The sequence below is a fragment of the Anolis sagrei genome, chromosome 1 (assembly GCF_037176765.1).
Source record: "Anolis sagrei isolate rAnoSag1 chromosome 1, rAnoSag1.mat, whole genome shotgun sequence".
NCBI classification, from domain to species: Eukaryota; Metazoa; Chordata; class Lepidosauria; order Squamata; family Dactyloidae; genus Anolis; species Anolis sagrei.
The window spans coordinates 64,133,976-64,255,871 of NC_090021.1; the positions used below are offsets into that span (position 1 = coordinate 64,133,976).

General features: G+C 39.3%; 5 protein-coding genes across 8 annotated transcripts; 1 reads left to right on the forward strand and 4 right to left on the reverse strand.

Moving 5' to 3' along the window:
- Positions 1-1,837: 1,837 nt before the first annotated feature.
- LOC132761127 (uncharacterized) lies at positions 1,838-18,597 on the reverse strand. Its single transcript, XM_060753724.2, has 9 exons — positions 18,226-18,597; positions 16,617-16,863; positions 14,387-14,602; positions 13,251-13,460; positions 10,129-10,283; positions 9,107-9,269; positions 8,065-8,268; positions 7,133-7,335; positions 1,838-4,037 (listed from the first exon to the last, which is right to left on the reverse strand). The coding sequence occupies exons 1-9, from the start codon at positions 18,448-18,450 to the stop codon at positions 2,748-2,750; spliced, it is 2,913 nt and encodes a 970-aa protein (XP_060609707.2). The 5' UTR covers positions 18,451-18,597; the 3' UTR covers positions 1,838-2,747.
- Positions 18,598-19,702: 1,105 nt separating this feature from the next.
- On the reverse strand, positions 19,703-39,656 carry LOC132762081 (protein unc-93 homolog A-like). The gene is made up of 9 exons (XM_060755080.2): positions 39,476-39,656; positions 32,517-32,723; positions 30,863-31,044; positions 29,131-29,360; positions 28,407-28,532; positions 27,337-27,548; positions 24,726-24,861; positions 23,887-24,018; positions 19,703-21,491 (listed from the first exon to the last, which is right to left on the reverse strand). The coding sequence occupies exons 2-9, from the start codon at positions 32,601-32,603 to the stop codon at positions 21,220-21,222; spliced, it is 1,377 nt and encodes a 458-aa protein (XP_060611063.2). The 5' UTR covers positions 32,604-32,723; positions 39,476-39,656; the 3' UTR covers positions 19,703-21,219.
- A 1,902-nt stretch (positions 39,657-41,558) lies between these two features.
- On the reverse strand, positions 41,559-51,266 carry CCR6 (C-C motif chemokine receptor 6). Of its 2 annotated transcripts, XM_067463196.1 has the most exons (3): positions 50,690-51,266; positions 48,257-48,331; positions 41,559-43,696 (listed from the first exon to the last, which is right to left on the reverse strand). In XM_067463196.1, the coding sequence occupies exons 2-3, from the start codon at positions 48,263-48,265 to the stop codon at positions 42,647-42,649; spliced, it is 1,059 nt and encodes a 352-aa protein (XP_067319297.1). In that variant the 5' UTR covers positions 48,266-48,331; positions 50,690-51,266; the 3' UTR covers positions 41,559-42,646. The 2 variants fall into 2 exon arrangements, with proteins under 2 accessions (XP_067319297.1, XP_067319298.1); XM_067463197.1 differs by lacking the exon at positions 50,690-51,266 and having other exon boundaries at positions 48,257-48,445.
- A 6,022-nt stretch (positions 51,267-57,288) lies between these two features.
- On the reverse strand, positions 57,289-83,754 carry CEP43 (centrosomal protein 43). Of its 2 annotated transcripts, XM_060753722.2 has the most exons (13): positions 83,617-83,754; positions 81,247-81,300; positions 80,528-80,582; positions 78,490-78,578; positions 77,164-77,301; positions 76,873-76,953; positions 71,517-71,573; positions 64,398-64,615; positions 63,239-63,348; positions 61,824-61,886; positions 61,534-61,567; positions 60,095-60,188; positions 57,289-58,246 (listed from the first exon to the last, which is right to left on the reverse strand). In XM_060753722.2, exons 1-13 carry the CDS (start codon positions 83,701-83,703, stop codon positions 58,172-58,174), a joined length of 1,155 nt encoding a protein of 384 aa, XP_060609705.2. In that variant the 5' UTR covers positions 83,704-83,754; the 3' UTR covers positions 57,289-58,171. The 2 variants fall into 2 exon arrangements, with proteins under 2 accessions (XP_060609705.2, XP_060609706.2); XM_060753723.2 differs by lacking the exon at positions 71,517-71,573 and having other exon boundaries at positions 83,617-83,749.
- A 5,024-nt stretch (positions 83,755-88,778) lies between these two features.
- RNASET2 (ribonuclease T2) lies at positions 88,779-120,905 on the forward strand. 2 transcript variants are annotated; one of them, XM_060753721.2, is made up of 10 exons: positions 88,779-89,006; positions 94,213-94,309; positions 97,403-97,469; positions 103,785-103,840; positions 106,070-106,127; positions 109,142-109,206; positions 113,069-113,182; positions 114,945-114,990; positions 115,932-116,006; positions 118,583-120,905. In XM_060753721.2, exons 2-10 carry the CDS (start codon positions 94,215-94,217, stop codon positions 118,787-118,789), a joined length of 783 nt encoding a protein of 260 aa, XP_060609704.2. In that variant the 5' UTR covers positions 88,779-89,006; positions 94,213-94,214; the 3' UTR covers positions 118,790-120,905. The 2 variants fall into 2 exon arrangements, with proteins under 2 accessions (XP_060609704.2, XP_060609703.2); XM_060753720.2 differs by having other exon boundaries at positions 88,781-89,010.
- The last annotated feature ends 991 nt before the right edge of the window (positions 120,906-121,896 follow it).

Here is a 121,896-nt window from a genome sequence, read left to right on the forward strand (position 1 = left end):
TTTCTCCCTCTTTGCTGCAGTATCACACTGCTGGCTCATGTTTAATTTATGATCAAAACTAATCCAAAGGTGTGGGGTTTTTTTAACAGATAGTACAGGTGAGCCATGTACACAAACACACACCCCATCCTATAGATGTGAATTTTGTGTTTATGGCCTAGATAGAGAATTTTTAATTTGTCTATATTGATTTTCATTTTATCAATTTCTGCCCAATTTTCTAGCTTATTTTCTGAACTTTGCCTGTCTCCCAATGTGTTAGCCCCACCTTCCAGTTTTGTTTCATTTGCAAACTGGATAAAGATTCCCTCTACTATGTAATCTAAGACATTGATAAAAAGGTTAAACAGCAGTGGTCTTATGACAGAACCCTGAGGCACTCCTTCCAATCCATAAGGTAACTATTGATCACAGTATAGTTTTCTCTCCATTATAGATCCAACTGGCAGTGTCTCTGTCTATTCCACAATTCCCATCTAGCTCAATGATCAGTGAAACCTCAATCATCACTTTAGCTGGAGGTATGGCACAATGAAGAAAACGATTAAAAATCCTCCTTTTACTATGATCCTAACTGCTTGTGGTTAAAGAATGTTATGAAGGAATTGGTTTATGTTAAATGGTTTTTAATGCACCCCTTGATGTGCTAAAGTGTACAGTTTCAACTACTTGCATGTTTACACTTTAGTGGATGAGTCACACACTTTCAGACCAAGGAAACATCATGGTAGGTTTGTCTTAAGACTAATAATAACAATAATAATAATGTGCAACCCCGATCCACATTAGGGACATTGCTGATACATGCTATAGGCTTTCATTTATCTCCCCCTCCTTCATGTTTTTGATTTCACAACCCTTCCTTCCTGAGCGGATGTTTTCAAAGGGGATGGAAAACTCGAACGGCTAGTAGATCTTCCCATTGTCCTTTATCTTCCAGTCACCGTGTGACAGTACAAGTGATAATATTGCATTCATATTTCAATAAACTTCAACTTTTATTCAATAAATTTGCAGTGAAAGAACACATGGGCTGGTTCCAGTTTGCAGTTATCATCCTGTAATTTAAAACCTAAATGCCCTTAAAACTGGAAGATTGTAAGCATCTCTGTTGAAAAGTGTTGTTTCTCTTCTGCCTGCAAGAAATAAGTTGTTGGAAAAATGCTTTGCACTGTTTACTTTGGTCATCATGTGTGCAGGTACAACTGTACCAGGAGCTCCAATTTTGTTTGCTTTGCACTGAATGTTTGTTGTAGTCCCAAGTTTCAGGGACTCTGCAGATAGGTGGCTTCTTTTGGCTGCAATCATAGGGCAAGCCACCTGTCAATTATAGTTAGGTTCCATGGTCCTGCCCCCTTTTTGGGTTTTAGAGGGAATAGGAGCCATTTTGGGTTCAGTCCACACAGAGAAGCTTTCCATGCAGGACATAATACCAAGAGCTCCTGAAGAAAGCTTCGTCTTCTATGGCTTGGCCGGGGAGATATACAGCCCACAGCTTGGCTGGGGTTATACAGCCCTACACCTCCTTTGTTGAAGGACTTCATGGAAACCTGAGTTCTTTTCCCCTGGAAGTCTACAAAGCTCTGCTTGGTAAGGGTCACTCACGGAAGCCAGAAGTAGTTGGTACCGGGTGTAGAGGCTCCACGCCAACAGAGGCAAAGACAGACTGCCCAGATTAGAAGTTAAGGATTTCCCCATTTGTTAAAATACAGTTATGAAGATAGTGCCTGTTCCCTGTGGACAAGATTGAAAGAGCCAATAGACTGTTAAGGAAGCCTAAAGTACCTGTTTGTTTACATGAATAAAGAACTTTGTTGAACCTTTAAGCAATCTAGAGACTCTGTTTTAAGGAAATCCAAGGGCCTTTAATCTGAGGCAGCCCTGGCATCCCGTTGGGCACACAGAATTTATGTCCTGTCTACAGTCTTATGCACAGGCCCAGCATGCAACAGCACATCATGACTAATAGGGATCTTCAACATCTTTTATTCAGGATAACATGCAAATTGCCATTACTTTGTCAAACCCCCAGAAGCCATGATGGGTCAAGGCTCCATATAATTTCCAAATGCCAGTATCTGTTTCAGAGTTGATGCCTAGGAAACCATCAATTTAAAACAATATTTATTATCAGATTGCCAACTGTTTTTATCAAGCACATTTTAAAAATTCTAGATAATAATTGCCATCAATTTCTATTCAGTTCCTTTACACAGATATATTTCAGTTGTTTTGTCATCATTATGGTTGCCAGTGTATTAACATTTGTAACCATATTGATGATAAAATGAATGAAATACTGCTGTTGTATGTCTACTAAACCATCTAGGGAATTCTCCAGCACAAAAAAGAACAATTGGATTTGTGGACAAAATCAAATCATATATTTTCTCATTTTGTTTCTTGCAACAATGGATTAGCAAACATGGCATATAAAAACACAGGCTGTTTATCACAAATCTAGCTTTTGAAAAAACAAAGAAGTTTGAGGCTTCTTTATTTTTAAAAACTATCAAAGGAATTTAAGTCTCACTGGAAATCCAGAAATTTCCAATCTGATTTTGCATCTGAATTACAAAATATTTTAAAACTAAAGTATTTTTCAAAGAAGAATGATTTGTAAGTGCTCACCCAACTATCAAACAAATGCATAGAATAATAGCACATGGACATTGTTACTTGCAAAACATACAGATGCATATATAAATATATGAGTCAGGTTGCATTGATAATTCTGATGATTCTGATCATTTCTGCTGCTGGGACTGTTCATTGTCATCTTCATCGCTTCCAAATTCTGTGCTAGTGTCCTTTTTGGTGGGGAACCTTCTTGCCTGATTTTCAGATGTTGACATTTCATTTTCTTTGAGTATTTTGCCTGTTTCCTCTGCTGACTTCAGTGTAGATGTGCACTCAAGCTGCCTCTGTTGAGAAGTGTCACAACCATCAACATCCTTTAAGAAAGCCATCCCATCCGCTTTCTTCTGGGAGATAAAAGGCATTTCTTTTGAATGTTTTCCATGTTCTGAAGCTTTACTCCCAAATGGTGCTTGCTGTGGTATGAACAAATCAGTCGCACTCTCAAAGATGTCGTTGTCATCATCATCTTCATCCAAGAAGGCCACCTCATCTGCTTTCTTGTGTGAAATAGAAGACATTTTTCCTGACTTCTCTTTATGTCTGGAAGTTTCACTTTGGAATGGCACTTCACTTTGGAAATCATCAACATTCTCAAAATGGTCATCATCGTCGTCATCATCATCCCCAATATAGTCATCTAAGAAAGCTACCCCATCTTCTTTCCGGTGGGGAATCAAAAACCTCCTCTCAAGTGTTGATGCTTCACCTTTCTGACCATCAAATTGTTCTTCTTCATCATCACTGTCATATTCATCTAAGAAAGAAACTCTGCGTTCTGATGGCTTTGGAGGTTCCAACATTTCTGTTTTAGGGAATACTCCATCTGATAGGACTAGCTCTTGCATTGGCCTCAAATCTACTGTGGTCTCAAGAGATTCTTCTTCTTCACCAACATACTCATCTAAGAATGCCACTCCATCTTCTTTCCGGTGGAGAAGACGTTCTGCTTGTAGTAGTGCGTCTAAAATTTCCTCTTTTGGTGATACAGCCTCTCCTATAGCTGGCTCCTGCAATTGCCTCACTTCAGTTGTACCTTCAGGTTGCTTTTCTTCACTGCCAGCACGGCTATCCAAGAGAGTCAAGCGATCTTCTTTTTCACGGGGAGGATACTCTAAAATTTGACTCTGAAGAGAGGCTGCCTTTTCAGCTAGCACTGGTACTGGTTCTAATCTCACATCAGTTGGGCTTTCTTTTTGTTGACGTGCCTCAGGATGAAACACTTGAGGAACTGAGACACTTGCTTCTTCTGCTTTTTTGGGGGTTATCCCACGATCTGAAGTTGTTGTCTCTGACTTCAATATGCCTTTAAATGATTTCATACTAAACCTTTTTGAAGTTTGGGATGTAGCATCCTCAGGAGGGTACATAATAGATCTTGTGTATGAAGAGGTTATACTCTGTGAGAAAACAAATCAAATTGTAAGAAGGGCTGAAGAACATTGTGTATTTCATTAAAATAAAATTAAATGTATATTATGTCTTTAACAAGTTCTCTCTCACACATCAATCATCACATCAATCATATGAAAACAGAATTCACTAATGTATTGTCAAAGGTTTTCACAGCCAGAATCACTGTGGTTTTCTAGCTATATGGCTATATAGTGTTCTAGCAATATTGTCTCCTGCCAGAAATGCTGCTAGAGCACAGCCATGCAGAGCAAAAACCACACAACACTCCAGAATTCACAAAGTCATTTAAGAATGCGTAACCTAGAATTACACAGTTGTGATGTTTTCTATTACAAAACTTTAATATTCCCTAATTTAGGAGATGCACAGGGACCGTGGAATTTATCCAATCCTCATTTACCAGGAATTAAGCACTGCAACTGACAGGGGTTTGTTCCCTTGTTGACCAGGAAACATCTAGTCGAAGGTGTGTTCCCCTTCCCCTTCTTCACTCCCCAGCAATTTCAGTGCATTATATGGCAGTGTTTGAAGAGGGATTATGAGAAGGACCCTGCTGCTACCTATTGTATCAGAGATTACTCAATGGAGAGTGGAAACATCATTCAGAAGTTTACAAATCAATTAGGGAACAGATGCTTGTCAACCTCTGTGGTTGCTGAGGATAGGGTGGGTGGGGGGATTAGGCTGAGAGTTGCTGTGGACCTGCATTAACTACCATGGTTACACATTCATAATAACTGCCCAAATTCCAGTCACTTTTCTCAAAACTTTGCATGCCAATAAAGTTCTGACCATGGATCCAGGCCATTTGCTTTCATAAGTCCTCCAAGAGCCAAAAGACCACTTCGTTGTTGTTGTTCATTCGTTCAGTCGTCTCCGACTCTTCGTGACCTCATGGACCAGCCCACGCCAGAGCTCCCTGTCGGCCGTCACCACCCCCAGCTCCCTCAAGGTCAGTCCAGTCACTTCAAGGATGCCATCCATCCATCTTGCCCTTGGTCGGCCCCTCTTCCTTTTGCCTTCCACTTTCCCCAGCATAATTGTCTTCTCTAGGCTTTCCTGTCTCCTCATGATGTGACCAAAGTACTTCAACTTTGTCTCTACTATCTTTCCCTCCAGTGAGCAGTCGGGCTTTATTTCCTGGAGGATGGACTGGTTGGATCTTCTCGCAGTCCAAGGCACTCTCAGCACTTTCCTCCAACACCACAGCTCAAAAGCATCGATCTTCCTTCGCTCAGCCTTCCCTAAGGTCCAGCTCTCACATCCGTAGGTGACTACAGGGAATACCATGGCTTTGACTAGGCGGATCTTGGTTGCCAGTCTGATGTCTCTACTCTTTACTATTTTATCGAGACTGGACATTGCTCTCCTCCCAAGAAGTAAGCGTCTTCTGATTTCCTGGCCACAGTCTGCGTCTGCAGTAATCTTTGCACCTAGAAATACAAAGTCTGTCACGGCCTCCACGGTTTCTCCCTCTATTTTCCAGTTGTCAATCATTCTTGTTGCCATAATCTTGGTTTTTTTGACGTTTAGTTGCAACCCGGCTTTTGCGCTTTCTTCTTTCACCTTGATTAGAAGGCTCCTCAGCTCCTCCTCGCTTTCGGCCATCAGAGTGGTGTCATCTGCATATCTGAGGTTGTTAATGTTTCTTCCAGCAATTTTCACCCCAGCTTTGCATTCATCCAGCCCCGCACATCGCATGATGTGTTCTGCATACAAGTTAAAAAGGTTGGGTGAGAGGATGCAGCCTTGCCGTACGCCTTTCCCAATCTTGAACCAGTCTGTTGTTCCGTGGTCAGTTCTGACTGTTGCTACTTGGTCCTTGTACAGATTCCTCAGGAGAGAGACAAGGTGGCTTGGGATGCCCATCTCACTAAGAACTTGCCACAATTTATTATGATCCACACAGTCAAAGGCTTTAGAATAGTCAATGAAGCAGAAGTAGATGTTTTTCTGAAACTCCCTGCCTTTCTCCATTATCCAGCGGATATTGGCAATTTGGTCTCTTGTTCCTCTGCCTTTTCTAAACCCAGCTTGAACATCTGGCAACTCTCGCTCCATGTATTGCTGGAGTCTTCCTTGCAGGATCTTGAGCATTACCTTACTGGCATGAGAAATAAGGGCCACTGTACGGAAGTTTGAGCAGTCTTTCGCATTTCCCTTTTTTGGTATGGGGATATAAGGCGGTGATCCTTTGCTGGAGAAAGACCACTTCAGTACCACAGAAAGAAATGGTTTCCAGAAGGAACCACAAAACCTGTCAAGAAACAAGTGTTCCGAAGCAGCCACATGATTCTTTTCTTCCAGACACTCATAGTAACAAGTTCAGCTTTCAAGTGTTAATCACCCATAATCTAGGGCAGTGGTACCCAATCTTTTTTTTGACCAGGGACTCCTTGACCAGGAATCACTCTCCAACATTAGTTCCAAAAGGGTTACAAATCAGTTTTTGGTCAACTTTAGATTTGGTTTGGTTATTTGGGGTGGTGATTCAGAAATTTGCATTGGATAGACCACATCAGCTCTAGTTTCTGATACAGAACATATGCCATCCAGTAGTCGCCAACTGCTGGCCCACAGAAAACCATATTTAATAATCTAGAGCTGTTGTGGTCTATCCAATGCAATTTTCTGAATCACCACCCCGAATAACACCAGGAACAGGCCTAAAAACAAAGACACCAAGATAAAAAAATGTTTTGTTGTGCTGTGTTATTATCCATGGATTTTGTTAACACTTGACACTATAAGAGGGTTTTCTGAGGCCAGTCACTCTTGCTGTAACAGTGTGGTAACAGTGAGGCCACTGACCATATTTTTGTTCTAGTGCACCACTGGGGGTCCATAGACCATAGATTGGGAACCACTGATCAAGGGCAACCAATAATCATCTGTTATACTCCAATTATAGTTATTTTTGAATGTGCTATGACCATGTCAGCGACAAAATTTGGGAGTTGATGTCCAAAAGAAAGGCATCTTTTACAAAATCAAGCACAGATGCACTCATATGCTACATAATTAATAATATGACAAAGGTGCAGGTTTCTTGTTTAGAAGAAAACAGAATAAGTATTACCCCTAAAGAAGGCGAGTGTGATTGCCAAGGAACTATAGTCCTCGTCATTTCGCATACAGATGCATTAAGATAATTTTTCGTTGACTGTATTGCTTCATTTTTTAGCCATGGAATAAAAGCAAGTATACTGGCTGCCGCAACATTGCAAACACCATTTACTACGAAACCAATGTTATAATTGCCGAAAATATCATACATTGCACCTGAAACAAAAAATACATTTGGGTTACTATTTAAGCACATAACAGTTCTAATTTTTTTGTAATGTTGTGTTATAGCATAGAGAAACAACTCCCAATGATAGTAAAGTCACACTGCAAACACATACACATACTCTGAAGTCATCAGGTGCTGCAACCTCTGCTAGTGCAATGGTCAGGGACACCTCCTCCATCCCAATGTAGAAAACACAAGCTCCTATATGGCCATGTTCAAGAAGCATTCTCCCCTGACGTTTCGCCCACATCTATGGCAGGCATCCTCAGAGGTCCTCTCTGGGTGAAACATCAGGATAGAACACTTCTGCAGCATGGCCATACAGTCCAGAAAACTCACAGCAACCCAGTTTAGAGTTTTTATTGACATGTTTGGAGTAAATACTTTTCAGCCTCCCAGATGTTGCAGTTAAGGAACTAGATAAGTGCCCACATGGGCCAAGCAACAGATTCAGGTCACTCAGATTTCTTGGGGTATATGCCTCTAATTTTAAAATAAAATTATGCTTCCAGAAGGTTAATACTATAATAATAAAAATAACAGCACACTCTTTCCTGGTTCTCCATGCTGTATGCATATAACACAGAGAAGAGATTTGTTAAGCACTACAAAGATGGTCACCTCGTGAACATAATGAAAAAAACACATTCAGCTATGCTAATACATTACTAACTCATAGCTGCATAGAAAAATAGCTAACATTGGTTTGGTTTTACCTGCAAAGGGTGGGCCAAAGCAACTAATTGCATTGACAGTCATCATAAATCCCCATGCAACAGGCATTTTCTCTTCTCCCATCAAGTCAAAAGTAAGGACAGGCAACAAAACATAGTTTCCCGCATCAACAAATCCCAGAAGAGAGCAAATGGTTACTAGAGAGGCAAAGTTTGTACAATGAGGAATAAGAAAGTATACCACACCTGCAAAGCAAAACAAAACCTTGTAAGATACATGGTTATTTTAGATGAACATAACAGGTTTGCTAATGTGTTAAAGGTCCAGCAGGGCATCTAGACACCCCACAAAAAAGCACGGGCTTTGGGGGGAGCTATATGAACTCTAGTCCACACCCAATCGGGTTTCTTAAACCCGATTGGGTGTGAATTAAAGGCCTGTGTGGAATCAGCCAGAGACAGATGCAATGTTAATGAAAGTGACATTTAAAATGTCATTTGCATTAAGTACTTATAATGTATATAAGAACTCAGAGCAGAATACAGAATTTTCATTTCTCAAGCATATGCATGCAGACAACTGCTTAAACAGAGGCTGGATAGTCATCTGTCAGAAGTACAGTATATTCTGGCATATAAGACTACTTTTTAACCCAAGAAAATCTTCTCAAAAGTCAGGGGTCGTCTTATACGCGGGTGTAGTCTTATGCATGGGAGTCGTCTTAACTCTATATTTTAACTGGAAAACTTGGGGGTCGTCTTATACGCCCAGTCGTCTTATATGCCGGAATATACGGTACTTTGATTGTGCTTTTCATGCATGGCCCACGTGGTCCCTTCCAACTCTATGATTCTATGTCTAGATGGATCAATGTGGATCTTTTACCATTTCCAGGTTTAAACTACAATCTACACTGCCATATATTGCAGTTTGAAACTACTTTATATGGTCAGTTCATTACCTGGCAGTGCAGATGGGTTCTTGATCTAAAAAGGCAGTTTGTCCTAACTTGCCAAGTATTATTATATTACATTAAATGTTTCCTGTTAATAAAGAGACATTTGTTTTCTGGGACATACTTACCAGCAGACAAAATGGATGCCTGATTCAGATAAAGTCGGTCAATTTTTTCCATGTCACATATCTTTCCAAAAAGAAGACAACTAAACATGCTGCTTACTCCAATTCCTACCATAATATAAGATGCTTGATGCAATGGAATACCCAAGTCACCTGCAAGTTTAATCTGTAAAATAAGTGTCTTTAGATTTATATTCACATATTGATTTTTGATGCCGCTATGCATTTCTCAAAAAGAGTTTATCATAATAGTGCTGATCACAGTTGAGCTAACAATGTCATTAAACACTTCAACATTTTTTGTTTTAAGAGTCACATGGTGTTTCAATGTACACTGCCAAGCACTAACATGTTATAACTGTATATAATTAATTGAGGCTCTACCAGAATCGTAAGTGCTGACACAAATGCCCTCTTCTTCCTTTGCTGCCTATTGAATGTTGTCTGTTAGTTTTCAATAAAAACTTTTCTCTTTCTGTCTGTTTGTATAAGAACCAATTCCTGCCCTTTTTGTGTTGATTCTGCCTTTGATACCTAATTTTCTGTTAATAAGAAAGGGCTAGGAACACATCTTCTTCATTAACTGAGACCTGTAGGCAAGTCTTCATCATAGCATGTATCCTTGTAGCCGCATCTAATTATTTTCCCAGAAAAGGGCACACATGGTTCAGAATTGAAATAAAGAAAAGAAAGAAAATATTGACCACATATCAATTTGATATAAATACCAGGTCTAGCAACAATCCAAAAAGATAAGACTATACATCTTTTGGAAGTACACCGACCTGATTGCCTACTATCAAGAACCATATCTTATATTAAACAAGTTGCAGACTTTTCCCTCCTTTCTATCTGTCAGACTTGTTCAGAGACCTCAAAGGGCTGAGGGAACAAGAACAGTGATCATTGAATATTATCACAATATTTAGAGAAAACACTTTCAGTTGTATATATATTGCTATTCAAAATATGAAACATGTATAAGAGATACTATAGAAAACCAAAATGCACAGATGGGATCTTACCATATGTACAAAAGGTATGAAGAATCCAAATTTTGCTAATCCAAGAGCAAGGACCCAAACCTCAAAGATACGGTCTTTCCACAAACTTAAATCCACAATAAAACCTCTTAGTGGGGATGTTTTAAACTTCTCAACAACACTTGGATGAGCTCTATCTTTAAAAAAATAAAACAAAAAATAATTATTGCTATTATTTACATAAAGCCACAGCCGTAACTGACAAAAGTTTCATTATCAGACAACAACAAATATGACAAAAGTCAAGTGAATTTACATGTCTACATGTCAACCTGTGTGATGTTTAGTTTTTGTGCTTTGGCCTGCAAAGAGGAACGAAGATCTCAAAGAGTGATTCTACATGTTAGTGGGAGAACTTGTTCAGAGGAGTGTCTGGACAACCCCAAGAAAGATTACATCTGAGCAACAATAATCAGACTTTATTATGTCTACACTCTATTCCTGAAGAGTTGACTGAATACTGAATGGGAATTCTTAGGAGTAAAAAGTGGACATGATTTATTCTTTAAGACTTGAGTACTGATCTCAGTTTTAATTGAACCACAAGCTTACCGAATGTGGCTCCAGGTTCAAACCCTGAAGCTGGGAAAATTTTGCCAATTTTTCACCATAGCTCATTTGGTGAAGGAAAACACTGTGCCTTGTCACCTGAGATTGTTTCTCAATGTCCCAATGCAGGACCCTTTGCATTGGGAGGAACAGAAAAAAGCAGGTGTGAGTTTGTTGGAGTTTGTGCATATGCTCTGAAATGTCTAGAGTAAAGACAATGTATGTTTGCATGTGCCTATAATGTATACATGTGCCTTCTGTTCCAAAACAAGGTATGACTCTTCGTGCTGAAAAAATGTTGATAATTCCTACTTCAAATTCAGGACTGGGTCCTTTCTGGGCATTTTCACAAGCTAGTTTTATTATTTATTTATTTATTTATTTATTTATTTATTTATTTGACTTGTATACCGCCACTCCCAATTTGGCTCGGAGCGGTTTACAGCAGTAGATTAAAACAATACAACCAACTTTAAAATACAATAAAAACGAGAACAGAAATAGTCCTGAGTTATTCACCCATCGAAAGCTTGTCGGAAAAGAAACGTTTTTCAGGCTTTCCGAAAAGCAAGTAGCTTTCGGATGGTTCGGGTTTCAACTGGGCAAGGCATTCCATAAATAAGGGGCCACAATCGAGAAGGCCCTCTGCCTAGTAGAGGACAGATGATAAGTCCGGATGTTGGGGACTTCAAGCAAATTTTGGTCTTTGGACCGAAGTAATCTCTGGGGTTGGTAGGGGGATAAGTGGGCCCTCAGGTACGCCGGCCCCAGACCATATAAGGTTAAAGGTTAGTACCAGCACCTTGAAAGTAATCCGGTACTCAATTGGAAGCCAGTGCAGCTGTTGTAGAATTGGGGTGATACGACACCTCACTGGCACCCCGGCGAGAAGACGAGCCGCCGCATTTTGCACCAGCTTCAGTTTCCGGATCACTGACAAAGGAAGGCCAATGTAGAGGGTGTTACAGTAGTCAAGCCTCGAGATGACCGTCGCCTGGATCACCGTAGCCAGGTCGTTCCTAGATAGGAAGGGAGCCAGTCGCCTAGCCTGACGTAGGTGGAAAAACGCAGATCTGCTCACAGCAGAGACCTGGGCCTCCATTGAGATTGAAATAGATTGTTTCAGGCTGGATCTACACTTCCCTATAATCCAGTTTCAGAATGTGGATTAACTGCATTGATCTGGATTATAGGACAGTGTAGTACCTGGATGAGAGACCAGGTGATACAGGCTATATTTCAGAGGAAGAAATGGGCAAAAACCTTCTTTGCCCAAGAAAGCCCTATGAAACGCATGGTCAGTGCATGAGTTGTTGCTGAAGAGCAGGACTACTAAAGCATAACTTGGAACGCATTAAATATCAATGGCAATCTGGGAGACAAAAAATAGTCCAGTCAAACTAATATGCTCTGGCCAGTGTTTGCAAGACCCAAGGAGGGGGGACTGATGAAGCCAGTTTGCTCTGGCTTTTGAGACTACGAGTTCATCCATACTGTAGAATGAATGCAGTTTGACACCAGTTTCATTGCCATTGCTCCATGCTATGGAAGCATGAGAGTTGTAGTTTTATAAGGCCTTTGGTATTTCCTGCCAGAATGTTCTGGTACCTCACCAAATTACAAATCTCAGATTCCATAGCATTGAGCCATGACAGTTAAAACTGTGTCAATCTGCATTCATTCTATAGTATAGGTGCACCCTAACGCCAATGTTATATATGGCCTAATGTCATTGTTATATATGCTTTCCCTGCCCTATTTCAATTGATTAGCCGCACAAATCCCAATAGAACATCCTCCAGTTATCCCAAGTCTCGAATAATCTTGTGCTTTCAACTCCTTTTAAAATGTCTCCATGTTTTCTTCTCCCACTTTCTCCCTTTGTATCCAGGTTACTTCAATTGCTACAAAATAAGTTCACGTTGCAAAAGCAGTCTGTACTTAGTTGTCCAGGAGCCACAGTGGTGTAATGGGTTAAACCCTTGTGCTGGCTGAACTGCTGACCTGAAGGTCGGCTATTTGAATCTGTGAAACGGAGTGAGCTCCCGTCTGTCAGCTCCAGCTTCCCATGAGAGAAGCTTCCCACAGGATGGTAAAACATCTGGGCATTCCCTGGGCAACATCCTTGTAGATGGCCAATTCTCTCACACCAGAAGCAACTTGCAGGTTCTCAAGTCACTGCTGACATGATTTTAAAAAACTCAGTTATCTCAACATTGTAGAAAGGAAAGGAGGAGGATGGAATTACAGTATAATCCCACTGTACACTGATTTAATATCCATGGTCCTGTTTATCCATGCTTCAAAATTAGGTTTGCTATGATTTCTGGTCTCCATGGGGTAACATTGATACAGGGATCGTATTATTAAAACACCAAAGTCCTTATAAAACTATTTATTTTTCTCTATGAAATGTAAAATGAAGGGACTGTGCCAAGGTCTCAAGTTTTGTCTAGGAATCCTCAAGGCCTGGGCTGATTTTGAACTTGCAAATCTATGTGCTACAAGAAAGAAAAGAAGAAACAAATTTAAAAAGGCATCAGTAGTTTACATACGTTTTTGAAGTGGTTTGTAGGCAAAACCAGCCACAATACATATTGTCAGAATTCCACTGTATACACGTAAGCTAACTCTCCATCCAAGGGTATCAATTAAATACTCATGAAGCTTATTCTGCACAAATGTTCCTGCAGCCCCACCAGCCATCACAATCCCAGTTGCAAAGGAGCGCTTGGTGGTAAAATAAAGGCTTACCATTATCAGACCTATGGAAACATACAGTGTTACAATCATTATTAGTACATTATTATTTATTAATACACTCATATTATGTATTAATATAGTCATTTATTAACATTATGGCAATATTGGGATCTAAAACTGCTTACAACATATTAAAACCAATACAGATTAAGATAAAACAAGAAAAAAGCAGAGGTGGAAGATATATTCCTGGTGAAACCACAGTCAGCTGAAACTGTGAATGCAACCAAAGGCTACTAAATTATCTGATTTCCTGTCACAGCATACCATCGAGATGGAGTCCCTTGTTGAAGGCTGTGGATGATGGGCTTTGCAGAAAGAGGAGAACCTAGCATTTTTCTCTGGGTGTGTGTAAGTGAAACCTCAGTTCCATGGTTACTGTACATATATGGTACATGTCTTGCAGTACATACAAAAACAAAGATGGCTCAACTAAAAAATCTATAAAATTAAATCAATTTACAAGATGAATATAAACACATCACATTGCCTCATCACATTGCCAAATTTTCCAGTCCTAGAACAGTTTGCCGATGCAGCTAGCACGGAGCTCACTGGATCCCATCACATGATACACAGCTACTTTCAACCGGACTCCATGGTGGCTATATCGGCAAACTGTTCTAGGACAGGAACTCTGAACGTGGGAGACTACCAAGCTGTAAAGGTAGTCTTTCCAGCGTGTGATGGGCAAGCAGGTGGTGCAGTGGATGTAGGTTGCTGGGCGACGGATTTGTCCTGCTACCCCACAATTTTTCCCTCTGCCCTATGGATTCCCCGCATCAAGGACCTCCATGTGATGAGATTCATTGTGATCCGCCTTCTAAAACAGATTGGAAGTCAGCGCAGCTGCCAAAGCACTGGTGTCACATAACTATGTTGACTAATTCTAGTTAATTTAATTGATAACTAAATAGATTTGAGTTACCTGGGGTGCTAGCTAGACTTGATCCTACACCAACAATGATTCCTTGTGTTAAAAATAGCATTCGTAAATCATGAGTATAGGATGAACACACTAGACCAAACATGACAACGATTGCTCCAATTATGCACACTTTAATGGCTCCATGTTTCACCAGAAGTTTTCCAGCAACCGGACCAAAAATCATAATAAAAGCATAGCTGATCGATCCAATCCAGGCTACATAGAAACAAATAGTTGTAGTTAAATGCAGGAAAACATTTACATCTTACTATATGATCAGATTAATTACTATGTGTTCTACCAGTAAAGGGGGAAAAACACTTCTTGAAACCAATAGAAAAGTACAGATATCTGCAAACTACATTAGAAGTATTTGGGCATTCAGGAATTTAAGAGGGGGAAACCAAAGAGCAGGTGCTGTGTTGTATAGGCCCAGTCCTCATGACACAGGGGCATTTCCTTCAGCCCACTCCAGGACACAGCATGAACATGAGCATATAACAGTATGTATGTAAGTTTCCATACTAGCTTGAGACCCCATATTCTAACTTACATGGAGATCAACACTTGTTCATCCATCTGAACAAGAGCTTGATTGTGCATTTCCTGCATGGTAGGGGGTTAGGCTGGACGGCCCTTGTGGTCTCTTTTAACTCTATAATTCTATGATTGATCTATCCATCTAGATAGACTTCCCTTCTACAGAAATGTACACGTCAGGAGGAGTCTGATGTCAGAAAGCTACAAAGTACAGACTTTTCATTCACTAGATTAATTGTTTGTCTATATTTAAACATATATAGTTCACATGTGCATTTAATGTATGTGGTAAAGCCTCTGTATCTGTGGAGGATACATTCCTGAATTAACTATTTATTTATTTACTTATTTACTATATTTATATATCACCTCTCTCAACCTGAAGGCGACTCAAGGTGGTTTACATTCAGCAGTCAATGCCCCCAACAACATAAAATATAGTTAAAACATTACATATAATATAAACCATATAAAAGCAATAAAACAATTAAAATCATAAAACACAAGTTCTCCACATCTCATCACTAAAATCATTTTTCTATTGCATTGTCCAATCATTCCATGGATCTAAATTAGTCTGTTACACTGCATCTGCAAATGCCTGCTCAAACAGCCAGGTTTTGACTCTCTTTTGAAATGTTAGGAGGGAGGGGGCCAATCTAATATCCCCAGGGAAAGCGTTCCATAGCCAAGGGACCACTGCTGAGCAGGCCCTGTCTCTCGTTCCCCCTTCTGGTTCTGTGAATTTATTTATTTATTTATTTATTTCGGGGTTCTTTTACCCCGCCCTTCTCACCCCGGAGGGGACTCAGGGCGGCTTACAGAAGCAAAGGCACAATTTGATGCCTGCATCACAGAACAATCATACACAAAATGACATCAATTCAAGTTAACAACAATTCATGCATTATAACCATAAAATCAATAAAATCAATAAAACCAGTACAAACCTAATTCCTCCTCCTACATGGTCAGCGTTCGCTGGGGGGGGGGGGGGCAGAACTGAGAACAGGGCTTCCCCAGGTGTTCTTAAGCACCTAGGTGGTTCATAGGGAGACATGCGTTCGGACAAGTAAACTGGTCCAGAACCATTTAGGGCTTTAAAGGCTAAAGCCAGCACTTTGAATTGTGCCCAGTAGCAAACTGGCAGCCAGTGGAGCTGGCACAACAGAGGAGTTGTGTGCTCCCTGAGCGCCTCTCCTGTTAACAACCTGGCTGCTGCCTGTTGGGCCATTTGAAGCTTCCGAACAGTCTTCAAAGGCAGACCGACGTAGAGCACATTGCAGTAGTCTATACGGGATGTAACCAGAGCATGGACTACTGTGGCCAAGTCAGACTTCCCAAGGTACAGGCACAGCTGGCGCACAAGTACAGAAATAGGAAACAACGGATGAAAGGGAATGCTACTGAAATGAGTAACTTCTCCTGGAAAATTCTTACAGAGGCATCTCCTTTAAGAATTTGCCCAGTCCTCTAGGGCAACTCTAGAGTTACTTCTGGTAGAAGCATACCACTGAATCATCAGGAGGCTCTAAAAATGTGTTGGATTTACATAAGTAGGTGAAGTTCCATGGCCACAGGGTTCCTGCTATAGCTAAACAGCAGAAAATAAAAACTCTTTATCCTTCTTTGAAAGTTTCACTAGAATCATACTTAATACACCTTTAATTAACATGTGATAGTAACCTACCTATTATTGAGCTGGTTGACTTAAAAGTCTCAAGAAGGGGTAGCATGTAAACGCCAAAAGCATTGTGGAAGCCACTGACGAATAAGGAATGAATAAAAGCAGCTAAAACAACAACCCAACCCCAGCCTCCATCTGGAGGGGGGTGTAAAAACGAAGCATCTTTATTAATCGCATCCAAAGTGTTACATCTCCTCAATTTGCGCAACAGTACTGCAGACTGAAGTTTCTTCATGATTGGAGAAAAAATCTGGGGGGTGGGATTAATTCGATTAGTACACACTTTTACAGAATCCTTCACAAATTATAACATATTTCAGAAATATACTTTTCACAATGGTAGCAGGAAAAAGGGGTGAAACAGTTGCAAAGGGAGAAAGAAAGAGGGGTGAAGAAAAGCGTGAGAGAGCAAGTTGAATGGATGAATACAATCCATTCACAACTGCTGTATGTATGACAAGTGAGTCAATAACTCGTGGCTATATGGATGGATGGTGATGAACAACGATTTTATTGTGACGACTTGGCCATTGTAATTATGATTGTATTTTTGGTATTTTAATGTGTTAGTGTATTATGGAATGTGATGTTTTTAAACGATTGCTTGTGATATTATTGTTGGAAATCGGCCTGAGTCCCTCCACGGAGGTGAGAAGACCGGTATACAAAAGTTCTAAATAAATGAATAATGACCTTGAAGGAGTTGGGGGTGGTGACGGCCGACAGGGAGCGCTGGCGTGGGCTGGTCCATGAGGTCACGAAGAGTCGGAGACGACTGAACGAATGAACAACAACAACAACAAATAAATGAATGAATAAATAAATAAATAAATGTCTAAAGCCGCAGCAGTGCACAACCATTCATACACCTACTGTGTTTTTGAATTGATGGATGGTAGTGTATGGCTTCAATTTTCGAACAAACTATAGTTAGAAGTAGAATGGTTTTGAATAAATATGGTAAATTTTCATGGTACAAACCAAAGATCCATCTACACCAGGCATGGGCAAACTTCAGCCCTCCAGGTGTTTTGGACTTCAACTCCCACAATTACTAACTGCCTACCAGCTGTCAGAAATTGTGGGAATTGAAGTCCAAAACACCTGGAGGGCCAAAGTTTTCCCATGCCTGATCTACACTGTAAAATGAGTGCGGTTTAACTGCCATGGCTCAATGTTGTGGTGCATCTCCAAACTACAGCATCCAGGATTACATAACATTGTGGTTAGAGGTTCTTCACACAACTCAGAATATATTTCCATCATTTTTAAACATGGTTTGGAGCCAGAGTCCAATTTGTACTAATCACAATGCTACTTAGTTTGAATTATGCAAACCACGATTATAACAAACGACTCATAGAAGATTTCGCCTTCTCAGTCAAACATCAGGGATTATGGGAGGTGAAGTCCAAAACACTTGGAAGACCAACATTTGGGAAACTCTACTCTCTGACCTCTTTCTCCCCTCCTTCTCTTGCTCTACTAAAGCATATCCAAATACTACCCATTCAATTTCTTCCTGTTCCCATGGAGACTTCACTCAGTCTCTATTTCTAATCTTCCCCTATATACCCTCCATGTAACATCATTCTACATGACAAGCACTCACCCAGAGAAGAAGCCACCAGTCCCACTCCTTCTGAGGAAAGGTACATTGTGATTCCTTACTTTTGCTTGGAGCCAAGGGAAGAATCTTGGGGAAGAACTTATGCACTGTCCCAATTCCGGAATGGAAGGCTGAGATAGTGACGACTCCAGTAGAAGCCCCCATTGTAGAAGGCTTTGAGTGTTCACCTGCTCTGCCTCCTGGAAGAGCTATATGGATTAGATGCATTCCTGGGCATTTGTTCTTCAGTTCAGTACAGAGGACCCTTGGGTATCTGCTAAGATTTAATTATCTGTGACGAAATCCCATTAAGAGAAAGAACTTAAATTAATTGTATGGCTTTCCTCCTAATATTTAGTTTGAACACACGTTTTGGTATTTACACATGAATTATCATTAAATTTTAAATTCATTTTTGTTTGATACTTATTTATTTATTTATTTCAAACATTTTTACCCCGCCTTCCTCAACCCCTGGGGGGACTCAGGACGGCTTACAATTGGCAATAATTCAATGCCGCATCATAAAATACAGAATAACAAATATAACAATTAAACATGAACATTAATAAATAAAGATTAAAACAGTATACTTACACTCTGATTAGCTATTGCCCGTCTGGTGGCTGTTTAACTAGCCACCTACTAATGATTACTCTGTTTAACTTATCCAAATCCTCTTCGATGCCATAGTCAAACATTATCAATTATCCTTTAACCTGATTCCCCGAAGGCCTGGTCCCACAGCCACATTTTAACCTTTTTTCTAAAGATGAGGAAGGATGACGATGACCTAATTTCCACGGGGAGCAAATTCCACAGGCTTATATAACCTAAACAATTCATTTTGCCAATGCTTCTGTTTCATGTCTTCTGAGAGCTTATCAAAAGTCATGGCTAGAGCTGAACATGAATATGAGCATGTTTTATAAAAAAGAGAAATGGTTTTTCTATGTGATATACCAACAGTGTTGTAGAATTCGAAGAGGCACAAACTGAGGGCAAAAGGCACATCAAACTAACCCTTGTTGGGAATACCTTCCATCTGGAAATCAATGTCCTCCTTGCAAAAGAACATGCAAATCAAGAATAGATCTCTACATTCACCTACGGACGCACCACCTACACTTAGAAGGCAATCATACTCGGACACGAGTGAGAGCCTATGATGATGATTTCAGGTTTTCATATGCAATGACAGATATTTTCAACCAACTTAACACAGTTTTGGCCATTCTTGCAGGATATTTTTGCCTCACAAGTAACCAATTGTCATTTACGGTAAAATGCTTTTCAGGCAATTTACAGATAGTAAGACATTTGCACAAATTTGGACCTTGGTATCAGTCAGAATTCGGTTTCAGGATTCCCATTAGATACCCAAAACTGTGCATGCTCAAGTCCCATTATACAGAATTCCCAGTGGATGCCTAATAATGTGGATGCTCAAGTCCCATTATATAAAATGGTGTCAAATTTTCATTTTAGATTATTTAAAATACATTTCTAGACCCAGGAATCTGTGGATATGGAGGGTCAACTGTACTTTTCACCAAAGTGTCATAAAATAAGTGAGGTAACCCTTGCATCAGTAACCAAAAACATTGTGAGCTTTTTAGGAATTACAGTTGGCTTTTTGTATCCACAAGTTCTGTATCATCCAGAACTTGGAAATGCTTTAAAAATATTGTTAAAAAACAAATTTTGATTTTTCCATTTTTACGAAGGTATGTATGTATCTTTATAACAGGATTTGAGCATCCAAAGATTTTGGTATATATGAGAACATTGGTACAAAACACCAGTTAAGAAGCGCCCACTGTATTTGATAACTTCTTCCAAAATGCATCTAGTGATTTTTTCCTTTCTTTCATCAACTTCTATTTTTCTGAAGATTCCTGTTTTGGTGGCCAGATTCATAAAGCTGTACTTAAAAAAAAAATGTTGGGGGTTGTATGTGTGAGACACTTATCTGTTCTCGCCTTTTCTATATTTTTTGTTGCTCATACAAATTTAATAAAGGATTCAAAAGGTATATAGTTGTGTTTATTTTACTTGCAGTAAGCAGCTTACAACTGACCAAGCTTGAGATGCCTGTCGATCAAAACTTACATGAGTCAATGAAATACAGCTTAGTTATACAACTGCTGAGAAACCTTAATGAGGAGCAATTTAGGACTAATATTTAGAAATTAGTACAGGAGATGTTTAGCAAAATAAAATGTTTTTGTGTTTACAGTGTGTATTCTCATATTTTATTTGATTTCAAAATCAAATAAAATATAAATTAAAATCAGTATTGTTAAAAAGAACAAATAAGGATGCATCTACATTGTAGATTCAATGCAGTTTGATACCACTTTAATTGTCATGGGCCAATGCTATGGAATCCTGGGGTTGTAGCTTGGCAAATCACCAGCATTTCTGGCAGAGAAGTTTCAAGGCCTTGCAAACCTACAGCTCTCATGGTTCCACAGCATTGAGCCATGAACGTTAAAGCAGTGTCAACTGTGTTAATTCTACAGTATGTATGTACCCTGATAGAGTTTGGAAAACATTTTTGTCACAATGGCTGGAGAATTGTGGGGGTTGCAATAAAAAAAAATTGCTCTAAAAAAGTCTGTAAAATGTTGCTGAAAATATAACTCCCAAGTAAATGTTGCACAGATCATTGTAATATCAGTCCTTTGGCATTCTTCTTTACTGTCAAGCAGAGTGTTAATCCTTTCCAAATAGTGAAAAAGTTCTCAAGGGTGCCAACCCATGTCCCTGAAGTAGATTCAGCAACTTGGGAAGCTCTTCTAAATTTCAGAATAAAACCCACATCAGATTTACAGCTGCACCAACATGGGAATCACCGGTTACCATCATCAGCCATTGATTTTCCCAGGCACTGTTGCTTTCCAGATTGCTGATTGGCACTAGATTTCCTGGCAGCTCATTAAAATGCATATGTAAAATTAGGGCTGCAATCCAGTCTTCAATGACCTTGCTGGTTTACAACTGAGTTTGTTGGGCATTTTGCTGACTTTCAGCTGTTTTTTCCTTTTCAAGGCTCTCTGTTCTAGGAGAATTCTTGGATTCTAGGTATTCAACTACTTCATATAGGACCATGGACACCACCAGTACAGTCAAAACAATATACAGTTTCACATCGACACGTAAAAAGGTGCTGTAGCCAAAGGCAATGACAAATCCCAGTGATTCCCACAGACGATAATTAGCAAATGCTGCTTCTTTGTGCTTCTCAAATAAAACTCCATAGAGAGCTAGGGAAAAAGATAAAACATTGGTTAAAGTGTTAGGTTAGAAAAGCTAAACCCTGACACTCATTTATGTTTATAACAGCCATGGTTAATGCCCTCTCCTAGAACAAGGTCTTCCTACAATAAAGATATTTTATTACACCTACTCTTTGTACCAGGGAGTTGCTTGGAATCTTATCATGTTCTTGCTTCAATCAGTCTATACTTTCTGTCTATCACTGAAAATGAATCTCTCATTAGACAAGTAAGATGTGGTCAGAGACTCTGACTGAGGAATATATTTGTCTTGAGGAAGAACCTCATATTTCCTGCTCTCCCTGGCAGTTTAGGCTAAGATCCAAAGGCACAAAAATTACGTGATGTTTAAAGCAGCATTAGTAAATGTTGGAGACTAACAATAAGTCCCAGATACTATAGGCTATATATAAGACAAATGGAACTGGCAAAACCACTACTTCTGAATATACCTTGCCCAACAAAATCTGATGAAATTCATGGTGTTGCCATAAGTCAACAGATGACTTAAATAGATATGCGCACATGCACATATCTATTTAACACAGCTAGAAAATAAAAATGGGCGTTGGCACATCTCTCCTGACATTCCTTGGGTTGATTTGGATCTAGGGTTGGAGCTGTACATCTGGCCCAGGGGAAAGATTTGTCCAAGGAGGTACTGGACACCCTTCTTGTTCATAACCCAAGATTGCATTGCCATATGTCAATAAAAGCTTTCCCATCATCAAATCTTTCCTTAGGCTGAATATAAAAAACTATCATGGCTGTGGTGGAATGCATAGACTGGGGCATCTTGACAAATGGAAGTTTCATAATAACAGTTTATTTATACCCCACCACCATCTCCTCAATGGGGACTCGGGGTGGCTAACATGAGGCCAAGACCAACAATTACAACAAATCAAAATAAAATAAATACAGCAAATAATAAAATTAAATGAAATATAAACAAAGCAAATTAAGACAAAATCAAATACAGGAAAGGAAATAAAATAATAAAAATGTTTACAGCGAGCTGGGCCAAGTTAAAAGAGTAGAATTAAAATATAAAAACCCTGGGTGAGATGGATGAGTAGGGTAGTATGCCTGGTGGAGGATTTCAAGTGGGAACATCAATGGGGTGAATATCATTGAAGGATGAGATAAAGTGCATCCATGGGCATATTGTGCTGACCTGGTCATGATGTGGGGATTGTATTCATTCCTCAAAGGCACACCGAAATAGCCAGGTTTTTAGGCTCTTCCTAAAGGCTGCCAGGGTGGGTGCTTGCCTAATCTCTCCAGATAGGGAATTCCAAAGTTGAGGGGCCACCACGGAGAAGGCTCTCTCCCTCATTCCCACAAGTCACGCTCTCGGTGGAGGGGGAAGCAAGAGAAGGGCCTCCCCAGAGGATTGGAGGAGTCATGCAGGATCATATAAGGAAATACGGTCACTAAGGTAGGCAGGTCCCAAACCATTCAGGGCTTTGTAGGTGATAACCTGCATCTTGAATTGGGCCCGGAAAATGAGCAGCAGCCAGTGGAGCTCCATAAACAGGGGAGTAGACTGTTCCCAGTAATTAGCTCCAGTTAACAGTTTGGCTGCTGAGAGCTGGACCAGTTGAAGTTTCCGGGATGTCTTCAAGGGCAGCCCCACGTAGAGTGCATTGCAATAATCCAGTCTAGAGGTAACTAAGGCATGGACCACCATGGTCAAATCGGACTTTACGAGGTATGGTCGCAGCTGGCACACGAGTTTTAATTGTGCAAAGGCCCTCCCAGCCACCGCAACACCTGAGCATCAAGCATTAGCACTGAGTCTAGGAGGACCCCCAGACTGCAAACCTGTGCTTTCAAGGGGAGTGCAACCCCATTGAGCACAGGTCACCACCCTATACCCTGATCAGGCCTATGATTGACCTGGAGGACCTCTGTCTTGTCAGGATTAATCTTCAACTTGTTCACCCTCATCCAGGCCATCACAGCAGTCAGGCACTGATACAGTATCAGAGGGGCTTCCTTGGATTTAGGTGGAAAGGAATAATAGAGTTGGGTGTCATCCATATAGAGATGGCACCGAACTCCAAAACTCTGGATGACCTAATCCAGCAGTTTCATGTAGATGTTGAAAAGCATGGGGAAAGAATGGAATCTTGCAGGACCCCACAGGTCAAAGGTCAAGGGTCCGAGCAGGTATTCCCCAGCTTCACCAACTGGGAACAACCCTCCAGGACTGTATAGACCTGATCAGCATGCCCTTTCCTTAGTGCACATTCAAAACTCTTTTATACCTGTCATATGCATGCACACTTGGACACAGAGGTAGATTGGGAAAAACTGTAAATCATGTTATTGAAGAGCAACTTTTCCAAGCTCTATTATTGATGTAGTAAAGGCTTACCATTGGTTTGTGTCTGCCAGATAGCATCAGCCATTCCCCAGATAGCTGGCAATATGAAGAATACAGCAAGGTGCTTTGGGTGAGGTTTCCAAAGCAGGAATGTTATTATACAAGCAAGGTTGAGCACTGCACCTGTTTGGTAGGAAAGAACATCTATTAAAAAGTTAATAATATTGTAAAAATAAGAATGGCTCAGCTGCATTAGATCATGGCCCTGTTTGTTCATCATTTCACTACCTATTGGGGCTGCCCAGGTGATTCTAGAAGCCAAGAACAGTTGGCCAATCCAACCAAGCCGCTTTGAGCCCCCTTTGGGGAGATAAAGCAGAGTGGTGGTGGTAGTAGTAGTAGTAACTCTTTTGATAGGCAGTGTGATAGGGAAAGCTGTGTTAAAACACAATAGTTCTGTGAAAGACTAAAGGCAGCTCGTGTTTCTCTCAATGGCCAAACAGAAGCCTAGGAAAAACTCAGAAGCAGGTCATAAGGACACATGTCCTTTCTAAACTTTGGTCATGCTAGATGAGGTTCCTGTTCTTTGAATTGGCTGCCTTTACACACCTGTGCTCACTAACAAATATTTTGTAAGTTTCCACAGATTTCCTGTTTGTTTACAACATCCATCCTCTCCTTGCCTTACTCTGATTGACAGCCATTTTGTTATTTTTTCACTCTTTTCTAGACCATTATGTGATAGCCCTGAGTATGTATTTGGTGGGGTGCGGGATGGAACTAGTTGTTATTCAGCCCCTGCCTTTCCAGTGTGAGTACTCTGCTCAAGAGATCCAGTATTACCACTCATACATTCCCCAAAACTTATTTCCCATTTAGCTTTTACATACCCAGAACAAACAGAACATTCCGACCAGTGAACTGAGAAATCTTTCCAAAGAACATGGAAGAGAGAGAATTTGCACCAGCAAAGCAGATCATCACATAGCCCACATAATTTATCCCAAGGGCACAGGTCACAAAGGACTAGGGAGAAGGGAGAGAAACAAAGAGGCACAGTATAACATCCTATTGATAGTACTGCTGGCAGTAGTTTGATTATCCTCTTTGAAACTGAAAATGCTTTGTAAGTCTTCTTACAAGTTCTGGATGAGCATTCATTTAATGTAGACATAATCAAAAACACTATTCCACATTGTGCTCTAAAGTCTTTGTCTTTAATATGTGCCTATTATGGTATCTTGTTGATGGGAAGCTTCCCACTAGAGTGGAAATCATCGATCGGCCAGATTGCAAGCTATTCAACTGCAGTAGACTGAAAGCCAAGACCAAGGTCACAACATCTGTTAGAGAACTCCAATATGCCAATGATAACGTAATCTATGCACATTCACAAGAAGACCTATAAGCCACTCTAAGTACCTTTGCAGAAGCATGCAAGAAACTTGGCTTCTCATTGAACATCGAGAAAACCAAAGTTCTCTTCCAGCAGTCGCCACCCAATCCCTCTCTAATGCCAGGAATACAGCTTAATGGTGTAATATTAGAAAATGTTGACCATTTCCGCAACCTTGACAGCCATCTCTCCACAAAAGTCAATATTGACACTGAAATACAACACTGCCTGGGCTTTTCAAGTGCAGCATTTTTCTGAATGAAGCAGAGTATCAGGACATCTATAGGGATACCAAGTTGCTTGTTTATAAAGCTATTGTCCTCCCAACCCTGCTACATGCTTGTTGGAATTCAGCCTGTGTTTGTGTTTCAAGATCACGGTGCTTCTGATGTGGGAAATGATGAGGGAAATGATTGCACTGAGGGTCAAAATGGATTTTTTTTGGTCAATAATATTCATGCAGAGAATGCCCAGTTCAAAGGGCAGTTTCTCATGAGAATGTTCCTGCAGGGCATAGGGATGATGGTTTACTCCCTGACTCTATGAGTTCCCAAGATTTGGGGTTTGAAAACAACTTGCCACCCGGAGAAATTAATAAGGAGCAAGATATGGAGCTCATAGATAGATGGCTAGAGTTCATCCAGAATAGACAGCTAAGTTAAGTGCTACGTCGCACCTCCAGGCTCCAAGAGATAAGAGCCCGGAGCGATAGCCGAGGAAAGTGAAACCAGTTTCTGAGTGTTGGGATATAAGGTTTGCCTCAAAGGGAAATTGTTAGATGAAGCATCGTTTCAGAAACCTAGTTCTTATTCCATGGAAGCCTTGCTCAGAAGATTCATGATAAGGGTACTTGTTCATGGTCGGACTTCTTGGTCTTTTTGAATTTGATTACAAAAGTCTGGACATTGTCTTTATACTTGTTAAACCCTGCCTTGGATTGTCTTTGTATTTTGTTGAATTCTGCTTTGGATTACTTTGTTCCTGCTGATCTTTTTACCTTATTGGAACTTCTCTGCTTTCTTAAAAGCATATATCTTCAACTGGCTTTTTTAAAACTAAGCTTCAACAAAAAGGATTGCTTTTCCTATCCATCATGTGGTGTTTTAAAGTCAGAGGGTTATTCCTGTCCTGGAGTGCAACAATGCTTGGGAAACATGGACTGTCTACAGACATCACACTCAGCTCCTAGAATGATTCCATCAGTGTTGCCTCTGAAAAATCCTACAAATTACTCGGGAAGACAGGCAAACAAATGTCAGCTTGCTGAAAGAAGCAAAGACCACCAGTATTGAAGTGATGCTCCTACGCCATCAACTCTGCTGGACTGGCCACTTTGTCCAAATGCCTGATCACCATCTCCCAAAGCAGTTACTGTACTCTCAAGTCAAGAATGGAAAACAGAATGTTGGTGGACAGGGAAAGAGATTTAAAGATGGGCTTAAAAACCGTGGCATAGACACCAAGAACTGGGAAGCCCTGGCCCTTGAGCGCTCTAACTGGAGGTCAGCTGTTACCAACAGTGCTGTGGTATTTGAAGAGGCACGAATGGAGGGTGAAAGGGAGAAACATGCCAAGAGGAAGGTGTATCAAGCCAACCCTGATTGGAGCTGTCTTTCACCTGGAAACCGATGTCCTCACTGTGGAAGGATAGGGCTCCACAGTCACTTACATATCTACCACCAAGAAACTATATTTGGAAGGCCATCATACATACATAGATTCAGAACAACTATTTCATGAAGAGAATTGCTTCTTTCACAGATGTCAGCTCTATCTCATTAAAACAAACAATCTCTATATCACATTGTACCGATGCAGTGTGAAGCGGTAATATCAAGGTAGAGGGATCAACCATTCATGAATATTTGTGGTTATTGCTTTTCCTTATCCTTTCATGACAATTCTGCATTTCATAGGCAGGTTAATGCTGCTACAGGACACTGTCACTAAATGTATGATGGGGGGGAGATGTATGTGTTTTGAAAAGGGCATTGCAAATGGTTTGGGATATGAATTTCTTTCTATTTTATGGTTTCAGTCTCTTGATTCCGATTCCTAGTGTCAGTGAGTTTATTCAGGAACATAGATCTCTGAGTCATTCTTACCTTGGTGTAGTCACCAGCAAGAAATCCTTGTTCAAAACCACTGTACATGGTCAGTGGAATCAAGAGGCACTGGCGAATGTCTTTAAGTTGCCGGAATGTTGCCAAGAAAGTAGACCAAAAGGATGGTATCTTCTTTACTTCATTCTCCTTTAGTTGAGCTGAAATTGGATCTAGAAATACAGCAACTAAAATCACAGCAAACACTCCGCTGCCTGCAAGATGAATGGATATGTTTGAATGAAAACAATTTTAAAATGAGTTGAGTTATTTCTATTGCGAGCTTAGTCAAAAAGTTTAATCTCTACCTCTGAAGCAAATATGTTTTATGTATTGTCAAAGGCTTTTGTGGCCGGAATCACTGGGTAGTTGTGTGCTTTCCGGGCTGTATGGCCATGTTCCAGAAGCATTCTCTCTTGATGTTTTGCTTGCATCTATGGCAGGCATCCTCAGAGGTTGTGAGGTCTGGTTGTAATCTGCAGTGTGTTTCATGTTCCTTGATTTGTGTTTGGGCACTGCAGATAGATACCTACATAAATGCCAACCATCACCCAAGTCAAAAAAGAAGCACAATTAAAGCCTTGGCAGACTGCAAAAAAGAATCTGCAAACCTCACCTCCTCCAAGGTGAACTCAACCACCTAAACTCAGCTCTAGACCAATTGATACTTCACCACAGACATTAAAAGAGCTGCAAGACCAAGAACAAGCCATGAGAGTAAAGACAAAAATCCCCCAGAGGAAAAGTGTTCTTACCAAACCACTGACCACATATAGAAGCTGATGAAGAAACACAACCTACAAACTGTCTACAGACCCACTAAGAATTCTCTCATTTTCCCAGCATGAATCCAGCTAGACATTGGCTCAGAGAGGCTTCAACATTGGAGTTTTCCCATATTGAAATTTCAGTTGCTTATCTGGTTTGTTGCTATTCCACAAAATTCAAGGACCAAGTCTAACAAATAAAGAATGCACACACACACACATTTCTTAAAGCAGTGCTCTTACCCTGAGATTTTTGCTCTGAAACTTGGCAAGCATAGTGATATAAATACTATGGGAAGCATTTACCTGTGTAGATTCCTAGCAGTATGTAGATAAGGCTTTGCGTTGGTCGTGATGAATTTGAATCATCTGATGTGATGTTCATGCAGTCTGCTGCACCACAGCATGCCAGAGCAGCTTCTGAGATGTTTGCTAGTCCATTTAAAAAGTGAAAGGAAGAGTTTCTGAGTATTCCAAATACAGGAAAAATCAAGACCATAAGTGCAAATATTCCAAAATAGCATAATGCCAATTCCCAAATTGTGACAGAAGAACATTGAGGTTTCTCAGAATTTTCTCAGGATTCTCCTCTCAAAAAAAAATTATAATGTTGCATCTCCTGGGGGCCACAAAGTCACTCCTCTCCCTTGGTTTTAAAACATAGTAGATTCCTATGTAATTCCATTAATTTTAAATTATAGCCACCCATTTTATTCTAGACAGCAAGACCACCTTAACCATGGGGTAGTTGAAACTGCTGATATGATCAAAAACCATCAGGCTAGCTGACTTTCAGTCCCAGTATACCATATTGTGTTGGAGATCTTGAGATTCCTAGAGAGGTATGAGCACAGGGATTTGTTGGGTTCTCCAATACAATTCTATGGTCACTTCCTGGGAAAACATAACCTAGAAATGCCTAGACAACAGTAAATTCCTAAAAAGAGATTATTTTTAAGCAGAGGTAAGTGAAACCATGAATATGGGTACTGTCATTCAGGGGTTCTTACTGTATTTATCTATATTTTACTTTTGTTTGGTGTCTGGCCAAATACCAAGGATGATATAAGATTTCCCCAGATTCCAGAAGATTGAAATATCAGGAAGAAGAGTCCAAAATACTGGTTAACCACATCTCTTCCAAGTTTCCCTGCTTTCTCAGCATATGAGTTGCCAGCAATGGTGAGGTATGTGCACTTAGCTGACCAAAGGGGTGCTCCTCCCAGCCCCAAGATCATAGATGTAGGGATCAGTGTATACCTGCCAAAACAATAAATAAATAAATAAATAAATAAATAAACATGCCTCTTTCTTTGAAGCAACTACCTCTTTTAAAAGAGATGCCACAGGTAACATCATGCTATCAAAGTGAAAAGAATTACATATTTTCTGTTGTTAGATAGGATTGGGATATATATGGTCCTTCAGAGCTTATTGACAAAAGCTCCATCTACATTGACCATTTAATACCAGTTTCAAACTGGTATTGCCCCATTCCCAGTTGTGCTGTCCAGCCACAGAGGTGATTGAAAGCACCACTATGTGTGACCACTATGCAGCTCTGAACTGGTCTGTTTCATACCAGACTGGAGCTGCATTATGCAGGATGATCTTTCCTTTGAGATTGAGCTAGTTTCCCACTGTGATTATTTCTACCTCAGACACTGGGATTTCCAGAGGACCCCAACAGCCCTCAGTGGATGTTGCAATTGCTTAGAATTTGACTAAAGTGCGATCCCTCACTTTCATTCAGGCATGAATGGCTGGGCTTGGGAACTTCAATAATGTTATGGTAGGTCCAGTAGTAAATGCTTCTGCATAGCACAACAGAGCACATGGAAGCACTACACCATGCCACACGTATGTGGCAGCTGTGAAATGACAGCCATAATGAGAATGGTGGCTCACTGTGTATAGCATATTTCCACACTATTATATCTTTTTACAGTGACATAACAAAGCATCTTGTGAATCATATGATAGAACACCCAACAGTCTTAAGTAAACCCTTGAATATATAATTCAGCTTAACTGGATATAGTTTATGTATTTTGCTTCATTTTAAGATAAACTTGTGTGTGTGCATACACACACATGCACGTGGCAACAGAACCTGATATTCATTGGTGGTCCCCCAATAAAATATTCAGCAGAGTTCACCTTGCTTAGTGTTCAAAAATAGATGCCATTGGGGTATTTAGGCCATCCCGGATGACCCCTGCTGATTCCAGAGAGCCAGAAACATTTCCAGCCTTAAAGTATCTCACTTGTCATCACCATGATATTAAGATAAAATGTTAACATCTTCTAATCATATAAAATTACCAAAAAATACTTTGAGCTCATATTTTCTTCTTCCAGCTTCTTCATATGGTTAGACATCTGGTTGGAAGCTGGTTGGTGAGTGCCAATTAAAGCAGATCTACTGAATCAGTTGTTAAACATTGAGTCTATACATAGCTAAATCCAACTGAAGGGCTTTGCCTGCTCTCATCAGGGCCAACAAAGAGATTTGGGCTCTGTTTGTTTACTAAGTATCCAAGCCTTTTCATGCTGGAGTTTACGCTGGCCGTGACATAACAAAGCATCTTCTGAATCATGTAATAGAACACCCAAGTCTTAGTCTTAACTAAAACCTTGAATGTATGACTCAGCTTGAATGGATCCATTCTATTCTGCTTCCTTCCTTCCACTAATTGAGCTGGAAATATTTTCCCTAAATTGCACTTCAGGCCTCTTAGGAAGTCAATGACAAAAATTACCAGCTGGCATGGAAGTTGCCCAAGGAATATGCAATGTAGCAGCACATGGAGCCTACAATTGTCCACTTGCATCCAAGCTTCTGAATGAGGATGGGTGGGAGAAACATGGAGGACAGGATCAGCGCTGCATAAATGACACTCAGAGAAGCAACACCCAGGCCTTCTAGAGAATGGAGACTGCTCTGTAAATACAAAACACAATGGATGCAGCAAGAGTGAGCAACACATAGCCCGTGTGGCACGTACAATCTCTGCCTCCTGCTTTGTACCCCCCTTGCCCCCATGACATTGTAAAATTGGCAGTAAAGATGACTGCCACCATGATTATTCCCAACATCAAAACAGGAGTAGGTTCTTCCCTTCCCTTCCCACTTCTTTTGCTGGTGGTGGACAACTGCACATCCTGGACCAATCTTATGGGGATTTTCCAAACATGCCAAAAAGCAAAACTGGAAGTGGCAAAAAGTCCACTTCCATGTTTGAAAAATTGGTTACTTTGGGAAGTTAAAAATGCACGGGAAAGCCCTGCATCTTAATTAAGCAGCAAGTCATGAAGGAGTACAGGAGAACAGTCTCAGGAGGTCCAAGTGACCACCCCTTTTTTACACCCCAGCATGATGTCCATCCATACCTTATATCCTCCTGTGCTACAAAGATTTATCACCGTAATTATAATGATTATGTCTCCCAAAAATCCAGTATTACATGCACAAAAGGGTGTGTGCCTTTGTGATTAGGTCTAATGCACTCCCCTGTCCTTAAAAACACACCCATCCTATTTTACAACAATAGTTGTTTGACTGTTGGGGAGACAGACAAAAAATTAGGACATCCAGCCTTTAAGGTTCTTTCTAGGGCCAGAAGTGGCATTAAGGAGAGTCAGTCCATTTCATGGAGCACTTGGAGGTGTCAACATTACAAAACGCAGTGGAATTGTTGTTGCTATAGAATCTACCAGTTTTGGAAGACACTGAGAAATGAGGAAGAAAAGAGGATTTCTTCCAGTAGCTGAGTATCACAGGACCTGATTTATGTGAGGAATTTCCAGTTTCAAGCCTTTTCATTTGCAAGAAGTGTTGGGACAAGCCATTGCTTGCAACACTCGAATCAGTTTCCTTGTTAGTATGTCCTCCATTGTCCCAGTTTCCAAGAACAGTTCAGATTAATCCTCTGCTGTCTTACTGTTCCTCCCAGTTTCTGTCTACTCTCTCACTTTATTTTTTTTCTTTGCTTACTTTGATGGCTGAAAAAGTAGTTTGCACTTATTTAACTGAGCAGGGAGGACATAATCTTGTCTTTCTGAGCAAGTTGAGGCAAAAGCAAGGTGCTTCAGCCTCTCCTAACTAGTGTGATCCCTCTCATTAATAACTTTAGCCATCATGACCACACTATGATGTTGTTCAGACACACATTTCCCTGTTTTCTTCTGCTCTCAAACTTCCAGAACCACTGTGGAAAGGACAGTGATGGAATATTGACTTGTCCCAGAAGGACTCTTGCATTCTGGTGGTCCTTGGGCATTTCTGGGACTGCCTTTCCTTATGATATCCACCCACAATATGATGTCACTATATCTCCTTCAAATATATCACTCCCAATGTATATTCCAGAGTTAAATGGGCCATCTTCAATGAAGCACCTAAAATATACCTACCTGCAGGCTCTGAAGTCCTCCATAAGCAGTAAATAGAAATAAGAATCCAAATGAAACAACCAGGATATTCTTTAAATTCTTTTCCATGTTGTGATTCACAGATTATTTTAAAATAAAATAATCTCTTCGTTGAAGTGAATAATTCCAGATGGATTAAATCCAGGCAAAGGGGTCAGCAACAGGAGCCAAGATCTAGCTTTGCTTCATCTTAAATGTAAAGGAGTCATGTTAGTCATTTGGATATCATCCAGTGAACTGAAAACATCACAGGGAATTTGTTACTGATTCACTTGCTCAAAGCATGGATAAGCTTTCACAGATTCTGATTGCAACTTTATCTGCCTAATTGCTGCCCTTGCAACTCAATTACAAAAGTCTCTTCCAAGAGTGAGGAAATTATTTTCATTGCTCTTTCGTCACATAACATGCCCCCTTCACAGGAAACTGGCACAGAAAAAGGCATGCACGTGTAATTTAATTTGAGGTGGGAAACAGTTAAGGTTAAAGGGTAAAGGATTGCTTGCAAAGCTCCACAGTAATAGCATGTTGTAAACTAGGGGGGTGTGGTGGCTATTAATAAACCAGTGCAAATTTGTGACAGGATAAGAGGAGATAGTCATTGTTGCTAACTAACAAACACTGTGAATGCACAGCATGCAAAAATAAGGAGACTTTATGTCATGGCAGATCTGTTTGTAACTGATGAGGAATTATCATTGCTATTATTATGGAAATATGTTTACATGCCATCCTAGCCTCCCTAAGCAGGGACTTCCAAAGCCACCATAAAGCAGCCCTTTCCCTTTTTCCATCCAAGCTGGCCTGAGAAAGTGGCAAGACAGAGAGCAGGGTCTCTCCAAACAACCTCAGAACGCTAACAGGCTCGTAAATATCCCGCACCAAAGCCATATAGGTCTTCATAGCACGTTAAATAGTGCCAGGATACAAACCAGTAGATCTGTTATAACAAAGGAGTTGTACACTCCCTATAGCCAGTTCCCAGTTAGCAATCTGAATGTAGCTCTTTGGGACAGGTGAAGTTTCTAAACATACTTAAAAGGCAGACCCCATAAAGCGCATCACAGTATGTTGGAAATAGCAGCCTTCTACAAGCCTCCTATACTAATTATTTGTTATGTGTATAATTGAGATTGCTTACTATGTTGTATGTATGTGTTGATGTGTATTTTCCCTTAACTCAGCGTTTCTCAACTTAAGGGTCGGGACCTCTGGGGGGGGGGGTCACAAGAGGGATTCAGAGGGGTTGCCAAAGTCCATCACAAAACACGTACAGTGTTCCCTTGCTGCTTCATGGTTCGCTTTTAGCAGATTCGCTGATTTGCGGGTTTTTGAAAATATTAATAAAAATATTAAATATTTATGTCCAGTAGAAGCCAAAGAGGCCAGGGACCCTGGAAGTGCGGTGGTCTGAGGTGTGGCAGGGAAGGCCTGCCTCCTTGGCTTCCACAGATCCTGGAAGTGCGGTGGCCTGAGGCACAGCGGGGAAGGCCTACCTCCCTGGCCTGCTGCTGCCTGCATGGCTCTGGAGGCTCTGCGGAGGCCAGGGAGGCAGGCAGGTGCCCTTGGGATGGACCAGGAGGCAGGTAAGGAAGCACAGGTAAGAAAATAATATATAAAATATAAAATAATGTATAAATATCAAAATTAATATGGAGTCCCTACTTCGCGGATTTTCACTTATTGTGGGTGGTCCTGGAACGGAACCCCCGCAATAAGTGAGGGAACCTTGTATTTCTTATGGTCTTAGGAACCTCTTTGGCAGAGAAGGCTGAAGATCTCTCCACCTGTTCTTCTCTTCCTTTTTGGAAACCCACCAAAAGCCCTCCTCTGCTGTGATTGGCCAGCTCTCAGCTGGCCTCTCAGCCAAGGGGAGGGCTGCTGCTCAGACTCTAAGTGGGGAGGGGAGAGCAGGCATGCTCACTGCATGGCACCATGGAGCACATGTGCAAGTGAGGGAGAGTGTGTGAGGCTGGAAGGAGACTCATGCCAGCAAGTCCCTTCAAGGCATGAGGGTTCTGTGTGGGAAGTTTGGCCCAATTCTATCACTGGTGGGGTTTGGAATGTTTGTTGATTGTAGGTGAACTATAAATACAACTCCCAAATGTCAAGGACTGTTTCCCCCCAAACTCCACTGGTGTTCACATTTGAGCATGTTGAATATTCATGCCCAGTTTGGTCCAGATCTATCATTGTTTGAGTCCACAGTGCTCTCTGGATGTAGGTGAACTACAACTCCCAAACTCAAGGCCAATGCCCACAAAACTCTTACAGTATTTTTTGTTGTTCATGGGAGTTCTGTGTGCCAAGTTTGGTTCAATCCCATCATTGGTGGAGTTCAGAATGCTCTTTGATTGTAGGTGAGCTATAAATCCCTGCAACTACAACTCCCAAATGACAAATACAGGCATATTTGTGCCAAATTTGGTACAGTGAATGAAAATATGTCCTTCATGTCAGATATTTATATTATAATTCATAACTGTAGCAAAATTACAGTTAAGAAATAGCAGTGAAAATAATGTTATGGTTGGGAGTCACCACAACATGAGGAATTGTATTAAGTGGTCGTGGCATTAGGAAGGTTGAGAAAGACAACCTTAACTGTATGTTGTTAGAGGTTGGTGGGAGGGACTACAGACCATGTGAATCAAAAGTCAGTTGGAGTCAGTTAATTCAGTTAGAAGTCATTTGAAGCTTGAGTCAATTGGAGGTTAGAAGTCAGTGAAGTCTGTAGATGTCAGTTAGAGCAGGAGTATAGTCAGTATACTGCTGTGAGATGTTAGTTAATAGATGTTTGCTGTAAATGTATAGTACAGTATAGTACAGTCAGCAGATGTATAGTACAGAATACTATAGTATAATTCACTTACCATAAGTATAATTAGTATAATAAGTATAATAAGTATAATTCAGTTACCATGAAACTAATAAGCAATGTATCTGTACATTAAATACATAAAGTTTGTAAATAAATCAACTATGTTAACTTTTAATGAAGACTACTTATTTTTTAGTCTCTTGAGAGCAAGATTTGAAAGCAATATATTTTATGGGAGAGTAGATGATATATATATATTTGGGCAACTGAAATAACACTTCTGAAGATCTGCTATATATTTTATGCATTGACATATCTTTGTTCCTAACAGTTCAGAGAGATATCCAGGTATATCAGTCTAACAGTTGAGAAACCTAAATTGCCTTGCATGAATACTAGTGGATATTTAAAATCACCACAAAAATGAATGTATTGTGCAAAAATAAGACAGGTTCTCGACAGATATAGTGTGGAAAGCACACTTTAAGACCTACAATTTTCTGTCAAAAATGGAAAGTTGAATCAAGCCGTTCTTTCCACTCTACTATACTTTCTACACTCAAAGCCTAGAAAAATTACTTTTCTCTGACTCTGTGTGTGTATGTATTTGTGTATGCCTTCAAGCCACGTGTTGATTTTGGGCAATTCTGTGAATTTCATGGGGCTAAGGCAAAGAATTCTCACGTGCTTGATTTGCCAATTTCTTCCTCTGAAATATAGCCTATAACATCTGGTTTTTATTGCAGGCTCTTACCCAAATACGAACCATGGCAAACCTTTAAACAAGCCTTCCAGGAAACTTATGGCAACCCAAACTAAACCTGTCACATAGTTTTATTGGCAATGTTTATTCAGAAGGGGGTTGCATTCATCTCCCCTTGAAGCTGAGAGAGAGTGACTTTGCGAAATCCCCAGTGGGTTTCAGAAATCGAAGCATCATATCAGAGAGAACTCACATCACCTATTCTTCATGGGGAGCAGGCAAAGAGGAAGGAGACCTGTGAGAGCAGGTGAGACCCCAGAGAAACATGGCAAGGCTATGTGATGGAGGAAGAGAATGGTTGTGAAGAAACACATGAAGAAACAGGAAGTTATCACAAACATGCTGCACTTAAATGCCTCAAGAGTGCAGTGCAATACACTTTTAATGCAACCCCCCTCAAAGCTGTAACTATAACTCTAGGAATGTTGCAATGTTTACTTTAGGATGTTTTATTTTTTTAAAGAAACCTAGAAGGGATCCCATGCTAGCAGACTGAATGAAAACCTCTTGAGGTAAGATAAACCGGTTGAAGAAAAATTTGATACAGAAAGCCAGCCAACTGGACATTCTGTATCAAATTTGTCTTCAACCGGTTTATCTTACCTCAAGAGGTTTTCATTCAGTCTGCTAGCATGGGATCCCTTCTAGGTTTCTTTAAAAAAATAAAACATCCTAAAGTAAACATTGCAACATTCCTAGAGTTATAGTTACAGCTTTGAGGGGGGTTGCATTAAAAGTGTATTGCCACAGGACATTCCTGTCAAACTAGATCTTGCCAAAGAAGATTAGCATGGTAATCTTGTTGTTCACATAATATTGTGGGTGTTTGTAACTTTTCCATGCCTACATCTTCTTAATATTAACTTGGAATTATCTTGCTAAAGCAAATCCTTGCTCCACATATCCATTATTTTCCCCATTTAACTTTTTTATTCCTTTTCCTGAGGCTGTTCAGTCCACTACTCTCTACACTGGCTGATAAATGTTTCCCAGAGTAGTCCCTTGGAAGAGTATAAAAAGGAGGAGGAGGAGGAGGAGAAGGAGAAGGAGAAGGAGAAGGAGAAAAAGAAGAAGAAGAAGAAGAAGAAGAAGAAGAACAACAACAACAACAACAACAACAACAACTTTATTTTTCTACCCTGCCTCCATCTCCCCAAAGGGACTTGAGGTAGCTTACATGGGGCCAAGCCCAAGGCAACATACAATTAAAAGCAGAACAATAACATATTAAAATAGCATAAAACTGCATAAACAATAATAAACAAGCATCATAAGCAACATCAGAGATAACCTCTAGACTCATTTTTTTCTCTTTTTTTGGAGGGGGAAAGGGCCAATATGCAAAACGAATCAAAGGATAGACTGATCAACAAGGTGGACAGAACATATAGTAGAATTGGAATTGAGCAATTAAACAGGATCATTTCAGCTTAACTTTAAAATGTAGTAATCAAATATAGGAATTTGAATTCAGGTCACTGTTAGTTTAAGTATAAAAAATTAAGTATAGAAAACTTAAATTTTGGAATTAGGGCCTCGTGTACACAGACTACTTAGGCTAGTTCTGAACCATCTTGGAAGAAACTGGTGTCACTGTGTGGGTTATTATTTTTATATTTGTGGGACAGGTTTGAGGTCAGGATGGTGATACATTAGCCATGGAATGTGCCCTCAAAATAGTTCCAGTATCTGCAGAGAATCTGGTGAGATGTCCAGATACTCCTTGGAGGCACACAAAGTACAACAAAGAAGCAGAAAGTGAGTTATAAGTGGAGGCATTCAATAACCCATCTTATTTACTTATTATTTATTTATTTATTTACTTTATTTGTATACCGCACTATCTCAGCCCGCAGGCGACTCAGTGCGGTTTACAACAGGTCAATATACAAGGTGCACAGCATTAGCATTAACATTTAAACAATAACTGAAGCAACTAAAACAATACAACAATACATCAGTAAATCAACATGACATCAATACATCCATATAACTAATCCAACACGTCTCATCAGTAAAGTCATGATCCGATCTCCTCGTCCATTATTCCAAGTTCCAAATTCCAAGTTCCAAACTCAGTCAATTGATTGCACTGCTTAATTGAACGCCTGTTCAAAGAGCCAGGTCTTCACTCTTCTCCTGAACGCCAGCAGGGAGGGGGCCGATCTAACGTCTGCGGGAAGGGCATTCCACAGCCGAGGGGCCACCACTGAGAAGGCCCTGTCTCTCGTCCCCGCCTGCCGTGCTTGTGAGGCTGGCAGGATCGAGAGCAGGGCCTCCCCGGACGATCTTAATGTCCTAACTGGTTCATAGGGGGTGATGCGTTCGGACAGATAGGTCGGGCCAGAACCGTTTAGGGCTTTAAAGGCTAAAACCAGCACTTTGAATTGTGCCCGGTAGCAAATTGGCAGCCAGTGGAGCTGGCGCAACAGAGGAGTGGTGTGCTCCCTGAGTGCCGCTCCTGTTAACAACCTGGCTGCCGATCGTTGGACCATTTGTAGCTTCCGAGCCGTCTGCAAAGGCAACCCCACGTAGAGAGCGTTGCAGTAATCTATACAGGATGTAACCAGTGCGTGGACTGGTTACATCCCGTATAGGCATTCTATTGGTCACATGCTGCACAGCTAAGTCAGGGGAAAGTCCGAAACAACCCCCCTGAAGTAATTATATATCAGGCACCTGACCTTGAAGTAAACACATCCAAATTTGGAAGTTAAAACATGCGTTAGAGCATTGGCTGACCAACAATTTGCATTTTGTGAAGTCAATTTTGCTTGATGTGGTTTACATTGCAACCACTCTGCACACATTCAAGGACAATTTTTGGACTTTCCCAACCTAGCTTAAATTGGTTTAAGCACTTTAAAGAGAGCTGCAGCACACTTTAATATGTGTAAGACAGCTGCTGCAGTTTGAAGTTAGCTTGAAACTGCCTGATATGACCAGTATAGACGAGCCCTAGAAGTCCCAGAATCCCCAAGCCAGCATAGTCAATATTTTCCAGCCATGCTGTCTATAGGACCTGTACAAAGGACTGAATTTGGGGTCTCCATGTGAGTCACCCCTGGGAAAACAGAGTTCTGTAATAGATCACAAACAGAAAGATGTCACAAAGTGTAAAATCTAAAGCAGATTTCCTGGACTTAGTGTCCTCCAGATGAGTTATACTACAATCCCCATCCTTTCTGGATAGCCTGTTGAAGAAAATGAAAGTTGTAGTCTCACAATTCTGAAAGCAGCAAATTTGATAAAGCTGACCTACAGTCTTTTGCAAGTGTTGAACAACATGTTCTCATTTTCTGTACTTCCCATCCACATGGCAGACATCGGACATCTCAATACAACCTGGCACATTACCTTTGGAAAGACTTCTCGCTCGCTGCAACCATACAAGAGTGGTGATATTAGATCTCCTGATAGCAATTCTGAGGAATTCTGCTTTTCAGGATTTTGCAGCCTCCGTTCAATAGAGGCTCAACATCACCAATTCTTATGCATTTCGAAACGAGTTAGAACATGTTGATGTTCTGTTCCACAACTAAAGCAACAATGAGCATCAAAAGCAGATTGACAAAATTATATTTTGCATTACCCTCTTACTGGAACAGTGTGTCATGCTTCCAGCTTCCGGGCTACACCCTCAAATAGCTAGGGCAAACAGGATTGTGTCACTGTAATGTCATTACCTCATATGTATAGACAGAAAGTTTGTCCATCTGTGAAGGAACAAAGTATGATGGAGATAATTATAAATTCACTTTGCTTAGGAAGAAAGACATGGTCTCACACATTATTGTCTTCCTATATTTCTCCTGCACATTACCCCATATGGCTTACTGAGTTTTTAGCAATGCAAGATTGAATATGTCATAGTAAGGACAGTGCCTCACACATTTTCATATAATTGCAGAATTGGAAGAGACCTCTAGTTGATTCAGAAAAATCATGAGAGATCCTGTTCAAAAACTAGAACATTTCTTACAGACAAGATGTTCCATCTAATGTTTAGGTTGAGCCTGTTTTCTTGTAATTTAGTCTATACTTCAGTCTTACCTTTAATCTATATTTCAGTCTTTGAAGCAACAGAATACAAAATCGCATAATCTTCTATTGCAAAGCCCTTCAAGTATTTACACACTGCCAACTTATCAGCTCTAGGGCTTTTCTCCTCCAAGCTGAACTTTGTGGCTTCTACAATGGACACACCTTTGTTAATAAAGTTGGATTATATGGCGCTTAATGCTGGTGGCAAGGCTGAAAACTTTGAACACTTTTCCCAAAACTGCAAATCCCAAGAATCCATGGGGTAGAATCATGACAATTAACATGAAAGTTATATTTGTCTACTATGAAAGGGCTCAAGGACATCAGAATCTCCTTGAAACAGTAGAACTGTGCTTCTTGATCTGATTGTCCTGCTCTAGTTCTCACAAATTTCAAAAGCAGGAGTAAACATTTACAGTTTTCTCTATAAGGCACAAGCAAAGACGAGCTACATGTCTTTATCAGGTCTAAAGATGCTGACCTGTCTGTTTTGTGCAAATATCAAATAAATTTACCAATAATAGAAGGGGATGCATCTACATTTCCTATTGCTTTGGAAGAGAACTACGGCAGAGCCACACATTCTCAATTTCCCTCTTTAGACACACATTTTCTCAATGCTAACCCTTCCCTCCCAAAACTGAGATACTAGCTCATAACTTGTGCAGAAATTATATATAATCATCCAGGCAAAGAGACTGAGACTATAATTAAAGTGAACTAATACAAACAATCTTTATTATAACAATAAAATCTAATTCAAAAGAAATATACAAACAATTAATGGGATATATGTCAATGCAACAAAATGCATGTATAGTGCATGCTAGATAAGACTCAGTATTAGCTAGATAACTATCTATTTCCCACCAACTGTGATGATGACTGCTTTGAGCCCTATATGTTAGAATAGAAAAAGTCACTCTACAATTTCTCCTTTTTTGCAAGCAATGTGTTACAGAAGCGTTAGCAAAAATCTTGGTCATCTGGACTAGTTACACTCTTGTTTCTTCATCATATTGAAGGAGCTGAACTCAGGAAAGGAAATTTTTTACTTGAATAATGAATAGCTTCTGCTGACCTCTGTAACTTAGGCAAACCACTGATCTTTGCACGAAAACTACTGATCTTTGTACTTTGAACAATTTTCTGACCCAGACACTTGAAATTTGTGTGACTTTTAATCATGGGACATCTGTTAAGTAATGGCTACCCCAAATAAGGTAATGCCAGCCTTGTTAAGAAGTATGTATGAAGTCAAGACTGTGCATGTCTGTAACAATGTTTTACACTGACTCTGCACTCAATGTAGGTGTGGCAGTTTTGATCCAGCTTTTCAGCTGGCCTGTCACCATTTACTTTTTGCAAACAGTAAATTACCTTGGACTCAAAAAATCTGCTGTCCATCTGCTTCCTCTGCCTCTGTGCCAAAATGAAAGTTTTACAATAAATTTGCATATATTTTAAGGCCAGTGTGAAGTGGCAGCTGAGTGAGACAATGTGAAGAGGGATGGATGGAAGGCTATATCCCACAATGGTTCTCAATTTATGGGTCCCTAGGTATTTTGTCCTACAACTCCCAGACATTACAGCCAGTTTACCAGCTGTTAGGATTTCTAAGAGTTGTAGGCCAAAACATTTGGGGATTCACAGGTTGAGAATCACTGCTATATGGGGATATGAAAGGCTACCTGTACTTTTCTTCTCAGTCAGCCTTTCAAATCCACGGGTTCCGTGTTCTTGTATTCAACCAAGTACAACTCAAACATACAGCCCGAAAAACCTACAACAATCCAGTGATTCCAGCCATGAAAGCCTTCAACAATACAACTCAAAAGTATTTTTAAAAATTCCAAAAGTAGTCCTTGATTTTGCTATGCTCTAAATAGTATACTGATGTAAAGGAATATCCTGTTGTCATTTCCTGCTGTTTCACAGATCCTTGGGCTCTCTTCAGTAGCATTTTGTAAAGATTACAGCCTGGCATATCTGAAGATTTTGCATCTGTGGATTATCCATGCATGGCTGAAAATATGCCCCAAAAATCTCAAAGGCGAACCTTGATTTTGCTATTTGACATAATGAATGACATTTGATGTAATGAATTCCATTGTATAGACTGGGACTTAAGTGTCCACAAATTTTAGTATCCATAGCAAGAGCTGGAACAGGACTATTGTCCTTATTGTATTGGTTCCTTTTCCTGAACAGTAGCGGCTTAGTCCAAAGAGAGAGAATACATATAGCACTTATTTAGAAGAAATGCTCCCTCAAGTGGTGAGAATGATGTTTAATCTTAAACAGTTTATTTCTTTCCTCCTTCCATGCAGATATCTGGAAATATAGGCCTATTGTGAAGCAATAGAATTTGTTGTAGCTGAAATTTCTATAAGCAGCATATAATGTGAATGAAAAACAGAAGATCAACTTCTCTATTTAGAATATGGACAGCAATGATAGTGTACATGCAGCAGCTTGTCTCAGTTAGTCATAAGCTTCACTAGTCTGCCTTGAATGGGCGGTATCTGAACTTACTCTTGAACCATGAGAGTTTCTACAATTCTTGTATCTCACACAGCACAGGCCAGCTATTATTTTCACAAAGTAATTTCTAAACTTAACCCCAATAAATGCATAAAGCACAGGGTTCATACAACAATGGAGGAAGGCAAATGTTTCTGTTATGTATTTTGCATAGGTCATTTGCTTGTCACCCTGGCAGTCCTTATCCAATGTTTTCATCGATGCAGCTTTCATGAGGAGAACCATGTTATAGGGAACTTGGCATATTAGGAAAACAGTCACAATCGAGACTACCACACGAATGGCTTTGCTTCTTTTCGAGTTGTGAGCCTGCACTAGTGTTTTGACAATGAAGGTATAACAAAAAACCATAAACAGCATGGGGATGAAAAACCCAAATAAAAGCTGGATGGTGATTATCAACAATTTCAATGTGACATCAAATTCTGTGCTGGATTTGTGTTCACAAATGTTCTCTGACACATTGGTTGATGGTGCATAGCTTCCACTAAATATGAAAGTAGGGCAGGAAATTAAAATGGATGCTACCCACACAGTCAAACAGATCACTTTCCTGTAGGCTAGAGTCCTTGATCGAAACTTAAATGATCTGGTTGCTTGCACAATGGAAATGTATCGGTCCATGCTTATACAAGCCAGGAGCAACATGCCGCAAACAAAGTTATGTGCATAGATACCTTTGATGAGCTTGCACATGAAATCACCAAAGATCCAGTTGTTCATAGCATAATTTACTGCCCAGAAAGGGAGAGTAAGAACAAACAATATGTCTACAATTGCCATATTGCATAGATATAAGTCAGTCATAGATTCAGTCTTCTTGTATAAAGAAAATGTAATCACTACAAATATATTACCCACAAGGCCAAACACACATATCAGTGAGTAGGCAACAGGAAGAAACATTTTTGTGAAGTTTCGGACTTCATTCTTGTCACACGGCGTCGAAATATCCAGGCTATAGGAATAATCAAAAATGGTAGTTTCTTCCTGAAAATGACAATGAAACAAGTTAAGGTTTGTCAGCGTAGTTCAATAAATTCTGCTCAAAGCAATGAAAATTCATAGAAGTACATACACTGAGTGAACAAAAAGTTCACTCACAGGGCCATTCCCTTCCAACCTCAAGACAAAATCCCCCTTGTTTTCAAGAAAGGCTTTGGGCGTAACACATGGGGGTGTGTGACTGCAATGGAATGGGGGGGGGGGTCTTAATTTTGGATTCAACACTAGCTTCATCATCAGATATTGAACTGGTCAGGAGACTTTGGTTGTCTTAGCACCAGTTATTTATGTTGTTTCATCATTTTGTTGCCAGAGATGGGGAGAGATGTTTATGGGATCCTCTGTGTATATCCTATAATTTCTGGTACTATTCACGTTGATTCGAGTGATGGGATGGATATCATCTGTTGGTGTGCATCAGGAAGCAAATTATCTTAGATCAGCACTGTTTTTCCCCCATTCAATATTTGTACTGAAAACGGTTTGGCTAGATAGCTCATTCATTTTTTTTTGACAGGTTGATCATTCCTTATCCAAAGCTGAAATAGAGCAAACTCCAAAATTGTCCACATGGGTGTCTGAGACAGCAACACCTTTGCTTCAATGTAGACAATGGTTCAATGTAGAGAATTGTCATTTCATGTGTAGAAGTATTACAAACATTGTGTACAAAATGACCTTCGGCGTTATGAATAATAGGCTCTGTAAATTTGTTCTTAAGTTGCATTTCTGTATAAGTTGGAACAGGTACTATTTTAAGTGTAACTCCAGCCATTTTTTTTTTTTGAAAAAGTTTTGAATAGCACAGGAGAACACTCCTATAACATCTGTTTTGCTGTTTATAGCCTTGTTCAGAGGATTTCACCTCATTTTCTGTTCCTGTGACAATTGGATTTGGAAAAGGTTGGCTTGTAGTGGAAACAAGAATTGGTGATAAAGCTTCAGTGGAGGTTTTTCTTGTGATAGCTCTAACAGGAGTGACTTTCCCTTCTGAGGGGTAGATTTCCTCTCACTCCCTTTGTCTCACCCCCATTTGTAACTAGGAATCGTATGTCAATCAGATGTTTGTAACTCGGTGACTGCTTATATAAGGTGTATATTCATCATAAATGAATTTCATATTTAGATTTGTGCCCCTTCTCCAAGATATCTCATTATGTTTGCATATGCAAAATACTAGGGCTGGTCAATTCGTTTCGTTAATTCGTAATTCGTTAAAAAATTCGTTAATTTTTGAATTACGAAACGATTACAAAACTTTTTTTTAACCTGGAAGTGTTTTTAAATATCGAAACGGCAGGCGCCAAAAAATTTTGTATTTCCGTCCATTTCGGAAATACGTAAGATGGCCGCCTGCCGATGCTTGCTGGGAGCTCTCCTCTCTCGGCGCCGGCTGAGCAAGTGAGCGAGAGGGCGAGCGAGAGGGGCGAGTGAGCGGCGAGCCAGAGGGGCGAGCGAGCGGCGAGCTAGAGGGCCCGCCAGAGTGAGTGCCTGCCTTCCCTCCTTAATAATAATTTTAATTTCTCCTCCCTATTCTACTAAATTAATAATTAAATTTAAAAAATATTTTAAAAATATTGAAAAAAAAGGGCGCCATCTTTACAAAATGTTTTGTAAATATTTACGAAATTTCGTAAATACCGAACTTTTTTTTTGAAAATTTTGTAATTATTTTAAATATCGAAACAAAAAAAACCCCCAATTACAAATCGATTTTAGAAACAAATTTTTGCGTTGTTACCCAGGCCTAGCAAATACAGGTATTCCAGTGTTCCCCCTTTCTCAAAATCTAAGGACCTCACCAGATGGGCAGGGGTAAAGTTGAGGGGGGGGGGGGCAGCAAAAGGGACTATCAGGCTCTGTGTCCTCCCATCAGTATCTATTTTCTGTCTTCCCACGTTGTTTCCCCCTTCAGATCCATCTTTCCTTGCTACCCCTTTGCTTCTTCAGTGAGGGTTTGGGTAACACCAGACTCCTCTAGAGGCACTCCGGGCTCCTGAAATTGAGCCCCATGCAGTCCCACCAGAAGTGGCCCAATGTAATGTCATGGGCTCCATGAGACTCTGTTGTGGCAGTGGAAAGAGGTGGGGAGAAGACGCTCCTCTCTCTGTATCTGATGAGGTCCTAAAATACTTCTGGTCACAAGCATTTCAGGTAAGGGATATTCAGCCTGAATGTATCTGACAGACTTGTCTGACACTCGGAAAACCACTGTACTACAGATTTGACAGTGACAAGGTGAGGTTCCTTCCTCTCAGTGCCCTATTTCTTCCTGTTGCTAGAGGAGAGCAGGGTTCCTCTGTCTTTCTTGCTTGAAACACAAACACATATATACAAGAGAAGGAGAAGAGTAGGTAGGAAACAACAGAGTGTGAAAATATACTGATTTTTTAAAATAAGGAATAAAGGAGTGCTGTCAGGAGGTAGTTTTATTTACTAATACAGTATAATTTGTCTGGGAGCACTATCGGGAGACATCTTAGTATGGGCAGCTGCTCTCGCTGCTTTACTTACCTACTTCACCCCACCAGAAAATTTTACACATGTTAAGTGTGTTTGCCCCCTCCCAAAAAGCTAATCAATTTTTTCTTAATTCTCTAAATTTCTAGCATAGCAGAAAAAGAAACACTGAAAATATTTGAATCCTTTTAATGATTGAATCCTTTGGGTTTAAATGTACATATTGTATGATTTTTTTAAGCATGTCCTGCTTTAAATATCCTTTAGGAGAGATGAAGTGGAGTATAAATACTACTGCTTCTACTATTACTACTACTACTAATTGCTTAGTCCTTCAAATTTTATATCATCTGAGCTTGAAGAAAAGATCTGGAATACTTAAATCTTTACATATTTGTAAACACTTAAGGATTAAAAATGTTACTCAACTTCAAATTTTGTTTCTCTTGTACCTACTTCTTAAACAGTGCATTTTAATGTTGAGACAAATATTTTTAATGTTTATGTATGCATATAATGAACTTGCGTTTTGGCATTGAATGTTTGCTGTTTGTATGTTGTGTTCTGCCCTGATTCCCCTTTGGGGTGAGAAAAGCAGAATATAAATGTTTTTTTTTTAAAAAAAATAATTATAAAATATCATAGTTTGTGGGGGTTTTTTTAAAAAAAATCAATATATAAGTATACTATTGTGTATGATTTTTTTCATCAACTTCCTAATAATTCTATCTTTTGTTGTTCCATGCTGGCAAATAAGAATCGAGCGAGCATATTTAACACAATAAAGTGTTTTTGGAATCAGTAGTGCTTTGAGCAAATCTACAATCAAAAAGGAACTATTTTGTAAAAGAAGCCAGCAGTGTTTGATACAAAGGGGAAGGCTGAAGCACAATAGTGGGTCAGGCAAGGAAAACCACAGGATGCTGAAATTGAATCCAAATTCCCAGTTCCTTATTTGTTTGAAATTCTCACATACAGTTTTGGACCAGATCAGAGTTTATTCCATTTTGTAGAGCAAAAGTGGGCAAAGTGTAGTCTGCAGATACACATGTTTCCAAAGGCTTTTTATGAAGCTCATGTTTGCACTAATTTTCTAAAAGTCATGAACCCCAAAATATTTTTTTTAAATGCAGACACCCTTTCCTGAAAAGAGCCCTTGTTGCCGCTCCTTGATAGGCATTTACCAAAACGGCTAAAAATCAGCTTCAAAACCCATATCCTGCCCGATATCCAAGGCTTTCTGGGAAGTGTGCCTATTTATTTCTTTAAAAGAACATATTTAATCTATATCTCACTTTTTAACTCAGATTTAGATGACCTTAAACAAGTCATAAACTTGCCGTCTTGAAAAAAAGTGGGCTTTCAAGGCAAAATGGGGATTTGAACACTGGTCTTCTGGTGGAGTTGCCAAGTTTTCAAAATAGAATCAGGGACAATCAAAATCCATGACATTCAGAGTTGGGAGACAAGAAGGAGCTATTAATAAGACTGTGGTGTAATTAAAGTCCAAATGAAAACACAAATTTCAGTTAAATTAGCCATGTATAAAATTAACATATTGTCTAAATTCATAAATGACAACATACACACATTTCTATCATTATGGAGACTCTGCACCTCAAAATGCTAGATTATTTTCCCACCTCTTTCAGTTTTTCAACCCTTAAATATGGGAGCATCCTTTACAATAAAGAACTTCTGGAAACTCTTCCAGATTTCCAGCACAACACTTAATCCCTAACACCATGCTGGGTGAATAAATTCCATTCATAACACTATAGCTTCAAAGGAAAAGAAAAATCTGTTTGGAAGTTCACACAGTTCTCCTTTCTCTCTACAGTTGGTTTTCAATTGGCATTGCCTCCTTCTTGGTCATTTCTCTTAAAGGATCAGTGGTGGCATCAAGGTTAGTCTCTGGGTTTTAGTCTAAAACATTAAAAGAGCTATACAAGGTGTGTGATCTATTTTAAGGTCGGGAGCTCTGCACTTTGAATAAATTCTCCAAACTACATAAGAGATTAAACACTTCACTAAAATGCAAGCTGTCAGCTGCCACTGAGATATGTTCAGCAATCAAGAACTTACTCCACTCATTATAATCTTCTCACTTCCTTCTTTGACCAGGAAATAATTTGGCAAATTCAGCAGACTAAACAGGCTCTGTAAAGGAAAGTAGATTAACAAAAGAGTATATAGGATTACATGTGTTGGATAAGGTTTGTGGAGAAACTGGTCAAAATCTAACAAACACTAACCAAGTCTTGTGCTGCATTACAGAATGCCAGGCCTGTAGCCGGGTGTGTGTGTGTGTTAGGGGTTCAACCCCTCCCCCCCAATTTTCAGGTTAAAAAAACTGGTATACTCATGAATTTTAATTGGTTAACCAAATCCCCATGTTAAGTCTATGAGACGCAAAAAATTAAGAGTCCCTCCAGAACTGCAAGCACTATCTCAGGCAAATATTGACAATTTATTCACACTGTCATTACTTGCAGCAATAGCCAATGTAGCGAAGCAACCAAGTTGGGGGGGGGGGGCTTGAATGTTCTCATTAAAGAGGCCAGACTTGGTGGAGGTGGTTGACAGGGGCGGAGCTGCAGGCTATTGAAGGCTGCTCTGTCCCCTGCTGTGCTCTTTGCTTCAGCGTGAGCTAGGAGACAGGTTTCAATCCCCCCCCCGTGAAATTTTCAAACCCCTCCCCCCCCCGAAATTTTCAACCCCTCCCCAAAAACATTTCTGGCTACAGACCTGACTGCACATTCCTATTTGTCATAATTCTTGTAAACTGTAAGCCACTTCATCAGATCCATTACTCCTTAGAAAATAATGTATCAGAGCTAATGAATAGCATTAGAGTCTGAATGAAGATATCCAAATCTTAACTGACTTTTGTGTTTAAACCTGTGTACAGTTTTTATAGAAACAGAAAAAAATATCATAGCCAGATACCCATTCACACCACAGGAAAAAAACTCTCCATTTTATGGAGGCAGTCTATAGTGAGAATGGGTCCTGGGGTGTAACAGTTGGGAAGCAAAATGAAAATCTAGGGCACTCCCAGACAGCAGAAAATTCCACTTCAAAACGGCTTTAAAAACCCTGGGTCAGGACAGACTGTAGTCTGCACACTGCCAAAGAGGCTTGTGCTTTACATAGGAGTTGTCTACATGTTCTCCTGGTACCTACCAGGAGAACAGGGAGACAACCACCACCCCCTCCCCAAATCCCTTTAAAAAGTGATAAAAAGTGAATTATTTATGGGGCCAACATTTCCCTTCTGCTGACCCTCTCCTGGTGCTTAGGAATGATGTGCCAGGAGAAGGGGGAGGAGAGGGTCGGCAGAATGGAAATGTCAGCCCCGTAAGTCATTTTCTTTTTTAAACACTTTTTTTAATGGATTTGGGGAGGGGATTAGAGACCTCTCACGTTTCCCAGGTCTGATTCAGTCCAGAAAATGTGATACTGCTGTCTGAACTGCCCTCTCAAAATTCCAGGACTTCAGAAGGGGCAGTCCAGACAGCAGTCATAGTGGGTTTGCCCCACGCATTCCAAGAAAGTGTAGAACAAACCAACTAACAAATAATCTTGCCATGAAGCAGTTTTCCTGCTTTGTGGCAAATGCAATCTCTTTTCTGTGGGACATCCTGCTCTTGCTCTTAAAGGGCTGTCTGGATGTACCCCTTGTCCTCAAGCAAGGATTTTGCCCCTCCAAATGAAATTTTCCTTCAGTCATTGAAGAAATGTAAAACTGTAGTCTAGAACTTAGATTATTAGTTTAGTCATTTAAAGAAAGAAAGTGAGCAACCTTCCAAAGGGAAATTAAAATACAAGATATGTATGACTTTGGGTTTCTCTGCAATGCTAAGAATTTGAGGAGTGAAGGAAAATATAATTTTGGAGGACAAAATTATTATTTGGGGGCACTGTCCTCATTCCCTCCATCCTCTGCCTCTTTCATCATCTCATGTCTTATTTACTCAAATCATTGGTGATATTGGTAGATTTATGAGTGATTTGCAGTGAATCAGCAAGTGTTTCTGAGGATTAATCTAACATCTGCAACAAAGAACTCATCTATCACCATCATCCACCCCCCTCCCCCCTGACAAAATAGTAGGTGGCTGGAAATTAAACTTTGGGGAAAACCAGCAATTGATTTTTGGATTACACTAAACTAGTGAATTCAGTACTGATAATGATCACGATTCGTGGGCTGAGCAAACACCCAAAAAATCATTTTCATCATGGTTCTAGCCAAAAGCAAAGTAGATCCCATAAGTCTTCTATGGGGAAGGATAATTAGCCATTTAACACTCTATAATTATATTGCTTTGGGTGGTAACTATTAAAGATGGTATAGTAATATAATAATGTCAGCTGAATTATGTCAACTGAATGTCAGCTGAATTATGATTTTACATCAATTAATTAGACTAGTATCAGACATAAAGTATCAAAACAGTGTGATATTTTCAGCAACAAGATATTTGAAGAATTTTAACCTCAAATGTTACTTACTCATTCAGTCTGTCCTAGTTATTAAAGGTGAAGTGCGGCTATGTGCTCCAAGCTCTGATAGCATGCATGAGGTATCTTCTAAAGCAGTGTCTAGAACTGTGTAATTCATGAAGATAAAACTATCACACTAAACGTTATGTTTGTTCCTCTATCTCAGCCTGGGATTACTTATTTTTTGCTTTAGCGGTTATTGTGGCTTTTGAAAATTCACCACGTGTCAGCTCATCAATACCACAAATCAAGGCACAAAAAAATCAGCAATGCAAGAAGAGAATGTGTAGCTGAAACTCACATGCACAAAACAACTTTCAGTTACAGTCCATTTTTCTGTCCCCTTTTGTGAAATTCATTTCTAGATTCTGTGTTATTACTGGTGAAAGGACATGTGGCAGAGTGATTTGAATGACAACTCTAGAGACAAAGGGTTTGTTCCTTGCTTGGCTATTGAAACACACTTGAGCAAATCATACATTATCAGGCCCAGAATACCCTGTGATAAGTTCATCTTAAGAGAGACGTAATTCAGAAACAGCTTGAAGGGACATCATCAACATAACTTAATTGCTGATGCATGACATTAAATTTCTCTGGGCAAAAGACAGATTTTGATACATTAAAGTAGTTCATATAAATTATGTATCACTTAAGGTGCAGAAAATATTCAAAGAAATAAGTCGCCCTAGGGCTGAGAGCGGCGGTTAACAAATGCAGCAAATGCAGCAAATAAATAAGATCTCAGGGTGGCTTTTAAAAAAAGACCACTACAGAATGACTTCTCTCTAACCTTGCTCTTTTATTTTCCCTTGCTCCATGCTCAAATGAACTGTCCATCTTTGAAATCAAGTCTAACTGCTTTGAGTGTTTCTGTGACCAAAGATTTATTTAAGGCAGCTACACTTTTAAAACTTAACATGAAAAATGACTAAAAAAAAATGAGGCAAGTAGCTGTTTGGAAGAACGTATGGTCTGTTGAAAGCTTGGAGCAGGGAAGGAACTGATACAGCCGGATCATCATGTTGGATTGCAAATCCCAGTAGCTCTAGCCAGCATAGGAATAATGCTGAAAGTTGCAGTATAGCAGCTGTAGAGCCATATTATACAATTTGTGTTACAAAGGAAGTGGGGGGGGGGGGCTGTCTTCTTGCAAGACTTATTTTACTCAAAATTGGTGAAGACAATTTCTAGGTATAGAATGCTGCAATATCTAGAAATCCTAAACTTGAATGGATTTCTTTGTTGTTCTATGTAAAAATACACTGCTGATTTATAAGGATGGGTGTTCTGCTGTCAACAATTTGGAATCAGAAATATTTCCTCTTCTACTATAAATTGTCCTGAGATCTATCAGCAAAAGGTAGATATGCCTAGCATTTAATGCTCACAATAATACCTTATTTCTTTATTCACTCCAAAATAGGTTCTACTCAGCACAGTGGGTCTTATACACTGCTAAATGTGCTGAGGATTACAACCTTAGGTTGTAATCTTGTACCTGCTCATTGGGGAGCAAGACAGATTGGCCGTAAGTTGAACACATCGAGTCAAGATGCAGAAATGTGGGCTGTGATTGCTGCTCTACAATGAGGTCAAGAACAAGCAGCTTGCACATATGTGGCTCCTCAAAATTGCTGTTCCTGCATTCAGCTCACTTGCGTCATGCCAACATTTTGGAGCACAATTGTGGTAAACTCAAACATTTTCCCTGCCAAAACAGGTTTTACATTAAAAATCAATATTTTTTCCACAGCATCGAATAATTTCTTTCATCCGCTCTTCTGTTCCAAATTGCAAACTTAAAAAATTTCTTGCAAAAACTGCTCAACAGAGCATCCTACTTGGAACTTTATCAGAACTGTGTGAGCTCTGATGACGCATCTTTCTTAAAACAGCAAAAGTCAAACCCATGACTAGCAGGTAATTTTTAAATTCAACCATGTACCCTTCTTTCCAGAAATCTGTGGCATTTCCTTTGGCAAAATAATAATAATAATAATAATAATAATAATAATAATAATAATTCAACATTCTAAAAGAAGGAAGGCTGTATGCAAGAATAAAAAAAATAACAGACTTACTGAAACTTTCCCTTGGATTCTGTGAATTCTCCTCTTGCTGGTCTCCCTTACAGCCAAAGACCAACCTATATCAACTTATTTTGAGCATACTAGCCACGTTATGTACCCTTGAGTATTGATCCTTTCTATTTTCAAGTTAGTATTATATATCATCTGAAGCACTCCCATTTTCTTTGGAAGACATAAGTGCTCAAACTGAAAATATATGATAGTACAGAGAATTCTTGGCGTCCCCAGTGGTGCAGTGGGTTAAACCACTGAGCTGCTGAGCTTGTTGACCAAAAGGTCACAGGTTCAAACCCGGGGAGCGGCGTGAGCTTCCGCCTTCAGCCCCTGCTTCTACCAACCTAGCAGTTTGAAAACTTGAGGTCAATAGGTACTGCTCTGATGGTAACAAGCTCCATGCAGGCATGCTGGCCACATGATCTTGGAAAGATGTCTACGGACAACCCCAGCTCTTTGGCTTAGAAATGGAGATGAGCACCAACCCTCAGAGTCAGACACGACTGGACTTAATGTCAGTGGAAAACCTTTACCTACAGAGAATTCTTATAAACAGCTGTGAAGTACAGGTCCCATTTAACTGTGACAAAAGACATGGTAACCAAGTGTTGTTAGATATTACGGGAATTATGACTAACCAAGCACCAAGAATGGATAAAGAAAAGATCATTATAAATAGATGGAAGGTCTACTTCAACTGGGTGAAAAATGGAGGAGCCAACGATCACATCAAAGAAAAAAAAATACAAACTCTACAAGTGGCTGGATCTGCAAGATTAGTAGAAATATACTGTGGTTGAGGAGGGAGAGAGAGGGAAGGAGGGAGGGAGAGGGAGGGAAGGTGGGGATACTATAATCTACACCACTGTAAATTAGCATAATGTCTTTAATATCTGTTGAATTACTCAGGATTTATATGTGTAACACTTGAAATTTAGCTTATTGATTTGTGTTTATAACACAATAAAATATGTTTTAAAAAAAGAAATGGTAAGCAATGTCTTCCGAGCCACGGAACATCTGCATTTACAAATTAAATGTCCTGTATAGTTTGATTTGGCAGATCTGTTTGTGAAAATGAATTTTAATAGCATGAAGCACTCCAATGACGGTAGGAATTAATTTACTCTTGTGGAGAAGCTGCACCTGTCAAAATTTTATCATGAAGCTGCAACAGTGAAAGAACCAATCATGGCTGAGGGACCAATTATGTTTCGGATTCAGGAAGCATCTTTATCATCTACCCATTGGTTTTAAGAAATGTATTTTCTTGTCTTCTTATCAGAATTCCATCTTGGTTGTCAGTAAGATTTTCCAAGATGAGATAAGACCTCTGTCACATTTTAAAGAAAGTTAAGTCTTTTACAGAATTGCCTTCTTTCCCAAGAGCTGGAAACACTTAAAACAATATTTTTCATTGATATCAAAATATTAATTAAAGCTCTATTTTTTTCATGTCAGGAGCAACTTGAGAAACATCAAGTCACTTCTGGTGTGAGAGAATTGGCTGTCTGTAAGGACGTTGCCTGCGGGACGCCCGGATGTTTTATCATCCTGTAGGAAGCTTCTCTCATGTGCCTGCATGAGAAGCTGGAGCTGATAGATGGGAGTTCACCCTACTCCCCGGATTTGAACTGCCTACCCTTGGTCAGCAGTCCTGTCAAGGGTTTAACCCATTGCGCCACTGCGGGCTCCAGCACTAATTTTAAGCACCAAAGACTTTGGTTATCCTACTTGACCTAGCCTGGGGACCTTGTTAAAACATTAAATAAATTCCTGGCTCCTTCCCTGGCCCTTTTATAAGAGAAAAAACCCTAAACTTTAGAGGAGATTGACATTGTTGGTAAAATTTCTGAATCATTTCCTTAATCCCAAACTGAAGTTTACAGGAGTAGGTTTCCCAAACTTCATGTTTGAATATGTTTGAACATCCAAGGGACTAGATAGATATGAGAAATGAGGACAGGTGTAAACCAAATGTTATTTGAGTTCAGACTGTCCTCATTAATGGTGCTACAACAGATTTTTTTTTGTTTATTGTTACTCTGTTAGTTAATGTGGTTACAAAATCTTATCAGTCATCAGATTTCAGTACGTTTCCTCTCACCGTATACCTAGCAAGAAAATGATGTTGCTGAGAAATAGGTCATGGAACATGTAGCAGCTGTATTGCAAGATTTAAAAAATAGTGGGGAGGAGGGGAAAAATCTCTTTTGAGACAAAAATATTATCAACATAAAATAGTAAACTATGCTTCCTCAGAATCTTGTTCTACTTCGGTTGCAAAGATATGCATCCACGGTGGTTTTGTCCATACACAACTGTATGTTCCTGTGTTTTATTTAACTTGTACATTACAACATTGCAAATCTGACAGTTCTCTCTCAAACTCTAGCCATATTTTTACAACTCCTTATCTCTGACAATGGGCAAACCATCAGTATTTGTTGAAATTACTATTTTATTGTGTAGGCTATTCAATGTTTCATACTTAATTTGTATAACAATCTTTCTGGTATTCTCATGATTCAACAATCCATTTGACTTTGGCTTTTTCTAATTTTGCTTAGTGCTACCACAGAACACACCCTAAATAAAATGTACATGGCAGCATTTGAGTTGCACTATTATCCCCCAGAACTCATATTTTGTACTATACCTGTAAATAAATTGCCTTTCAAAGTTCAAAATGGCATTTGTACTGTTTCATAAAATGGCCACCGGAAGAGGAAAGTTTCTCCAGCTGTTTCTCGCAGTAGCTCATTAGTCAGGTTTTTTGCAGTATCAATAGGCAACCCTGGCAGCTTATCAGTGTATAACTTACACAAAATCCTATACTTTTTCTGAGAGGTTGGTCTCCACTAAAAAGTTAGAAAAAATGGCACAAAGTCTGCAAGCTGTGTTTTGGTTCTAAGGGCTCATGAGAAGGGCAACTCTCAGATCTTTCTCAGACAAAATGTCATGAGAAATTTTGGATGAGTCTTAGCTATCATTATCCAAAGGTCAGTATCTTCCTTAAACTTTAAATTACTAACAGCTCCTTGAAACTACACCTTCTAACATGGACCACATCTAACAAATCTCCTTCTCTGCAAAGCCCAAAAATGTGTAAGACATAGGGTGATTCTGTATCCAGCTGTACAACAAAGAGCCAATTTAGTATCAGATTCCCATTTCTCATAGGCTTTCCACCCACTAAACAGAGTTCCATTTTTGTGCCTCATTCTCTAGGGTTTTAAGAATTTATGGTGGTGATTTTTTTAATTACCTAATATTGGCAAGATGGTCAAGAGTGTTGATTGCAGCTCCCCTCTCAAACTTTTACATATCTTTTCATTCCTATGCAGCCTGACTTCTCATACTTTGGAATAATTTTACATATGTTTAGTTCATGTCTTCTGATGGCTATAATTAAAATGTGAAAAGTTGGGGAGTACTAGCTGGCAGAGAGATAATTCCACAATTAAAGACCAAGGCTATTATAAAAAATGTTCACTTGCCTTTTAAACAATATGCGGGCACATGCAACAATTCTTCAGAATTTTTCTTCCCTTGGAAATGATTACCAGGAATTAAAATGCTACAACAGGTGTCAGCTTTTAAAAAAGTAAATGTGTCTGAAAAGTTTTACAATATTTAAGGAAGTGCTTTTGGAACTTCAGTTTCACAAAGTAACCAGGACATAATGTAACTATATTATATGTAAGTTATTGCTGAATGTTACTCTTGACCATATTTCATAAAATATGTACAACCACCTGTCACTTCAAGTAAAGTAAAGATAAATCTGACTCTGTGGGGTGAAATCTGACTCTGGGGGGTGGTGCTCATCTCCATTTCTAAGCCGAAGAGCTGGTCTTGAACATAGACACCTCCAAGGTAATGTGGCCAGTATGACTGCATGGAGTGCCATTACCTTCCCACCAAGGTGATACCTATTGATCTACTCAAATTTGTATGTTTTCAAGCTGCAAGGTTGGCAGAAGTTGGGCCTAAGAGCGGGAGTTCACCCCGCTACCTGGATTCGAACCGCCAAGCTTTCGGTCAGCAAGTTCTGCAGCTCAGCGGTTTAACCCACTGCACCACCATAAATTTACCCACAAATTGTCCATGTTAGAGAAGGGATGGAATTTGAGATTAAATATGCAATCCCTGAACTTCTACAGTAGTTTCATACCAGATTTTGAACAAAAGCTTTTGCACTACAGTCTTTGGTAGACTTCTGTCAACATGCAACAGCAATCTACAGCCTGATCCTTTTGAAATAAACGAGACTCATGGTTCACTCAGAAAAGGGGATTACATTTCCCAACACCTCTAGCCACTGACAATGCTGATTATATCTGTTGGTTTTCCAGCCTGAGTGTAAATTAATTCAAAGAGAGCTAGAGATGCTTGCTGTTTTTATACACTTACATTCAAAGATGCAGACAATGTGGTTCACACCTTAAGATTTATAAGTAGATTGAATGTTATTTAGAAAACATACTTTGAAAGAAAAACAAATGCTACAGGCACATGTGCATACACAAAAATGTTTTTTAATCACAGAACATTCTCAACTTGAAACAGTCTCTCTTGCAACAATGGTTTATTCTGTATTAAGCTGTGTTTCAAAGAAAAAACCTCATGCTAATAACCATTCACTGCTCTCATTAAATTAACAAACAAAAAGCTAGCTTAGAGTAACAAATGTTTAAATATATAAAAATAAGTTTAGAGTTAAGGCTCATATTTCAGTTGCAGTTTTCAGAAGTACCTAGCAATCTTGGCCACGCAGAACTAAGCACCTAAGTTGCAACAAGGGACCTACTAGAAATCTTGGGGATTCATACATATTTCAGACTCTAATATTTTTGTTTTCGTATTCTTTGTGTGAGGCATCCCAATAGTCCATTTTGAAGATCATGGGTCATATCTTCTGGGTGCTAAAGACATTTCAATAGTTATGAATGAAACTGTACTGAAATTGATGAATTATAATTGAGTCAATAAAAGATCAAGGTCAGACACTGCATCTGCTTGGTTTCTTCAGCAAGAGGCTGAATGGTTACTGTAACATCAAACTGTTTGCCATTTTTCATCTGTTTTGCTGATTTCTTCCAAATTCTTGCAGATCAATCATCTTAGTACGTCTGTTGCCTGCAACAGACATAGTCTAGGAAGCTATCCAATATCTTGCATAAAAGATTTATTTGAACGAGACAGCTACTATACTCTCAATTTTTTTCAGTTCTTCCAAGTTTTAAAAAACTTCCCCCTCCAAATAATGTGTGGGTGGTTGAATTCTCCCCCTTTGAAACACAAGGCACAATTGGGGAGGGGATACGTCGGCAGAGTGATTGTCTTAAAACAGATCCTACAAAGGTCCTCAATGGAACAAATTAAGTTTTCAGCTTTCTACTCATGCAACATCTTCTATGTAATCTGCATCACCACTTAACTGAGAAATGGTGAAATCTTGTGTGAGGTCTTCAAGCTAGAAAGGAAGGAAATACAAAAACATTAACTGAAATTTATCATTTATAACTAAGCCTTATTACTAATACTTTTTTAAAAACAAATCTTCCCTCCTTTTAAATTTTATCAACAATATTTGAAATGTAAGTACTCTATGACCAGCTAACAGGACAATCCTGCTATGTCCATGTCCTATTGAATTCAATCACTCACTTCTAAATAAATAACTTTGATTCTTAAAGTAAGACTGAAAGGAATATTTTGTTTCCCTGAAAATAAGACTAACCAGAAAATAAGACTTAGCATGATTTGTCAGAATGATCATAGATTATCAACCAGATGAATGCATTTACGGCAGTAAATCCATTGCAACACAGGGCAGACGTATTGAACTATAAAATTATATTAACATACAATGAAAAATAAATAAATATTATTGACATAATGTTACAATGATCTTCCAGAAGATGACATGACTGTATTTGAATAAATATAGATTTTTGTACATGAATAAATATGGATTGTTGTACATGAAAAAACAAAGCATCTTCTGAAAATAAGCTCCAATGCATCTTTTGGAGCAAAAATTAATAAAAGATCTAGCCTTATTTTTGTGGAAATACAGTAAGAAGTGCAGACAATTTACTGCTACTTAAAAGAGAATTGAAATCCCATATAGCCTAAAGCTGGTTACAGATGAAATCTTAAAGAAAGTAAAAAACACAATATTTACAAATGATACTTAATACTCCAACCGAAGTCAAGAATTAAATTATGTGTATGTGAGGTTACAAGATATTCTTGATCAGTGGATTTTTTTCATCTGAACTGTATGCATAGATGAATGCAGGCATGAGGCTTTATTAACTCCCATCTAAGCAGACAGAATGTTTTTAAACACTAGGCTAAAGTTCTGTTATAGAATTTTAAAAGTAGTAGGCATTTTATGATACTGCCACCCAAAATATTGTAAAGACTACTTCCTGACTTTCAGCCATCTTCCATATTTTTCTTTTTCAATTTCTGAGAAATGCTAAGACATTCTAATGGTTACAACTTTTTTCTTCTAAAAAGAAGAGGGTTGATAGTTACACAAACCAACTATTTCAACATCATGTGAGAATTTTTATAATCTGCAATAGATTTTCCATTAAGTTACTCATCTATTTAGATGGAATCATAGAATCATAGAATCAAAGAGTTGGAAGAGACCTCATGGGCCATCCAGTCCAACCCCCCACCAAGAAGCAGGAACATTGCATTCAAATCACCCCTGACAGATGGCCATCCAGCCTCTGCTTAAAAGCTTCCAAAGAAGGAGCCTCCACCACACTCTGGGGCAGAGAGTTCCACTGCCGAATGGCTCTCACAGTCAGGAAGTTCTTCCTAATGTTCAGATGGAACATAATATAAATGAGATGTTAGGAATTCTAAAATAGTTTTTGCCTCTCTCTGGTTTTATTGTTACGAATAGTAATTTGTTCTGCTTTTGTAAATATTGCAAAGGCAACATTTATAGGGTTTTTTTCAGCAGTAATTTTGTAAAATGTTAAACCCCTGTGCTGGCAGGACTGAAAACCGACAGGTCGCAGATTCGAATCTGGGGAGAGCGCGGATGAGCTCCCTCTATCAGGTCCAGCTCTATGCAAGGACATGAGAGAAGCCTCCCACAAGAATGGTAAAATATCAAAAAACATCCAGGCATCCCCTGGGCAACATCCTTGCAGATGGCAAATTCTCTCACACCAGAAGCGACCTGCAGTTTCTCAAGTCGCTCCTGACACGACAAAAACAAAGAAAAAACAAAGAAAAAACCCCAAGAAAACAGATACATCCCCAATTCCTTGCAGAAATATAAATGTCATACTTTATCACTGGCATTGAAGTCTTCTAGCTCCACAGAAATATCATCTATTTCTTCACCAATGCTGGCTTCACTTTTCTCTGACCGATGACTGGTACTAATAAAAGGAAAAGTTGAAAGATGGAAACAATGAATCTCTTTGGCCAAACATTAGAGAACTCCTTATGAACTGAATTAGAAATGAAAATAATCTCTAAGTACCTGACATAAAACTTGATTTTTGGATTATCAAAAACATATTAGATAAGTTTTTAGCTTTATTTCTTTTTAGAATAATTATGTAGAACTGTGATGTACAATAAACTATGCATGATGACTAATATGTATGTAAAATGACATGTGGATTGGATTGTTTAAGATCTATATGGAAGAAAGTTCATGAATTAACACTTCAAGTTCCATTTTTTTTTTTACAAAAATCATTATTTACTTGGAATTGACTTCTGACTTTATTGACTTCTAGTTTTGTTACACCTGATCTGACCATAGGAAATAGTTTTAAATTGATAATAAACATGAAGATGATTTGTACATTTAAAGAATATGTATACAATCTAGAATGTAAAAAATTAAAGGGTATAAAATCAGAATTTCTTTAAAGAAGATATCCAGTGTTCCCTCGCTGCTTCGCGGTTCGTTTTTTGCAGACTCGCTGTTTCACAGGTTTTTGCCTCCCGTTTTATGAATGGTTGCTGTTGCCCAGAGCAACGTTCTAATCCTGCCTCCTGGCAATGGAGTGCGGAAGGGGGCTTAACCCTCCCCCACAGGAGAGAGGCAGCCAATCAAGAGAGATTGCAAAACGAAGCAGAGATAGCTAACAAAAAAGAAAGTGTGAGGTGCCTTTACATCTCTCCCCGCTTCTGCCTCACCCTTGGAACGCAATATACATATATAGCATCCTTACTTCGCACATTTTCACTTTTCGCGGGTGAGCCTGGAACGTTAACACCTGCGATAAGTGAGCGAACACTCTAGTTTTTTATTCACAGAATCGGAACGGACCTCAAAGGCCATTCACTCCGATCTCATTCTGCCATGCAGGAACACATACTCTAAGCACCCCTAACAGATGGCCACCCAGCTTCTGTTTAAAAACCTCCAGAGAAGGAGACTCCGCCAGCCTATTCCACTCCTGAGCAGTTCATGCCTTAGTATTATTCATAAATCATCTTTCTAAACATCTTCAAGAAGATGTATGCATATCAGTAGGATGTATCAAATTGAGACAAGCCTTTGCCTCTCTGAAATGTAGCACTCTAAGACTGTGAGGGCACTATGCTAGGTTTTCCAGGGAGATGCTGCAGTGGCAAAGAAAAACCTGCTATCTTTCAGCAGCATGGTTCTCTAGTGTCTTACTTCCTTTTCCTCCTACCATCACTGTCTATGTTGGCACAGTGGATCCACAGGATCCCAGAACAGGAATTTAACTGTGATTTTCTTACCTGTTGAAGTCATCTGCATATTCATCTTCATCGCCTGTTTTTAAGCCATCAAACAAGAGCATTAGTACATTCTGTTCTTAAACTAGCAGGCCCATTTCATAACAACATCGTGTTAATAAAAAGGAACCAATGAGAGGCTTTTCTGAGATGAAAAATCATGATTTTAAAAACACATTGTTTTAATATTCTGCAAAAAGTTGGGCCAAATGATAACATTTATCTACACAACGTTTAAACTACATATGGCAAGGGAAACTGCACATACTACATTCAGCAGAAGGAATACTTGCCTAGTTCAAGTGTTCCAAGTTTAGAATTCACTGTCTTTACATCTTTCATAATGGAGTTTACATCTGTAAACCAAAATTATCCAAGTTTAAAATATGTGACTCCTTTTTACCAAAAAAAAAAAATGTTTCAGAATTTGATGGCAGAATAAAAAATTAAGCATCTTAAGTTTGGTCTTGCAGTTTACACCCAACAGTTCAGTTGACAGTGAACAACTTATGAAACCAATCTTTCTTTTCCTCCCTCTCCCCCTTCATCCTGGGAAAAAAACACTCGAGAAGTTTGGGCTCCCCCTGAACAGAAGTGACCATAATAATAATAATAATAATAATCATCATCATCATCATAATTTGGATTGCCATTGTAATTAGGTTGCAATCTTCCCGAAGAGTTGAGGGAATCTTCCAGAACACCAAAATTCAAAATACTCTATATGTATAAGGTATAAAGGAAGTCCTCGAGTTACAAACATCAGACTAATGAACAACTCATAGTTAGGAACAAGGCTTTTTTTCGTGTCAGGAGTGACTTGAGAAACTGAAGTCACTTCTGGTGTGAGAGAATTGGCAGTCTGCAAGGATGTTGCCCAGGGGATGTCCAAATGTTTTGATGCTTTACCATCCTTGTGGGAGGCTTCTCTCATGTTCCCGCATGGGGAGCTGGAGCTGAGAGAGGGAGCTCACCCGCACTCTCCCCGGGTTCATACCTCCGACCTGTTAGTCTTCAGTTCTGCTGGCACAAGGGTTTAACCCACTGCACCACTGGAGGCTCCATAACAAGGCTTAGACAACAGGAAGTGAGAGAAATCTAACCCTCGGAAGTGAAATTCACTCTTGAAAGAGTTATCATGCGGAAAAGGTGTCTCCACTAGAGCTTTATCACCAATCCTTGTTTCCACAACAAGCAGAAGTTTCCAAAATCCAATTATCACAGGGACAGAAAGTGAGGTGAAATCTTCTAAACCGGGGCACAGACAGCAAAAAAACAAAACAAAACACCACAGTGGTGTTAACCCTTCCCCATGCTTTCCAAAGCTTATAATACTTATGGCTGGAGTTACACTTAAAAATATACCTATTCCAAGTTACAAACAAAATCATCTTAAGACCAAATCTACAGTACCTACCTTGTTCATAACTTGGGGACTGCCTGTATGATTTCATGTTTAGACTTGATTCCCCCATGCAAGTATTCCAAAAATAAAATTTAAAAAACCCAAAGTATCAAACAAATATTTCAAAAAAGGATACTCATTATGTAATAATTTTCTTACACAACTGGAATTCCCAATGAAAACCTTTTGTCTGTTAAAATTAAAGAAAGGCTCTTGCAACACATGCTCATCATAGTAATTCCAGCATATCAGTGCAAATTATCATTCCTGTTCTGCTCAACACATCAAAGGGTTTGCACTTACTATCAGGCCCTTTTAGTGGAGGTGCTCCAGACAAAGAACTCTGGCCACTCTTCAAAGGAGGTGCATCGGAAAAGGATGCAACATTCCCCTCTTTGCTAGAATCATTTTTCCTGCAATAAAGAAAAGAAATAAGCAGTCATTGTTTTTAGCTAATTTAATACACTTTAATAGGACACTTATTAAAAACAGTATAATTGGATTATACGATCTGCACACCAATACCAGGATATACATTGTAGTAACAGCAACTGAAAAATCCTACTGTCATAAGTAGAAGGTAAACTCAGCATAGAACAGATATTATTTCCCATAACAAAACTCTGATTGGTTCACTTTAAAGCTCATAACATCGTGCATAAAATCACTATGGATTTTGAAGAATATTTTATCAACAGTGTAATGTAAGTAGAAAATGTTTCAAGTTACTTATAATTCTGAGCGGAGGTACACTTTCCTCAGCAAAAGAAGGTGGTCTGAATGGAAAGACTATCGGAAGACTTTTTCTTCAAACATGTTGAAAATGTTCTTCAGTAGCAGCTATTTATTAGTTTAATTCTTTCACTTTCTTGTAGTTGAAAAAGCTTTAACAACAATGGCATTTGCATATCTAATTACAACTCAAGAGACCCTTTCAAGGTATGTCAGTGCTTTCATTTCGTTCAACATACACATTTCTAACATTGCACTGGGAGTCTACTTCTGGACATCACCAAGTTTCTGTGATGGCTTCCGGGTGTTGTTTCACTGAAACCTAGCTAGTATAATTAATGGTGAACAATGCCAGGAGTTTCTGTACAGTATCTGAATATTTTGTCAATTTCTTGCTTAACTGGGCAGTACATAAAGCCACTTTTAGGGTATTCTGATTCTCTGTTATATTTACAATCACTAATACATAGTATTATAATCGGAAGCACTGAAGTCCCGGGTTCATCAGCATTCACTGATCTATTGAAGCACTGGTGCATCATCATCAAATGCATCTTCTTGTATAAAGACACAAAAGCAACTATTTTAATTTAAAAGGCATAGGAAAAAAACTGTTTACAGTAGACTCTATAGATTTTTGAAGTCTTTTCTTTATTTACTATCTTCTAACTTGTTTGACAGACCAATTAAATGTAAAGGAGCATTTATATCAGAAATAAATCTGACTCACCAGCTATAAGACCGTTCTGGTTTTGGTATAGGATCATCAAAGAATGAATCTCCCTCTGTATCATCTTCCTCTCGAGCTATGCTGTTCTTTTCTTTGGTATCTATTTCTTTGTTTGGTTGAGAAATTAGCTTTATTTCATTGGGTAAGAAGTGAATGGTATCTCTGCTCTTTCTGTCTTCAGACAAGTTGCTTTTATCACTATGACTGGTTTCAGTAACCTTAAAGAAATCACAAATTCTAATAAGTAACATTGAACTGCGGTAATTCATTTTTTAAATACGTAGGTACAAAGAATAAACAAGGTATCAGCATTTTACACAGCCGTAAGTCAAAACTGTTTCAATAGCTGGAAATATAGGCAGAAATCCAAACTGTACCAGCATGTAAAGGAAACAGATTAAATAATATATGAAGGAAGAAGGGTCATTAAAATTGGATACTTTTACAAATACCCAGTGTTAAATAAAAGAACCATGAAAGCTACTGAATTAGCAAAAGCCAATGAAATAAAATACAGCATCCTATAGAACAGTTTTAATTACTAAGTGGTTTTTATAGAGTATATTTTAAAGTGTCTGAAATTGAGAAAATATGATCAAAGTCTGTATTTTTTCCATAAGTTTCTAAAATATTCAAAAACTGGACAAAATACAAATAAAACTATTGGTGATAACAAAATTTTATTCTTTTGAATCTCACAATTTAGGAAAACAGAAATATTTACTTGAAACAACAAGATGTTGATTTTATTATTGGGCCAAAATTTTTGTCATTTTAGCTGTGCTCAATTCCAATAAATAGTTCAGTCAATTATATAGATAACTGGCAAGGGGAACTCAAGTTGGATTTTCAACTAGAATTTTAAGAGGGCTTATTATAGCCCTGTATTCAAACATTAATACACAACATATGCCTCATAAATGCTAAACTACTCTATACACTCATGTCGACATCATATATAATTTGAGGGCAGTTGGGGGGGGGGGGGGAGTGGCAAAATTATCAATTTTGATATGACAAGTAAATCAAGGATCCTTCCAGGGAGGAGAAAGCAGCAATGCCAGCTTAGGGAGCCAGTCACCCTTGCCTGCTGTCATTTCTTTGTCAAGACATTCTAAAAGTCCAGAAGCCTGAAACAGAATGGCAGTTAGTGTGGCTGCTGCAAAAGAGCTGTGGGGGGTGGAGGGGCTGTCCACTTCCTTTAGCCAGCCCCACTTAACAATCTGGCTGAAGCTCTTTGTAAAGTCAGAGTCCAAACTCTTCAAAGGCAATCATGTAGAGCACATTTTCATATTTCAAACAGGATGTACATAAGGCATATATCACCATGGCCAAATCTGGCTTCTCAAGGAAAATGTGCATATGGCACAAAGGTTTTAAATGTGAAAAGGCACTCTGAATGACCGCAGAAACCTGGACCTCCAAGTCCAATACTGAGTCCAGGAGTACTGCCAACTGAGGACTTGTGTCTTCAGGAGAAGTGTAACCCTATCTAGCACGTCTAGAACCTCATTGCTTGATCTGCCTTTTCACAGACCAGAAGCACTTTTGTCCTGTTTGGATTACATTTTAATTTGTTCGCCGGCATCTAGTTCATAACTGATGGCAAACATTGGCTTAGGACCAGGACAGCTTCTTTGGCTTTGGGTTAAAAGTAGAAAAATGTCACATGCATATAGATGGAACTGCACTCCAAAACTCTGGATGACATCTCCTAGGAGTTTCATATATGTGATAAACAGTACAGGGGACAAAATAAGAGCCTGGAGGACAGGGGTTCGAACAAGAGTCCCCTGTGCCACCTTCTGTGTCTACCACTGCAGGAAGAAACTGTAAAACAGTGCCTCCATGTCCCACCCCAGCAAGGTGGATCAGAAGAATCCTATGGCTGATGAGATCAAAAGCTGCTGAATGGTTAAGGAGAACCAGCAAGCGACACTCTCCCTGTCCAGTGCTCCGCATAAGTCATCTATCAAGCTGTCCAAAGCTGTTTCAGTCCCATAACTGGCCTGAAATCAGATTGAAATGGATCTAGAGACTCAATTTCATCCAAAAACATCCAGAGTTAGGTCATCACATGCTTCAATACCTTGCTCAACGGTGAAAACTGAAAATATCTATCAACACTGGAAAAGCAGTGGTTACATCCATTAAAACTATATCAAAACCAGAATTCAACTTAGAGGAAATCTATCTGCAAAGTACAAATTCTGTGCTGTTGAATGGTCAACATTTCCTCTTGAGGACAAGTGTGTGATTGTCCTCTGTCCACTTGAAACAGCCCTGCTAGACAGCTATTTACAGATGAAGTGGTGGAAGAAAAATATTATTTGTGTGCTGTCTTCATTGCTGTGGAGTTCGAATCCGGGGAGAGTGGGTTGAGCTCTTTCTGTCAGCTCCAGCTCCCCATGTGGGCACATGAAAGAAACTTACAAGGATGGTAAAATATCAAAAACATCCAGGCGTCCCCTGGGCAACGTCCTTGCAGGCAGCCAATTCTCTCACACCAGAAGTAACCTGCAGTTTCTCAAGTCGCTCCTGACACACGCACACACAAAATATTGTTGTAGAGTAAGCTTTCAAATACTCCAGCACATGATTAGTCAGATTCATCTTCTGTCAGCATCACTCACTTCATCAGTGCCAACTCTCTGGAAAACCAGAGGGCTTGTTTGGCTCCAGGCGATGCTCAGGAGCAATCATGTGTACCGTCACTTTTTATCTTTACTCAAGCCAAGCAATAATACACATTCATATAGTTGAACACTTATGTTAAACATGTGAACGATCAAATATTTCTCTCCGTGTTCAGGGCAGATTGTATGGGAGAAGGCAATTCTGTAGGTAACCTGGACCAATATCATTTAGAGTATTAAAGGTCAAAGCCAACACTTTGAGTCCCTTCGGGGCGATAGGGTGGGGTACAAATAAATCATTAATATTAATGTTATTGTTATTATTATTTTGCCAGAAACTGACTGGCAGCCAATGGAGTGAGTTTAGCAAGAGTGTAATATACTCACTCCTGAATGTTCCTGTAACCAATCTGGCTGCTGTATTTTGAACCGAACTTGGGACAAAGGTAGCCCAATGTAAAGCACACTGCAGAAGTCCAACCTTGAGGTTGCCAGTGTGTGCACTAACATCTTTAGGTCCCCCAAATCTAGGAAAGGACACAGCTGGTGTATCAGCCAAAGCTGACAGTAATCATTTTTGATGATCACATCTACCTGGACTGACATTTGGAGAGATGGATCCAGGAACACTCCCAAGTTGTGAACATTGTCATTCAGGGAGAATGTAACTCCATCCAGAACTGTTTGATTAGGACCCTTGATGGCTAGCACTTTTATTTTGTCTGGATTCAGTTTCAATTTGTTTTGCCTCATTCAGCCCATTACCTACTTCAGGCATTTATTCAGAGGAGACAAGCTATCCTTAGCTGAGGATGTGTTTGAAGGAATGGAGAAATATATCTGCATATCATCAGCATACTGATATCGCCCTGCCCCACGCCTCTGGATGATATCTCTCTCAGCTGTTTCATTGTAAATATTAAAAAGCATTGGGGATAGAATGTCACTTTGTAGGATGCAAATAGCAGCTCCTTTTTTGAAGAACAACTATTCCCAAGCGTTACAATCTGGAACCTGTCTGAGAGGTATTACAGCAGTACAGTGTCTCCGATTCCCAGCCCTTCCAGATGTTCCAGAAGGATATCGTATGGTTGATAGTATTAAAAGCTGCTGAGAGGTCTAGAAGCACCAACACAAACTGTTTGGCCATATTAACATGGAGATCATCCACCAAGGCTACCATAAGTAGTCTGTATCCTGCTCTGAAGCCGGTTTGGAATGGGCCAGGGAAGTGTATGCCATCCAAGACTGCCTGGAATAGGAGGGCAACTGCCTTCTCAATCACCTTGTCCAAAAAGGAAGGTTAGAGACTGGCCTATTAAGGCCCAGGGGATCCAAGGAGGGCTTTTTCAGCAGTGGTTACTACCAGTTCTTAAAAACAGGATGGAAGGTTCCCCTCCTTGAGAGATGCATTAATAATTTGTTGTATTTGAGATCAGATTGCATCTCCTCACTAGGCAACCAGCCAAGACTAACACGGATCAAGAAAACGGCTTGTCTTCTTTACTTGCCTCAGTAGCTTGTCCACATCAACAGCGCTCACCAATTGAAACTGATCCACTGTAATCCCAGAGTTGCTAGACACCTCGTTGTTACTTGTGCTACAATGACAGCATCTAAGTTGGCTCTTATGCAAGAGATTTTATCTGTGAAATGGTTGTGAAAAGCATCAGTGAGCTACTAATGATTCTAATGGGTTCAGAGAGGAGGGTACCCGAGTTAAGCCTCTCACCACTCTAAACAGCTCGAGTAGACATGAATTTGCGGATGAAATGCATGCAGGGAACAAAGCTTTATTTGCTGTGAGTATTGCCAAATTATGGAAGCAGAAGTGCCTTCTATACCATACCATGTCTTGTCACCTAAAAGTCGAATTTTCTGCCATTTGAAGACCAGAAAATGTACAGAAAACTAAAAAAAAAAAATCATAAATGAATATCTTTTTTTTGTGTGTTAAATATGATTACCAGTATTAAAAGTTAAAATTTGTGAGGGAGGCCTAAAAATATTTATGGTTTTTCCAATTTATTTATTTATTTTACAGGAGCACTGCATCCTTAATGCACACAAAGTAGGCTGATTGTACTACCTTTTTTCTCTTACAAGTGTAAAAGTAGCTGGTTTTTTTGAATTAATCAAAAAAATTAATCAATCAAAAATTTAAAAAATGGAACTACCTATCACAATCAGTTTCAATCCAGCAGCATCAGAATATGCATTCTAATGAATGGGTCTTTACAGAAAGTATAAGTTCATCTTCATCTAGTTACGCCTATCCCAGAAAACTCTTTTACACTGATGGGCAATGTTGATTTGAACTGATTCCAAATAAACATAAGCTAGACTTGAAATACTATATACAAAAAAAATTAAACTAAAATTGAGTCAAATATAACTATTGTTTAAGCAAACGAATCATGGGAGGCTGAGCATGTCTCAGTCTCCATGAGTTATATCATTTGTGTTCACAATTATCAAACTTTCAAAATTAGAATTGTTAATTTTCTGTCTTAAGGCTACTTTAATTCCTGAGGATGTAATCATGTCCAGACAGATACAGGTATGGTCACCCTTGATCTATTGGTGTGAAGAAAAGAGTAATTTAATGGGCGACAGGCATAATCACTGTGGACTCAACAACATGTAAATCATAACAAATGTTTTTTTTCCAAACTCAGGTGAGGAACTCAAAGAAAAACAGCAGTGGTCCGCTGCAATGCAAGTCTACATATGGGCTAATAAATGGTAGCTCAAACAATACTGGAGTTACCGTTTCTAAATAGGGTCTGTCTGTCTGTAAGTTTGGCGTTCACCCTTAAACACTTACCCTACAAAAGGTATTTATATTTGATGATGCACTTTTGTTTTCAGAGCTACAGTAGCCTCTGTGGCTTCCAGTCCTAGAAACCTGATTTCAGCAATCCTGCTATATTTCAGCAATCCTGGCACTATCCATTTGGGCATGGAAATAGGTCTGACTTCGAAAATGGTCTGGAAACTATAATCAACTACGTTGCCAGAAATACCAACTGGAAATGAATTGCATGAATTTATCATGCTGATACTCTCACCTTCACTTGCTCCTAATCATGTTTTGTCAACTCAAAGTACTGTGACTGCCCTAGAAAGGCCTGGTTTGGGGTTTCATCATCTGAAGAATTGCATCTTCCTGTATGTCATCATCTGACTGCCCCAACTACTCCTGCCAAATAAGAATCTGAGAACAATGTCTCTTATTGTGGAATGCTCCCAGATATAGGTTTACCACACAGCTCCGTTCAAGTGCTGACAATAGACAGAAATCATTTCATTTTCTCAGTCTGTTAAGCAATATTTCTTCCCTGCAGCAAATCTTTGCTATAACTGCACTGATTTTAATTTCCTTTGTTTTACATAATACTGTGGCCTTCTATTATTTGATGCCTTGTGGATTTTAAGAACAAATAAAGGAAACAAATAGAACACTGCCATAGCCTCACTTCAATTTCTGCTTCTCTTCCCCATCTTCCAAGGAGAACTGTATTTGTCATGAAGCAAACTAAGGAGGATGCCCACTTCGTGAAAATACAAAAGAAAAAACGAGAAGTGGAACCAGGGGAGGAGTCACAGCGCCCATTCAAGAGAAACAGAAAATATATGGTAATTCCCTGAAATCTTATTTGCAACTCTGACATAATTACAGGACAGACCAGGCATCTTAAACAGATAAAATGTAATTTTATGCAAATATCTGGGATTATCTAAAATATATGGTATTTTAGCTCAGCACCAGTACTCATGTGATTTTAAAACTGAAAACAAGGAAACCAACCTAATGCCCCCTGACTGAAATCTAAGCTTTCCTTTATAATAACTGTGCCTTTAAGTAGGCAAGGCTGGGTGGCTTCAAGTCCTTGCAGCATTACACTTCAATGAGGAGAGAAACCCAGTCAACATACACCACTGAAAATGAGATTCAAATGGCTGAATAGCTGCCACAACAAACGTGATATAAGCAAGACCTACACATGTTTTGAGATGACAAACAGATAGTTCAGAGCTAACTTTTGTAACTTTGCTCACTAGAAATTCCATGTGTGAACCAGTCCTCCAATAATCAAAAGCTGACACTATAAAATAGCATTACTGAGCCTAGCTCAATCTGCACATTCATTTATTAAATCTAAGAAAATCAAGTATGTGGCATTTAGAAGAATGCATCTTCTTGGAAAAACACTTTACTCATACTATGTTGTAAAACTCAGGAAGGGTAGGCAAGCAGTCAGTTACTTCATAAATGTCTGCAAAGCTTATTTAATAAACCATGTATTAACTTTAAATAAAGTTATGAAAACGGTGCCTTAGCCCATACTACTTCTTTCTATTTGTGGCATTAGTTTATCAAAACACAACTGTGCCAGTTGATTTGATGTTTAGTGCAAGCTGCTCTTTTTACAAGTATAACTAGAAGCACCTGTCAGGATCTTCTGCCCATGCATTTTACCTGCTCAGCCGTGTCCAAGCACCTTTTCTGTTTACGATGTCCTTTATACCTTGGTATCTGAGCACAAGAATAAAATAATGGCACAAAAATGAAAACCAATTATATGTGGATTATCTTAACTGAATTTAGATTCTTGAGCAAAGTTGTTTACCCGCATTTTGAAATACAGCTTAAACGTTTTGCCTTTTAATAGTCTTTTCTCTATAACAGTGGAATAGTAATGAACTGTAATCTAATACTTCCAACTAAACTTCCTGATCTTTAAAATTCTCACGAGTTTCAAAGAAAGATTATTCTGATAAGTCAAAGCATTCAGCATTCCACAATGTTCAGCTGACTCAGAGCACATCTATAGTTTATTATTCATCTAAGAATTCAAGACAATTGTTTGGGCATATATATTTTTTCAAGTAAGAATGGAAACAAATCTGGTATTTCTGAAAACACAGTGGGGTTTACTTCTGAATAAACATGCACTGCACTGTTAAACCTCCATTTAAAGTTCTTCGTCTATTACCAAGACTGCAGCAAGATTCTGAATATCTAAGCCACTGTTATTTCCAGATTTTTATTCCCACAATAATCCTTTTTGCCTATCAACATTTTAAAGAGGTGTTCACTCAAACTTTATTTTTTTAAAAAAAAAAATTAATTGCTTCTGGCAACTAAGAAACCAAATAAACAAAAACTAATTCATCCACCCTTTCCTTCAATATACTTGATAGAATACATGAGGCTAAGGATCCAGGTATGTGTTCCCCCATTGTGACCTATGTGGAATTTAAAATCAATTAGGGAAACTATATACTGGTATCTCAGATCAATGTGGTTTGTAGAAGCTACCAGACATGGAGCCCATTTGACAACACTATAGCTATGAGTCCTTTGCATCAGGGATATATTCCCCAAGCAAGACATATACATTCCTGATATTCAAATGTCATGTTGTACAAGCTTCTAAGATACCAATGTTTGTTCTGTTTTTTGTTCTTTGTATTGTTTTTACTGTATTTTACCATCAATTAACAACTTGTAATCGTAACTATTTATAATCTTTTATGCAGACTGACAGATATTCTGGGATCCTAGACTAAGGAAAGTGATATAAATAAAATCATGTAAATATATAAACAACCAATAAAGTGATAGTGCTGTGGGGGCAAATCAGACAACAGAATAGCACATCATTAATAATGATTTTAAAAATACGTTCAAAAGTCAATCCAAACAAGATGCTTTGAATTACATCCATGTTTTCAACATACACACATTACAATCTGAACATAAATAAAGAAACAAATTTAACTGTGCTAAGTAGTCACAATTATTCTGTTTCCTACTACTACTACTACTTATACTATGGATAGATATGATAAAAGAAGGCTTATTTAAAGGAAACCAGATGTTCTTATTCCATACAGCAATGTGGTTGATTCTGCATGCTATTCCTTCATATAGTGACATCTCTATTCTTTATTCCACAATCAACACATTCAGGCTAAAACAAAGGTACCCTTCGCTCTCCTCCATCATTTCAATAGAATTTTTGTTTCTGCTTTAACAGCTGCATACAAGTTTTTTTTTTTACTGTAATAGTCTCTATGTTATGCTACAGCAGCCCTGACAGACATCATATTAATTCAAACTGCAATTTGGTAGCCATTCACAAGAGAGGATTTCTAAATCTTATAGCCACTTTTTTTCCCCTAGCAACTGCAATGCTCCATGAAATATATGCAAGCAGCTCCACACTTGCATATATTCATCAAAATGATTTTCCCAAACTTTGGGTGATAGCACCCCCTCTTCTAGAAACAGCACCAGATGAAAAGGATCTCTGAGATCATTCAACAGGAATAATTCTTATTATCACGACAAATTCATGAGCATTGGTTAGTAATGTAAGGACTCAGAAGGGGGATAACACATTGGGAATGAAAACATTCTCCCTGAACAATTTTGAAACATGAAATATTTAATGTTAGAAATTAACATAAAATTAAAATCTTTTAAGAGAAGGGATTTATTTACATTTACCTGACATTTAATCCTGTGAAATGAGAACTATCAGCTTATAAAGAACAATAGTGAACGATTTTAATTTGTGATGTCTTAAATAATAAAAGGTTAGTTTTCAGGGACCAGGTTCCTGCAGAATTCAGGGGAATATAATCCTTCCTAACTGTTAAAAGACAGTCAGTGTTAGCACAAAAATTATTGCAGTATACATTAAACATGGAATATAGTATGTTCTACAGAAATGATGAGGACAGATGGGGGTTGTAATAGGAACGTATTTCTTTTTACTGACAATTGTTTAGTTGTCCTTCCTTCTTGCTGGCTTCTAGATTATTCCAAATGCCTTCCTCCCAAGATACTGATTTCAGAAAATTTTACATCTCAAGCCTCAGAAATTTAATTTTATTATTCACTTATGGAATCAAGATTCTCCTTTTTGAACAACCACAGTCCATCATTTTTTTGAAGCATAACCCTCTCAGTTGAGTTTATACTAACACAAGCATGATGCAAATTCCTGAAGAGGGAAGAAAAGGGGAATTTGCAAAGAAATACAATACCAGAACACAAACTTTTACAATAACATTAGGTAACACATTTTTGTTCCTGAATTAAAAATGTCATTTCCTAATTGGTTCTATCATAAAAACATGGGAAAAGTTTATTAAATGACAAAAACTTTGTTTTTGCGAGACATCCTGCAGCATATTTTGCTATAGTTTTGCAATAAATGTCTCACAGAGTTTCAACTAATTCAACATATTGGACTGCATTGAATTGGCTACTTAATGCTAATCAAGGTGGCCAATTGCAACATTCACACTTTCCTCCAACAGACAAGAGTTCTTTCTCCCACCCTGGATGTGCTACAGATATATAAAGCCGACTTGCCTAGTTTCCAACAGACCTCACAACTTATGAGGATGCCTGCCATAGATGTGGGTGAAACGTCAGGAGAGAATGCTTCTGGAACATGGCCATACAGCCCAGAAAATGCACAGCCACCCAGTGATTCTGGCCATTAAAGCCTTTGAGAACACAATTCAACATAGTTTGTGAAAGCTACACAAATGAAGTTTTTGGAGTATAACAACTACTTTCAAAGTAAGTACCACACAATTAAACAGGAAATAATACTTTCAAACCAGGAACAGATTTTTTTTTTCAAATTTTGTTATGAAGTGTAATTAATCTAAATCAATGCTACTCTAAAGCTTAGTCTACAAGTCATTTGTTGCCAGTCCCTGGAGAACTTCCAGGAAAGAAAGAGAATTGTCACCAATGGGCACATATGACACTGCTAACTTGGGGAAAATGTTTTGGTTCTCCCCATATAATAGCGTAGTTTAAGAAGTACCGAAGTAAAGCATAAACAACAATAAACCTGTTCTAGGTAAGCAGGTATTTTGTACTAAACCCTTTTTTACCCATGTGAAGTAACACATTTTTGGGAACAATCTTTTCTAAGTTTACTAGTCATTTTTTTTTCCTTTGAGGACTTTCCTACTCTTGTTTTTTGCCACAACTGTAGCTTCTTGCCACTGACATTAACAATATTACCATCAAATACCTCTGTCATATCTATTCTCCTCCACACAAGTTATAAATAAGATTGACACTGTGAAGTAATACACACCTGTTTCCTGCAGAAAAACATAACAAAAAACTTCCAAAACTGAAAATGTCTCTTATACATGTTATAAACAGAAACAAATATGTGAAAGTGAAAACTCCAAATCCCAAACTAATTTAGCATACTAAATTGTATTTCTAATCTCTTATCAAACAAGCCTGCATAATTCATTATGTACCAACATGACTGCAGCCACATGGTAGGCGTGGTAACAAATAGGAATGAGAAGCTGGACATACTGTGAATGAGCATTCTAGGATGGCAGGAAGCATGAGATTAACCCAATCATGGTGGATTGTGTCATCTTGATAATATAGTAATATTCTCCAAACATCCTAATCAAATGAGAATGCTTTCATTAAGGAGTTTCAAAAAATAAGTGGAGGTCAGGTTCTTGTAAATGCAGCTAATGATTAGAAAATGTTGCAACTTGTCCCCAGAAAGAAAGAAACAAACCAACCAACAAAAGAGACCACAAAACAAAGTATGTATAGCATATGTGTGGACACCCTTCCAAATGACCACTATTTCTTTAAAAAGATGGGATTTCTTTTTACAAAGATAGGAGCCATTTTCTGAAACCAACATCTTTAGTATAATCAAAAAACTATGAGTTCAATTATCTCATAAACCAAACCTAGAATTTGCAAAAAAAAAAAAAAATACACAACACAACATGAAACACACAATCATCCCAGCTTTCAATTTCCTTCTCCAGCTCTACAGTCTCATTGGTGCATGCATCGAATTTGATTATAGAATTATTTCATTACCAGTTGGGTTTATTTTTTTGTACTAAAATTTATATCTAGACTGATAAATGCGTATATACAGTAACTCATTTTTTCAGGAAATAAACAGGACGTAGAGCAAGGGTGACACAGGTAACTGTGCCTCTCCAGGTATTCCTGAGATGCAACTCCTTACATCCCTTATTGCATTATATTAGCCATTTTCAAAAGAAAAAAGTGAGTACAATAAATTATTATTATTATTATTGCCTTTGTACAATATACTCTGTTTTGTATAGTTTTAAGGAGAACAAACATTGTTCCAGATTTGCTGGAATCTTCAGAATTTCCAGTTTTATGCTGCAAAATCTCAAAGGGAGACAACGGTTAACATCCCCACCACCACACCACATGCCAAGAACTGGGATAGGTTATGATTGGGTGGTGATATTCTTTTTGATGGAGAGGAACCCTGTTGATGCAAGGAATTAACCAACAATTTTCATAAACTCTCTGGAAAGCTCTATAGGCCTTTTGTAATTACATCAGAAATGAATGTTAAAAAGTCAAGAAAGTTCAGACCTAGGGTGCAACTGAAAAAGCCATTCATCTAAACAAAATCAGCAGATAGTTCCCCACATCCTGAGTTGACCAGTACCAGTTAGCAAGACTTTCCAGGATCCAGTAGTTCCCTTCCCGTCCCCTCCCCTCTGCCAAGCTTAGAGGAGTGTTCTATAATTTGTATTAAAAACAAACAAACCAATCACATACAATCCCATTCAGAATGTGTGGAACTGTAATACTGTCCCTTACATAACTTTCTAGCTGCTACTGTTACTTTAATACATGTTTGCTGTATAGTACCAATTGCCTTTGAAAGCTGAGTAATGAAGGATTTTGAGTTTCAATTTTGAATGTTTAAAGCATGCTTCTCCCAAATTATATTATCATACTTTCTGTTCTTTTGACTTACTTTACTTGGCAACGAGTGTGCATTGGACTTCCCATCTGATTTTAGAGGAAAATGTACACTGTCAGCTATTACTGGAGCTGCCTAAATGGAAGTTTCAAAAAAGAAGGAGAAAATAACCATTGTTAGAAAGATGTCATTAAAATGCTACCAAGAAGTGTAGATATTCTCTTACAGTGGATATCATTACTTAAAATGTAATTTATGCTCACAGTGCCTATACTAATATCAATACAAACATTTTAAAATCACAAACCAAATAATGAGATTACTACACATTTTAACAATCCTTACATCTCCGCTGTCACAAACTCCTCTGTTCTGCTGACATCTTCTGACCACTTCCAGCAATAAGGGCCCATCTACTGCAGCTTTAGCTTCTACAATTCCCAAGTCTCGAGCTAAGTTCTGTCGAGCCTCAAGTCCATTTAACTACAAAACAAAGAAATAATAAAAATAATAAATAAAAAACCCAACTTTTATCTTTTAAAACAAATTGAAGGAAAAACTATCTTATCTCTAAGTATCAAGTGATGATAAACAAGCCTTCTGCAAGAGACAAGATTAAAAGTATTAATATTCTTCATCTGCTTAAAATACTTATGTCTTATTTTTCTCCATTTTGCAGTTATTTTAATCCTCTACCCAAACGCTCCTGAAGATTTCCAGCTATATAAACTATTAATAGGAAAAAATGAAAATATGGTGTGAACAAGAACAAAATTTTCTAAGTGCCTGAAGCCTGCTACTCCATGTTACTATGTCCTTTTCATGACCATATAGCCAAGAGTAAAGGGAATTTCGTTCCATTTGGTTGGGAAGCAATCTCTGCCTTAGCCCTTGTATTCTTCAGCAAAAAAAAAAACAAAACAAAACAAAACAAAAAGGAAGCAACTGCCAGTAGAGAAAATAAAGTGAAGAAATAATAATAATAATAATAATAATAATAATAATAATAATAATAATATCACACCCTCCCTTCCCACTTTCTTTACTTCCCAGACCCTATTTCCCTGCCACTGCTCAGGGTGTGCTTTGATTGTGCTTTTCCTGCATGGCACAAGGGAGTTGAACTGGATGGCCCCTATTACAATTATTACTCTTACAAAGGCTGGTTGGCCATCTGTTTGGGGTGCTCTGATTGTGCTTTTCCTGCATGGCAGAAGAGGATTGGACTAGATGGCCTCTGGGGTCGTCCACTGAAATACTGTTACGTTTATGCTGGTTAAAACTGTTCTTCAAAAAAGTTTAAGAACGCCTGCTTCAAAAGGAAAAAAAAGCATGGGAGAAAATGGCATATTAATAAAGATTATTATTATTAAAGTATTGCTATTCCACTTTAAATCATGTGGCTGCCTCTTGTCGAATTATAGGGTTTGTAGTGAAGACCAGAATTTCTTTGACTGAGAATTTTAAAGGTCCCTCCCTAAACTGCAATTCCCAGGATACTACAGAAAGCAGCCATGGGATTTAAAGAATAGCTGCATTTTAACAGTGTAGTGTGATAATCTCTTATATCGGCACCTGTCATTTTGGCCCATTCAGATACTATCAAATTAATATGACATGATTATAATTATAGATATTATTATGTTTTAAATTAAAATGGAAAAGACCTACTGTGCTAGATTCAGGTTGAAAGACAGCCAAAGTAAAATCGAGATTGAAGAACTGAAGAAATTCAGCAACAAGACTAGCCACCAATCGACCTAAAAAAAGATAAATATCGCATGTCAATTCCTCATATTGCATTCACATGGGCTACTTAGAAAGTATCATGTAGCTAACTGAATATATTTGGGATTTCCTAAAAAGCCAATACAGGCAGTCCCCAAGTTACAAACAGGATATGTTCTGTAGGTTTGTTCTTAAGTTGAATTTATATAGAAGTCAGAACAGGTACATTTTTTAAGTGTAACTCCAGCCAAATATATACACATATCAGCTTTGGATAGTATAGGGAAGGGTTAACACCCCTGTGGTGTTTGTTTTGCTATCTGTCCCTGATCAGAAGATTTCACTTCACTTTTTGTCTCTGTGATCATTGAATTTTGAAAAATGTGGTTTGCTGTGAAAACAAGGATTGGGGATAAAGCTTCAGTCAAGACATCCTTTTCCCATGACTGGATGGGATTTTCTTTCCTAGGGGTAGATTTCTCTCTCTTCCTGTTGTCTCACTTCTGTTCTTAACTATGAGCCATTTGTAAGTCTGATGTTTGTAATTCAGGGATTGCCTGTATGTCAAAATGAAAGGCTATTAGTATTCAAGACTGATTTAGTGGAAAGACTATTTGAAAAAATAATAAATATGTTTTTGATGGCTCATAGTTAAGAACTGAATTTAATTGACATCTTATAGCTGGGTCCCTCTCTCATACCCACATATAATATTGATATATAGTTGATATAGATCTAAAAGGCCATGGCTCTCTAGATTCTCATAAGGCTCCTACAAATTGAGAGTCTCCTTCAATTTGTAAGTTGGAATGATGATCATCCTAGGAATGGCATAGTTTTTGGTGATGCATTTATCCTCCTTCAGCTCCCTCCCCCTGCTTGAGAGTTCAAGGATCTCTCGCTTTTCTGTAGTAGACAGGGATATCACAAGGTGCTGAACGAAAAATCAAATCAAGTTCTCCCCTACTTCTAGTAGCATGTGTGGGGGGGGGGGGGGGGGAGAGATCTAAGGCAAAACATTTAAATCAATCAGCTTTGATAAAAGGGTTTTTACTGAGCATGCGGGGGGGGGGGGGGGGTCCATGAGCGTATCTCTAAATATTGGGAATAATAACACTACACTCTACTTTTAAATAAAAAAATCATTGCTACTAAAGTTGATAACCAGTTCTTCACCATTATTCTGATAGCTTGGTCTAATTTTTTTTATAATGATTTAGAAATCAACTGTTTCAAATATTTTACAATCTTAGCATGCTTCTTTACAGCAATGGAATGAGGAACAGCAATATTATTCCTATTTTACATATAAAACAATTTATCACAATACCCACAATGAATCCGGCAAAGGTCCAAAGGTATAGGTGTTCATCAACTCATTCAACATTACTTCCGCCATTATTCGATCAAAACGTCTCACAACACAAGGAGTGACTATCACTCAAAAATATGATTTTGTCATTTGGGAGTTGTAGTTGCTGGGATTTATAGTTCACCTACAATCAAAGAGCATTCTAAACTCCATCAACGATGGAACTGAACCAAACTTGGCAAACAGAACTCCCATGACCAACAGAAAATACTGGAAAGGTTTGGTGGGCATTGACCTTGAGTTTGGGAGTTGTAGTTCACCTACACCCAGAGAGCACTGTGGACTCAAACAGCGATGGATCTGGACCAAACTTGGCACAAGCACTCAATACACCCAAATATGAACCCAGATGGAGTTTGGGGGAAACAGACCTTGACATTTGGGAGTTGTAGTCACTGGGATTCACAGTTTACCTACAATCAAAGAGCATTCTGAACCCCACGAACGACAGAATCGGGGCAAACTTCCCACACAGAACCCCCATGACCAACAGAAAATACTTAAGGCCATCCAAGGCCATTTTCCAGATCAACAGACTGGGCCACAGCAACGCATGGCAGGGGACAGCTAGTATATATTATATATTTAAATAACAGAGACACAATTTACCATCCTTTGTATTTAAAAACTTTCTCAAACTTTCATTCACCAGAGGTGTCTTGTTCTGCAAAACAATGAGGAAAATTTAAAATATTTAGTATAAAGCAACACAAATTTTTCAAAGTTTAAATTTAAGAGGTGTATAATAGCTACTAATAATTTCTACTTAATCCATATGTTTATGTCAAATCATTCTTCCATCACACACTGTCAAAGCATGAGGGCAACGGATAAGAAATACCAATATCAATCTAATTTGGGTGATCTTAACAGCACTGCAACAGGATAACATATTAAAACACTAAATGTTTTAATTGGTACTAACGTATACACCCGAAGATACACTGCTAAAAGCAAAGTAAGAATCCTTGTTTTTTAAAAAAATGTATAGTGGTGTAAATCCAAACATTATTCATCTCTAATTTTATCAAATGAAATAAGTGAAAAAGATGACACTGAAGTCTAAAGAAACACCCCCTTTACTGGAATATTTTGCTTCCATCAGCTGCAGACTTTCAAACAATAAATGACACTAATTTCAGTTTGCAACCATAATCCTAACAGTCAGCCCTTGCACACACTGACAAAAATGGAAGACAAAATGGCTGCTAAAATCCCCCTACCAATATCCCCTCTATCAAATAGAGTTCAAAAGCTGTTAGTTTAACATGCAAAACATGTGCATATTATACTAAAATCAGAGAAACCAAATTAAAGTCGAACTTTACCTCTACTTTTTCTTGCTCTTCAAGAGCCAAAAACACAGCTGCCCGCAACTCTGCCTGCAAAAGAAAGTCAAAAATATGCAAAATATGTATGTCTACATACATTAAAATCAGGTAACAAGCCAAACAGCACCCAGATGATGGTTCTAAAAGCAATTTTCTGTGTTCTTCTTTCTGTTAAATCTCTAAATATTTGATAGGTCTCTGATTTCATAGGACGTAAACTTTGGTAACATTTATGTTATTTTTCCTTCTGTTTTAGATGATGTTCAAGTATTTAACAGAAATCCCACTGTGCTAGCAGTAGCAGAACAATCTGTAAGATGTATTTTTCAAGAAACACTTGAGTAAGCACAAAAGTCCATTACATAAAGCATAGTAACCGTTCTAAAAATGTGAAGCAAACAGAACTACTACTTGAGATGCAATAATGTCCCATTAAAGAAACTAAATTGCCACATCCTTGTACACTGGTGTGACAGGAATGTGTGGATCCCTACAAGTAGGACTGCAATTCCCATGAGTTATTAACTTCCATAGCTAATGAAGCCCACAAAATCAAATAGAAAGTCATACACTGTTTATCTCTTCCTCAACATTTGTTCAAGTAAACTAGTGGCAAGAATTGAAAGTTCAAGTTTAGTGTATTTAATAACAATATAGAGCACAGCACATGAAAAGTGCCAATTTTCCATATATTTTGTATTTGTTTCAAATTGTCGTGTTTGGAACTGTAGTAAAGTTACAAAGAAATAAAGGAAGAAGAACAGCATACACAACCCCTTTTAAATTCAGTGCAATTGCTATATGTGGAACTAATACTCTGTTTTAGTTATTTACAGAAAGACTAAAAACAATAAAACAAAATTAAATAAAAATTAAGCTGAAACTGAAGGAATAAAGGAAAAGAGTCAATATAAGCAGAATGGAATTGTTGTACTGCATAGTAGAGCATTCAATGGAAAATAGAGAGGAATAGAAAATACAGAAATGGACAACAGTTCTCTCATGTATTGTCAAAGGCCTCCATGGCTGGAATCACTGGATTGCTGTAAGTTTTTCGGGCTGTATGGCCATTTTCCAGAAGCATTTTCTCCTGACGTTTCACCTGCATTAATGGCAGGCTTCCTCAGAGGTTGTGAGGTCTGTTGGAAACTAGGAAAATTGGGTTTATATATCTATGGAATATCCAGGATGGGAGGTCCAAGGTGGGATGTCCCACCTTGGACATTCCACAGATATATAAACCCCGTTTTCTTAGTTTCCAATAGACCTCACAACCTCTGAGTTTGCCTGCCACAGATGCAGGTGAAACATCAGGAGAGAATGCTTCTGGAACATGGCCATACAGCCCGAAAAACTTACAGCAACCCAGTTTTCTCATGCTGTCATAGTCTCGTATTTTCTCTCTGCAAAGGAGGGTTTACAGTGCACAGTAATCTAAAGTCAGCGCTCCTTGTTTGTAGGATTACCTCCCCCCCTCAAAAAATATTCTACACTCCTTTCTTGTTAACAGTTCTGTTTGTACATCCCTTTCCTACTTTGCCACCATGTGTCAGACCTCAAGTCTCTCTCAACTACAATATTCCCTCACCTGACTTCTTCCTGCTCATCCTCCACCCATGCTATCATACTATCACCCATGGCAGCTAAAATGGTATCAACTCTGCAGCGTAGATGTACTTAGCCATCTCTGAACAAGATACTGAACAAGAAATAACTCCTTTGTGCAATTAGTCAGCTATCAACGTTTGATCATGATGCTGATAAGGATCCCAGATCCTCTCTGCCTGATCTTTCACATCCAGGAGAGCAATGGTCCCAGATTTTGGTCCTATAGATACCATAATTACTGACTGTTGGCAAAGTTGGCTGTGGCTTCTGGGAGTTGAAGTCCCAGACATCTGGAAGACCAAAGGTTTAAGGTCAAAGAGAGTTCTCCCCTAAAAAGCATGTCACAAGGGCCAAACAACAAGAGAAAGCAATATTGTCTGCTTGCCCTGGCTATGACAGTGGACATTTACTGGTTCACTATGAGACAGGCAATGCTGGCCGGCCTAGGGAGTCCCTTCTAGCTCTATGATTCTGTACCTCCACGCATTTCTTCTGTCCTAACATGGGTAATACGGCCATGAACTCTCTGATCCCCTTAACCCCAATAAAAGTCCCACGCATGCGCCCTGAGGCCAAGGCTGCGCGTGGCGCTCTTCCCCAGAGAACGCACAGCCTCGAGGAATGGCGGGAATGGCAGTTGGCGGAGGGCCGTCGTGGGTCTTCAGCCCCAGCTCCCCTCCATCGTTCCCAATTCGCGACGCGCCACGCCACTCAGAGGTCCGCCCAAGGCTTCGGTGAACCTCAGGCACACATCCACACCTTGATTTTATTCAGCACGCCGCTCGTCTCCAGGGTCTGCACAAGGAGGTCCCTCAGCTCGGTATCTTCCTCTGTCGCCGCCGCCATCTTGCTTCTCCCTGACAACCGCCTAAACTGAACTAGCGGTCGAGCCCGCCCCGCAGATTCGTCACTCCAGAAAGAGGGGGGGAGAAGGAGGCGACAAGACCCGCGCTCCGAGGCGCCGCGAATGTGCGAATGAAAGAAAGGGCAGCGCGTCACCAGGAGCTGTGATTGGCTGGGCGAGGACAAGGGGGCGGGGCTTTGGAGAAGGGAGGTACTTTCAGGAAGTGAAGGAACCTTGCTTCAGCTGGGGATGTCAAGAGTATCTGCACTGTAGCTTCACCCCACTTTAACTGTCAGGGCGCTGTGGAATCTCGGGAGCCGTAGTTTTACACGGTCGGAAGCTTTCTCTTACAAAGACTGCTGGTGCCTCTCCAAATTTCAGCTCCCATGATTCCATAGCAGCGAGTCATGGCAGTTAAAGTGGTATCAAACTGTATTAATTCTACAGTGTAGTTGCAGCTGTCCTTACACTGGAGTATTAGAGCAGTTTGACATCACTTTGATTGCCGTAGTTCAATATAAATTTTGGGTTTTTTTTAGTTTTTAAGACATATTTAATCGTTTTTGTCACGGACCTCTGGTACCACAACAAACTTAACTTTAACGTAACTCAAGGATAGTGGTCCTCCAAGTGAAGTGTCTTGGCAGTGGGTCTGTAGGTGACTGTGGAGCCCTATTCTTGATCCACATGTTCTCCTGCAATGAGGACATTGGTTTCCAATGGAAGGTGGTCTCGGTCAGGTTTGGCTCGACGTGCCTTCCTCTTGGCACGTTTCTCCCTTTCGCTCTCCATTCATGCCTCTTTGGTTTGTTTTTATTTTTCTTGGAAGATGCCTGTGCGTGAGTTTTTTTTAAAAATGTGTGAAGGTCAGTGCACAGCCGATCAACACAGTCTTCACAGAGAGAGGTCCCATCCAGTGGCGTGGTTAACATGACGATGATGGCTTCTCAATCTGTTGCAACCTTCTTCTGCTATCACAGCTGTTGTAACATGTACCATGTTATCCTCCGCCTGATCCGCGGTTGAGGTCTTCGGGTCTTCGGACTGTGCTTGGTCTGGAACCTCCCCTGCGGCCCCTCCTGGGAGTGCATGACTCCGGTAGTTGTGCCCGCGGGTTCACTGGAACATGCAAGTCCCCTCACGACAAGGTGACAATCCATCAAGGGGGCACAACAAACTACAAATCACAAAATGTCTTCAGTTGAAGGCTCAGCCTACTTACAGAATGCTTATCTGTGACCATGCATCTACACTGTTAGCTTAATGGAGTTTAACACTAACTTCACAGATCCAATGCTATGGGAGTCTGGGAGTTGTAGTTCGCTGATGCGCTAGCACTGTCAGAGAACACAAAAACCTTGTAAAACTACAACTCCTGGAATTTCATAGCATTGAGTCATGCAAAGATTACTGCAGCCAGTAAATCAGGAGACACTTACTTCTTGGGAGGAGAGCAATGACCAATCTCGATAAAACAGTGAAGAGTGGAGACATCACACTGGCAACGAAGATCCACACAGTCAAAGCAATGGTATTCTCTGTAGTAATCTATGGATGTGAGAGCTGGACCATAGGGAAGGCTGAGCGGAGGAAGATAGACGCTTTTGAACTGTGGTGTTGGAGGAAAATTCTGAGAATGTCTTGGACTGCAAGAAGATCCAACCAGTCCATATTCCAGGAAATAAAGCCCGACTGCTCACTGGAGGGAAGGATATTAGAGGCCAAGATGAAGTACTTTGGCCACATAATGAGAAGACGGGAAAGCTTAGAGAAGACAATGATTCTGGGGAAAATGGAAGGAAAAAGAAAGAGGGGCCGACCAAGGGCAAGATGGATGGTATCCTTGAAGTGACTGGTTTGACTCTGAAGGAGCTGAAGGTGGTGACAGCTGACAGGGAGCTCTCGCGTGGGCTGGTCCATGAGGTCACAAAGAGTCGGAAGCGTCTGAACGAATAAAGAACAACACGAGCCATGACTGTTAAAGCGATGTCAAACTGCATTAATTCTGTAATGTAAATATGGATAGTACTATTGCACTAGATGTTGCTTAAAGCCAAAGAAGATCGTCTAAGCAAAGAAAGACGAGACTCCAAAACCGCAGGTCACAACAAAATCCTAAGGGTGCTGAGAGTTAAAAACAAAATCCCAGGAATTAAAATGTCAGTTGATGAGATTCAGCTAGTGTAAGCAAAACTTTGAACATAGGTTTGCCAGCAACTCAGCTGACGGCCATTTATTTTCTCCACTTTTGTACTTGGCTTTAGATTTCACTGTTGAATAAAGCTGCAAAAACTGCTCTGTTCACCTTGGCCTTTGTGGTCCTAGAAATAGACCTGAAACTACACAAGTTTACATCTCCCAAGTCCATTCCACTAACAGACTAACCTTATGTGCAGATGGTCATGCATGGTCTTTGAATCTGAATACTATAGGAACATCATACAGCTAGGGATTTATACAGCTAGGAATGTATAAAACTGTACCAGATTTCCTCATAAAGAAAACAGGCTTAAAAGTTTGTCTGTGTTTCCAAAATGTCACTGTAGGTGGCACTAAAATCCATTTTCTAAAAGAGCTAGTTATCAAACCTGCAGACCAAAAAAACATGATTGTGTAATTGTTAACTGGAGAGAAGTGCCTTGAATTAAAGCTTCTTCGCCTATTGCTTCATTTGTATGCAAGCCCTAATCTCCATGGATAGGTAATGGTGGATCTACACTACATTATATGGCAGCGTAGACTCATATAATGTGTGTCAACCGCATTGAACTGCAATATATGGGTCTACACTGACTATATAATGCAGTTCCAAACTGCATTATATGGAAGTGTAGATCCAACCTATGGGGGTTTTTTTGTCTGAAGATAAATTGATTCTAGGTTTGTTTTCAAAGGCTGGTTCCACACTGCCAAATGATGTAGTTTGAACTGCATTATCCAGTCCGTGTAGAAACATGTAAGACAGTTAAATATACAGTCTCGCTTATCCAACCTTCACTCATCCAATGTTCTGTATTATCCAATGCAGTCAGCCTCCTGCCCGGATCCACAGCTGCTTCAATACATTGTGATGTTTTGGTACTAAATTAGTAAATACAGTAATTACTACATAACATTGCTGGGTATTAAACTGATTTTTCTGTCGATTTGTTGTAAAACATGATGTTTTGGTGCTTAACTTGTAAAATCATAACGTAATTTAATAGGCTTTTCCTTAATCCCTACTCATTATCCAACATTTTTACTTATCCAACATTCTGATGGCCTGTTTATGTTGGATAAGCAAGACTCTACTGTAGTTCAAACTACATTATAAGGTTCTACGCTAACCATATAGTTCAAACTACATTATATCGCAACTCAGAACCAGACACAGTGACTCCGACTTCATGTTATTATGAGTTCAATTCATGCTCAGGACATGTAACTGGGCTGACAAAAGCAGACTTCTGTGCTCCAAGGCCCCATCTACACTGTTATATATGCACTCTGAGACTTCATTATATGATCAGTGTAGACTTTTATAACTGCATTCAAGTGCATTATATGAGCCTACACCAGGCATGGGCAAACTTCAGTCCTCCAGATGTTTTGGATTTCAGCTCCCACATTTCCTAACAGCCTCAGACCCTTTCCTTTTCCTCTTCAGCTGCTTAAGCGGCTGAGGGGGAAAAGGAAGGGGCCTGAGGCTGTTAGGAATGGTGGGAGTTGAAATCCAAAACATCTGGAGGACCGAAGTTTGCCCATGCCTGATCTATACTGTGGGCAACATAGATGGGGCCTATGGTAGCCCTTTTTAATCCAAAATCTGGGAGTGTGAGCAGACCATAGGTACGTCTACACTATAGAATTAATGCAATGTAGTGTCGAAGGCTTTCATGGCCAGAATCACTGGGTTGTTCTGAGTTTTCCAGGTTCTATGGAAAAACACTAAAATTGTAACAATAAATAAAGTACACTCAAAAGCAGGGGCATTCCAAACAAGGAACCATCAGGGCCAGCTAATCATCTCCCAACAAAGGATTCCCCCAGGCAGTATGAAGCCAGACCTTTAAACCGGCTCGACCATTACATGCAAGTGGCCAATTGCAACATTCATACTTGCCTCATAGAATCATAGAGTTAGAAGAGACCTCATGGGCCATCCAGTCCAACCCCCTGCCAAGAAGCAGGAAAATTGCATTCAAAGCACCCCTGACAGATGGCCATCCCATCTGTGTTTAAAAGCCTCCAAAAAAGGAGCCTCCACCACACTCCGGGGCAGAGAGTTCCACTGCTGAACAGCTCTCACAGTCAGGAAGTTCTTCCTAATATTCAGATGGAATCTCCTTTCTTGTAGTTTGAAGCCATTGGTCAGCGTCCTAGTCTCCAGGGAAGCAGAAAACAAGCTTGCTTTCTCCTCCCTGTGACTTCCTCTCATATATTTATACATGGCTATCATGTCTCCTCTCAGCCATCTCTTCTTCAGGCTAAACATGCCCAACTCTTGAAGCCGCTCCTCATAGGGCTTGTTCTCCAGACCCTTGATCATTTTAGTTGCCCTCCTCTGGACACATTCCAGTTTGTCAATATCTCTCTTCAATTGTGGTGGCCAGAATTGGACACAATAAACAGACAAGAGTTCTTTCTCCCACTCTGGAGATTTCACAGATATATAAACCCCATTTTTCTAGTTCCTAACAGACCTCACAACCTTGGAGAATGCCTGCCATAGATGCAGGTGAAACATCAGGAGAGAATGCTTCTGGAACATGGCCATACAGCACAGAAAACTTAGGACAACCCAGGGCCCTTGCACACAGCCATATAACCTGGAATATCAAGGAAGAAGACCCCACAATATCTGCTTTGAACTGGGTTATCAGAGTCCACACTCAGATAATGTGAGATTTTCTGCCTTGATATTCTGGGAAGGGCCCCCAGAATTCATGCAGTTTGACACCGCTTTCTCTGCCATGACTCATTGCTAGGGAATCCTGGGAGCTGTAGTTTGGACCAGCAAGCATTCTGGCAGAGAAGGCCTTGCAAAACTACAACTCCCAGGAATCTATAGCATTGAGCCATGCCAGTTCAAGCGGTGTCAAACTGCATTAATTATACCGTGCAGATGCACCCAAGAATGCCATTGTGCTCAAAAGCAGGAAGGAGAGAGGAGGAGAGCGAGGCCCCACCGGAGCTCGTGTGAGGAGGGCCCTTCTTTCGGGGCGGGCTTTGCTGCTTTGTTGGCGGAACTCTGCCTCGAGAGGGAAGTGAAGGCTGACGCCCGGAGCAAGCCCTCCGCCCAACTGGCTCTGGTCCTGGCGAGGCAGGTAAAGGGTTTTGTTTTCTCCCTTAAAGATGCCTTTCTCCAACTTTTCCCCCCTTTTTGCTGGAGAAGACGTTTCTTTCCCCGTTTTTCCCGAGGAGCTAGACTTCTAACTACAGCCGTAGCTCCAAAGTGTACATAGCGCTGCCCAAGGGCCCCTTTGCACTACAACCTTACTGTGCCACCTTTACAGAATTCCCTCCCGTTGAATTCTGGGATTTGCAGTCTTCGGGAGCGGCGTGTGGAATGCTCAGCCGGGGAACGCCGGTGCGTCATCCAACTACAAACCCCAAGGTGCCACGGGATGGAACCCTGGCTGTTAAGGTGGAATCCTGCAATTATGGAGTTTGAATGGGACAATCACACGGCCGAGAAAAGCCTTTGAATTGATTTAGCAGGGCAGGCATAAGAGTGCAAACGCCCATTCCAGTGGGCCCTCTTTCTGTTAAAATTTGTCGTATATGTATATTTATATCAAACCCTTTCCCCAGACTGGGCTTCATTGGGGCATACAAAAAAGGCATAACATAAAATTCTCCAACTGTCTCCTGCAAACTAAATATATATGACCTCTAATTTCGAATGGACGGATTGCCTTCTGTTGCAGCATGTGCCTGTATTGTTTCCTAAATGTTCAATTGTGCACAATTTTATCAGTGGTTTGAACAACATAAGGCCCCCATCTACATGGCTATATAATCCAATTTCTGAATCCAGATTATCTGCTTTGAACTGGGTTATATGGCAATGTAGATCCAGCCAATGGTTATTTGTTCCTGTTCAGTTTCTTGACAAAACTGTGTTTGAATTATTCTTTAAAAAACCCAAAAACTCTGGTATGTTTGCATTGCTTTAAAATCTTTAGCATTCACTGACCAGAGGACTACTGGTTTTTCCCTTGAAGCAAGTTTGGAATGAGACAGAAATTACACAAACAAATATCAAATTGTGGGTAAAGTTTTCCTACATAATAAGGAGTTTCTGTAAACTTTGGTGCTGCTGCTGCTGCTCTAAAAATAATTTCTCAATATTACAACACTCCATACACTTCCTGTAACAATCTGAACAGATGTTTTGTAATGTGCATAAACAGTGTTGCCAAATCACTATTAATTTATGAGAAACTTGGTTTTCTGTTGTTGCTGCTACTATTATTATTATACTAACTTGGGTACCTTGCACAACCTAGGTTATTTGCAAATATCAATTTTTAATTCTATAAAATGCATAAGGTTGTGGGTGAACTACAGCTCACATCATGCCAGGTTAACCCTGAAAAACTCAATTAGTACTTAAAGTTTGTTATGTTGGACAAGTTTACTCGAGATGCATCATCGGTTGTGTTGAGTGTTTTCTCTGGCTGTAGGGTAAACTACAACTCCCACTATGCTGAGTCTGTCTCCTCAAACCCCTCCACTAAACTGAGTTGGGCATGGGGGGTTTCTGTGTGCCAAGTCTAGTCCAGGTCCATCATCGGTGGAGGCCACAGTTTCTCTGGTTGTGGATGAACTACAACTCCCAGAAAGGAAGGTCACCCCCCCCCCCAAAAAAAGGCCCTCTAATAATCAAATTTTGGCATATCAGGTATGTGTGCCAAGTTTGGTCCAGATCAATTGGTATTTGGGTTCACAGTGCTCTCTGGATGTAGGTGAACTACAACTCCTTCAGATCAAGGTGACTTTTCCTCAAAGACTTCCAGTATTTTTTGCTGGTCATGTCGACTCTGTGTGCCAAGTTTGGTCCAATTCCATCTAGAGTTCATAGAATCATAGAATCAAAGAGTTGGAAGAGACCTCATGGGCCATCCAGTCCAGCCCCCTGGCAAGAAGCAGGAATATTGTATTCAAATCACCCCTGACAGATGGCCATCCGTCAGTTGAGAGTTCTCATTGATTATAGGTGAATTATAAATCCCAGTACCTACAACTCCAAATGTCCAAGCCAATTCCCCTCAAAATCTACCAGTATTCACATTTGGGCATATCGAGTATGCATGCTAAGTTTGGTCCAGAGCCATCATTGTCTGGGTTCATAGTGCACTCTGGATGTAGGTGAGCTACAACTCCTACAAAGGCCTCCAGTATTTTTTATTGGTCATGGGGTTTCTGTGTGCCGAGTTTAGTCCAGGTCCATCGTTGGTGGAGTTCAGAGTGCTCTTAGTTTGCAGGTGAACTATACATCCCAGTACCTACAACTCCTATAAATCATAGTGAATTCTCCCCAAACATCTCCAGTTGCTGATCAATTCCTCTGTTTGCTGTGTGCCATAGAAAAAAATAGGAAAGGCTTAAAGGAGAAGCAGTGGTCGGGGTCATGAAAATTCTACACCAATGGAGGGAGTCAGAAACACTGAGATGTCTGTGGTGGAGGAAACACATAAAATCTAGGATGAAATGGTCCCTGTATAAGAGCCTTCACTTGGGTGGTGGGCAGTATGGGGTTTTGTGGAGAACATTGGCATGGCTCTTGGGCATGCTCACTATAACCTGCAATGTCATTGGAAGGAGGGAGGGCCTTTGGTGTCTCCTGAATAGTGAGAGCTATAGCTGTTTGTGGGGGCGGGATCTTGTCTGTAAGTGGACACCCCGCCACATACACACATGCATATTTTCACTTTTATTATGTATATAGATGTGTATAAATATTATGCATATAGATCCAAAGTTTTTATTCCCCAGTGAGAGCACCCCAATGGCATTCAAAGCTCATAACATCTTTAGTAATAGAATGGGGAGATTGGGGGGCACCATCTTGATTCACCCCTTTCCACTGCACCCCCCCCCCCCCCACGCAAACCTTCCCATTATTCTAAAGGGAAGCTTCATTCTTCCAGAGCAGATTTGGCAGGGGGGACAGTAAGGAAATTAGCAAATATAATAAGATTGGGGTTTTTTTCACTGGAAGGAACAGCTGGGCTAAAAGTTGCTTCCCTTCTGTCCATGGGTGACCTTTTGTTAGAATATATTATATATTCTTGGTTTGTTTTTCTTTAAAAAAATCCTTGTACTCAGCTCAATAGAGAACTGAGAAAAGAAATTACGGAAGTTGTGCAAGCAAAAGTGCTGAAACAACAGTTCTGCATTATACGTGTTGTGCTCAAAAATACGTAATTCTGTTTTGACTTCAGAACTGATTAGAGCTGTCTGGCAGCTAGTAAGCCTGGTGAATAAATCAAATTGAACATTGAAATGCAAATTATTCTAGTTTAATTGGCTTGTGGATTGCAGTCTGTTTATGCTCCAGTGACCCTTACCTGACTTAACATTATATAATTCACCTTTCCTTTGTTTAAAACTAATGTTTCAGTCCTGCTGGTGGGCATGTTTTGTATATGCTTAATTAAGTGAAGTCTGTTAAATACAGTAAGCCCAAACAGCAACTTTGCTATGACATATCTGCCCACCTTTGCAGAGTTTTATTTAAGACCACCACCCCCTAACACACACGCACATATTTGGTGGCATTTCTCCACTTTTAATCACAGTAGGAGAATGGCCACCCATTTCCAACCTTTTGGCTGGATAGTGGGGGACAGTTAGTGAGGTTGCTTTGAGAAATGCCAAGGGAACCAAATGTCCCACAGTTTACTTACCTACCCCATAAGGTCATTCCTGTTCCCCCAACCTCACAGGCATACCTGATGGAAATGTGGGAGAAGCTAATAATAGTAGTAGTAGTTGATTCTTGCAGCCCAGGAGCAAGCCATCAGAATAAATGCAATTAAGGCCAGGATTGAAAAATCAGCGGATGACCCAAAATGCAGACTGTGCAAGGAAGCTGATGAAACCATGGATCATATCCTCAGCTGTTGCAAGAAAATCACACAGATGGATACAAACAAAGACACAACTCTGTGGCCCGGATGTTTCACTGGAACTTATGTCACAAGTACCACCTGCCAGCAGTAAAGAATTGGTGGGATCATAAACCCGAAAAGGTTATGGAAAATGAACATGCAAAAATACTGTGGGACTTTCTAATCCAGACTGACAACGTTTTGGGACACAATACATCAGACCTCACAATTTTGGAAAAGAAAAAAGTCTGGATTATTGATGTCGCCATACCAGGTGACAACCACATTGAGGAAAAACTCAACCGCTATCAAGATCTCAAGATTGAACTGCAAAGGCTCTGGCATAAACCAGTACAGGTGGTCCCAGTCAGGCCTGTAGCCGGGGGGGGGGGGTGTTAAGGGTTCAACCCCCTCCCCCAAAATTTTTCAGATTAAAAAAAAACCTGGTTTACTCATGAATTTTAACTGCTAAGTCTATGAGACGCAAAAAAATTAAGAGTCCCTCCAGAACTGCAAGCACTATCTCAAGCAAATATTGACAATTTATTCACACTGTCATTACTTGCAGCAATAGCCGATGTAGTGAAGCAACCAAGTTGGGGGGGGGGGAGTGTTGAATTCTCTCATTAAGGAGGCCAGACTTGGTGGAGGTGGTTGACAGAGGTGGAGCTGCAGGCTACTGAAGGCTGCTCTGCCCCCTGTTGTGCTCTTTGCTTCAGTGTGAGCTAGGAGGCAGGTTTCAACACCACCCCTGAAATTTTCAACCCCCCCCCCCCAAATTTTCAACCCTCCCCGAAATTTTCAACCCTCCCCGAAATTTTTTTCTGGCTCTCACTCGAGGCACCCCGGTTTCCTGCTGGGCACAAAGAGCACGTCCTGTTCAAAAGCCAACTGCTATAGGCCCAGCGCGTGACAGCACAGTTACTTTGCAAAGCATTGTAGTTATGTGCTGTCAGATTTACTCTGATTTGTGGTGAACTTGTCATACATGTTTCTGGGCAAGATTTGCTCAAAGAAGGAATGCTAGTGTCTTCCTTTTGAGATGACAAAATATGATTTTCCCAAATGGGCTTCTATGGCTGATAGGATTCAAACCCAGGTCCCCCATGTCTTAGTCCAACACTCCAACAAGAGATATTTTGTAAGATATTCCTGTTTATTGCACTAAGCTTTTAAAAGGATCCAACGCATTGGCAAAGAACATGCAGATTCCAGGTTGGATGAAATCCAGGGTGAATCTGGATTAAGACTGTTGGCTTCAATTAGTTTAATTACTTTGTATTGAATAGAGGTATTATTCATAAGAGTTTTCATTAGTCGCAAAAATCCCAGTAGCTACGGGAACTGATTTCTTGGCCGATGAAAGATTGAACAGTGTAGTGTGTTTACATGTTTACTTCTCTTGCACAGATATGAAGATGAAATCTATAATCCCATACTGTTTGATGGTTGGATATTTTTTGTTGACTATCTTCTGTGGCACTGATACACATACATCAGCTCATAGGTAAGTCCTCTGCAGAGTGTTACAAGAAAAATGGTTCCTAACATCTCAAAGTCAGTAAACAATGTAAAAAAAGCAATAAAATATTCAGAATTAATCAAGCAGCCCACAAGTTCTGCCAAAGAGCAACACAGGAAACCATGTAAGCATCTGTCAATTGGTTGGAATTATTCTATAACAAAACACTGACTGGAACTGAATGCCACTCCCTTGATATGACAAAGTGAAACTTCATGGTATATTTAACTTCCCTTTCTCATCAAACAAGGGCTGGATTTCCTAAAGAAACAAATAATCTCTAGGAACTGGGTTGTTGTAGGTTTTTTGGGCTATATGTCTCTCCTGACATTTCGCCTGCATCTATGGCAGACATCCTCAGAGGTTTTGAGGTCTGTTGGAACTAGGAAATTTGGATTTATATATCTGTGGAATGTCCGGGATGGGAGAAAGAACTCTTGTCTGTTGGAGCTAGGTGTGAATGTTTCAGTTGGCCACCTTGATTAGCATTTGATGGCCTGGCATTTTTTGGTGTGGCTTATCAGTGCCTTTGGGAATCTTTTGTTGAAATGTCAGGAGAGAATGCTTCTAGAACATGGCTATATAGCCCAAAAAAACCTACAACAACCCAGTGATTCCAGCCATAGACACCTTCAATAATCTCTAGGAACATTGGAAGATAATTCAGTCTTACTTGTCTGCCAGCAAGTATTTAGTGAACTAGAAGAAGCAGTGATGTTGTGACCCCCCCCCCCTTTTTTTTCTTTTGTTGTGATTTCCAAATGTATTTTGCATTTTGATATTTACACCATCTACCCTGCAAAACTGACCTTGGTATCGTCTCTCCCTAGCTCCCTTTTTCTTAGGCCCCTTCTACACTGCCATATAAAATCCAAATTATCTGCTTTGAACTAGAATATATTACAGTGTGAACTCATATAATCCAGTTCAAAGCAGATAATGTGGTTTATCTGATTCGATAATCTGGATTATATGGCAATGTAGAAGGGACCTTAGTTTCCAGATCGTTATCTTGTTGCAGAGCAGACCCAGTTTACAATCTAGCAGAAATTCTAACTCCCGTCGGTCAGTTAGTTTCTTGGGTATAGATACCTTCCATATTCCTTTATATTTATGCTATATAATATATGACATACACATCACTTTCCCTTAATTTTAATCTTTATGGCAGGATCTCAGTGGGGGTCATGGCAGTGCCAGGGCTGTTACTGTGGACATGGATTAGAGACATTAACTATTTGTCTCTTTAGGATTGCTCCAAATGCAAAAGACTGGTCTCTTCATAATATTAGCTCTCTAGGCCAAGCCACAGCTGTTATAATGACTGCTTTTGTACATTTTATTACATTTTTATTACATTCAGTGCTGGAGGGGACTTCCCTTGCATTCATGTCCACAGTACTAATGTACAAAATTAGCTTTCCCCATCCTGAAGTCTGTTGCATGCTTGTGAAACTTCAAAAGCTCCCAGGGTATATCTTAGCCATTTGGTGGCCACAATAAACGACACTGCTGCAGCGTGCATTTAGTTTTCCAGCCTGCTGCTTCAAGCAAAAGTGTAGGTAAATCACAGTCTCATTAATGGGACTTCCTAGTTTAATTATTATTGGTTTCATTATTATATCTGGAGCTGTGTTAGTTGTTCTGGCTATAGAAGCAAGACTTATGTGAAAGGAATGCAGAAACTGTGCATTTACTATAGCTCTCACCGTGATTAATTTGCTTGAAAGAAAGTTGAGTGAGAGAGATTACCTTTTCATGCTAAGAATATTACTTTTGTCCCTTTGGTGTCTCTAGAGAAATGGTTTTTGCAGGCTTTTGTAGCATTTACCAAAAGTAATGGAAAAAGAAACAGTCTAGTTATTTTAAAATAATCATGGCAGCCTTTTTTTGAAATAATCTTTTTCTCCATTTCAATATGTTTTGTTCAATTTCAATATATTTTCTAGCAAACCATCTCAAGTTTTCTTTGCTAATGCATTGAATGAATGAAGCTTTGAGCCATGGTGCAGCAAACCTGTTGATGTTGATGAGTCTTAATGCACCCTTCAAAGTTTTCATTGAAGCAGAAGAAGCAATCCTCATTTTGTACAGAAAAGTGACTCGCATTTCAGTTATGGTGAACATTTTAAAAACAAGCTTGCAATTTTTTACTTCTTTGGATCAGTCTTTGTTGATTTATATTGGTAAAATGATAAAATCACTTATATTTCACACTTCTGTTGTTGAATTAGTCATAAAATGCTATAATTTTGCATTAAAATGCAGTAAAATTACAGAATTGCTATATAATAGCGTATAAGAAATATTGAAATTCATTCTGAAAATGCTTCTTCTGAGAAGAAAGGTCTTTGTCATCCTTTATGACAAGTTCCTATTTAACAGTCCAGTTCATTTATAGAACTAAAATTGCTAATTATATAAGTCATTAGAAAAGGCCTCAAGTTCTTTATATCAAGAAATGGATAACCTTAGTGCAGTGTTCTATTGTTGTATATCAAGTCTGATCAACTTAAGGCCTTATATTTTGAAAAACAAAGTAAAACCACTATGATTGTTGGCCCTTTATGACATGAATTCAACATTTCTTCACCTTCTTAACCTGAAGGAACCCTTTAAACATTTTTCAGGTCTCAATGAATCCCAGCCTACAAATTATTATATCTCAAATTATTTTTTTCCAACCACAAATCTTTTTTTTTTTATGTCAGGAGCGACTTGAGAAACTGCAAGTCACTTCTGGTGTGAGAGAATTAGCTGTCTACAAGGACGTTGCTCAGGGGACACCTGGATGGGAGGCTGTGGGAGGCTTCTCTCATTTCCTTGCATGGGAAGCTGGAGCCGACAGATGGGAACTCACTCCACTCTCCAGATTTGAACTGGCAACCTTTCAGTCAGCAGTCCTGCTGGCACAAGAGTTTAATCCATTGTGCCACTGGGGGCTCCACCACAATCTCTGATGAATTCAAAAGTCACCTCTTACAGAACCCCAGAGTTACAGGGATTCCCAATCCAGAAACCCTGCATTTGTTTTTTGAACATACTGATAATACAAAAGCATTTTTTTTTATATTTCAGTGTTGATCACCATCATAAATGGGATAAGTTCTACTTCGTTCATCATTGGCCAGTAACTGTATGTAAGGTAAGTTGTTCTTAATAGGTGCATTACTTGGACATAGGCCTAGCAGGGATTTTCCTCTTCAGAATTTACAGTCTGAGGACAAGGGCAAATTTCAGATAAGGGCTACTGCTAAGCTTTGGAGGGCCCTTCCAGACAGGCCCTATACCTAAGGATCTCATTCCAGATTTTCTGCTTTAAACTGGATTATATGAGTGCGCACTGCCAGATAATCTGGGATGAACAGAAAACTGGGATATAGAGCCTGTCTGGAAGGGCTCAGAGTTTTTTTTACTTGTGTTTCAGATAACTGTGGAGGATTTGCTATTGTGGAAAGACCTCAACAGCTCTCAAGTTACATTTGTAGATGTCTTAAGTTTAAATATCCCTTGGTGCCATGTGTAAGACTAGAGAGTGATGTATGTAGGAACCCAAGCTCAGTTCCCCACTAAGCAGTCTGAATATTCCAGTTCTTTTAGCACAGGAATGGAGGATATGAATAGGCCATGGAGGATATTGGTCCATCATCCCTTACCAAAGACACTGAGGACTGCCACACACAGGGGCGGTTGAAGCAATAGGCAAGATACGCATTTGCGTATAGCGCGAATCTCTTGAGGTGCCTCTGCCTCCGTGGGGTTCCCTCTCCAAAGCAGCAGCACCAACGCATTGGGGACAATGCCTTCCCCGCCCACCTTCCTCCTCCTCCTCCTCTTCCAAGCCCAGCCCCATGCGAGAGACACAGAGACACAAGCCCTTTCTCTCTGGTGCGGCATCTTGGTCTCTCTCTAGCAAGGAGCGCCCTCACGCCCGCCTCCTTCACGGCGCAACCAGGGAGAGGGGCTCTCCTCCTCCTCCACCGCGTGGGCATACCACGCCATCCCACCCCCTGAGTGGGAAAGTGCGAGGGAGGAAGGAAAGCTCCTGGTCCTCCTCCTCCTGCCCACAAAGGGGCCACCCAGCAGCAGGACAGGCAGAGCTCTTGCCTTTGCTCCGCCTGCTCTCTCGCTCTCTGCTCTGCGCCCCCTCCCCTCTCCTCCACCAGCCCTGGAGAACCCTGGGAAAGGGAGTCTTGCTCCAAGAGCCCCCACCCCACAGCACACAGACAACACCGCCCATTGGTTGCCAACACCTTCAGGATGGCAAGGGGCAAGGTGGCTTGGAAATAATAATACAAATGAATCCATTGGTCACCAACACCTTGAGGATGGCAAATGACAATGTGGCTTTGAAAAACAACACCTCCTACCTTTTATTTTTCAGTGATTTGTTTGCGCCGGGGGGGGGGGGGGGGGACCAAAATACTGTTTGCTTACATTTGAAAATTACCTAGGGCCAGCACTGGCCACATGTTGCCCATCCCTTATCCTTCAAAAAGCTCTTCTGAGGCTCCTTGACTAGAGCAGTGGTTCTCAATCAGATGTTTTGGCCTTCAATTCCAAGAAATCCTAAAGGCTGGTAAACTGGCTGGGATTTCTGGAAGTTGTCAGCCAAAACACCTGGGGTCCCACGGGTTGAGAACCATTGTTTTAAAAAGATGGGCATAAGCGTTGGCTGACCTTTGTAGCCACTCTTCCAACATTGTGCTGCCCCACTGTGACATTTGGAAGTGACGTGAAGATGTACAGGGAACTCCAAGCTCAAAGACTGTGAGGATGTTCGGAAACTCCCAAGACTTCTGATTATTGATATTTCCAAAGCCCTGTGCCATGTGGGAAAAGTTCCCTTGTTCATTGTTCATCAGATTAAATGTTGCACATGCCGCTAAATGACTATAATGTTACTTAAGGAGGGGGGTTCTGCTAACAAGATTTAATTTGAATGTGTCAAACTGCTCTGATGAAGTTAATACAAGATATACTGTAACTATTGGGATTTGCAAAATTTGCATCCCTACACTCAGTGGTAGCTTTCATATCACTCTATAGAAGTTTAGGCACATCAAGTTTATTGCCACTTCTGTTTGTTTGCTCACACCCACTCTTTTCCTGCTCCCATCATATCCTTTCCTTTGTTTTCTGGTGTCTTACCTGCGTTCATTCTGCTCTCTTTCTTCTTGCCTCTCCTTGTGTGAAATAAGCTCCCTCTACAAGAGATGCTCCAACTTTCCTGAAACTATGTGGCATTTTTTTATTTTCTGACCTTTCATCAAGAAGATGATATTGTGTTGATTATGCACAAGTATTCATACGTAAAACTCATTTTATGTTCCCTGTGATGAAGACCAAGTTTGATTCTTTTATGTGCTAGATATTGTGTGGAGGGTGGAGTGGGCTGGTGAGCTGTTCAAATTCTGCCTCACACATCAGCTGCCCTGCTTGGGAGATCCACTACAATCCCTTGTGTTACCCAAGAATAAGAATGCATTGCATGATTCATATTACAAGTGACTTGAGAAAATGTTCTGTGAAAAGCTATTATTACAATTAGTCATGTCTCTTCACTAATAGAAACTGTCTTTTAGTTGACAGATATATATTGGCCAATTAATTCTTCTGCAGTAATATGTATGTATTAATGTGTGAAATGCAGGATTTCAAGGTGACATTATTTTGTATTCTCAAAAGTTTTCATGGCCAGAATCACTGGGTTGCTGTGAGTTTTCTGGTCTGTATGGCCATGTTCCAGAAGCATTATTGTCAAAGGCTTTCATGGCAGGAACCAGGCAGAGAAGCCAATGAAATCCACAAGCATGTGGCAATTTCAACAGAAAAGATCATGAAAATGAACAAAATCTGGCTACCCCTATTTAAAAAACTATAAAATTATAACAGTAAATAAAGAACAACACTAAAAAACAGGGGTATTCCAGACAAGAAACAATCGGGGCCAGCTAATCACCTCCCAACAAAGAATTCCCCCAGGCAGTAAGAAGCCAGACCTTGAAACTGCTAGGCCATTAAATGCTAATCAAAGTGGTCAATTGTAATATTCACACTTACCTCAAACAGACAAGAGTTCTTTCTCCCACCCTGGACATTACATAGATATATAAATTCCATTTTCCCAATTTCTAATAGACCTCACAACCTCTGAGGATGCCTGCCATAGATGCAGGCAAAACATCAGGAGAGAATGCTTCTGGAACATGGCCATACAGCCTGGAAACCCCCCAACAACCCACTGACATTATTTTATTTCCATACTGTTGTGTCCTAAGGATTTTAAGTTATAAACGCTTAAAGGTATGGGTCAAAAGCTAATGCGCCATCGACTCTAATGTGCACCTCAGTTCCCACCAAAAAAAAAGTATTTGTTGCTGAATGTAATACGCAGCATCAAACAGTGCCCTCTGTCTACAATAGGGATTTTGCCAGCCAGAAACTAAGACTCAAGTCAACATTTACAGATGTATTTATACAGAAATATTAAACTGTATACAAAAACAAGGCAGCTGATTTTTTAAAGTAAAAAAGTGTACCATTTCAGTAATGATGCACTAATGGAATTGTTTTTATATTTGAAAAGACTTTCCTACATCTGAAATCCAGGAAGTCTATAAGTATATTTTTAGAGGTTGAGCGAGTGCTCTTTTATCCTTCCAATCACATCAGCAGTTTGGGAAAAAATGAGGAGCCAGAATATGTGTTTAGAAAGATAGAAATGGTATTCTGAACAAGAAGGAAGATTAGAGGATGCAGTATATCTGTAGTATGTGTCTATTTGATCACAAACTGGTGGTGCTATCCTGTGTATGGTATTATCTGTATTGCTCTTGTACAGTACTCTTAGGAAGGAAAGGAACAAGATTAGCCTGTTAAAAGCTGTTACTGGGCTTGCTCAGGACATGACTGCAAGCTACTTGTGTTTGTCAAATATAACTTTGTGAGAAGATAAATGACTAAATAACTTAGTTCAACTGTTGCTGGCTATCTTGCATGTAATACTTCTTCATTTCATGGTCTGAATTGAGACATTTTATATATTCCATCAAATTTAGATTGGGTCAGTGATATAAGTGTGCTTCTGGGCACTCAGTCAGTCAGGCAAGTCAAGCAGAGAAAGCAAAACAGTAAAGGATAGAAATCCAAGTATGGCATTAGGTCCATTGGAGATCATGCAGAAGTTTTCTGGGGCAGGGGAAGGGATCCAGGTAGGGAACCCAGCAAGAGAACATAAAAAAGATTCACAGATAACTAGATGAGGCAATGTTTATGAAACCTGTACAGTGGGATCTGGCGTTTGGTTTTGGGACCCCCATGAATGCCACGATCTGTGGATGCACAAGTCCCATGATATTCAGAGGTTTAGCAAAATATATGAAATGGCAAAATCATGGTTTGTATTTGGAATAAAAAAAAAACTTTCTGGTCATGCATGCTTGAATCTGTACATGCAGATTCTGTACCTGCCTAGTCAAACTGTGCTGTCTACTGCTACAGATAAGCTCAAGTGAGCCGCAGAGAATTTCTGGATACATACAGGCGAACAGGTTCAAGTGAAATGCAGTGTACATTACTTTAGGGAGGAGGAATTAAGAGCATAGGTTTTCTAGAAAAACATACTTTTATTCAGAAAATAAAGCTATGATAGTGTCTAGTCTCCTACTTAGAAGAGCTTTTAAAAACCCAGCTGTGATCTGTGTAAGGAGCACAAAAGTACATTGGCTGGTGGGGACAAGGAGAAGGGAGTATTGAAGAGGTAGGCAGTTGGAAAGCATCTAGGTAACAGAGTGTTACATTTGCTCTTCTTGTTCCGTGAGGGATCCCTTATGTGAGAGGAGAAGTGAGAAAAGGAAACCTTTTTTTTTTCTATAATGAAACTTTACTAGGTAGGTCCTTCTGAAGGCAGGATCGAAGAAAATGACACCCAAAACTAGGATGACAAATTATGCTGAATGTTTTCTGTAGTGATGCAAGAATAGAACCTGGCCAGTAGGTCACAGGGCAGATCGCACAATGTATTCATCTGAGATTTGTTTGTTTGTTTGTTTGTTTGTTTGTTTGTTTATACTCTGCTCCCCACTGGCACCCCCACAAGATTGGGACCCAAAACAATTGAGACCCAAAGCTGTTTCTGAAGTCACTTCAAATCTTTCTTAGGAAAACTGCATTCAGGGAGTCTAAGATAGTTGTATTCTTTATGAACAAAAATTAAAACCAGTACAAGAGTTCTGGAATTACAACCACTAATCTTTTTCTGCTTATCAAGGAGTGATGATGGTTTCACCAATAATAATAATAATAACAACAACAACAACAACAACAATCCCCCTCTCCTTGTAGCTCGAAATGGGGCACAACAAGGCTAAAACAGAGAGATAAAACACAATACTATTAAAATACATACAGTGTTCCCTCATTTATTGTGGGGGTTCCGTTCCAGGATCCCCCGCGATAAGTGAAAATCCGCAAAGTAGGGATGCCATATTAATTTTAATATTTATACATTATTTAATACATTACCCACACTTCCTTACCCACCTCCCATCCCATCCCAAGGGCACCTGCCTGGCTCCCTGGCCTCCGCAGAGCCTCCGTAGCCACGCAGGCAGCAGCAGGCCAGGCAGGCAGGCCTTTTTGCCGTGCTTCAGGCCGCCGCACTTCCGGAGTCCCTGGCATCCACTGGACATAAATATTTATTATTTAATATTTTTATTTATATTTTCAAAAACCCGCAAAACAGCGAGTCTGCTAAAAGTGAATCATGAAGATGCATACAAAACCAAAACTGATAAAATGCAGGTCAAAATTCTCAAGTTAGCACTGGCTGGGCAGGCCTACTGGAAGAGATAGTGAGTTTTATAGTCCTGTGAAGAACTCTTGAACTCTGGGAGGTTTACCTTTTGAGCAAAACGGAGTGCAAAATGAAGGCAGCAGGTGCTCTCTGGCTCCACTTTCAAATAAAACTAGATTGCCACAGTACTCAAATCATTTTTCCTCTTATTCCTGACAAACTATTATATTCTCTTTGTGGCAATCTCTTCCAAATTACAGAAGTAAAAGGTGTGTGTTTCCTCCAGTCATCTTTTCTTTAATAGGCATTTCTGCCTTTGACCATCTCGGAGACAATACATCTTCTTCATGAGTCACTGGGCACCGTATTCAGGATTGTTAAGTGAATGATATTGACCCTCAAAAACCGTGTTCACAGCCTAAGCCAAGCAAGCTTCAAACATAAATTGCTTTCCTTGGCAAAATGTTTAGTGAAAAAAAGATGCCTATCTGTCTTAATTGCTGCAGTTCTGCTGAAAGGCAATAAAGTAGTGTTTTTGATCCCTTTGGGAATGTAGTTCCGATGTTACTGAGTGTTGTTTGTTTATGCTACTTATTCTATATGGGTTTTGTTCAGCATAAAAATTGGCTTCCACTGATAAATGCATTGATTTATTTCTTCTAGATGAACGACAATGGTTGTAAAGATCCACTAATGTACTGGACAATCCATGGACTATGGTAATATTTCAAATCTTCTGAAATTTCATTAGACATGGAGAGTTTGTCTCAAATGATCTCGAGAGTTCCTGTCAGTGTTACATATGACCGCTGGCTCTTCTTTATCTGGAGAATTTCTGAGCAGTAGCTTGTCTTAGAAACCCGCAAGAAAGGAAACTGCTTAAAATAAATGATGTCTCAGTTCCTTCAAATAGTCGTAACTCCAATAAGGGTAATATGAGAAAACACAGGATGTTTAGCTTCATGGTAACCAGATGCTCAGCTTGAAATGGTGGTGCTTTTAGTTTTACTTCTATTTATTTTTCCTAACTAAATTATATTTTAGTGCAGTGATTACGCATATAATATGGTCACTTGGACTGTGTCGATTAGCAAGCTGCTAACTCCTTAGACTAGAAAAAAAACATTATGAATGTATCATCTCTGTTTAGAATATTTAACCACTCTATCCTGAAATTGACAAGACAGGCAAGTGTACCAGTGCGCAATCAGTATTTTTCTAAATCTTCATAGTAGTGCTTATATGGTCTTTATCTCTGTTAAAATGCAAACATGGATTAGCAGTCATTCAGTTTTGTCATTCAGTTTTGTTCTTTGCCAAACAATGACAAGACTTCTTACATTAAAAGATGAAACAGAAGATACTGACAGTTGCTTTTAGATCCCAACAAGCATTTTAAACTTCAGAAAATTTCTCAGCTGTTTGTTGTAATAAATACGTTGTGTGGGCGATTTTGAGAACTTTTTGTTGCTGCTTATGTTTTGGCATTTTTATTCTTTCTTTTGAAAAAAATGAAAGGAAGCTGAAACTGTGCTCACATCCAATCTCCTAGAGACATTTTGAACCATCATATTGACTTGGAACTTTTAAAGGCATAAACAGTTGCTCGTAGTATAGCATGTAATATTTTGAGTATTAGTTTTTATAACAATAATCTCAGTTGAAATTTGGTTAACCTTTGTGATTGAGTTGCTGTGAGTTTTCCAGACTGTATGGCCATGCTCCAGAAGCATTCTCTCCTGACATTTCGCCCACATCTATGGCAGGCATCCTCAGAGGTTGTGAGGTCTGTTGGAGAAAGAAACCTTGTCTGTTTGAGGCAAGTGTTGAATGTTGCAGTTGCCCTTGCAGCTTCAAAGCCCGGTTGGTTGCTGCCTGGGGGATCCTTTGTTGGGAGGTAGCCCTGATTGATTCTTATCTGGAATTTCCCCTGTTTTTTGAGTGTTACTCTTTATTTACTGTCCTGATTTTACCGTTTTTTAATACTGGTAGCCAGATTTTGTTCATTTTCATGGTTTCCTCCTTTCTGTTAAAATTGTCCACATGTTTGTGAATTTCAGTGGCTTCTCTGTGTAGTCTGACATGGTAGTTGTTAGAGTGGTTCAGCATTTCTGTGTTCTCAAATAATTTTCTGTGTCCAGGCTGGTTCATCAGGTGCTCTGCTATGGATGACTTCTCTGATGGAATTAGTCTGCAGTGCCTTTCCTGTTCCTTGATTTGTGTTTGGGCGATTCTGCGTTTTGTGGTCCTTATGTAGACTTGTCCACAGCTGCATGGTATATGGTAGACTCCTGCAGAGTTGAGAGGATCCCTCTTGTCCTTTGCTGAATGTAGCATTTGTTGGATTTTTTTAGTGGATTCTAGGATGTGTTTTTTCATCAGCTTCCTTATGCGGTCAGTGGTTCTCTTGATGTATGGTAAAAACACTTTTCCTCTGGGTGGATCTTTGTCTTGACTTTCGTTGCTTGTTTTTGGTCTTTCGGCTCTTCTGATGTCTGTGGTGGAGTCTCCCAATTGAATATGAACCAGGACCAATCATGTTTAGCTTTCAAGATCAGACAAGTGCCCATAGGATATTTAGGACATTTTTTAGTCTATGCTCTTGCTAAGATTTGCCTTTTTAATCATGCCTTTGGAAGAGCCTGACAAACCTTTCTTTTATGAACTACTAAAAATGATCTGGAAATCATCCATATTCTGCTCACAGTATTGTTGTCACTACCTTTCAAGTTAGATTTTATTGATGCTTTGATAATATTTTACTTCATTAAGCAATCTGAATTTTTCTTTTGGGAAATAAAGCAGTATAGCAAATAATAATAAATACATAACATATTTGTTGAATTGTTAACATTTTTGTCAAGGCAAGAAGTTGTCATGTGCTGCCTGCCAGTATGAATTTTTCTAAAATGAACGTATTAGAATGTTTTGTTTTTGTTCTTCCATAGGCCAGATAAAGAAGAAGAGTGTAATAGAACTTGGCATTTCAATATATCTGAGCTTAAGGTATGAATCAAACTGTAGGCTCTTAACGTGGGTAAATTTGATTTGTTCTATTCACTATATTTCTCAAAGTCGACTACAGTATGACTCACTCCCCTTCTGTGGACATGATATCTAGGGTGTCATGTAACCAGGCTACTGCAACACACTCTATGCCTTTGAAGACGGCTTGAAAACTCCAGTTGGTTCAAAGATCTGCTGCCAGATTACTAACCAGAGCTAGTTATAGGGAACGGTCAACCTCCCTGTTTCAACAGCTCCATTGGCTGCCAATAAGTTTCCGGTCCCAATACAAAGGGCAAGTTATTACCTATAAAGCCCTAAACAGTTCAGGACCTGCCTATCTTCATGACCGCATCTTCCCCTCTGAAACAGCACATACTCTAAGATCATCCGGGAAGGCTCTTCTCTCGCTTCCACCGCCATCGTAAGCACTGTTGGTGGGGATGAGGTAAAGGGCCTTCTCTGTGGTGGCCCCTCAGCTCTGGAACTCTCTTCCAAGGGAGATCAGACAGACCCCCACTCTCTCCATTTTCTGCAAGGAATTAAAAACCTGGTTGTTATGTTGTGCCTTCAATTAGGCATCTCACCAAAGAAGTTTCCAACCTCATCTAGGCTCCTGCACTTTGGCTTGGTCCCTTCTAGCACTTCTAACACTTTAATAATGTAATGGCATTAGCCTCCTAACTCAGCTTCCCGTTTTGCCGCACTTGCCCTTGGGCCTGCACAGGAATAATTGCATTTAGGAATCATGAGCCCGAACCCAATTTTTGTTGTTGAGCCATGACACTGGTTTATGATGTTGTCTGATCTGATGTTTTATTGTTTTTGTTGTTTACTGTATTTCTGTATTTGCTGGACATATCCCTTTGTAAGCCTCCCTGAGTCCCTTATTATTATTATTATTATTATTATTATTATTATTATTATAAGGTGGGTTACAAGGTGCTCACACTATGGAATAGAACTGGAGGTCTTACAGCAGTAGTTTTCAACCTGTGGGTTCCCAGGTGTTTTGGCCTACAACTCCCAGAAATTCCAGTGAGTTTACCAGCTGTTAGGATTTCTTGGAGTTGAAGCCAAAACATCAAGGAACCACTGGCTTAGAGAGACCCATAAAATGAAGTGTTTGTAGACCTCCAGTTCTATGGTATGCTACAGGCCTAAGTATAGTCAAAATATAGACTTTGCTATTCTTATCCATGTCTTCAGCTATGCATGAGGATCCCATGGATATGGGGATCATTCTGTACTTGTTTACTTGAGATAGATAACTCTTTTAAAAATAAGTTTCCAGGGATTTGAGATACACGATGTAGTAAAGCATTTTACATTTAGAAAAACACCATTTTATACTGGTGGTCTTTATTGGGATAAAGTACAGTGAACAAATCATGCAAAAATACATCTTTATGCAGATGATTCATTGCAGTTGAGAGCTTGCCAAAGTAGATCTTTAAAAACCACAGAACCAAACCATTTAAAGTCAGAAGTAATTCTAGCATGGTTATAATGATAGAGTCAAATTCAAAATGTGCTGTACAATCTTAGCCATTTTAGGTTTTTTTAAATAATTCAATTTCCTTCAGAACTTGGTAGGTAGAGGTATAATACACCCAAGTAGTCATTAGAAAGTACTTGTGTGTTTTCTTTGATAAACATCACGGAGATCACTGTGCTGCCTGAATTTTCTGACTAGATAACAAGCTTTGCTTTTATTTATATTGCCACATGTCAGCTCTGAGGTTATGGGCAGGGATGCATTAGCAAACCTCAGGTATACTTTTCCCTTCCTGCTACATCGATTTCCCTGGAGAAAACATCAAGATGTCAGACTACTGTCCTCCCCAGCTACGTATTCCAGTGGTCCTTTTGTTTTCTCTGCCTTCTAACAATTTAAGCAACAAAAAAGAGCATTCTGATTTCTGGAAGGATGCTAGTTTCTACTTATTAAGTGGCTGTTACAACAAAGATATGAGCTCAGCATGAGCAATAGGGATTGTCATTTAGGCTAAACCCTTTGAAGAAGCAAAGGTTTCCCACCTTTCTATAGAGCCAAATCTTGGTCTTCATTTTATTGAATCCAAGAGTTTAGCATCCTTGGCTGTGCAATGCAGTTTCAGATTCTGTGTTCTGTTGCTCAGTAATCTGATTGATCTTTAAAAAAATTCTATGCTGCCCCTCAGTTATAAAGTCACTTAAGATGACATTCAGTTTTTAATAATATTTTAATAATTTATGTCACAGTTTCCTTTATTACAGATAAATATAAAGCAGCTTACAGATGATAGCAATAAGAAATATATAACCCCAGAATCATTTAAAACCAAGGCATATATAAATAGTAACACACAAAAAAACACACCAGCTTACACACTGATAGAGTAGCATGGATCATTAAGACTTCCTAATTACTGGAGAATTTCAAGAATTCTATGACCTTACAATATTCAGTTAGTCTCAATAATCTATGTTCCTCAAGCAGTATATAAACTCGGGGAGGAGAGAGGGTCAGCTTATATGTAGCACAAGAATACCATGAAAACATGGTTTTTCTCTCTAAAGTAGAGTGAAAGTAAATACTGACTAGACTTATTCATTATATCATGGACTCTAAGGCAGTGGTTCTCAACCTGTGGGTCCCCAGATATTTTGGTCTTCAAAGCCCAGAAATCCTAACAGCTGGTAAACTGGCTGGGACTTCTGGAAGTTGTAGCCCAAAACACCTGGGGACCCACAGGTTGAGAACCACTGCTCTAAGAGATTGTAAAGTACCCTAAGGCTTCTACTTACATAAGTTAGTTCTTGCAGGAAGCTGTAACATGAAATTTGTTCATTACATCTTTATCAGTGTACAGAACTTGATAGTTTTGCACCATAGCTTTGAAAACGGCATTGCTGTACCTATGTGTCCGCTACAGCACATACCTTGGGAAACCTGATGCAGTCCATGGCTGCATTGTCATTTTTGCCTTTTGATTCTGTAGAATGACTTTTATTGTTGTTGCTGCTGCTAGGATTTAATGGGAGACATGGAACAGTATTGGCCAGATGTTCTTCATCCAAATAACACCCATTTTTGGTAAGTTGTGTAACTTTTATACATGTTGGTAGCTTTATCCCACAAAAATGTATTTTCAACTGATTATTTTACATGGAAATACCCCAATTGCTATATGGAAATGAAACAGAATCACTTCTAGAAATACGCTTTCATGGTTTTATTGTCTTTTTCAAATAGAGATAGATAGATAGTAGATAGTCTCTTTAGTGCAAAAAATATTTATTAGAATCGTAAGCTTGTTAACATGTTAAATCTCCTGAAGGAATCAGTATACTAGAGCCAAGTGTCAGTGACTTCAGTTACTGACATTCTCAAATAAAATTTTATATTTCTAGTATGTTTGGGGAGCAAGGTTTATTTCTTGTTTTAGAGCAGGGGTCCACAATCTTTATAAACCGAGGGCCAGGTCACAGTCCCTCAAACTGTTGGAGAGCCGGATTATAATTTGAAAAAAACATGAATGTCCTATGCACACTGCACATAAATTATTTGTAGTGCTTTTTTGAAAATAATGCAGTAATTGAAATTAAGAACAATTTTAACAAATATAAACTTATTAGTATTTCAATGGGAAGTGTGGGCCTGCTTTTGGCTGATGAGACAGGATTGTTGTTGTTGTTGTTGTTGTTGTTGTGTGCTTTGAAGTCATTTCATACTTAGGTTGACCCTGAGCAAGGGCCGGGTAAATTATCTTGGAGGACCGTATTCGGCCCTCGGGCCTTAGTTTGAGGACCCCTGTTCTAGAGCTTGGCAGTAGTGATTACTGGAAACCTACTTTCACAATTATGACCTCTATGTCTCCATTGTTCACATTTTATCAAGTAATTGATACTTGGACAAATTTGTGTGACTGGCTGTCAATCCGATCTAAACATTTGATTGCAACACTAAACATATTTATTTACCTATTTAATGGTGTATATACAGCCATGTATTAGATGTTCTGGGATACTTGGGTTGGAAGCTATTGCATTTGACATAATGGGAGGATTTGAGGCATAGTCATAGCAGCATATATATAATTCCATAGTGAAAGTCCAAAGTAAAAACTACCATTTTATTTATATAGCACAAATATAAAACATGAACATGTATATGTGCTTATATGTGACTCCGGGCTATCTGTAAACTTATAGAGACTCCATAAATTTCATAGCATTTTCTTAGACAAAGAATACTCAGAGGTGGTTTTGTCAGTTCCTTCATCTGAAATATAGCCTATAGCACCTGGTATTCATTGGCAGCCTTCGATCCAAGAACTAATAAGAGATGACCTTTTATTAGCTTCCACGATCAGACAAGATCTGTTGCCTTCAAGGTATTTGGGCATATAAAATGTGCGTGCAATAATTTTTTAAAATCAAAGAAAAGTTGAGAATACAGAATGCAATTTGCTATCATGTGCCTCTGGGCACACTTTTTAAATCAGTCTTTGAAGATTGAGCATGCAGACTCCTGGCTTACTATTTCCACCATAGTTGCTCCTGTTTCTCTAATTCTGTAACCTTGAAATGAAGGAGAGGGAAAAAAAAGTTACAGAAAATTCTGTATCTTTGAAAGGAAGAAAAATCAGCTTCAGTGCTGATGATGTTTATTAAGGGAAGGAATCCAGCAATTGACCTTTGCTAGTTCGTGATACAGTCAAGCTGGTGACATTATCTTTGATATGCGGCAAATGGAAATCAGCTAGGAACAAGGATGAAATTATATTCTTTTCAATTTGATTAATGAGAAGAAAGATAGTTTTTGTTGTTATATTAGAGCTATCTGGATTTGTGGTTTCCATAGTTTCCAATTTCTTATGAGGCAGAAACGACAGAAACACTGAATCTCTACACTTGGCAAGATTTTCTCTGAAGCTGTCCTAACAGTTACCTGTCAAACTGGAGATGGATAGCACTATGAATCCAATCCTATTAAGAATACTCCACTGACACAGAAAATGTTTGCTGCCTGAATAATAGAACATGTTTTAAGTGCTCCAGATCTTGGGGGAAAGGTATGAAAACCTATAATTCCAATATTCTGATATAAGTCAAGGGTAAGGCTAAATTAAGGAGCCTATTAAGGAAAGTTTCCTATGTCCCTTTTCCTTCTGATACCCACTACACTCCAAAGGAAATCCTAAACAAATGGTCAGAAATCTTCTTTAGCCCTTGAGATGGAGCATGGCATTGCTGGAAAAGGGAGAAACTCTCAACCTGTGGGTTCTTAACTTGTTGTTCCCCAGGTGTTTTGGCTTACAGCTCCCAGAAATCCCAGCCAGTTTACCAGCTGTTAGGATTTCTGGGAGTTGAAGGCCAAAACATCTGGAGACCCACAGGTTGAGAACCACTGCTCTAAATCAACTGGAGGGATGCCCAGATTTAAGGTAATTTTTAAAGGCACTGGTAGTAGACTATGAACCTCATCACGTACGGTTCAGGAGAGCTCACTAAACTTCATTCGATACATTTTTTAGAAATGAATTTCTCCACTGAGTTTAATCCAATATCTTGTTTCTTTTATCTTTCCTTTTTAAAAAATGCTTTTCAGTATTTTTTTAAAGTGTTGAGCTACACATAAATTTGTACTAATTGGCTAAAATCCAAGTTGTAACCCGCTGCTACTTGAAGAGGCTACTGCCACAATCTGCAAAGTAACTCTGATGGGCTGGAAATCCTCCAAAGCAGGGGGAGGCTGGAACAGAAGGGGAAGAAAGTCCCCATGCATATCTGGCCCTAGGTACAAAAGCATACCATTAGATCTTAGCCATAATATTCTTTAGTGTTAATGGGCAATAGCTTCAATGGAAGATTCTGAGATTCCTTTTATACAGATGTTTTTGTCACGTTCCCAGACCTCCTCATTTTAGAGCTGATGTTAAATTAAACAGAAGCAAGATAAATCAAAATCATATTTACTTATAAAGAATACTGAGGTCTTAAGTCTTTCAAGGTCTGGCCAAAATAACAGAATAGTAATGTGTGAACAGAGTAACAATGAAGACAAGCCAAGTACTATAGAACTAGTTTAGGAACAATAACAAGCAATACCCAAGGTTACAATCAAGTAGTCATATACCAAAAGTTCAATTCAAAGTTTATAAATCAAAAACCAAGAATGCAGGAATACAAACTGAACTCAGAGTTCCAAAGCCATGCCAGATAATCAGGAAATACAAACTGAAGTCCAAGAAGTCAGTCCAGAATGTAGAGCCAAGGGTTCAGAATACAATGGGGTCCAGAACAAGGTAACAAGAACCACGGTCAGAATCTAAAATTCTAACCCAAGGGCAGCAGAGCCAAGGTCCAGTACAAAGGTACAGTGATGCAATGTGATCTGCTTTGAAGACCTATTCTTTTCTGGGTACTTTTATCATAGGACCTCAGCTGTTGCTTTCAACAAGCCATCTCAGGTAATCCCAGAAGCCTATAATGCTTTCCTTGAGGAGGAGGTTAGATTAACCCCTTCCAAGGTTGCTGCAATACTGAGATCCTCCTCTGCTGGAGACCTGCCCCCAGCAGCAGCTGAGCCAGGGCAGACAGACTGCTGACCATTATACCTTTACTTGCTCATATTGTAAAAACAAACTTTAAAAAATGAGTGCTATATTATGTACAATCTTTCCACACGCTGATATGAAAGAAGTGTTCTCTTCCTCACGCCTTCCTAAAACGATTTCTGGAAAAAAGCATTGCTCGTGCAGTTCTGAAAAAGAAGCATTGCTCTTGGGATTTAATGGCTGGTGGAGGATGTGAATAGCAGAGACTTTCAGAGGCAAAAGTGTTGTTGTTTAATTAGGTTTAAGATTTTAATTGGGAATTTTATGTTGCACAATTTTTTCTGGACATATTTATGCTTAAAGATGTAGCATTTTGTTTTGTTTTGTTTTGTGTAGGAAACACGAATGGGAGAAACATGGAACTTGTGCAGCTGAACTGGAATCTCTTAATTCTGAGAAAAAGTACTTCAGTAAAGCACTGGAACTCTATAAAAAACTTGATCTGAATAGGTAGAGCAAATTTTCAGACTTCTGCAACATCTGATCATTCTGTGATTAAAATAAAGAGTCCTTCACAGGTGGATTGATTCAGAAAGAACTCACTGAAGATTAGAATCTGGTTTTGGCCAATAGCAATATAATATGCAAATAGATACCATATTTACTCAAGTCTAATGCTCACTTTTTTTGGTTAAATCAAGTCCTGGGAGGGACTTGGAACCCCAGAGAAGCACGAAGAGGCTTCTTCCACTGGTGGCGACACCTCAGGCCTCTGTAGAGTGGAAGAGGAGGAGCTCCCAGTCATTCCTTCTGCTTAGACATAGATTCTGCTTCCTGGGCAGTCCTCGAGGTCTCCCACCCCTGTAGGATCAATACAGTTTGACACCACTTTAACTGCCATGATTCAATGTTATATAACCCTTGGTAGCTGGCCTCATTCACAAGGCCTTCAAAACCTCCACCTTAGTTTTGAAGGCCTTGTGAATAAAGGCAGGTGAGAATTGTGCCTGATGGAGGGCCATGGCTTCCCAAATACCTCATTCACATTGCTTGTCTCCCTAATGAGCTATGCCTGCATTGTTGGGTGAATTACATTTGAGGACAAATCTATTTTTGGTAATGTATACCTTCAAAACTGAGGTGCACATTACATTTGATGGTGCATTATGCTTGAGTAAATACAAGATTTCCCCCATTGCTCTGTGCAACTTTGATTTTTAAACTGTCAGTGCTCGTTATTTACATTGGCCTTCAACTTTAATTGTTGGCGAATATAATGTGCAGTGCAATGCAAATAGCAATTATTAGGCAGTAGTCCTCATAAATTTTAGTGAAAATGCCTATTATGAATATGGTTTGCTAACAAACGTGCTTCATGGACACACACATACGCCTAGCTATGATAGGTGAATAAGCAAAATATCATTACTTGGAACAACTCTCATAAATAAATGAAACATTTAAGCTGTTTCTCTTGTAGGCTAGGCAAAAATGAAATACAGTACACAGGGAGCTGTGTAGAGAATAAAGTCTCTGCTGATACAATCTATATTGCTTTGAATGTATTATGTTCATGTGGATGCTAGATACAATCATCATATCACCTCACATAGGCTAAGAATGCCCAGTTCTGTCCATTAACTATATCTTAAACATAATAGAGGCAGACAAACATTGTGTTATAAATGCATGCATGCCATCACTACCCTTCCCTTTAAAGAACTTCTGATAAGTTTTCAAGGAGCCCTAATATTTCCTGGAACATTGTTATCCTGCACTGCCCTCAGTAACTGATTGCATATCAGCCATCTCATTCTTTGCAAAGTTTCATGAATACAAGTAAAGTCCTGAAGTTAATAAATGTCCTTGGTGAGAATATTTTGAATAGCATGATGTATTTCATGGGAGACTCATTTCTAGTCTTTCAGTTTCATGTCAGTAGGCCAGCATTGCTGACAAGGAAGCAGAGGCTAACCTTTGCAACACAAAACCTGTCAATTGCAGAATAACTTATGGATCAATGAATACTTTCCTCCATATTCATTGCACACACAATAAGCAGTATAACAGCTTGTTAGGACAAGACAGTGATAGAAAGTAATGTCTGCAAAAATGCTATTAGAAAGGCCAGATAGTTGACAGAAAGTGGTTTTTCTAGTTACATTTTTCTTTCTAACCTTTATATAGCCTTCTCAGCACAGTGATTATTGACATACAGGAACATGTAATAGATTCTATTTTTTCATTGCTAAATGAATGTTTTCTCTTTCAGTTATCTCTTGAAACTGGGGATAAAGCCAGGCAGCACCTATTACCAAGTAAGAAGAGGCATGACTTTGCATTGTACTCTTTCATAAAGGAGGAACCTTGACATATAGTTATAGCTTGGTCTCCAGAATATCTATTTAAAAACTCTGTGTTTTGCCATGTGAACCTGCACATGCTTTTTGTTCTTTGGGTTTTCTCTTGGTCCCACTTTTCCCACAAGTACATTGGATAGAGGGCACAAGAGATGGTCTTTGCCGTGACTGCTCCCATGCTGTTAGTCCCTCCCATAAGAGGCTTTTTTCCATTTAATTTGTAATTTTCCTTTAATTTATAGGCTGTATTTCTTCTGGTAATAAGATTACATTTTTTTCAGTATTATAATAAAAGTAAAGGTTTCCCCTTGACATTAAGTCTAGTCGTGTCCAACTCTGGGGGGTCGTGCTCATCTCCATTTCAAAGCCGAAGAGCCGGTGTTGTCCGTAGACACCTCCAAGGTCATGTGGCCAGCATGATTGCATGGAGTGCTGTTACCTTCCTGCAGAAGTTGTACCTATTGATCTACTCACATTTGCATGTTTTCGAACTGCTAGGTTAGTAAGGAGCTGGGCTAACAGCAGGAGCTCATCCCTCTCCATGGATTCGAACCGCAACCTTTTGGTCCTCAAGTTCAGGAGCTCAGTGGTTTAACCAGCTGTGCCACCGGGGGGCCGTTTCAGTATTACTTGTATAATGACCCTTTAATGTCACAGTTAATTGATTTTTAGCTTTATTCATGTAAATTGCCTTGGGTGCTGCAGTGCAAGAACACTAAAGATGCACATACTTACATTATATGGTATGTTTGTCTTAAGGACAAAATGTATTTAAAATTGTATTTGGGTTACTAATCTCTTTCCATATTGCCAGCAAGATTTTGCATACAAAATTTTTTATATGAAAATGCCCATTTGGTGTTTTGAGACTTTCAATGGTTTTATGCTTAAATCTTCAGATGGCTGCCATCAGAGAAGCTCTTACAAAGGTTTATGATGTAACACCAAAGATTCAGTGTCTCCCTCCAGAAGAGGTACCTCTTGCTTTCTTAACAATTTCCTAATTAATCTCCATTCCCTAATTTCAAAGACATTTTATCTTAATATTTGGAAACCTGAAATGGGACTAGGAAAACTGAGCCATCTTGTAAATTAGTATACATTATATTAAGCTGTACTATTTAATAGTTCTGTAAAATATGAGAGATGGAACTACTTCCCCAAATGTATTTTTGTTCATGTCTGTATCCTTTTCAGAATACATTAATTCTGATTATCTAGAAGACTTCTTATAATTTTCTCTCTCTTCATATTACTCCTTGAAGTAACCAAGTGTATCCAAACCAAAGACAGGAACATATGTACCTGAAGACACAGGATGTTTTCTTTTTAATTAACCGTGATTGTCTCAGTTAATGAATAAATGACAACTCATTCAACATTAAAGTACATAGAATTCAAAGACATATTCAGGTTAGTCTGGGATATCAGTATGCAAAGAAATCTGGTAGCGTTTTAGAGACGGAGAGAATTAATTTGGTAGCATGAGCTTTTGTAGACTGCCTCCTTCCTCAGATGCATTGGAGCACATAGTATGGGATTTAGTACAATTGTTGTTTTTCTTAATTCCACATTTGTGATTCATTGCTCTTGTTGTGGAACATTTCATAGCGATAGACAGCTGCTCGTCTCCCTACCCTTCGACTCCATAAACTGTCAGTCTCTGAAATGTTTTGACTGTTATTCTCTTCTTGGGAAAATGGCAAGTTAAAGATGCTTTGAGAGCTTAGTATTGCCTGTGTTGTCAAATGTATTTGACTTTCACAGGAATGAATTGATGTGACTCTCGTATGATTATGCTGAACGTGAATTGCTGTTGTTGATGATGATTATGTTGTTTCAATCCTTTGAATTAACTGTGAGTCCTAAAAATTGTTTTAGGCATGGCAAGAATTTACTTTTAATGCCTAGGAATGCTCTGCCCGACTTACCCGTGCAGAGACGTTGTGGCAGTGGATGTCCTCCCGCCTGCCATGGCATTAGTAGGGGGCTTCTCCTTCCCAAAAGCCCCCCCAGTGGCAGGAAAGTCCTCGCTGGTGGGGCAGCCAGCCAATCAAAGGCAGTCCTTGCTTGCCACCTGATTGGATATAGCCAGCTGCCCCCAAGCATCGGGCAGCCTCTTTAGGCTGCTTCAGGCCGTGTCAAGCAGTGGGTCCGATCCCCAATCCAGGACCCATGCATGGCTGCCAACCCTGATTTCTTCTGTAACCAATAAACAAGTTGTGGCCTTTTGTCATCCCAATCCTGTTTGTGTGTAGTAATTGGGTTTGCAGGCAGGAGGCATTAGTCACACATGCCCATGCAATAGGCTTTGTGGATAAAGCTTTCTACTTGCTGTTGAACTCGGAGAGTAGCAGGAAATTCTGGGAATTGTAAACCAACAGCATCTGGAGGGTTATATAATTCCCATTCCAGCTCTATAACATGTGGCTTTCTCCACACACTTTAGCCAGGGGACAGACTATTTCAAACTACCTAGTACTTCTGTATCAGATAAGGAAAATTGAGAAATACAGTTTCGAAGTTAATGTGTACAAAGTTGGTTTTTTTTAGTCATGTCAGGAGCGACTTAAGAAACCAAGTCGCTTCTGGTGTGAGAGAATTGGCCGTCTGCAGGGGACACCCAGATGTTTTGATGTTTTTACCATCCTTGTAGGAGGCTTCTCTCATGTCCCTACTTGAGGACCTGGAGCTGATAGAGGGAGCTCATCTGCACTCTCCCCAGATTCGAACCTGCACCTGTCGGTCTTCAGTCCTGCCGGCACAGGGGTTTAATGTACAAGGTTATCATTATACACTTCTCTGGATAGTGACCATTTTTTCCTGGAATAAAATTACATTGAGATGGATAACACTACTGACATTTGTGAGGAATAATTTCCTATTGAAGCCATTGACATCTTACCCCTGCCTCCTTTCCCCCTCTTCCTATGGTAAAATATGGGTTTTGTTTTCTATATGTCCGTACAGTTTGAGGAGATAGATTGTTTTCTGAAATATACTGTTTCTGCTCTATCAGATAATGAAAATACACACTGATTAATTTCTAGAAATGAAACAATTAAACAGTATAAAATAGCTGAATTGGTTTGAATTAATAAGTGAATCCCTTATCTGTGAAAAATTAGTCACTTCAAATAGCGTCCACATTTTCCCACCACAGAGATAGAGCAGCTTCAAAAAGACAGATTTTAGCTAAGTAGTTCTAGGACATGTGCTAAGACATTTTAGTTTATGTTTCATATATTTCTTGGCCATCTTGACTAGATAAGTATTCTCCATTTTAATTTTTAAAACTGGATGAGTAATATTATGTACACTGGGTACTCATTTCATTGAATTGTTTCTGTAACTATAAATGCAGTTGGCTTCTAATTAAATGCAGGCATTCACTCTTAACATTTATCTAACTTTCCTTTTAATCCCACAAAGAAAAAGCTAATAATATTTTTCTATAATGTTTCCTATATATCATTTTCTCTTTTGCAGCTATAAACGTTGTGGTCTTTCAAGCTTGGAGCTCAAATTTTGCTTTATTTCTCTTCCTCAGGGTCAACCACAGATAATTGGTCAGATTAAATTCTGTCTCACCAAGGAGTTTGACATGAGAAACTGTACAGAATCAAAGGCTCGTTCCTTTTCTGCCCAGAAAGATAAGTTTTTCAAGATAGAAGATCTCTCCAACTGCAACGATACCCTGACATATTATCCTTCACATATAAATGCTTGGAAGCACTTTGTGGGAAATACTGTTTAACTTGTCATGATGTAAACAAACATCATTGTTCAGAGACAAAATGTTATCCCAGAAGAATATTGGGAAACTGTAATGTGTAAGTCTTCCTTATAATGGATGCATGTGAACAGAATAACAGTAAGGTTATCAGGGTTGTATAAATGGATTTTTGTTTCTGGGAGAAAAACATTTTGCATTTTTGCTGCTAAAATATATTTTCATCTGGGTTTTGAAAATGAACTTCATATGTTTCTGAAATTTATTTTTGAAGCTGAGTCATTCTCTCTACTTCTGTCTGCAAGTGATTGTAGTAAAGTAGGTTTCCAACTTAGTTGGTAATTTCATCAGGGTTTTTTATGTAATATCTTCCTGTATCTTAAATAACAGTATGAAAATATTATTAATATCTCAAGTTCAAAAGGTAGTTTTGTGAGAATTGTGTCTTTAGAGAATTAACAACTACAACAATGTGCATAATATAAAAAAACTATTTTAAACATCACATGCCATGTGGTCATTTGTTACATCAGCAAGATGTCTCTGGTCACAGTGGCAATTGCAATGGCATATGCCTGGTTTCTTCCAGAGTCATATTACTGAATTTATCGAGTTGATTTACAACATGGCGGGGAAAATGCGGCCCTCTAGATAATGTTGGACTGCAACATGTATCAGCCCTAACCTCTAAAAACAAATTAGCAGTCCAACAACATCTGGAGGACTACATTTTCCACACCAATACTCTAGAATAGTGGTTCTCAACCTGTGGGTCCCCTGGTGTTTTGGCCTACAACTCCCAGAAATCCTAGCCAGTTTACCATCTGTTAGGATTTCTGGGAGTTGAAGACCAAAACATCTGTAGACCCACAGGTTGAGAACCACTATTCTAGAGTGGTTCTCAGGTAGTTGTCCCACCCTGCTCATTCCACAGATATATAAACCCTTTTTCCTAGTTCCAACAGACCTCACTACGTCTGAGGCGAAACGTCAGGAGAGAATGCTTCTAGAACATGGCCATATAGCCTGGAAAAAACCTACAACAACCCAGTGATTCCAGCCATGAAAGCCTTTGACAATAACAATAATACTTTATTTGTACCCGCCGTATCTCCCCGAGGGGACTCAGGGCAGTAATGCTATAATATGGGATTTTTTTTAAACTCAAGTAATGCTATAATATGGGAATTTTTTACTCCAGAGAAAAGGTAAAAGGGCCAGTATCCATTCCTAGCCTATCATTACTTTCTTTGAAAGGGGGCAGGGGGGTTGTGTATGCAAAGTCATTGTGTTTTATGCCAAATACCTTTTCCCACAAAATTGCTGTATTTTACTTGACATACAATTGGGGCTTATCAAAAGTATTTTGTTTTTGTTTTGTTTTTATTTTTAAAAAATCAAAAGTAGGATATTTTTGTTTAAATCATAATAAATATATTCATTTATTCATGGATATTTAGCAATATTTTATAAAAGAATGACATCATTCTATTATAAATGATGATTAAAGAAAATCTTCTTTGCTATGATTTAAACTAGTGAAATTGGGTCCCTCAGAGAAGGGTTTTAAATTATGGTTAAAACAGTGTTATTAAAATCAACCCAGACTGCAGTGTTTTTCATGCAGATGAAATTTTCACAAACAAGTCTCGAATTTAAAAAAAAATCATTGAAAAATGCAGAAAAGTTTTTATATTCTCAACTACATAAGAGACAATTTAATTTTCTTTTTTTATTTTCACATGCAGAGAGAAAAGAAAACTTGCATCCCTTTTGTTGGTACATGTCACAATGTATTTACACACATAGTGCATAGTTTTAGGCAATTTTTATTTTGGGTATTGTCATGTAACTTTTTTCAACAAGGTAGATTACAGATCATTAGGTAGGTTACAGTTTTGATGGTAAAGTGATCTCTGCAAGCCAGTAAATATGTTCTTTCTGCGACGGAAAATTTACTCTCTCTTTGTATATAGACTGATAAATATTTCACCAATATAAAAAAAATCCATGTATATCTTGTTGTGTTTCTTTTTCAATAAAATTGCTTTACTGTCCTCTTTTCTAGGTAAGTTTTTTTAAAAATGAACACAAATTAGATGCTGTCACAAATTGTTTAAGTAAACAAATTTAGAACTTTCTTTTTGCACTGACTTTTTTCTTGTAAATTTACCATCCTATAAATTGGTTCTTCTTTTTTTTCTAGGCAAAACAATGTTCATTTCTGCAGAACTTGAAAACTTTATTGATACCTTTAGTCATTTGGGACTGTAAAGTCAAGGACACAGATTTTCACCTGAGCTCAGAAGCTGATACATTTGGGGAGGGGGGCTTGGCATGGTGATTTCCAAAAGTGCCCCTCTCTCAGCTAACCTGTTTTTCCCCCCTTTATATTTTGGGGCAGCCAAAGCACAATCTCATGTTGCAACCAAAGGAAAGAGCTTTGCCAGTCACAGTGCAACTGTGATTCACATATTTTCATGTATTTATTTATTTACTTCATTTATACCCTGCTTTTCTCACTCTGCAGAGGACTCAAGGCAGCTTACAAACTCCGGAAAAAAATGAATGCCTCATCATAGACATAGCAATAAAACCAATATAACAATAGACATACCCACCATCAAACATATTTCCTCCCTTGGTCATACTGGCTAACTGCTAACTTCAACTCTGGAGTTGCCTTTGTTGCTTACTCTATTAGGGAACTGAAATGGCTTTCTGCTCTTTTTTTGTTGGATTAATACCCTGCCTTTCTCTCAGAAGATGGTTTAGTTCAGCTCAAACATAGCGAAGGGGGTGCGTACTGTAGGACTGAAGCCTCCAAATATTTCCTTTGATAAGAGTCAGGGTGGTGATTTTGCTCCTTGTCAAGGAGCATGGAGCAGAGCTCAGAACCACAAATCTTTGCCCTGTGCTACAGTATCATTGCGCAGAATCAGATAGGCAATCGTTATTCTCAACTCCAGGTTGCCTGGTTGGGAACTTCCTATGTAGGGCACATTACAGCCATCTAGTAGTGAGGTATCTGAACATAGCGTTGAATTGCTATAACATCCAAGTGATGTTCTTGAATACAACATACAGTAAATTATTGTCTGCTAATTTGATGAATTTTGTAGTTGTGTGGC

What these genes read in the sequence shown, in the direction of transcription:
- LOC132761127 (XM_060753724.2), bottom strand. Translation starts at nt 18,450, where the DNA reads ATGCATCTAATCCATATAGCTCTTCCAGGAGGCAGAGCAGGTGAACAC. An exon ending in TCATACCTTTTGTACATATG is followed by an intron (nt 9,270 to 10,128) that starts GTAAGATCCCAT and finishes CTTATTTTACAG; the next exon opens with ATTAAACTTGCAGGTGACTT. An exon ending in GGCATCCATTTTGTCTGCTG is followed by an intron (nt 8,269 to 9,106) that starts GTAAGTATGTCC and finishes TTTGCTTTGCAG; the next exon opens with GTGTGGTATACTTTCTTATT.
- LOC132762081 (XM_060755080.2), bottom strand. Translation starts at nt 32,603, where the DNA reads ATGGAAAAGAATTTAAAGAATATCCTGGTTGTTTCATTTGGATTCTTA. An exon ending in GAGGACTTCAGAGCCTGCAG is followed by an intron (nt 31,045 to 32,516) that starts GTAGGTATATTT and finishes TTGTATTTACAG; the next exon opens with AGCAGTCTCCATTCTCTAGA. An exon ending in GGCAACTTCCATGCCAGCTG is followed by an intron (nt 29,361 to 30,862) that starts GTAATTTTTGTC and finishes TTGTTTTGGCAG; the next exon opens with GTATACACTGATCCCTACAT.
- CEP43 (XM_060753722.2), bottom strand. Translation starts at nt 83,703, where the DNA reads ATGGCGGCGGCGACAGAGGAAGATACCGAGCTGAGGGACCTCCTTGTG. An exon ending in AAGAGCAAGAAAAAGTAGAG is followed by an intron (nt 80,583 to 81,246) that starts GTAAAGTTCGAC and finishes ATTGTTTTGCAG; the next exon opens with AACAAGACACCTCTGGTGAA. An exon ending in ACTTGGAACACTTGAACTAG is followed by an intron (nt 61,568 to 61,823) that starts GCAAGTATTCCT and finishes GCTTAAAAACAG; the next exon opens with GCGATGAAGATGAATATGCA.
- RNASET2 (XM_060753721.2), top strand. Translation starts at nt 94,215, where the DNA reads ATGAAGATGAAATCTATAATCCCATACTGTTTGATGGTTGGATATTTT. An exon ending in TCAATATATCTGAGCTTAAG is followed by an intron (nt 106,128 to 109,141) that starts GTATGAATCAAA and finishes TGCTGCTGCTAG; the next exon opens with GATTTAATGGGAGACATGGA. An exon ending in CAGGCAGCACCTATTACCAA is followed by an intron (nt 114,991 to 115,931) that starts GTAAGAAGAGGC and finishes TTAAATCTTCAG; the next exon opens with ATGGCTGCCATCAGAGAAGC.